The sequence below is a fragment of the Dipteris shenzhenensis genome, chromosome 10, assembly GCF_047967505.1.
Source record: "Dipteris shenzhenensis isolate YYH24624 ecotype China chromosome 10, Dip_SZ_1.0, whole genome shotgun sequence".
NCBI lineage: Eukaryota > Viridiplantae > Streptophyta > Polypodiopsida > Gleicheniales > Dipteridaceae > Dipteris > Dipteris shenzhenensis.
In genome coordinates this window covers 40,921,740-41,065,918 of record NC_141605.1, presented here as the reverse complement: position 1 = coordinate 41,065,918, position 144,179 = coordinate 40,921,740, and the positions used below count along the sequence as shown (strand labels likewise).

Here is a 144,179-nt window from a genome sequence, read left to right as displayed (position 1 = left end):
CCAGTAAGTGCTCTGGGGCATATGTCCTGCTCCTGAATATAAGTGCTAGAGTTGGCATGAGGGAAGAAATGAAGGCTGCATGGATGCACTATGATCAAGGAGCCTGGATGCAGCTGGAATGAGATCGATAATGAGATGCATTGGCTTCTTGATTGGATAATGTCACCTTCACATCAAAGATTTTGAGGCTGAGATGAAAATGTTAGTGGGTCAATGAAAGAGCTGGCTAGCTTTGTTGTGAGATACAGGGAACATGCAGAAGGAAGATATTCTTTGTGATCACAATGAGAAGGTGACCAATTGGGTTGGGACTCATCATCCTTACTGCCCCTGAGGCAGAAACTTGCATAATCTTTGGGCATGTGGCAATTTCCGGTGTCACCAAGTTCATCTCCCATACTGCAGAAAAAGAGATCATTGCAATAAATGGAAACCAGTATCACCATTTCAAGCATCCAATGCGTTCTTGTGGAGACTACAGGTGATTTTAATGGAGTAGTACTATTCTTTTGACTGGCAGAGCTCTGTATGGAGCCAAATCGAAGGCTATCCTGACAAATTTTAGTTTTCATCAAGCAGTTTTGGAAAGCAACTGCTTGGTTTACAGAGTCCAATGTATAATAAGGTAATGTTCAACTCATGACTATGAGTGTGGGGTTCATCCCACTTTTTTAAAGATGATAACAGAAGAACATGCCCTCCTTTTAGAAACAAAATCTGGACAGGGCACAACACCCTATCACAAAATATAGTTTGGGGTAATGTTCAGCTCATGACTATGAGTTTGGGGTTGATCCTTTAAAGATGATAACAGAAGAACATGCCTTCCTTTTAGAAACAAATATCTGGACAGGGCACATCACCCTTCGTCAGCTCATGAGCCCTATGGAAGGACTTTCACCTTCAAGCTGGCCAATTCTAGCCATTTCCATGAAAAGAAAGCTCATGCTCCACATGACATGTCAAAGTATGGTCAATGCCCCATCCATGACCTCCCAAATGAGAAGAGCAATGGGGCTTGACACCACGGGATCTTCTTGGATTTGCTTAGGAGACTGATGCATGTGCCATATAGGCAATGCATGCAATATGCATCAAGAAGGCTAAGGACAAGCCTGATTGGCCTAGTCAACTGCTGGAGGACGACTTAAGAAGACTGTTAGAAATTAATGAAGATTTGGAAAAGAGAAGGTACAAACCACAAAAAAAGAGCCTCAAAAAGAGAATGTATAATGCAATAAAAAGAGCATCCCCAAACAGAAGAAACCCCTTGGATGAGGAGTGTACAGAAGAAAATTATTCTGTGCAGCCTGTTGGAGAGAACTTATTATGGGGGGTTGTTGATTTGGGATGGACTTTAGGCTAAGATTTTAAGGAATGTTGGCAGTAAGCCTCTTGGGTCTTGGTACACTAGGCTATTTCCTTGGCAATGGACTTGGAACGTTGGATCAACGTGGGTGTTAATATATTGGTCCATGCAATACTTTGTGATATGATTGGCTGGTTTGATGCGTGATCACATCTGGATGACCTGATTGGTCCAAGCAACGGGATGTTGAGTGCATGGCCTCCGATTGTTGTGTGCATGGCAGATGAGGGTGATGGCTCTTACAAAACCGCATGGAGGGCCATCATTACTTCTTCTTGGCCTCGGGCCTGTGCAGAATTATCTAGTGTTCATGAGATTCTACCGGGAGTTGTTCGTCTGTATGCCAGGCTTGCTCAGCTGGTCTGCTGGTAGTCTGATGTAGGAGATCGTGTACTGTCTCAGCTGAGTAGTTCACAGCATAGAGCGGTTTTTGTAGTCAGCAACAATCCACAGTAATGGTGCGCCATGTCTGTGATTTTTGTAGCCGGAGTTGTCTTCTTCACTTTCCCTTAATACAATAGCTTTTCTGGTCTGCAATGTTGATTCCTTGTTTCATCTCTGTGTAAATCATTAGTGTATCCAAAAAGAAATATGAACAACTGATAAATTTTCTTGGAATTTATGAGTTCTTGAACACAAATGAATTCCTTTTTCCATCTTTAGAGACAGGTTGTTGAGAAGACCAAACTTACTGTATACATCTCATCTTGTGCTCACACTGATGAATTACATGGACTGTTTTGGATCCAAATGTTAGCTTCAATGTGTCAAAACTTTTGTTAACCATTTTAATTAAATTTTAGCAACCCATCCTTATCCGCTAAACTTGGAAAGTTGAGGCTCTTGCAAGGTGCCAAACCCATGGTATTCTGTATGGATACATCTCTCTCTCTCTCTCTCTCTCTCTCCTGTATGCACCACAACAGAAGCCAACACAATGGATACTCTACACTACAATACATAGATTGTATTCACAACAAGGAAGGAAGACCTCTTGCTGAGCTTCATGCAATCAATTCTGGCTAGAGTCTTCTTACTAAGAATGTCTCTCCCAAAATGACAATTATAAACAAGGTAGGAGGAGGTAAAGGTGACAAAGGGTCTCTATTCCTGCCGTGCCTTGGATTCTCTACTAAGTCCAGCTCTTTTCTTACTTCAAAATATGGGACACCACTTACCCTTTGCTTCTTTATTGAGGTTAGTGGCGCTTTATTCCTTAAAGAACCATTGCACTTCAGCATGTATGTTTGTACTCAAACTACTGGAGATTGAATACTTTCAATCTCCTGACTGCAGTTGGATACATAGCTAGTTTCTTTTAGCCTAGCTTCTTATGCGTATTTGTCCTTAAGCTTCTCTGTATACATCCATGTGCCTTTGTTGATGCCTTTTCCTTCTTGCTTGATCAAGTACTTAGTGTACTCAATCATCTATTTAGGGCTAATCTTGTTCAAACTCTGCATGGTCCAGTCTTTCTCCTCTTCAACTTGTATTACCCGTTGTATTACCCGTTAAGGTAGAAATTTTCTTGACTTTTTGTATTCCCCCTCTAGGTAACCCCCCTCAGGTACCTATCTTTATTCATGTATACACATACAAGATCACCCTCTTCAAACTATTTGTGCTGTCTTCTATTATCTGCATCCTTTTGTATTTGAGGTTTTGATCTCTAATCTTCTACTACAGCTCCTTGAAGATCTCTTATATTCCTTGTATGAACTCATTGGTAGCTGCACTCTAGTTTTTTCCTCTCATCCCATGACCATTTGCCTCTATCTATTGGGTACCTTGGGCCGGTCCCATACACAATGTAGAAAGGCTACAACTTCTAGACTAGTTCTACTATTGTAAGAAAACTCTACTCCTGCCATAAAAGTGTCCCAATACTTGGGATGCTTTCCTACAATATACCATAGAATATCCCCCAAGCTTTATTTTGGGGATAACCTTGATATATTTTTCCTCCACTGTCATTGTGTTAGACTTCCAAGAGCCACAAATAAGAAAAAGTATCGGTTATAACAATATCTTACAATGTGGGTGTAATGTTGGCTACCTCTAGTCGTTGTCAATTGTGTTGCTTCATAAACATATCAGATTGTAGCACAAGGAAATGTTATTGTTCCTTCTCTTGACCACTTTGTGTACCTATGAAAAAGGTGAAACTTCATTGGGATCTAGTCACCAAGCTTATTGCAAACATTGTGTATATAATAAGAGAGTCATAAAAAGTATTTCTCATTCTCATTTACAAAGTTCAAAGAAATAATGGATCATGCATTCTAAGTCTTCAAGATTTACAGAGCAAAATTTATGATGCACTTTGCGCTTGCATATGAGAAGAAAGTCAAAGTATTTGGGATCCCATCACCATGATCATTGCAAACATTGTGTAATAAGTGAATCGAGAAGATTCTTTGGCCTCCAAAAGTGTTAAGTCGATCATTCATACCCAATGTTAAAGCTATTTACAGCATACTAAGAAAACTCTCCAAGCACCAAATGGAAAAACAAATAGAAAGTACTTTATCTGGTGCTCACTCTATGAAGATTTGGGAACCTCGTTAAATTGGGAAGGACTCTTGAGCCATACATCATCTACGATCGCCCAGCAACTCTCATGTGGCATGGGGTCCTTGAACTTACCACCACTTCGATACATAAGCAGGGATTGGAGCGCTTTGAGACTGCTAGCCATTATGTGGCATGGTCTTAGTGCATGTCCATTGTATATGGGACACATGCCTATCGGCCTTGCCATGTGTGGCATTTGAGGGTGACGTGCATTGTTAACTCTTCCCCCAAGTTCTAACACCCTCCCTTGACCCTAAACTGAGGGGACCAAGGAGATGAAGTCAATTCTCCCTTAATCCAAGGAGGAGTTTCATGCATGGACATCAGGCTCCACGTTCTAAGCATCCATGATCTTTTATAGGCTGCTGCAACTTGCTTTCATGTCGGGGATCTGTGATTCCTTCCACCATCTTTCACATGCATTAAGAGCATTGAAATTTGTGGGCGCTATCCATCTCTGGTGAAGGCATGTTGCACACATGTGGGTGCCATCTTTTCACGCCACTATTGATTGCTGTCATGCCATTATCTAATCTCTACATGAGTGCCAAGCTTGTTGGAGCTGCCATTCATGCCGTCTGTGCCATCTATGTTGGCAAAGTGAGTGAGAGAGTGAAACCAACAATGTACAACTCTATTGAATAATGATGATGAATGATATTATATACAACTTAGCCCTTCGGGTTATAGGATCAGGGTTTCTCCATGTCCCCTTTCAGGATACTCCCTAGACCTTAGTATATTACACCATTCTCGATACTCCATAGACCTTAGTATGTGGTGCAATTTACACCATTCTCAACACCCCCTCTTAAATTGTACTACATAAGTAGAGGGTGCATTGTAAATTATTTTTGGATCTTTAGAAATGAAAATTTGAAATTTGAAATTGAAAATAAAGTAGTATTTGACTAAGCATAACAATGGAAGTAAAATCATTTTGGCTATTTTTTGCATAATTTGCAAAAGAACAAGTCTTGTAATTGTATTATTTTTAGTAGTTCTTGATATATCTTGATCCACTCTTATTAGTTTTATGTTCTATACCCATAAGCCTCTTTCATTCAGTGAAAGGAGTAGTCTCTCACGCTTACAACCTTGTCATCATCAATTTTGTATGACTTTGGTCAACATGGCAAAATCACATGATGATATAATATTTGTAGAGCAAATAGCAAATTGGATGATACTAATTATGGAACCTTCTACAACAAGCTCGACAACACCCTTGACAACAAATGACGTAAAATAGTCGTAAACAATAAGCACATTAAGATGAAAGAGCATAATTAGCATTTATTTTAATCAACTTCATGTCAATGAATTTACAATCCCAATCATAAGAGAAATGAAGTTAGGAATAAATGCATGGAAAACATACTCAATGCAAAGAACATGTATAGGTTCAAAATCATTTGGTAGTTCCAACATGAAATAAAGAATGAAATTAAATCATCTAGCAATTCTAAGAAAAAACTACAAGCAATTTATGAGGCCACAATCACTCTACAGATGCTCCATTGACCTTTAAAGTAATGTTTGATGTTATTATGCAATAACAAATGCAAAGAAGTCCCACTATAATCTCACAGAGTCATGAGGAGATATTCTTGGTTAGAGGCAGAGGTTTCCATAGAGGTAGAGATAGCAATTGATATAGTTTAGGTAGAAACAATGATCATGTTAAAGCTAAAGTCTGAGTAGACATGCTCAGACTCATTAGACATCATCATCTACATTGTGTCACCATCATGGTCCTTCCACTCAAAGGGGGACATGGGATCTCAGAGGCATAGGTAACTCCACCTAAGGAGGTTATCAGGGGGGGTTGCTTCTAAAGAAATAGAAATTGCAATTACTATGGTATAAAGACAATTAGAGACATACATGCATGAAGTAGCAGAGATACATTGCACATGCGTAGTATAACATCATTGGAAAACAACATCATAATCAAAGATAAAATATCGCTTTTGCCAATCAAGAAAATTAGAGTCAGCCCACAATATAGCAAAGTCCAACATCTTAGTACTCAAATGTAATAAATAAGTCCTCTAAAGCATTGAGACACTCATGAAGGTGTTTCTCTAGAGCAAGCAATCATATGTCTCATAAGGAAGACTGGTTTTCAAAAATATGTTTAACATGTATGCAAAAGAAAATGTAGATGGTTGCATGAAATAGAAGGAATTGGTAACATTCATCTTCACAGAGATGAAGGCATGAGATAGAAGGAATTGGTAACATTAATCTTAATGAAATAGAAGGAATTGATAACATTCATCTTCATAGTGATGAAGGCATTGCATAAAGCATAGAAGATTCTTTCTTTGTTCTCTCTTTGTTTTGACATCAAATTCTATTGTCAGTTGGCCAAATGGCTAAAAGAGATATACAACTACTTTTCAACAAGCTTGTTTGCATAGTCCATGAGTTGTATAATCAAGTAAACTCATTGCCAAAGGCACCAAAATCATTAAATGTTTAAATTTCTTCATTTGTAACAACATCACGATGCTTATTTAAGAAAACAATGGCACAAGAGTATTGGAGACCCAATTTCAAAAGCTTGGTTTCACTCAAGTAGGCAAACCATGTTTCAAGGACTTAAGCAAGTTGTTTGTGAAACATTTTTCATGGGAAAGGAACATCATTAACATTTTCCAATTTCATGGTCTAAGAGAGCTGAAAATCTTACATTCAAATATTTGGAATTGCCTTGATTGTATCTTTAAACAAAGCCTAAATTTTATTGCTTTTATTGATCATTATTATAGAAAGATATGGACCTACTTCCTGAAGATGAAATTAGATGGTCTTAACATTATCTATGGAGTTCAAAGATTTAATGAAAAGCAAATGAAAAATACATAAAGATCCTATGAAGTAACAATGGAGGTAGGTACAAGTTAGAAGAATTCAATTAGTTCTATAGACAATTATATGAGAAAAATTATGATCTCCCATGAGTAATTCCCAACAATACTAAAATTGTCACAACAACTACTTTGGGAACTCCGTTGGCTTCTACATTAGATAGGCACCCTTGTCTCCTGAACAACAATGTGTTTCAATAATAATTACGTTAAACAATAGCACTTACCTCTAGTCATGTTTCCTTTGTTGACTTGAGGTCCCTTCATGACCGCCATCTTACAAATGGCGATGACCTGGTAGTTTGTGACCCAAATCTCTCATGACAACATGCCAAGAAAGTAATGAAGTAGACCAAGATTGGTCTTATCAAGCTCTATTTTCAATCTTCTCTTTCATAATCCCCCATTATGATAAGATCATCAACATACTAAATCACCATCAATTTCCTATCCCTCTCTAAATGGAGGTACAAATTTGCATTTGATGAACTTCTCTCTCTCTCTCTCTCTCTCTCTCTCTCTCTCTCTCTCTCTCCTTAGCTATCTCCCTCTCCTCTCTCTCCCTCTCTCTCTCCCTCTCTCTCTCTCTCTCTCTCTCTCTTTGTCTCTCTCTCTCTCTCTCTCTCTCTCTCTCTCTCTCTCTTGTTTCCCTTAGCTATCTCCCTTTTTCTCTCTCTCTCTCTCTCTCTCATAGACCCACAAGGTATTTCGAGGATGTTAATATATCTTTCTTTCTTTCCCTTCCTTTGTGTCCCTCATTGCTTTCTCTCTCTCTCTCTCTCTCTTGCTCCCCCTCTCTCCCTTGCTCTCTCTCTCTATCTCTTTCCTTCCCTTTGTGTCCCTATTTGCTCTCTCTCTCTCTCTTTCTCTCTCTCTCTCTCTCTCTCTCTCTCTAAGACAATTTGACTATCCTCTAGTGCTATGCTCATCGGGTTGATTTTAGTTGTATGCCTTCTTGAGTTTGTAGACTTTGTCATCTTGAATGAGAAGTCCACCTAGCTACTCCACATGGATCTCCCCTTTGAGATCCCCATTCAAAAATGCTAACTTCATGCCCATTTGGAAGATGGACATAGTGAATGGGCTACTAATGTTGTGATCATAATGTGGATTACCTTTGTGGGAGAAAATATCTCATCATAATTGAGCCCTTCTTAATGTGCACACCCCTTGTCCACCATCTATTCCTTATACTTTTCAACCATGTTGTAAGACTTGTACTCAACTTTGTACATCCACTTGGTCCCTATGACCTTATACCTAGCTGGTCTCAAAAATAGATCCCATGTTTGTGCTCTCTATATTCAAAATGACAAGAAGGCAAAGATAAGAAGTCTATCTAGGACTTTATTAGCCCCTACTTGTGCCACAAAATCCATGGGAAGATGTGAGCATGGAATTTACATTAGGATACAAAGAACCATGAAAAGGAATGGTACTACCATGGTAATTGCAATTAGGATACCAAGAACCAAGAAGAGGAATGATAGTACCATGGTTATTGTAAATAGGTTCAACAAGTTGGCCAATTTATTTCTTGCAAAGGAGAAGGAGATCATTGATGCCACATAGGATGATGAACTGAGGTGGTGATAGTGAGCCACCTAGAGTTTTCTAGTGAGCCAAGCTAGATAGGAATACTCATTTTCTAAGATAGTTTTGGAAAACAATATGGAAGTAGACCAAAACTTATTATTTAGCACAAGCTATCAGCTATAAATTAGATAGTCAAAAGAGAGAGAGAGAGAGAGAGAGAGAGAGAGAGAGAGAGAGAGCTGAGTGAAGGAAGAACAAAAGAGAGAAAGCTTGAAGTAATGTGTGGCTATGGTCACATAGAGTGAATTGGTGGGAGTATTGGTTCGCCCAATTAGTGTGAGTAATCCCTCCAAATTTTTTAGTAGGATGTTCTTGGATGCAAAGTAAGAATATATCCATGAATTTTGATTTGGACTATGTTCACTAGTTTGAGCTTCCAACTTCCATAATTGTTATCATTAAGTTTACTATTGTGGTCTAAAATTATCATCTTATCATGTGATTTATCCAGATCTTACACACCAAGTATATTCAATACAAACAATTCCTTGGTTTTGGAAAAACTATTCCTTTAGAGAAAGGAGGATACTAATGAAAATAGATCTAATAGTTGATAAAATGACCAATGAGTGGCCAAAATTACTAAAAATAGCATAAAACTATTCCAAGAGTTATAGTTGACAGAAATATGATAAAATAGATGTGCAATAATTACTTTTGATTTACTAAACTAGAGGGTGAAGACAATACTAAAACTTGACCAAGTATGACTAAGATATAGCCAAAATAGCTAAAAATAGATAGCTAACATATGCAATAATTGCCATGTGTACTCTATGGCATCAAATTTTTTTAAAATATGCATACTTTCATTGTATGAAACCTAATTAACGAATTGCAATGGATGGTGCATAAAAATGATAGCATGGAAAATAGATGCATAGTCAGGCTTATGCTAGTGGAGAGTTGTGATTAGCAAACAAAAGTGACGTGTTGTCGTGTGCACATGTGCTGTAATGCAAGTCTGCTTGTCTAACACACTATGCTTAGGTGACAGTGTAATGAGGTGGCAGTGCTAATGTGTTATGAATAGTAAAAAATGAGCAGTGGAATTGTATTCATTTGAATGTGTAATTTGAAGTGGCATAAATAATATGAAATAATAAGTCTTATGAACCATGGGGTTGAGGTGGCAAGCTTATTCATGTGCCAAAACCTCCTTGTGGATGGTCCCATGTGTGCATTGAATGGTCTGGTTGTGCATAGTCCATGCATATAGTATATTATAAGGGGAAAGTAGGATGAGGTGGTGAGAATCTTTGTGCCATCCCTCCACTTGTCATCATAGATGATTTGTGTGTGTTTTAAAATTGGGGAAGGGTCCAAGGAGGTGACTCTTGACTTTGGGGATTGGATCTTGAATTTTTTAGAAAATGACGCTAAGGGTTTTTGGACCCGCTTGAGAGGTATTGAGCTAAGATGCTTACATCACGAATACCATCTTCCACCTTGTGCATGTGGGGGATTCCAATTAGCGAGAGAATAATTGGACATAAAATGAACATATGCGGGCAAGGACAAAACATTCTATTGTTCATCTCTCTTCTCATGTATATGCCACCATTCTCTCCAATCAAACTATGAAGGCTTTTCCCCTTTCCTCAAGTCTCTCCTTTTTCCTCCATCTAGCTTCATGAATTTCACCTTCCCCTCCCTATGTGTATATTTCCATTCCCTCCCCATATGTATAATTCACTTCCACTATCCTCCAATTTTCCCTTCTCCTATGATTATGCCTTGTTGATGTGCTCATGTGGATTGCTAGTGGAGATATTATGTGGCACAAGATTCCATCATAGTTTCGGTGTGACTTGTTGGGATGTGAATCTCCATGGAAATGGTATCCTTCCTCTCTCCCAATCTTTCATCTCCCTCTTCTCTTTTTCCCCCTTACCCATGGCTTAACTCTCATCTGCTTTGCCATTTCATCTCTATAGTACCATTTGGAATCTCTCTCTCATACTCTTCTCCCCCTCTCTCATTCTCTTTCCCACTTGCATTTTCTTCCATCTTTCCTCTCTCACATCATTCTCTCATTTCCCACCCCCTCTTCTCTCTTTAGCTCACCTCTCCTTTTACCCCTCCTTGTTCTTGGCCCTCTTTTCTCACCCACAAAGATCCAAAATATTATCTTATTCATTTATGGGCCATGGCATTTGATACGACACCTCCAACCTCCTTTGGAGACTGCTTAACCTTTCCCATGTTGAACTCTCTTCAAATCTATCTTTCCACTTGACCAGACATTCTTTCCATATAGTATGTCGTGTTCTTTTTTCTTGTGTATCTAAAATTTTTTCTGGTTCATGTGGTAAAGATGCAGGTTCAATAAGTTCAAGTAGGACTTCATTTCCAATGAGATTATCATCATCTCCTAATTTTCTTTTTAGTCTACTTACATGAAAAACTAGATGTACTCTACATCCCTTAGGTAAGGCTAATTTGTAAGCAAGTTCTCCAATCCTCTTAAGTATTGTGAATGGTCCACAATACCTAGGGGACAACTTCGGACATTTACATGTCTTTCGAGATTCTGAAGACTCGGGTACCTTAAGGTAGACTTTCTCATTTACTTCAAACTCCAACTTTCTACGGTGGGGGTTTGGATAACTTCGTGCTCTATCTTGAGCTCTTCTTATGCTATCTTTAGCTAATGTAAGCATTTGATTCATATCCTCAAACTGGTATAGTACCTCATGAAAAAGAGAAAGACTAGTGTCGAATCGTAAAGTCCATAACATCATCGACATGATCAACATGATTGACATGACCAAAGTGATCGACACAATTGACGCAATCAACATGATCGACATAATCGACATGACTAGAATGATCGACACAATCGACACAATCTTGTCAGTCCCCTGAAGAGGATTTCAAGTCCCCTTTCTTATTTAAGGATTTGAAGTCCTCTTCAGGGATTGTCAGTTCCCTGAAGAGGATTTCAAGTCCCCTATCTTCTTTAAGGATTTTCTTTAAGGATTTGAAGTCCTCTTCAAGGATTGTCAGTTCCTAGCGATGAACCTTCTCTTTTTCGAGTCCCATTGTCATTGGGGCTCTAGGTTGAAATCCATACATCATCATGAATGGATTGAAACCTGTAGCTGAATGTTTGGCACTATTATATGCAAATTCTAATATGGGCAAATACTGTTCCCAATTACTTTGCCGTTTACTTACATATGCTCGAAGCATATCCTCAATGATCTGATTGACCCTTTCAGTTTGACCATCACTCTATGGATGATCTGCGGTGCTCATATTCAATGAAGTTTCCAACCTCTTAAACACAGCCCTCCAAAAATGGCTGTTAAATTTGCTATCCCAGTCAGATTTCGGCTAATAGCCCATATAGTCTATAGATATGCTCCACAAATAGCCTAGCTAATTCTGGAGTTTTAATATCTTCACTGATAGGAATAAAATGAGCCATCTTGGTCAACCGATCCACAATTACCCACACAGAGTTGTGCCCCCTCTATGTCCTAGGTAATCCCACAATGAAATCCATGGAGATGCTTTCCCATTTGCCAAATGGAATCTCCAATGGGTGTAGGAGACCTCCTACCTTAAGGTGTTCAGCCTTGTTGACCTGGCATTTTTGGCACTTCAATACATAATCTTGGACGTCCTTACCTATTCTAGGGCAAAAGAATTGTCTTTTCAGAAGCACATATGTCTTTTGAATTCCCGGGTGTCCAGCACTCGGACTATCATGACATTCAAAAAGGATTTGGTGCCTAATGTCATTATCCTCTGGGACACATGTATACTCTATCCTTGTAGAGCAGGTAGCCATCTTCAATAGTATATTTTTTCCACTTGAGTCCTTTATCATCAACCTGTGGTGTGTCGCCATTTCCATGCGACTTCTCAGTGAAAGCCTCTTGATTTGTTGGATCCCTATTTTTAATTCCTTTCCATATTTTAGAGAAGTGAGGATGAAACTCACATTTCCCCTTTAAGGACTCTAGGAAATCATTTTGAAATTGAGTGAAACTCAATTCATTAACAATTGGCATTCGGCTAAGAGAGTCTGCTACCACATTAAACTTCCCTTTCGTATATGTCAATTGTATATCAAACTCTTGCATTAACTCAGCCCATCTAGCTTTTCTACCTTTAAGCTCTGGTTGATTACAAATCCATTTAATGCTCTCCTGATCAAAGATGATCTCAAATTTTGCACCATATAAACAGTGCCTCCACTTCTTTAAAGCATAGACTATAGCATATAGTTCCTTCTCATATGCTGAGTAATTCCATTGGGCATGATCTAGCATTTTGCTTTCAAAAGCCACTAGTCGATCTTTTTGTCAAGTACCGCCCCAACAGCAAAATCACTAGCATCTATCTCAACCACAAATGGTTCATTGGGATCCACTAGTTTTAAGACAAGAGCTGCCGCTATAGCTACCTTTAATTTTTCAAAACTTCTTTTTTAAGGTTCATCCCATATGAAGGTGCTTCTTTTCCCCTTAAGCTGGTCCGTCAAATAAGGGGGTTAAAAAGGCTATGTAAGACCTTGAATGACGTGGCCCTCTTTTTTTTTTTTTTCCAAATAAAGGTTTTTAAACCTTTGTATGACGTGTTTTGAGGGTCCTAACATAGAGAAGAGTTGCGTGGTCTTCAAAGGGTGGAAAACAACAGAGAAGAGTTGTGCGATTTTCAAAGGTTTTACTGCATCACTAGATGCAGGCATGAATCGTAGAACTGTTGGAAACTTTTGATCTCTCAGCCTCAGTCTCTGGACTGAATACAAAATAAACACAGTGCCAAGAGTGGGCTACAGAAGAGATACCAACTCCCAAATAGACTAATACACCAAGACACTAAAACTAAGGATGGTCAAACAGTAGCATGTAAGGGCTTTGACTCTGAAAATACTCGAAGGTTGCGCTGCTGCAATATGACAAGATTAAAGAGACTCTTGAGAAGCTTCAGCCGTGCATAATAAAAGTGTTTGAGGAACAAAGGCGGCTTCTGAAATTGCATAGCATCAGTCCGAAATAATGGACTTAGGTCTCGGGAATGCGTAAGTGAGCCTGAGCGTCTAGAGAAGCACTGCTTTGAGAGCACAACAATTGCAGATAGTGCTACGAGAAGGCACAAAAAATCTTGCTGCAGTCTCTACCCTCGGGAAGGCCAAGTTCATAGAAATTGGGCATCCACGTCTCCGATTGTAAGAGCTCCCTTTACTTTTTGTGATGGCTCTAATACTAATGATATGACACCTCCAACCTCTAGGACTTTAGCAGTGTTTTTTTCCACCCAGCCATGGTCTAGACCTTCAGCTATATGCTAGCTCACAAAAATAGTATGTGGGTTTTCTCTCTCAAACCCCCTTCTAGCCAGCTTCCCATCTAGATCCTCCCACATAGCCCAATACCTCCCAAGTGGCCACCCTCATGGTGCCATGTGTCCAAGTGGACCTTACCATTAAACCCCTCTTTAGGTTCAACTAATGCACCCTTCCATTAATTGCCTAGGCCTAGGATTTCCCCCTAGACCGTAGCCCTCATTAGCCACACGGGCAAGTATTGTCAAGTCCTCATGGTTTCCCCGTTATACTGATGTCATGGTATTACAGTTGACATAATAGCATTGCAACTCATTTGTTTATTGAAGATATGTAGGTTAATATGATACGAATTTTCATGAAGGGGCTTCTCAAATTTTGGTTTACGAAGTGAGCCAAGGAGATTAAGCAAAGTTGGCTGTTACAGATTAGAAGGAAGAACTTAGATGTGTGTATCTACATGTGGCTTAGTTCTGGTAGGAGGAAAGAGAGATAGTGCATTGACATGTGAATAGAGCGTTTGTTCTTTTAGAGAGCCTTAAGGGAATGCATATTCAAAACGAAGGTTTTACTTTTAGAATGTACCAATATGTGTCAAGTCAAATGATCAATGGAGCTGGTGATTAGTTTGAGGTTTTAATTTGAACTACCATGAAGTTTGGTAGAATCTTTAAAGAACAAGCATTAAACTTTCTTCCCCCTTCCACATATTATCAAGAGCTAAGGCAAGATGAACACAATTTGGTTCTACCATGGCACAACTTCACATTGTATTCTTAGTAGTTGTACTATTCCACACATTGATATGCATATGATGACCACCCTCTTTATGGGTTTCTTCACATATGATGATACTCTGACATATAAAATCAGAAGTTAACCTTGTAATAATCTTTCTTTTTGATAGTAAAAAACGAGATCCTCTTTCAATATAATTTAGGGTAATTAGGAGATACTTATGGACTATGCTTTTAGAATTATTCCCATTCCATAGTCTTTTTTTGTTTCCCACGTTTGTGACATTTCAGTTCAAGATCTTGCAAAAGTGATAAATGAACTTTGATTGGACATGATAGATTTGAAGACTAGGGCTACAAATGCTTCTCATGATAAATGCATGATAAATTACCATGGTTGCAACCAAAAAGAGCATTACTAATCAAAGTTCCTAATCCTCCACATGTAAAACCCTTTGGAAATTTTGGTATGAGATGGAGAAGAAGAAAAGACAAGATATGGCTCTCCGCTCCCTACGCAACAAAATGCTAAACTAGAACCTAGAGTAATTTGACGATTTATATGATCCATCGGTACCACACATGGGAAAGTTTTTCTTAGGTTCCCTTTCTCCTCCTTTCGAAAGCATAAATGTTGAAGCAAAGAAAATATTGTTTTGCTAAAGAAAGTGTCAATGAGATGGAAGTCTTCATGGATGATGTTCTTGATAGTGAGTGATCATCTTAGTTAATTATGCCTCCCAATCCCTCTAAGTAACTGACACTATTTCTCATTGCCAATGAGGAGATGACTAGTGGTGGTGATGACCTTCATGATATGCTTGCTGATTTTTTGGATATGTGAAGAACTCACCCACAATACCATACATATATTCACTAAGAGTTATGAGGGCCCATTTCTTGGAAAGATGTATGAAAGGAAGTACTAGATGATTTTACTAGTCATATGTTCATCTAGATACACCCAATTACCATAATATCCAAAAAGCTTGTTGCTAAGTCTAAAGAGATGAATTATGTGTTGTCCACCATTCAAGAAATTTTGTTCTCAACTCATTCAACTTTAGACACTATGGATTGTGACCATTTCTTGTTGGGTTATAAGATGATGGGGATAATATTAAAAATCACTTTGGTGATCCCCCTCCCTATAGAAGGTGGATGTGTTGCTCTTTAAAATAAGTGAGAATGACCACTTTTATGTTTTATTAATGCAACATCCAACTTTTGACACTATGGATTGTGACACCTTTCTTGATGGGTTGCAAGATGAGGGGAATAATATGAAAAAGTTTTGGTGATCCCCCTCCTCAATGTGTTGGGAGTCATTCTCTTTAGAATAGGTGACAATGACTATGTTTTATTAATGTAGCATCCAAGTTTGGTGGACCATTTGAGTCATAAACATATAGCCTTAGATTAACATCAGGTATTTATCAAGTTCGTATGGATATGGTATTAAAACCATGCATGGTGTTTGGTTGAGGCATTCATTCCCCTACTAGAGGGGGCCTAACATCATTTTGAGTTTTATCATATGAACATAGGTTTGGTCAATTGTAGGATGGCTAGTCTGATGAGGAATGAAGATGCTTTTTGGGAATCATTTTAGTTGATTAGTGAATGATTAGAGGTGCAAATGCTAGTGAGAAACATCTATTGCGAACAGCCCTTTGAGAGTCTTGGCAAGAAGATGTGCACTTGCGTAGGGGCTAAGTAAAGCTAGGGGTCAATGAGGGGCTTTGCCAAGGACGTGTGCTTTTCTATAGGGGCCAAGTGAGAAGGCTCTAGTGGTCCATAAGAAGCTATAAAAGTAGGTGTGTAATGGTAATTGTTTGAGTGTTCACTAGAGTTGGTAATTAAGGTATAGAGAAGTATCTTCAATGGATCACACAAGCGTCCCATGTAGGGGAATGCTGTGCATTCCATACTTGATGGGGAGCATGTGAATAGTAAAAAATGGCCAATGTTATTCTATTCAATGGGAATATGTATAATATGAAGTGACATGAATAATATAGAATAAGAAGCCTCATGGCCCATGGCTATTCATGTGCTCTCCTCCATGTGGATGGTCCCATGTATCAATAGATAAGGTGGTTGTGCATATTCTATTATAAAGGTAAGGTAGGATGAGGTGGCAACACCCTTTGTGCCACTTGTCCTCATAGATGCTATGTGTGAATTTTAAAATTGGATGTGCTCTAAGGAGTGAGTCATCCATCCTTGACTTTGGGGATTGGATCTTTGATTTATGTGGAATTTGAGGCTAAGGGCTATTGCACCCCATTGAGAGGTATTTATTTGACTACTGAGGATATTTTTGCACCATAATGTTAACATGTGAAATAAAGGATTGCAATACTTCTACTTCATCTATGTCAAATCTTTTGTTTCTTGCAATGAGAACAAATGTAGTTTCTTCCAATGGAGCTATTTGTTCTAATAAAGCATATGCCTCACTCCATATGACTTCCATTGCATCAGTAGAGTTTTATCATGGATGCTAAAATGAAAGTAGGATTTGTGCGCCCTACTAGTGGATCATTTCCTCATTTTTAATGTAGCTCTATGAATGATCTCTAATCTAGCATCCTCTCTAAGATAGCCACTCTTGATTCTTGATTTTAAAAACCTCCAATTTGTTTTCCAATTCAATATAACATATCCTCCATAGTCAAAACATCCCTTGATTAACTCTCTAGAGATTACAGTAAATATGTGATCTATATCCATGTGTATGGCCAACAAAAAGAAAAAAAACTTACACTTCAAATGTTTCCAAACTAACCAATATAGAGCACAAATCAAATATGTATTTATTGTTGTTTTGTCTACAATAATTATCAGCATGTATATGCAAAATGCGATGTAAACATCCATATGCATCTTTAACCTTTTATGTTGCCTTTATCATGGATGTTTCCACTTGGTTACTACTATGTTCATGCAAACAATTAGTCCATATACCACAAAATAGTATGTATCCATGTACTAATACTCCACACAAGTTTGATTTTAGTCTAAATTTACCCTCCATTTGAGGTGGGGTGTGCTTGTACCTTGGCAATGTTGTTGTGTTCGGATTTATGCCATCAAAGGTGATGCACATGGACATATTGATATTTGAATAGCTTCCTCCCTCCTAAAAAGCATACAACATTCTAGCTCATGCATATGATGTAAATTGATTACTTTCCATTTTATATATATTCCTCAAAGTTTCTTGTATTAACTATGTTTGATGGCAAAATTTAGTTCATTATATGTCTTGCATTTTCACTTCCTCTACTTTGATGTTGTCTTGACATTGCGGAATTGTCCATACCAAAATTTTTACAAGGCTGACCTTGAAATTAGGATTTATATTTTGTGTTCTAAATTCTTATTAATATTTTCTAGTACTGCCTTCTTTGTCATCTCCAAAGGAAGACAATGCTGGCATTCTAGACTTCCATCCACATTATTTGATGAAGGTGGGTTGTCAGAATGAATACCGTTTAAGGATTTGCTTTAACACTATAGTTGCATTTGTAGTGCTTCTTTTTTATTTAGACCTATAGGCATTTCCATGAATTTGATGAACCGCTTTGTCTTTCACCTCTGCCCAAATGTTCCATTGTAAATGGCTATCCCATTAACCATGGGTATTGATCTAGGTTTAGGGTGTCTCTTCTTTAGGTCCTAATGAGATTATTGAAGGAAATAAGGAAAAACTTGAAGAGGATGATTGTGTCTATTAGGCCTTGTCTTATCTAGATACCCAAGCGAATGGCCTCATTGTTATTATCCAAACTTTCTTACAACAAAGTCACTAAGAGGGTGTTTCTATATTCTCCTCAAATAGCATTACCTGTCTCTTGGGTTCTAAATCGGTGCCATAGTTCAGTGCCTCTTGACTTTCATAAATTTTCTTTTTGAGTATAGTGATTTTCGATTCCCACTTCTAAGACCATTACCCCCTTTAACCCATTATTCTTGAATCTTTATCTTTAAGTTCAAATACTAAGTTGCTATTAAGAATTATTTGAGGCTTTACAAGATCTTGGAAATGGCAATCTTGTCAACAAGTTCATCGAAGTCAATTGGTTGCCATTGGCCCTTGAATTGTGTGGTTGAATTGTTTCTCCTTCATAGTTTGGTGTTACACCATCTATATCCTCCACTTTAGTGAGAACATCATGACAAACATCATAGTTAGATGTTGTACCATTTATGTTTACTCTAGTTAAAACATCATGATCAATATCACTGATACCATGCATATCCTTGTTATTGCATCATTTATCCCACCAATTGCTTTAGTTGTTTTCCTTTGTGATCCCATATAGTCATTCTCACCACAAGTCACATCATCTATACTAGTGAGCATGTTTGAGTCACAACATAGCAAGCTCTATGTCAACATCAACATCAGCTATAATATTAGAAATGGTCCTCAAATACCTGTGACCATGTCACTTGATAGTCTTCATAGCTACTAGAATTACTTAATTTAGAGCCCTTTTTTGTACTCATGTGTTGTCCATCACATTGAACAAAACTGGATTAGGTAGGTTTTGTAATGATCCCTTTACATGTCAACTTAATCACCTCTACCATACAAAGAAGATTCTATGCATAACCCTTGAATTTATTGATGGCTAATACTTCTGTGCAGTAAGAAAACACCTCACCTTTCCCCCCTCAAAATAAATTTTCTTGATATCATGAAAGTGTGTCTCTGGAATGAATTTATCTTGATCCCAAAAAGTTCTCTATGTCGCATAAAAGATGTCAGATTGTAACAAATCACCAAGCACATTAAAAAATTCACATTGTAACATATCACCCAATGTTTCAAGTCTCCATGTGTATATTTTAGTTGAAATATGGGATAGATCACATTGGTCAACATAAACTCTTGCTCAAATCAAGAGATTTTGTGGATCTAAGCAACAAGTTTAATTTCACTCTGTTGTACGTGGAGCTTGACCTTTTTTCAAAGGTTTTTCTTGGCTATCCTTTGGACTCAAGTGTGCTTATACCCATTCTATGAAGGGGGGACAATGTCACCCTAGGATTGTCCTCGGCCCCAGCCAAAAAAATATGAAAAATGGTGCATGAGTTGTGTGGTCAAATTTGTAAGATAAAGGTGTGCCCACATAGCAAGAGAGTAGTGGATATACTACTTGTATCTTGTATCTTCTTGCTTGCTCGATAAGAAAAGCTTACAAGTAGTGGATATACTACTTGTATCTTGTATCTTCTTGCTTGCAGGACAAGCTATTTCTTCATGGATGTAGCCCACACTGGGTGAACCACATATATTGGTGTCTCTCTTTCTCTTCCATTATGTGCACTTTTTGTATTGTGTATTTTGCACATTTTGCTTCTGGCATTGTTGCTCCTTTATCACATTAATCCAAACACACTCAAGGTGTCACTTAAGCAATAGTAAATAGCTAGTTGCTCAAGCAATATGTTGGGGTGAAATACAACCTCTTGCTAGAATAAAAAGATTTTATTTATTTAAGAAGCAAGTTGAGTTTCTCCCAAGATGTTACTTAAGCAACAAGCTGCATGCTACACAAACTAGATACACGTGTTGCATGAGAAACATATTGGTAGAATTTAGCCTACTCATCGAATCAATGATATTTCTTGATTTGAGCAAGTTGTTGTATTGCACCCCAACTTGTTGCTCAAGCAATAGGTTGGAGGAAGAGCCAACTTGTTGGTTTGCAATGCAACCTCTTGGTAGAATTCAAAGATTTTGTTGATTTAAGCAATGTGTTGAGTTTCACTTAAGGTGTTGCTTAAGCAACAAGTTTCATGAAACAAAATATATGTGGTTCCAATGATGAGGTTTAATAAATCTACACTGTGTGTATGTCAAAACTTAGATTTGAGGTGACTAGTGTTGTAAAGAGCATAATTTGTTGTCCACTTTTACTTTTTATAACACCTCAAAATTCTTTAAAAGTTATGGCAATTTGAAGATTTTTCAAACTTTGTCAAAAAAGAGTGATTCATGATGATGTGGCATGCACATGTGATGTGACATTGTTTGTGCATCCATTGCAAAAAAAAGCATGCTTTTGAAGCATAGAGATGAGGTGGTGTTCCAGATGGCTACAAATGTAGCAATTAGGGTGTTAGTGATGAGGTGACACTAATGATGATATATGGCACTCTTGGATAATGTGGCATAGTTCTTGAAAGATATGGCTAGAATATTAAATGATGTGGCATAAAACTATCATATGATGTGGCAAGTTGGCATGCCATTTATCTTGCTAGCAAACCTACACTACCACATGGCCTTATTTGCCATGTGGTTGTAGAAGTCTTGTCTGGAGAGGTGAAGTCTATGGATATGGAGAAGATGAAGATGTGGATGTTATTGCTATTGATTCTACCAGTGTAGGCATCACTTCTTGGTTTAGATGTTGTGTTGCTTTAGTTTGTGTCTTATGCTTGCTTGCTATGGCATGCATTGCTGTTGTGCTAATTTGCTACCTTTTTTTGCTAGTCGAGGAACTTGTTACATGTTGCTTAAAACCAATTCTTATTGTCCTTTGTTCCATGCTCTGCTAAATTGTTTGAGGGCTTGAGTGTGGAGATGACCAAGCTTTTTGTCATTACCTCTTCGTTCCTATAATCACGCATAAGGATTCAAAAACACTTTTAGTATCCATCAACATGTTATTAAACAACTTATTGCATCTTTGAAGCCAAATTGACCATAGAGCTGTAGCTCTGATGATGCTCCAATTTTGTGGGGCCCTGTTAGGAGAGTCTTCAAGAAGGATAACCGAGTAACTAAGGGGGAAGGGTGCAATGCGCTTGTGGAGTAGGTCCCAAACTTCTCTGGAAAATACACAATTGAGAAATAGATGTGGAATGTCCTCCCGTGCTCTGTTGCATCGTTTGCACCATCCATTCCCATGGCCAATCTTTTGGGCTCGGATGGCCGTCCAGATACCCAGTGTAGGATAAGCCATAGAAGACACGAATGTTTCTCACGAACACATCTATCCTAGAATTTGGCAAATCTTAGAAACCATTTATTCGCATCATCTCTCCAGAACCAAGTTTTGTTGATTCTAGCTATCGAATCCTCCTGTCTATTATAAAAAATCGGGACTGGTATTAAGTTTCATTCACCCACCCATTTGAATTCTCTCATGTGGTAGAAAGTAGCCATCCGCCTAGCCAAGGGAGGTTTTCTCTGGTCCAAAGTGCCTGACATTCCTTTACTAAAAGAAGATCGAATCTGGTTAGTCTATATGAAATCCAGAGAAAATTGTCATTGTGCCACTTGCCTTGACCACAGTCCCAAAGATCTCCCCAAAGTTTGATCCCTCTCTTGCTTAGCTTGACTGCTGATTTAAGTTGATCCTCTCTTAGCGGTTGAGAGCTATAAAAAATTAAGAACCAGATTGGGTCTTGACTATAGAAGGTATCTATTTTCCCTGTGAACCCCTTCGTGTAACCTCAAGCATTCTCGGGAATTGGTGGACCGAGTGGAGGACGCGTAGGGAAAAATAGTCACCGAGTATTGGCACGTAGCCGAGGTATTCCGCCAACAGTTAAGCAGGGTGGTAGGGGAGGACGTAGTGCAGTCATCCGAGTGGCAGTCCAACATGCAGGACCTACTTTGGGGCATTGTCGGCATGATCTCTGATGCTCAAAGGGGCACCTTAGCCAGGCCATTCTTGACCAAAGAGCTGAAGCTCATGTTGGACTCCATGGAAGTCGATCGTGCATCAGGCCTTGACACCCTGACGGTGGAATTCTACCAGGCTTTCTGGGACCTACCAGGGTCGCGGACCTAACAAGAATCCAAGGACGTAAACATGGGGCTGGTCGAGCTCTTCCCTATATTTCTATGTGATTTGGTTGTCTATATCTTCAGATTTGTGCGTGGTTTTGATTCTTGCTTGTGTACACACGGAAACTAGGATCTTGAATAGTATGCTGCCAATAGGAATGTGTATGAGAGAAGGGCCCAATGATCTCTCTCTCTCTCTCTCTCTCTCTCTCTCTCTCTCTCTCTTCGTATATGCAACATGCAACTCCTACATGCAACTTGTAGCTTCTATATGCAAGTTCTACATGTAGAGAGAGAATTTTATAAATGGACGCATACTTTCCCAAGCTCTCCACATGCCCTTCCACAACTTTGATCCTTTTGTGACACACCTTTCTTGCCCAAAAAGAAGAGAACCTAAAGGAATATCTTTCCAGTGCCTACAGTGGTGCAGTTTGACTTTCCTCACAATTTTTAAAATAAGGGTAGCCCAAACTGATTTAGGTTCTTGATAGGCTTTTAGAATCCATTGAACCATAAATCTTGTTGATGATTTTTTGATATCCACCATTGCTAGACCACCTTCAGCCTTTGGAAGGTTACAAAATTTCCATCTTACCTTGGAGCTTCTGTTCTGATCTAGGGAGCCCCCCCACAAGAAAGTTCAGAACAGTCTATTGATTTGGTCAATCTATTTTCTTGTTGGAAACAATAGGCTATAAAATACAAAATAGAAGGGTAAATGTAATGATTTAAAATAAATTTTCTCCTGGCTAGGGATGGTTGTAGGCCTTGCCACCTATTGATTTTGTCCTTGATCTTGTCAATTACACATTCCCATCTATCTTTGTTTGTGCATCTGAATCCCACTGGAATCCCGAGGAGACAAAAAACCTCTCCCTCCTTAAGGATCTTACACCCTTTGTCGATGAGGATTTGGGGGGAAGCAGCCTTAGTACCAAAGACCCCTGCTTTTTCATGATTGATTTTACAACTTGATGTTGTGCAGAAGGTGTCCAAGCATTTAAGGATGCTCTCAACTCATCTGATGTCGTTGCTTTGTATGAGGTTCTTATCGTCTGCAAATTGGTGATAGACTATCTGTACCCCATTTTCCAACCTAGATTCCTTTGATATTCACAATGTCTTCCTCATCCTTGATGAGCCACCAACCAAGGGCATCCACCGCAATGGCGAAGAGGAGTGGAGTTGAAAGGCAACCCTGTCTAATAGATCTTTTAAGAGGACACAAAGGGGAGATTGATCCATTCACTTCCACCTTGGCTCTGTCAGGAGAGTATCTATGGATGAGATAAAGCATGGACTTGTTGCTTCCATGTCTTGAAGAGTGGACAAAACAAATCCCCACTCCATTTTGTGGTAGGCTTTGTCAAAATCTATTTTTAGAAAGCAAATGTCCTGGTTTGTCTCTTGTGTGTGCTCTAGACCTTCCTAGAGGGTTAGGATGGCTTCTAGGATGTGCATGCCTTGAATGAAACTTTTTTGCTCTTCCCTTATCCAGTCTTTCATTTTGAATTTTAGCCTAATAGTAGCTACACTATATTAGAGAATTTGGGAATCTCCCAAGTCACACTTTCAAGCAAGGTGTTAAGATTTGAACATGTGGGCAAAATTTGAACACTTATTTGAAAGTGGGACTTGGAAGGATTCCCTAATATGGTGCCTAGGATGTATTCCATTGTCAAGTAATGGGTTAAGATTTGACCATGTGGCCAAATCTTAACCATATTGGGGATTCCCAAACTATTTGAAAATTCCCAAATTCCTTAATATAGTGTTCTAGGGCTTTAGCAAAGATTGTATAGCTAGTATTGAGCATGGTAAGAGGTCTCCAATTCTTTAGAGCATCCTTGGGTCCACCTTTGGGGATCAATTTAATCATGCCTATGTTTATCCGTGAACCAAGGAACCCCTTTGCTCTGAGACGCGTCGCTCGTGCGAGCTTCCCTCCCCCCATCGCTAGCTACCTCCCCCCCCCCCCCCGCCGCGACCACCCCCCGCCCCCTGTCTCTCCACCCTCGCCTTCCGCTCGCCATCCCCCTCACCCGCCGCCTCGCTCGCCTCACCCGCCATCCCGCTCACCCGCCACCCATCCCTTCGCCTCGCTCGTCGCCTCCCATCCCCCGCCCCCTGCCTCTCCGCCCTCGCCCCCCCGCCCGCCCTCGCTCACCCGCCCCCCTCACTCACCCGACCCGCCCCTCGCTCACCCGCCTCGCTCACTCCACCCGACCCCCTCGCTCCCCGCCTCCATCCCGCTCCCCCCCGTCCCCCGCGCCCTCACCTGCCTCTCCGCCACTCCGCCTTCCACCCCCCCTCGCCTCCATTCCGCTCCCCCCGCTTCCTTCCGCTCCACCTTTTTTTTTTTTTTTTTTCACACTCCGCTCCCCCGCCCTCCGATTCACCCCTCCGCCTCCGCCACATCACCCCCGCCCCCCCAGCCCTCCCGCGCCACCCGCCTGCCCCGTACCCTTCACCCCGCCTCGCCCGACCCCCCCCGTTCACCCACCTCGCTTCGCCCGCCCCTCTGCTTCACTTCCCCACCCCGCCTCCACCCTCCGCCTCCGCCACCATCCCTTCCATACCTAGGCGCCATCCTCCCGCTTCGTCTCCCCTTTTGGGGTGGCAGCCTGTTCTTCATCGGAAGCTTGCAGTTAGTCTTGGCGGTATGGCGGCCCCCTGCCCGGATCCGGAGGCCCAGTCGGACCCTCCCTCTCCAGATGCCTACCGCGTTATCCTGACAGAGCAACAATCATCCCGTGTGCAGGAGGTTGCCACTGACTTTGCCCGTACCTCTGTTTACGGTAGAGTCATTGGACACTCTCCCTCCAGAGCAGCCATCAGGGACTGGCTCCAGTCCACTCTCCTGCTAGAGGATGGCCATATTGAGGAGGTGGCCCTTATGGGAAGGGGCATCTTCTGGCTCAAACTCTCCAATGAGAAAGCTGCGAGCAACCTGATTGCCGGTTCCCCCACATCGGTGGATGGAAAGATTATCATGATAGTCCCGTGGTACCGTGGATTCAGCGCAGCAGATTTTGATGTTCGGTTCCGTATACCTCGCCACCCAGTGACACTAGTTTTTCCAGGGCTTGCTGCTGAGCTGCGGCCGATTGTCAGGGACTTGGGCTCCCATTTTGGATGGGTTATGCACGACACCTTCGCCGATGCGGTGACCACGGCAGGAGCCCCCCGTGTCCGAGTGGCTGTGGCAGACCCTGCAACCCTCCCTGCAGTGATCGAGATTGTGACAGATGCCGGCAGCATCACCTAGAGCATGATAGTCACCGGACAGCCAGGTCAGTGCACCCCAGAAGGAAAAGAGGAAGGAACAAGAAGATCTCGGATAAAGGCAAGGAGGCAGAGGTTACCCTTCCGGCAGCAGCACCCCAGAGACCTGACAGGCAGCCGCCCCAGGGACCTGGGAGAGCTTCTTCGTCAACGGCAGGCCGCCCGTCACAGCCTCAGATCCCCCCCTCTCCCGCTCCCCCGCCCCTTTCCACTCAGTCCCAGTCCCCTCCCCAGTTTCCCCTCCCTTCGCCCGGCCCGCAGCCTCAGCCTCCGTCTCTTCCTCCTCAGTCTCCTTCTCCTCCCTCTCAGCCCCAGCTCCAGAGGAGTCCCCATCCCCCCCCTCCCTCCGCCCCCCTCGACTCCTCTACAGTGTTAGCTGCCCCCTCGGCTTCCCAGTCGAGGGCAGCCCCCGCTCCGCCTCCTCCACCTGCTCCGCCAGTCGCCTCCGTGGAGCTCGAGTCGCCTGCCCCTCAGCCTCCTCCCCCTCCCCCCCCGCTGGCAGGACACCCGGAGTCTACACCACCACCGGAGCAGGCTTCCATGGCCGCTAGCCCCTCAGTGGCAGACTCTGATGGGTCTCAGCTTCAGGAGAGAGCGCTTCCTCGAGACTTTTACAGATCAGGCCCCTGGGACTACTTGGACGTGGCCGACCTTGGGACCTTCCCGGCTTATCTCGACATCAGCATCTTCTTGCTCCGCAAAGGGGCGGATGGGAAGATTGTCGCCTTGGCCCCTAGGGATGGCCCTAGCTTCGCCTTCACGTTCCTCAGCGATGGCACCGAGACCTGGACAGACGACTCGGTTTGGGAGGGGCTCAGAGAGCAGACACACGCCCAGGTCTGTTCCTGGATAGGCCCGTCCGGTGGGCAGCTTCTCGAGACTCAGTGGTCCGAGGGCGATGTGCGCTTGCGGTGGCGCTGCGCCGCCAAACGCTTCCGACTGATTGTGATCCTCAGACCTGCCCCATCATGGCCTCTCCCCCAGGATGTCAGAGCTTGGTCCCATCAGAAACTCCGCACCTTCTATGGGATGACCACTTCAGAGATCTCGAGCTGGCTCGAGAAAGCATTTGTTCATGGCACCAAAGGCCTCTCGCCTTTGTTGAAGGTGTTGAAGGACGGGCAGGACGATCCCGTCTCCCCCTCCAAACCTTCTCATAAGCGGCAGCGCCTCCATTCCGACATGCCTGATTCTTCATCGACTTCGACCGCGAGCAGACAGTTGTTCGCAGCCCCCCATCCCTCGCCATGAGCCTACACCTCGTATCCTGGAATGTGAACGGGTTTCACTCTTCTGGCACCCGTGGTCCCAGGAAGCTCATTTTGCGGCAGGAACTTCAGCCTGCAGTGATTGGTCGTTTGGATGTACTTCTGCTCCAGGAGCACAAGCTCTCTGCGACTCATTCCCGTAGCTGCGGGAAGGTTCTCCCTGGACGTTCCTACACTTACTGGGAGCCCTCGATCGGCGCACAGGGGAGGAGTGGGGGTGTCTGTACCTCCGTGTGCGAGCAGTTAGCCCAGGGAGTTTTCGGTCATGGCACGTTGATCCCAGGCCGAGCCCTTTGGGTAGGCCTGGATTTGGAGGGATCCAAAATTGGAATACTCAACATCTACGCTCCTACAGACCTCCGATGCAGAGCCACTTTCTGGAGGACACTTACAGGGATTCTTCCAGTCATGGATTCCTGGATTGTTGGAGGTGACTTCAACAATCTGGAGTCATTGGAGGACCAGCAGGGCAGAGGTCCGGAGTTTACAGGTATGGCTCAGGCAGAGCAGTCAGCTTGGGACTCCTTCATCTTCGCGACAGGAGGTAGGGACAGCTGGAGAGACCCGTCCTTCCGGCGTTGGCACGGGAGCCTGGACTTCTCTTGGGGCTTCCGCAGGGAAGGAGGCAGACTCCTGGAGAGGCTTGATAGATTCTATGTCAGTGATTGGGCCATCAGTAGAGGCGGTCAGGCGGGTATAGTTCCAGGGACGACACTTTCCGACCATGCGCCGGTACTCCTCTCATTAGATTCGGCAGCCCAGACCCTCCCCCCCCGGTCATGCAGGATTCCCGATTCTATTTTCTCGAGGGAGGACGTGCGTAGCAGTATTTGCAGTCTTTGGGACAGAGATTGGGGGGAGTGCACGGATTTGGTGGACTCAGTTGCGCAGGCTCTGCAGGAGTCCAGCCAGATCTCCTAGCTAGCAGCCCTACAGGTTCGTCAGGAGTGGTGGAGTAGAGAGAGAGCTCTTCGGAGGGACCTCGCATCCATTCAGCGACTCCAGCAGGCTTCCCCGGGCTCGGAGGAGCTTCGGATCCAGGCCCTTCGAGCCAGAGCCCTCCTGGAGGAGACACTCCAGCGCCGCTCAGAGTTTTCCTATCACGCCTCTCTCTCCTTCTGGGCCCGGAAGGGTGATCGGATGTGCAGAGAGTTCTTCAGGACGCATGGCCAGAGAGCTGCAGGTGATCAGCTTCGGAGTCTCAGGACAGCGGATGGTCACATCGTTACGGATTCGGGGGAGGTCCTGGGGTTGGCCACTGACTTCTACAGGACCCTCTTCAAGCAGGAGCCGCTTGCCCCTCGTGCTAGTCGTGCCCGTGAGGAAGTGTGGAGGCACATTCCATCCCTGGTCCAGCCTAGCATGCAGGCGATGTTGTTGGCGCCGTTTACCTCGGATGAGATGCTGGAGGCCTTGATGGCTATCGACGGACAGAAATGCCCAGGAGAGGATGGGCTTCCCCGAGCTTTCTTCATTTCCTTCTGGGACCAGATCCATCAGCCCCTCCTCGCAGCTCTGCAGGGGATTTTCAGCAGCGGTTTGATGCCAGAGAGCCTCTCTTCGGGACTGATTTGCCTCATCCCGAAGGGAGGAGATAGACAGGAGATCCGCCAGTGGCGTCCGATCACTCTCCTTACTACCGCCTACAAAATCCTCGCTAAGATGATCAGTGCCAGAGTTCGGCCTCTACTCCCAGACCTCATTCATGACACTCAGACAGGCTTTGTCCAGGATCGCAGTATCTTGGATAATGTCTTTACCTTTTCAGAGGCGGCGGAGTGGGCTCAGCACAGTGGATCACACCTTGCCATTCTACTTCTCGACTTTGAGAAGGCCTACGATCGCGTGGACTGGGCCTTTTTGGAGGGGACTCTGGAGCGGCTAGGTTTCCCCGCAGGATGGATTCAGGGTATCTCAGCTTTGTACAGGACAGCGTCTAGCAGGGTCATCATTGGACGCAGGATGGGTGAGCGCTTTAGCCTGGAGAGATCAGTGCGTCAGGGTTGCCCCCTTGCTCCTTACCTGTTTCTTTTCTTCGCCGAGGCCATGACTTACTACCTTCGGGCGAGGTCTACCGGGATCCGGGGGGTTCGCCTTCCACTTCGGGAGGACACAGAGCTTCTGGACTCGGAGTACGCAGATGATACAGCCCTTTATGTCCAGGATGATGAGAGGATGCTAGAGAGGGTGCGGATGGCCTTGGAGGTCTTCTGCTCGGCCGCTGGTGCGAAAATCAACTGGAACAAGTCAGTTGGTTTTCTCACAGACCCTGGGGCGTGTTCTCAGTGGGGGCGATTTCTGGGTTTCAGATGGATTCCACGAGGACAGACAGCTAGATACCTTGGCTTCCAGGTTGGCCTAGACATCACGCCAGCTCAGCAGTTTCTCCCGGTGCTAGACTCCATCCGACGGAAGCTGGCTTTCTGGAGTACTGCTAAGCTGTCTCTTGCAGGTCGTGCCCTGGTAGTTAACCAGGTCCTTCTAGCCACGGCTTGGTATGTGGCTTCATGCTGGTGCTTCTCGAGATCCAGCGTGGCACAGCTCAGGAGGTTGGTTCGGAACTTCCTTTGGTCTGGGGAGGATGGTCTTAGAGATACCAGAGCCAGGGTTGCTTGGCAGACAGTCATTCTTCCACAGGCAGAGGGTGGCCTGGGGGTTATCGATCCAGAGCTTCAGAGTCAGGCCTTGTTAGGCAAGCTTGTCATCCGCGGTTTGACCCCGGGGGGGTAGACGTGGAAGATGTTACTTCAGCAGGGAATAGGCTCTTGTGTCCCGCGCCGAGGTGGAGAGTGGCCACCGTCCCTCAGGTGGATCTTCACTTCTGCCCCGCTCACTCAGCCCCGTTCTCCACTCGTTCGTAGCCTCCTCATGGTTTGGAGGCGGCTTTGTCTCAGTCTCATACAGTCCCAGCCCAGCTGTCAGGAGGAGATCGATCGCCAGCCGCTCGTCTGGAATGGGCAGGTCAGAGACGCCGAGGGCCTTCAGTTGGGGGAGAGATCACATATCAGGTGGGACGGCTGGATGAGGGGGCCAGCCCGGTCCCTTCGGGTTTGGAGGGATACATACAGACATCTGGAGATGACCGATCTTGCAGTCGCAGCTGGAGGTGCACGTGGAGTCCAGGCGAGACGCACGGAGATTGACGGAGCGATCCCAGCCGCTTGGTTGGCTCCACCTGAGCCTCAGGTCCTCATGCCTGGAGACACCCGTTGGCTGGGACAGTTCACCCCCCGTGGCATCCCACTGGTGGTCGCAAGACGTTTGGATGACTCCTCTATCGCCTTCTTCGCAGTTTCAGGGGATGGACGACTCAGGAGAGAGGATGCGCTCATCGACCCCCTACTCCCGTGGCAGAGGGTTAGGGTCGTAGGCCTTCTGGGGAAGGTCTGGCGTACCGACCCTAATATCGAGCAGGACCAGTTGCAGCTTTGGCGTCTTTGGCTATGGGAGGGGCGGGCCTTGTCAGAGCTTGAGTGGGACCCAGGAGAGTGGTGGTGGCCAGAGATTGTGACAGGACAGGGGCCGACTTCCTTCTTCGCTTACAGCACGACTCTGGGCAAGCGAGTTCTCGGGAGGATGCAGAGCCGCCCCCCCACCCAGCGACCTAGCTGGTACGCACAGGGTATTTCCAGGTTCTTTTTGCAGGCATTCTGGAAGGCCTTGTGGGAGAGCTGGCGGCCGCGGAAGATCTCATACTTCCTGTGGCTTCTTGCCCACAAAGGTCTTCCAGTGGGGAGCTGGTTGAGGCAGATAGGCCAGGACGGTTGCTGTCAGATTTGCCATGCGGACGAGGAGTCACCAAAACACTGCCTGTGGAGCTGCACGCGCGCCCAGGAAGTGTGGAGGTGGACCTTCGGGCTTCTTACCCGCGCAACACCAGAGCTAGGAGTGATCACTTGGGGCGCGTTCTGTTGGTGCAGCACCGCAGCTGGTCTTCATCACTTGTTCGAGGCATGCCAGCAGGACCCCACCTTCCTTATCACACAGGGGACGTGGGGGCCGCTCGAGGGTATCCCACAGCTCCTAGCAGAGGCTGATACAGGAGTTCGGGAGAGCTAGCCAGTCTGGGAGATTATCAGCAGCATTACAGGATGGCACATCTGGACCTCGCGCTGCGCGCAGATCCTCGGTGGCACTTCCTTATCGATTGCCCAGATCATGGCGGAGATTTGGAGTGAGATTATTCATACCCTCAGAGGCCAGTGGGACCAGATTCAGGGAGACTCCCGGGCTGGTCAGGAGAAGCGGAGACGCTTCCTCCAGGCTTGGGACACACAGAGCCTCTTCTTCGAGCAGACTACGCAGGGCCTTCGGTGGCACTACTCACCACCCCAATGGCTGTTCATTCACACTCAGCATATCCCTCCGTGAGAGTATGATTTATTATGCTACCTTTTAGGGCTGCGTCCGGTTTGTGAACGCAGCCCGTCAGCTATAAGCTGACCTCTTGTATTTTGTTCTCGAAGTAATATAATTAGCACTGTTTTTTCTGAAAAAAAAAGGAACCCCTTTGCTTTGGACTCTTGCCAAAGGAGGAGAAGGTGCGGGCCTACTATGTCCCAAAAAACTTGGTAGAATTCGATTGGTAATCCATCTTCACTGAGAGTTTTTCCTTTTGCCATGGTTGTGACTACACCTTTCAACTCTTCAAGGGAGAGCTCCTTGTCTAAAAAGATGGAGTTGAACCGTTGGATCATACTCTTTCGGACCAACGACATTTTTCCCTTGCTCTAAGTTTATCTGTGGTTAGGATTTCAGGCTCCCCAAGAATTCTCTAAAAGTGCTCCGTGACAATCTGGCCAATCTCTTTCGGCTCATGGATTATGTGGTGCTCGTGTACCAGAGTTTCTATCGATTCCTGAGCCTATTTTTTTCTAATACATCTAAACATGTCTTCATTTGACCTATCTCCTTTCCCTGCCCACCATTCTCTCGTGTAGACTTTGGATTGTGCTGCCTCAATGATAGCTTCTACCTTGGCTTTGTCTTTGAAGGCTTTCAGTCTTTCCTATCCTTGGGTTGATTCATCCTCCTCGAGAAGCTTGATTTGCTCTTCAATTTTTTTTCATCTCCCAGCTCTAGCAAGATCCTCTCACTTTTCTTGACAGCTTTAAGGAAAATTCTTGTTCTTTCTATAGGATTGTTCCACTTTTAAGTTATGTTGGGTGTGCCATCAAAAGCTTTTTCCCATATCCTGTTTATCTTTTGTTGGACTTAGGGTAAACAAAAGAAGAAGGATTTAGCCTTGAACCATGAATTTCTTCTCTTTCCCTGGATTTTATCTAGAGCAATTAGGATTGGTTTATGGTCTGAGAAGGGAAGAGAAGCAAGGGCTTTGCTCTTGAAACATAGGGCTGAGTCAAGATGTCTCTTGAGCAATACATTCTGTCTATTCTTGCTATACTGTGGAGGGGGACCGATTGGTTGTTAGTCCAGGTGAAGCATGTGTTTGCAGAGATGTCATTGAGCACCGTAGAGTCTTTGAGGGCAGTCTAGGAAGAAAGTTCCCTGACCCTTAGCATGTTTCCTATTCCGTTTCATCTGTCTCTGTGGGATTCTACCATGTTAAAGTCAGCTAGAAGGATAGTATTATTTTGAAGGATCTTTCCATCCCAAAGAAGAGCTCTTTTCCTCATGGCATTAGAGGCGTAAATGGAGAAAATTTGAAAGTGCAGCTGAGGATGAGAAAAGTCAACACTAATCTCAGTGGACTCAAAAACAGATAGTGGGCACGTGATTACCTGGGTAAGGTGAGCAGCTATTCACAGGATGCCACCACCTCTCCCTTCTTCATGGTTGGTGCAAAACCACTATCTTTTGTTGTCTATTTGGCTGAGTTGCTAACGTAGATTAGCCCCTCAAACTTTAACCTCTTGTAGTGCTAAGAAATCATGTCTAAGGCTTGACGATTTTAGCCACCTTTTAAAGATAGCAGGTTTGAGGTCATTTGTTAAGCCCTGGACGTTGATGCTCAGGAAGGAGAAGTTGTCTTGCATCATTGAGGAGTGTTTTTGTTTCTCTTCTTCTTGAAACTTACTGGGTTGGTTTGGAGAGATAGTGTAAATACTCTCGACATCCTTCTTTTCTCTCTTTGAATTGAGTTGATTTCCTTTCCTCTGTCGTTTACCTCGTCAGCTTGTGCCTTTGCCTTTCCTACTCTGGTGGCTTTTTTTCCTTTGACAACAACTGTGAAGGGAGGACCCTCTAAGTTGTCAGAGTTGTCTCATGTTCTGCCTACTCCAATTGTGCCTTAAAATCTTGGGTGGGTGACCACAAAGTCTTCCTCCCCCGAGCTATCTTCCATCTATTCTTCCATTTCAATAATGCTCTCTTTACCTTTCCCTTCTGCCTCCCCCCCTGAGATCTCATTGGTTTTGTTACTTTGATCCTCAGTCTGTTCTCTGGATGGAGAAGAGACTGGTTGCTTAATAGGGGCCTATGTATCTTTGGCTTCCTACGGGTCCTATTGGGGCAGTTCTAGTCTTCCTTTTTTATGGTTATTTCTAGAGGGGAAGTCTTTGATGAAGTGGCCACCCATACCATAGAGGAAGCAGAAGTTAGGAATGTTCTTGAAGAATGCTTTTTGGATAAGCTCAAAGCCATCCCAATCAAGAATATGAATAGCACTAGGAGGGTCAAAGGCAAGGTCCATCAGGACGTAGGCTTGAGGGTTGCCTCGTGGGCTGATAAACTTCTCTGTTTCCACTCCAAGAAATTGGGCTAGTGGAGAACAGAGGGTCTCAATTTGGGGAAAGAGAGATAATGGTAGGTCAGGGAACTCAACCCATATAGGGGACTTGGAAGGAGGCGAGGGGAGTCTAGGCTAAAGGAAGGCTCCCAGAGTTGGATTAACAGAGGTTAGTTCCTGATAGTCCACGTCCCTTTTTGGACCACTTTTGTAGCCATCTCCAATTTTTCAAAGATGAAAACAATATACCCATATCTGAGGAAGTGACTTGTTGTGACAACAAGACCTGTGTCAGAAGTTATGGACCCATCCTTCTAGGAATAGTGCAGGTGTCCTGGGACTATGAAGGTTGCCTATGATAGCACATGAACAAAGCCATTTCGTTGTTTTGTTAAGTAATCCATTGTGTACCTTGATTGTTGGAAGCTTACCTTTGAGAGGCTCTGAAGCCTTTGTAGCATTTGGATTAGAGGAGGGAGAGAGCTTCGCCGATTTTACACCAGAGGAGGACGTGGCACCATTGAAGATTCTTCTAGCTCATAGTGTGAGCTGTTCCTAGGCTGACTGTCTTAGCATCGTTGAAGCCTTGAAAGTTCTTCTGCCTCCTCCACCGACAGCACCAGCATAGGTGCTCTTTGGTAGCTCCGCCATGGTGTTCCCTTTTGGGACCTGGTGCACTGCAGACTTGGGGGCTCGATTGGGGTGAGGTTCCTTTGCAATGAAAGAGACAAAATGGGGCTTGTCTTTGCTCTAACTATTACTGAAGAAGTTGCTGGCCAACTCGACAAGAACCTTACACAGAGCATCCGTCTCTTTGCCACCTTACTCAGGGGGGTCACTCATCATATGTAACCCTATCACGTGAGTTCAACAGAAGGATTTTTTTAATTTCTAAAATTTACAGAAATAAATATACATAAGGGACTATTTAAAATAGTTTTGGAAAAAATTTACAGATTTGTATAGAAAAGGGGTACATTTTATTAATGAAATTTTTTACAGATAAGGGACTTTAAATATAGGCCCTGAACGCACGTGATATAGAGGGTTTATACATAGTGACCCCCCCGAGCCACCTTATTTGAGTTGTAGAATGTCACTTTCATCTAGGTGAAGGGTGAAGGGAGGGAGAGGGGCATCGCACTTATCATGAGCTAGAACTTGCATGACAGTATCTGAGGCACTGCTGATGACTATCTGCTGAGACTCCAGATTGACAGGAACAAGACTGATGGGATGGGGACTGGGGGGACCGGGCGTGAGGCCTTTAGGAGAGGAAGACAAGGAAACCTTATCTGGGCCGCCATCACTAGAGGAAGACATCCTTCTGATGTGCCTAAGTATAAGGTATGTTTGGTTGCTAAAGGGTTCAAACAAGAGAAGGGTGTGGACTTTGATGAGATCTTCCATCACTCTAATGAATAGAGCTCGTGATCCCTCAATTAAGCCATGAGCACATAAAGAGAGGAAAAGGTATAAGTATAGTGTCATATGAATTCCAGTAGCCGCACAAGGGATGTGGACTACATTAGGAGGGGTGAAGCAAGGGCTACTAAAGTTCAGATGCGGATCAAAGGATGCCACTTGTACTAATGATGTGTAAAGGGGATCTTGAGGTGGCTCTTTATAAATCTTATTTGGTGTGCTTTGAGCCTCCCTAGTTCTTATACTGATGAGATGTATTGGCTGAGATGTGGATCAGTGAATGCTACATGTACTAATGATGTGTAAAGGGGGATTTTGAGGTTCTTTGTATGGCTTATTTTGTGTGCTTTGAGCCACCTTAGTTCTTACACAGATCTTGTGTGCACTAGGCTTAGTGGCAGCCACTTATTGTATCTTTCATTGTCTCTTCATACTGATCCATGTTGCCCTCATGTCGGCTATCTCCTCCTCCTCTACTCCACTATGTCCTAGGGTTGACTCGTTGTGCTCAATTTGTCTTTGTCTCTTGTGGCATAGTCCTCTCCTGCTGTCTGAGCTAGTTTAGTAAGGCTTCTCTATGTCACCACACCTTGTCAAGGAAGTGGATCATTCAAAAGATTGACCCAAAACTATTCCCCTCGTGAAAAAGACAATGATACCATCCTTAGATCTCATAGTAAGTGGGGCAAGTACATAGAAGTGCTCATCTGACCACCTTTACCAGTGTGCATAATTTGTAGATCTGCCACTCTCTAGAAGTGCTTGTGGCTCTCCTTGCCTTGATCCTCAGCTAATGGGATGAGACCCGTATCTGTCAAATGGCAATCTTCAATGCACATGAGACCCTTTTGTCCTCCAAATACTGGGGTCTAATAATCACTTCATACTTTAATGCTTTCGAGAAGTGGTCATGGTAGAACTGAATCTTGGTGGGGAAAACCTGGATATGGTCGATCTCATCTTGTGAGATCTTGAGGAACGGGGTGTCCAAGCTGCATACTAGAAGGGGGGAAGGTGGTCCATATGAATACCTTGACTATCAACAATCTAGATATGCATGTTACCAAGATGTACTAATGCACTCTCGACTAGTCATTTGGATGACTGTAATGTGAGCCTCAAGAATCTCCAATAGTATCTGGATCATCAGATTAGGAAGCAATGATCCTGCCCCTCCTAGGCGATTAGTGAAAGTCATAATCTCATCAATGTAGAGTCGAAAGAGTGTTGGTGAGAGGGGACATTATTGCTTCACTTTGATTAATCTCATCAATGTAGAGCCCAAGGAGTATTGGTGAGAGGGGGCATTCTTACTTCACTCCGATGTGCTCTCTATCCAGTCTAACAAGCTCGTAGGGGTCTGTACTCTCCCTATGACTAACTCATCATCCCTTAGGTCATCCCTCTAGGGGCATGCACTCTTCCTCTGATTGACTCATATTGGCTCATCATCCCTTAGGTCATGTGTCTTGGGATTTGCATCTCGTGGAGTCTCCTAATCATGCAGGTTGATGGGACTATGTCAAAGGCCTTTCAAAAGTCTATAAGGCAGGCATAGACTTTCTGGGATGTTGATCTTGCCTCCTCAATGACGACCATAGGGTGAAGATCTATGTGGTGGGGTAGAATGCTACCTTCGAAAAGCATCCTATCCCAAGCTCACTACCCATGCACCTCTATGTAAGAGCAAATTTCTCTCTTTAATACCAATCCATAGATCTTGTTCGGTGTGTAGATAATCATGGGGGTGCAACAATTCCCTATATTTATGGGATCCCCTACTTTCCAAGTTCTGCCTGCCTACCCTTAAAGTATCCTTCTGTGGGGGTAGGCAGGCAATTTCCTTGGTAGCCCCTTTCATTTCTATAGTGATGCAATGGTGGTGGTCCTCCAATCAAGGAGGAAGCTATGGCATACCGCATGGTTGAAAATTTGTGCCAATATCGGAGTTAAAACCTCATGCCCATGTGCAAATTGCTTAGTCCACAACCCCTCATGGTTCTGGGCTCTCCACTTGTGGAGTAGGCATAGTGCAGCTCTCACATTCTCATGACTAACATCTACTCTGACATGGGTAATCTAGAATGGTAGCTTGGATTTCAATTGGCTTAAATTGGTAGCTCCAAGACTGTGGACAATCATAGCTACCAAAATTACATGATGCTAACATGCATGACTAAATTAGCTCTAAATAGTAAGGAGAATCTAATCCACCATGGTAGAGGACATGCAAGTCTAGGAGTACAATTACCACGATGGAGGAGATGAGTGATGGACACTGAGCTTAACAAGCTCTAAAATTATTGTATGAGGAGCACCATGTAATCCACTGGGATCTTGTAAGCTTGGGAATTAACTGACCTTTGATGGCCAAGAAATTTCCCCGAATGCCAATATATTTCCTATGGATTACAATGATGTATATGACTAGCTTCGATACTTGAATGTGGCTGGTTTTGACTTCATTGTGATTGACATGGGCCATTTCACCTACACTTTAATTGTAACCATCACTATGGTTGATGGTGCCATTTCCTCTACCCAAGAGCACATGTAGTGCCATGTGTTCCATAGCATGAATTAGCATGGAGGTTGTAGTAGATAGCTATAGCTTCCATATCTACATTAGTTGATTTGTGTGAGGAGCACCATGTAATCCACTGGGATCTCATAAGCTTGGAAATTGACTGCCCTTTGATGGCCAGGAAATTTCCTCAAATGCTAATATATTTCCCATGGATTACAATGATGTATATGACTAGCTTTGATACTCGAATATGTTTGGTTTTGACTTTGTGGTGGTTGACATGGCCCACTGCAACTATAATTTAATTGTAGCCATCACTGTGGTTGATGTATGCCATTTTCTCTACCAAGAGCACATGGAGTGCCATGTGTTCTGTAGCACCAACTAGCATGTTGGTTGCAGTAGATAACTATTGCCTCGGCCCTCCATATCTACACTAGTTATTTTGTGTGAGGAGCACCTTGTAATCCACTGGGATCTTGTAAGCTTGGAAATTGACTGGCCTTTGATGGCCAGGAAATTTCCCCGAATGCCAATATATTTCCAATGGATTACAATGATGTATATGACTAGCTTTGAGCCTCAAATGTGTATGGTTTTGACTTTGTGGTGGTTGACATGGGCCATTGTAGCTACACTTTAATTATAGCCATCATTGTGGTTGATGTATGCGATTTCCTCTACCAAGAGCTCATGGAGTGCCATGTGTTCCATAGCACCAACTAGCATGGTGGTTGTAGTAGATAACTATGTGTCCATATCTACACTAGTTGATTTGGCCAATGCGATGGTTGACTTCGGCTACTGCAAGTTATTCCAACTACCATGGTGGTTGGTGAGACTGGTTTTGAGCCTATTTCCTGCATTAAGAATAGTGTTTATGGCTTCAAAGATGCACGATTAGTGCCACGAGTTCCACATCAAGGACCCGCACCATGGGTAGTAGATTAACTATACCCTCCAAGTCCACATGGATGCTACCATTGCATAATAAATCTAATGATGAGTTGGTGTAATAAATTATCTACTGTGAGATGGTGGCTGGTAATAATTTTGCAATGGTGAGAATTGGGGCCCTCCCATATGATAATGATAACATCGTGAAATAATTCTGACAAGTGCATGGGCTATTCCACATTAGAAGAAGAGAAACAAGGAGGAAACTTGCTATGGTTGGCATTGAGTGATATGAATCAAGAGTAGCAAAGAGGAAAATTTCCCATAAAGGTTTCCTTTGTGGGTGTAGCAAGAAACTAGTAGATTCCATTCTGTCAACTCAACAGTAAGAAACTACATCATTAATTCCACAAGGAACTGGTCACCAAGGATGAACTTGGATCATGAGTGCCCATCAATTCCACCGGCGTCAACAATTCATGGATATGCCTGTGAGTTCCATCGATTTATGTCAAGAACTAACACTCTCCCCCCTTTCTCTAATTAATGCTATATATATATATATATTTGAATTACTTTTAGGTCAACAAATTTAAAAGGAATTTTAGTGGCTTTGCCTTAGAGCAACCTAAGGTTAACAAACGTTAAAGACCATGTTTAGGCAAACCTCTTTGATCTCATGAATGATGCCAAGTGGCTTAATGAGACTTTTAAAAGATAGGGTGGCAATTTATCACTATCGCCATGCTTTAATAAAAGGAAGAGTCATAGAGGTAGTGCTTATAAAAAAAGGTGCCCATTAACAACTACTTTCTAAAATGGGTAATGCCCTTTCTTGAATGAAAGGAAGAATAGTTGACGCAGAATGAAACAAAGGCAACCTTTAATGCCCATTAAGAACTTATAATCGGTTATGGTTAGGGTAAACAAATTAACACAATACTTAACACTACACTCATGTTTAAACAAGGTGGCAAAACTAGTATGGCCCTACTTTTAATGACGCTTTTAACGAAATGAAGAGTAGACGGATAGAAAAAGAATACCAAGCTAACTTAACATTTTAAAGCATTTAAAATGCTAATGACCTCTTTAAGAAAGTCAGCTTAATCAACTACAAACAAAAAACATGGAAGGCCCTTTGCATAAAAAAACCAACCATCTTCCCATAGTCCCTAACTCGTCCCTTAGCAAGCCCACAAAATCATGTGAGAGAGAACATTTGACCGAAAAATTCCAACTTTCCATAGGCCCTTAGTAGGGCTTAAAAAAGCAAAAGCAAGAACAAGAGGGGATGACAAGATGCATAGAAAATGCCCGTGGGAGCAAACAACCGCTTGGCCCGTGGAAGATCGATGGTGACAAGGTGACAAGCATTGTGAGAAAGAAAGATTGATGATAGGTTGGAGAGGGATCAAATGATGAGCTAAGAGCAAGTTCCCACACCATCGCCAACGCTCAATTCCCAGCGGTTCAACGCCAAGCCAGGAGACGTTCCCGTGTGTCTGATCTCAACTCCGCGCCACTTGCAACCCTGTCCATGAAACCTTTGTTTGAACGAATGAGCCGGTCCAGTCGATGGCTGCAAGCTCCTTTTTGCGATTGATTCTGGCGCCTGCAGTTCCGTTGTGAGCAATGAAGCACCATTGTGAGCAGTGAAGCACCGGGTGGGCAGGTAGTCCTCATCCTAGCACCAAAATGCCCAGTTGGAGAGCGTGAAATTCCGTCTTCAGTAGGGTTGTGGGACGCTTGGTTTGAGCATGGCGATTGGCATTTTCAAGAGTGGGAACGAGCACGGCGTCTGCAATTCCAGGCATTTTCTGGCGTTCCGCTGGCGCGGGAACGCACTCTAAAGAGCGTAAAACCACTCTAACTGATTCCCATACTATTACAATATCTGACACGTAGTCATAATCATTACGAGGCTGACATATGATCATAATCATGACTCGTCTGATGCTACTGCTCCCCTTCGCCCTCCTCTTCACTCCCCATGCAATCGCTTGGGGTGGCGATGGCCATTACATTACCTGCATGATTGCACAGGTGAAATGCAAATTACGTTATCTTCATGATTGCACACACTCAATCGATATTGAGAGCTTAGGATTACACACTCTCGATCACATAATCTGCATGATTGTACGGACTTAATCGATTGAGAGCTTAGAGTTGGAATGGGTCGTGGGATTTTTCGTCATTCTATGCGTAACTGTTGGTTTGCACTTCTGCAGTCTCGTTTTAGCCAGGCTACACTGAAGGCTGTCCAAAAACTACTCCCTCGGTACGCCGGAGGACGTCTTGCAAATCTCTGTTCCTGGGCAGACGAGGTACGTCACCTCGACCAGTGGCGTTGGAGTAGTTCGTTACATTTTATAGAGACACCGGATTTCTTGTGCAACTACGCTTATGCAAGTAAGTTGTCTGGTCAGTCCACCATGACAACACAAGCATAATCTGAGCCAGTTCGATTTGCATTCCAAATGTGCCTGACGTGCAGTATTCTACATTTCGAAGGGGATTGCCATGATCGCCAAGGTGATCGTGATATGTGTTCTGCCGGAGCGATCAACAATTTTACTTCTCAATTGGTCACTTATGGCTCTTCAAAAACGCAATGTACAACAACTATTTTCTTACATGTTCTCGTGATTAATTGGATTAGCCTGTTACAATTGGTGCCGTTATTTATTCACGTTTGGAACTTTTGTGGTTTGCAGACAACCTAACGGAAGCGCTGCTATTTCTTTCTCATGTAGTGGCTGATATTCACCAGGTTTTCTTCATAAATTTCAGGATGCTATCTGTCATGTTTTTCTCCACTTACATTCTATACGTCAGCCCTAGTTCAATTTGGGAAAAAATATAAGCAGCTTATTTAGGCTTTGGCATCAAATAGAGCATTTCAAGATTGGATTATGGGAAGGGGAAAGAACGATGTGCATGGACTGTGTATACAGCTTTGTTTGTAGGCTTGCCAATTAAACACAAGCCAAAACGTTTCCATTCTCTGGAAATACCAAGGAAGTTTATCGCTATGACTGTGCGCCATGGAAGTTCACAACCTTGCCTATCCACCGTCATCCTTGGTCTTAGAGTCAGTCCTTCAGTAATCTCTTATATTTCTCTTGCGTCCAGGTGGCTCCAAATCTTTACCTTCTAGATCAGATAGTCAGTCTCATCCAACATCCTTGCCTCACCTAATTTGGGATTGTCTTGCAAGTTGCCATATCACAATATGTCGAATACCTAAAAGAGATTTTCAACCACAATACACTGCCAACATGACAAACGGCATACTTAACTGAAAGCACATTGCTCTCTTCAAGCAAAGGCCTTCTAAAGTTGTCAGAGTAGATCATTGATGCCGTCTACTGGGCTCTGACTTTTAAAACCCGTATGTCAAGATAATGTAAGCATGCAGAGCTCGAAGACCATGCTAGAATAGAGGCTAGCTCGGTAGGCCCTAACCCTTACATTGGAATAATGGGGCCTAGGATCACCAACACTCAAGATTGCAATACTAGCGATGTGTGCACACAAGTAAACTCAGAGAAACACATAGATCTTGAAGAATGTGTATAGCCAAGTAGACAAACACATGTACCTATGATGCTCCAAATAGAGCGAATTGCAGTAAAAAAATGTCCTACTAAGTACCTCGCACCTGCAGCTCTAATAATACAAGTACCCAAAAGGGGGCTGCATGCTGCTAAACTGTCTCCATTCCCCTGCTTGTGTGTGCCTCTTCTTGGGGCTTCAATGGCTCTCAGAGGTGGGATTACAAGGGCCTATGGGCCTTTATTTAGAGGGAGAGAGGGCTTGTTTTCTCCCTCTCCCCTCTACAAATAGGCCGACTCAGCCCTAGAACAGCACCTGTTGACCAGCCTCCTGGGCCGCCTGGCAGATAGGCCCTGGTTCATGGCTATAAAAGGCCCATTGCACAGCCCATCCAGCCCACCATCCTATTTGGCTGGACCACCCCACATGGGTAGGCCGTTCATACAGCCCATGTGGTTGCCTTTCCTGTTGCCCACATGCCTGTACATTATGCACAGCATAGTGCTGCACATCAGCAGCCCCTGAGGCTCCTCTCTTAGATCTGCTTATGTGGCACCTTACCTTGTGCCCACATGCTGGCCCTCTCTCACATAGTTTGCTCCAGGTGTCCTATCCTAGTGTGACGAGTGTGGCAGTAACTCTACTGCAACATTAACTCCATATCCTTTAGGACACAACAATATGTGGACAAGCTGAATTTTGATGCCATGCGCTTCTTGCACTATGATGTCATCCTTGGACAACAATGTCTGTATGACTATGATCCAACAAGCAGCTTTTGCAATCATTGTATCGAGTTTGTCCACAACACTGAACTTATAAAGTTAACTGCCATCAAAGATGCTCCTTCAACACCAGCTAGCACAACATACACACACATAGGATCAACTCAATGGATGAGACATCACCATAGGCTCCAATTGAGTCTTTGAGGCAAACTTTCTTCTAGCATTGGGATATCATTCAAATGGAGTTATGCAGGCCAACCAAGCAAGAGAAAGAATATGCTAATTACAGTCAACCACATTCCAATACATGAGCTATCACCTCAGTATTGGGAAGCTCAGCTCCTCCCTGTTGCACCCCGTCCCTTCTTGTTGCCCCCCTGCACCCTCCCCTCCTTGCCTCCCCCCCTCCCCTTCTCTCCCTCACCTCCCTGCTTGCCCGCTCACCCTGCTTTCTCTTCCCCCCCCCCGCTTTCTGCCTCCTCCACACTAACCCCCTGCTGCTGCTTACCTCAGCGCCCTGCTCTTCCTAACCTGTTGCTAATGCCTCACCCTCCCTCTTACCTCCAAAGACTTTAATAAACTTTCTTTCTTTCTTTCTTTCTCCCTAACTGGCTGCTAACCCCTGCTGCTAACCCGTTGCTAACTTGTTGCCTTTCTCTCTCTCTCTCTCTCTCTCTCTCTCTCTCCTCTCTCCCTCCCCCCCCCGGTTTGCTAAATTGCTGCTTCTGTCCCTCCCTCACTGCTAATTCGTTGCTTGTCCCCCTGCTATTAACCTGCTGCCTGCCCCTCCTCTTCCCGGCTGCTAACCCTCTCTCTCAGCTCCATCCCATCCTCTCGCTCAGCCTATCCCCTTCCTATCCTTCAGCCCTCCCTTCATCCTTATTCTTTCTCCAAAGTGACAGATGGATTTTCAAGTTCTTTGAGTTGGCTTTTCACCTCCGATCGACAAATGGCCACCCATTCAGCCAATTCTTGACCACTTCCGATGGCCACAGGAACTTGCAGGATGTGGAGTTCGAGAGCTCCACCACCTTATTTGCATGCATCCATGGGTCCCACCCTTCCAAGTCATAGGCTAGGGACTGGTGGGTGCTTATTGCCTTAACCTCATACGCCTATCAATCTCTTTCCAAGATTAAGGGGGAGCTCTCCGAAGAGTACCCTTGAAGCTGGCCCAAGCTTTCAGGATAGCAGTCATAAAAGGGCAGGAGGGAGACCTAAGATGGGCTGAGGTAAAAATGCACCTGGTATTATTGATCCAATTGCCATGTGTGGAAGGAGAACAGGACTGTGTGCATCGGATGAAAAAATCCTTCTAAGATTCCTGTCTTGGCAAAAGTCCTACTTGCATAATAAAGCTCTGCTCTGCATGTATGGATCTATTATATTGAGGCCTCCTTCCCAAGTGGGTGTTAGAACATGAAGTCAAGTGTGAAGGTGTCCTAGAGTCCTAGAGTTAGGTGAGCTAGGTGTGTGAGGTGGAGGTCTAGTGACCTCACCTATGATGTCAAAAGATAAGGCTTTAGCCTACAAAAGCATGTACTTGGTGAAGCATCAATCAATCAATATCTGCATCCAGTTCTTGCAATAACTTCTTGTATCTCTTGATTTGAGCTCTCTCTCTCTACAATATGGCAGTCACCTTCAATCCACCATAGTTGTATGTAGTAATCCCTGCATGTCAGCTTCTTCAATTGGTATCAGAGCATGTTCCTGAGAGACCTGTGCCACCTTCTTCTTGTTTTCTGAGAATTTCTGATGCCCTATTTCTGAGAGAATTGCCGCCATCTTCTGATGCCCTATTTCTGAGAGAACTGCCGCCATCTTCTGATGCCCTATTTCTGAGAGAACTGCTGCCATCTTTTGGACAATTTCTGTCGCCACAATTTTGAGAGCTTCTCTACTGGCTGCCTGCTCCAGCCTTGCCATTTTCAGAGTATTTCATCGCCATATCTTAAGCATATCTCCTTCTACTGGCTGACCTACTTTATGAGCAGCACCGCCTCTGAATTTCTGATGTCTGAACTAGCCTACAACTGAAAACTTGCACCGACCTGCTGTTTGGGAGGCAGCGCCTGAGGAAATCTGCCCCATGCTGCTGTTTTTATGCTGCCCCAGTTACCGATTTATTCCACCTATACGTGGCTGGTTTGCTTCTGCCCATATTCAGTTCTGAATTTCAAGCATTTTCTGCCTATGTTCTGCTGTTCATACTAGCAAGGAGACACAGCTGAATTACATTAACTGATGCATTTATAAAGTGTGAATTTTCTGCTCTCTCAGCTCTCTAATCTGTTCAATACAGACACCTCATGGAAACTTGGCAGTGAATTCCACTCTGGATCTTTCCTATGACGACTTAAAAGGATGAAGCCTCAAGAACTTCAGCATTGGTTTGCGGCCTTTCCATTTCATAAGGAAGCTCTTCATTTGATGCTTTTCTACTTTCAGGGTATATACCATGTGGCTAAACGCATTGCTGCCATTCGAAATGTTTATACATGGAAACCGCCTCAGCAAAAGACCACATATCACATGCTACGCATCCTTTTGTTGATTCAATTGTGCGTAACAAGGGGCAATTGGCTATGGCACTATGTTTTCCCTTCACTGGAAACATGCAAGCAATCAGACTCAATGGATCACGCTGCTTTGCCAGCAGGTCCTCAAGGAATTCGATGAGGATTCCAATCCAATAAGTTACAAATATCTCACACAGATTTCAGATCATTTAACAAGCCATGCTACAACCGAGAGTGCAGTTGTCAATGTGTCATGGGTACTCTGCCCTGGGTAGTTCCCCAAAAAATGCTTGTAATAATGAGTGGTGTCCTTGGTCAATAAAGGTTCTTTGCCTTGGATGGTCCTCCTAAAAAGATGTATTAGTTTTCCTGTTCATTTGTGTGTGGCTTCCTACCACTTCATGTTATGAAGCCATGGGGGGATGTATTGGAAGGAGTCCTTCAATTGATGAGTTCTCCATTGTTGAGCCTCTGAGCCATGCTTGGTAGAGCCTTTGAGCCTATTGTGCCATGCTCTTCAGCCTGTGAGCCATGCTCTTGTTGAGCCTCTGGGCCATGCTTGGTAGAGCCTTTGAGCCTGTTGTGCCATGCTCTCCAACCTCTAAGCCACACTCTTAGTCTTTTGCATCCATGCATGTTGGGCCTCTGAGCCATGCTAGATGAGCCTCTGAGTCTGTTGTACCATGCTCACTAGCCTCTGAGCCATGCACTTGCCTCTAAGATTGCATAGGCTAATAGTTGGATGTTGTCATGGATGTGGCTTCTCTCCTCTATTCTCTCACCTCACCTTCATGGGGGGGTGTTAGAACATGAAGTCAAGTGTGAAGGCGTCCTAGAGTCCTTGAGTTAGGTGAGCTAGGTGCGTGAGGTGGAGGTCTAGTGACCTCACCTATGATGTCAAAAGATAAGGCTTTAGCCTACAAAAGCATGTACTTGGTGAAGCATCAATCAATCAATATCTGCATCCAGTTCTTGCAATATCTTCTTGTATCTCTTGATCCAAGCTCTCTCTCTCTACAATATGGAAGTCACCTTCAATCCACCATAGTTGTATGCAGCAATCCCTGCATGTCAGCTTCTTCAGTGGGGATGATCAAAGTCTCTCAAGCCACCCTGGCTCTGATGTCTGCCAAACCATCTAGTCTACTCCGAAGTAAATTCCTTATCGAACTTTTGAGCTGAGTGATACAATCCCTAGAATGGCACAAACAAGAGCAATCAAACTATGCCGTGGCAAAAAATATATGTTTAATCACCACCACCTTGGAAGCAAGGTCAAGTTTCCTCTTGATACTCTTCCAAAGGAGCTTCCTCTTGATACTCCTCCACAGGGGCATTGTGAAGGAGAGATGCCCACACCGACCTGGCAACTTAAGCAACTGATAGAAACATCCCTTTGTATCCAAGTAAAACCAAAATGAGCCCTGCATCAATTTGCTGAATTATCCTTTCACTTCCTTTGATGCAACGTACTAATTGTAGCCTACGATCATCTGGAAGGTTTTTGGAATCCATCCAAGAACCCACAGAGGAAGACGGATCTCTCTCCCATCTAGACCATTACATATAATGAGAAGTACCAAGTGGTCTACCATGATCATCAAGTATACTGTCCTTGCACATCCCATCTAGACCATTACATATAATGAGAAGTACCAAGTGATCTACCATGATCATCGAGTATACTGTCATTGCACATGATAGGCTGCCTATCAATCTCTTTCCAAGAGGAAAGGGAAACTTTCCGAAGAGTACTTCTGAAGTGATCCAAGCTTTTGGGATAGTAGTCATAAAAGGAGAGAAGGGAGCCCTAAGATGGGTGGAGCTAAAAATCCACCTAGTACTATCCACCCAATCTCCATGTGTGGAAGGAGAACATGGTTGTATCCATCTCTCATCCATCTAATTAACAAATGCTTCCAAGCTTCCTATCCTGGAAAAGTCCTATGACCACCACCTTGCATAATACAGCTCTACTCTCAAGTCTGTATTACATTGAGGTCTCCTTCCCGCGTGGGGAGATAAAAGCCTCCCAAGACACCCTAGCTTTGGTGTCCACCAAAATGTCTACTCCATTCTAAAGAAAATTCCTTATTGGAATTTTGAGCTGAGTGATACAGCCAGCAATAAGAACAAACAAACCATGCAGTGGCCAGCAGTACGTGGTTGACCACACCACCTTGGAAGCAAGGTAAAGTTTGGCTGTGCTCCAAAGAAGGAGCTTTCTCTTGATACTCTCCAACACAGGGTCGAATTGCTGCAAAGGAGAGATGCCCACACCAACCTGGCTGCCCAAGTCATTGACAGAATTACACACCAACCTGGCTGCCCAAATCATTGATAGAATTACACTTCTGAATCCAGTAAACGAAATTAAGCCCCCCCAAACTGGAGTATCTTGGTTACTAATCCAAAAGCCATTGGATTTATTTCAATTAATGTATGCACTTGCTGCATAGCAAAATCTAAGGCTCCTTGAAAGAAGTGATGTGAGGGTAATGAAAGGCCAGTTGCTGATTGTGATTCGTTCTAAGGGAACTGAACGACTTCTTTGCGATACGTTCTTGTTGTTGTGATCATTTGTTGATTTGATTGTGGGATATTTCCTGAGAAGAAGGCTTGAGTGACGGGCTAGTTCACAACAATGGTTTCACGATCGAAGGGAAAATGTTCTTGCTATTGAATTGAAAGGTGCTCCTATGTCATTCTTTGATTGACTCTGATTTCCCGATAGTAAGAGAGAAGAACGACTTACCGCTGGTGTCTTTTGTCCGTTGGTGTGGTGTGAGAACGATCAGTATGCCAAATGATTGATCGAATTGCGTTGAGTCAAGAGTTACCGTGTCAGGTTGCTGGCTGAATTACTAGATTTGAGAGTTTATTTGAGATTCTCCTTGGCTGCTCTTCCGAAGTGATTGGATGGTGATAAGGCAGAGGCAGTTTAATGCAGGCGCTGATTTGTCTATGGATCTACCTACGACCACATGATTGGTGGGTTGCTGAGTTGACGAGGAAGCTTGATCGCTGACTTGTGTACATCATTAAAAGAGTTTTCTTGTTGGCTCCATGTGCAATTTGGTCTGAGACAAGAAGACATTTGTGAAGCTGTACGTGGTTGGTTCTTGATGCAGGTACAGAGAGACTTTTCCCAGTGAGTTGTGGGTTCATTGCCTATATTTTTCTGTTTCTTGTGCTATCAGAAGGTGCTTGTGGGTGTTACGTTATCCTGAGATTGCTATTTTTTTTGGGATTGGTGGTTCGTGGGCTTTCTGCTTTGTGTCTAGGAAACATTTCAATGAGTTTGTGTTTGGCATGATTCTTGTAATTTGGGATCCATGCTCTAGATGGTGTGCTAAGCTACTGTCACTTGGAGCCAGAACACATTGCAATTCTGATTCCATGATTGGCCCGGCCTCAATATCTTCCAGTCTGAAGATTATTTGTTGTTTTTTAGCCGTGTTCCTCTTTTGTTTTATCACCGCCTTCCTGCATTACAAGAGGGACACATGTGTTTACTTGCATGATCTTGATCACATATTTCTTCAACCTCAGACCATTGACTCTATTCTTATGCAACATCCCATCCCAATTAGCTAGTTGATAAGATCCATTTGGGTACTTCTTCACTACCTGATATGGTCCTTCCCACTTAGTCACAAACTGTGTCTTGAAAGTGAAATCCAACTTACTGTCATATCTTAGAACTAGATCCCCTTCTCTGATATACTTATCTTTGTACATCAGATTGACCCTCCTTTGATTTGCTTCTTGAGGAGCAACATAATGATCCAGATCCACAGCCTTCAATTGGTCCAGTTGTGCTTCCTGCAAACTTAATAACCTATTTGCATATGCTGAATTTGGCTCCTCATTCATCTTCATAAAAAATTGAAGGGCTGGAATCTCCGCTTCAATTGGCAAGAGAGCTTCTTTTCCATACACCAGATGAAAAGGAGAAAACTGTGTACCTTGTTTTACAGCGACACGATATGCCCACAAACACCATGGTACAGTGAGGTCCCAACTTTTCTCATGGGTTCTTATCATCTTTCCCATAATGCCAGTTAATGTGCCATTGAAATACTCATCCATAGCATTGCACTGTGGATAGTGAGGAGTTGCATACCTATGTTTGATTTTTAGTTTGTCACAAAGGAGATCCATCAATTCACTTGTGAACCCAAGTCCACGGTCAAATACAAGCTCCAAGGGTACACTGAATCAGCAATAGATATCTTCATAAATAAGCTTACTCCTTTGTGGACACGCCATTTACTATTCCCAAGGGTTTAGCCCGTGAATCATCGGCAAGGCGTATGTTAAAATTAGCTTTTTGCATTGATGGGAGACCCCATTCTTCGTAGAGCTCCTTTGATAGGACATTTACACCTGCTCCACCATCCACTATGGCTTGGACTTCATTATATGCCTTGTGAATCAAAGGCACAGTAATGTTGTGTATGTCATCTCTCTCACCCATCCACACAGGGATATCTTTGATGTTGTTCATAGGTGGAGGAGGATTTGCGAGCTCAATCCATCCTTTGAAACTCTCCCAGAGATTGGGACAATTTCGTAGGAGGATTCTGATGGGAATTGACACAGGGCAACTCAGGATGCTAGAGAGTGTGGCTCCTTCAAGTTGACGTGGCGGTACATTATGTTGTGGAGTCTATTGTTGGAACAGAGGCTCGAGTACAGTATCAATACTTTGTGGGGCCAAGTCATGGATTGGGTCTTGAGCTTGTTTCTTAGCCTCAAATTGAGCTTGCTTCTCAGCCTCAAATTGAGCTTGTTTCTTTTGTACCCATTGTTGAAGTGCTTGAAAACGAGCCGTCTCCACCTCTACATTTGGGTATGGAGCTTCTTTTAAGGCTCGGGAGTTAATGTGGACGAGCTCGACTGCTCATTGCTTGGCGGAGGTGGAGGCACTTGTGCTTTCTTTTTAAGAAGTCGCTTTGGTTGGATTGGAATGTTAGGGTCCTTGGTAGCCTCTTTTTGTTGGCATGTAATTACATTTAAAGGTTGTGATATTACACTTGCCGGACCCAGACTTTGATGGTCCAACCCAATGATGCCGATTGGGACATCAGACTTAACCTCTGATTGTTGTGGGACTTTATTTTTCATGGGACAATCCATACAGGCATGTCCTATGCCACAATCTCTGGAGAGTGGTTGGAAAGTAGCGGGGCTACCGCGATGAGGGCACTTTGCGATCCAGTGATTTTCTCCACAACTGTAGCACTTGATTGATGCCCTATATGTGTTGGGACGTACTTGATTTGCATAAACTGGTATTAGACCCTCTGCACCTTCTACATAGTACACTAGGTACTCTGTTTCATACTCAAATGACGAGTCTACTTCCTCGGCTTGTAATTGATGTATTGGAACTGCTTGAGGAGCTAGATTTGGTGCTCTTGGATATGATCATGGATTCAGATTCCTGAGTAGTTGTGGGACTTGTGTCTGAACGGGAACAGGATTTCGCCTCGGAGCTGGGGGCGCTTGTACAAGTGTTGGTTGCCTGTACACTGGCATGGGTGCTGCTTGGTATTGTTGAGGTCGAGGCGGGTTGTTGCGCATGTTGAAGATGCAACTGTTTTCATCATGGCCACCGACGACGCAGATATGGCACCACAACCTTGGTGGTGGATTGCTTGTGCAGTGATCCTGGCTCTTAAGACCGGGCACTCATTTGCTGTATGATTGGCCATGCAGTGTGGACACCAGACATTTTCTCGCCGTGGATATGTCTGAGTTGGCGGCTGAGACAAGTTAAGTTTTTGTTCCATGGCCTGCATCATATCTTCTTTCAGCTTCATGGTCATGGCCTCTAGGCGATCTTCATTTGATGTTTCGGCAGTGGACTTTGATTTGCCCTTTTTTGAGTGCTTATCTTGTGCACTAGATCTGCCGTCATCACTGCTAGTGTCAGAGTCAGTCATGCCATCCTCGATGTTAATGGTTGCCGCATGAGCAGCACTGAACGTTTCATAGCTGCTAATCTTTTTCATATCCTTTTAGATTTTCTTTCTTAGTCCTGCAATGAACCAGGTCGTGAGGTACTTTGCATCTGGGCATGGGTCACATTTGGCGATTAATCTTTTCATTTTGCCCAGGTACGTGCGTATATCTTCTCGACGGCCTTGTTTGATCTTGCTTAGTTGGAGAGCAAGATCATCTTGTAGCTCTCCGTTTGAAAGCGTCTTTTAAATTTTGTTTGAAGCAAGTCCCATGTGACTCGCTCTTTCACTAGAAGGTCTAGGTACCAATCAGACACTTCATCAGTTAAGGCCATGGGAAACCAAGCCAACTTCGTTTCATGGGATTGATCTCCACCTGCTCGGCATGCGGCATCAAAATGCTAGATGAATTGGGCTGGATCTCCCCTACCATTATATTTAGGAAGTTCCAGCTTTCCCAAGGATGCCTACCTTGATTGCTATTATTTCTTCAATTAAAGAAATTGCTAGCCTCTACATCGAGGTCAATATCCCCATCATTGTCGCGACGGTGTCCAGCCATGTTGTGGCGTGGAGGAGTTAAAGAGAGTGATTGAATTTTAGGGGAGGATTTGGAGTAGAGGATTGTCGGGGGCGATGGTTGCAACAGAGTTGTATGCAGATTTGGCGAGTGTTGGAGTTGGAGGCATTGGCCGAAACGTAGCTGCATGCAGATTGGGTGAGAGTTGCAAAGAGTGTATCTGTCGCAAGTGCAGGTGTTGATGTAGTTGTGTTTGAAGGGTTAGAGTGGTGTTAGTGTTGTAGGGACCGTCGTGTTAATAATGTGCCCAAGATTATCCCACGTGTGTAGGGAAATGTGCATGTGCAGATTGATCGTCAATCGGAGGTTACGGCATAAAGATACGAGTGGATTAGTGCGAAACGAGGCCCACACGGGGGCGTGAATGAGCGAGTGCTAGAAATGCCAAAATGGTGTGCAATGGGCTGGAAAAATACCTCGTAGTGTGGTGTTTTCGTGTGTGAAATCATGGTTCAAACGGGGTCCAGTTTGGGTCTCAAATGAATGAGTTACGAGGGGTTAAAGAAGGGGGAAAATGGACCTTTTTTGTGTGTGTGTGTTGGGGGGGGGGGGGCCTTGGTCTTAAGGTTTGGTGTGAATGGGCTTTAAGTCTAACTGAGGGATAGTAATTGACCCAGCTCAGTTGATCTAACTGGCTTAGTTAGTCTAACTAACCTAACTATCTAGTTAGATGCCTAATAGTTAGTCTAACCTAATCTAGTTATGGTTAAACAGACTGCAGCTAACTAAACTACCCATAGTTAGTTGAGCTAACCTAGTACAATCAAACTAACCTAACTATCCAGTTAGTGTAACTAACCAACAGTTAAACTAACCTAATTGCAAGTAACTAAACTAAAGTTAACCTAACTAACCTAGGTTAAAGCTAACCTAACCTAGGTTAATCTATCCTAACTAGGGTTAGTCCTAGGGTTAGGTTAGCTTAGGTTTGTTGTTTTAAAAAAATAAAATAAAAGTAGGGGGGGGGGGGGCGTCGCACGGCCGATAGGAGGCTGTGAGGGGGGGGGGTATTTTCGTGAACGGGGGGGGGGGGGGGGGGGGGGGGAGTAGGGAGGTGTGGAGTGGAGGGGAGGGGAGGGGGGAGCATGCGGGCGGTGAGGGAGGTGTGGAGTGTGAGGCGAGTGGTGGGGCGTTGTGGAGGAGGTGGAGGCGGAGCGCGGGGCGAGCGTTGCCTTGTCGACAAGCGTCGCTGCCCATCGCAGCAAGGGCTTTAAGCCCTTGCTTAATAGGTTAGATTGTAGGGTGGTTTAGTTTGTGGAGCAGCCGGCGAGGGGGGGGGTAGAGAGAGAGAGAGAGAGAGAGAGAGAGAGAGAGAGAGAGAGAGAGAGAGAGAGAGAGAGAGAGAGAGAGAGAGAGAGGGGGGGGGGGGTAGGGAAAAAGATAGAGAAAGAGAGAGAGAGAGAGAGAGAGAGAGAGAGAGAGAGAGAGAGAGAGAGAGAGAGAGAAATTTTATTAGAGTCTTCAGAAGACCGATGGGTCTATGAGACTGAAAAAAAACCTGATACAAAGCATAGTAAGGGTGGAGCTACTAAAACAAGCATCATCACCTATGCTGAATCCTAGGTCTGATCATACATAATCAAATACATCTGAGTGTGACAATGAAAAGAAAAAAAGATTGGAGCGGAGCGGAATCCTCTATATGTCATGTCACCCTGGCTGGTGCATAGCCGGTGATGGGACGCTGGCATCCATCAAGAGGTGCCGTGCGTCTCGGTCTCCTAGATGAGGCTCGACGCAAGACCAGAGCCACCGTGACTCCTATGGGACGTATCTCAAGTCTAACAATGATGGGAGGTCCCCTAGAGTGATCAATGTCCCCTCGATGTCTCGTGTGTCATGCTGCGGTGGTCAGGTCGAGGTCTTTGTCACGTCTGCGGCTAGAGACTGGGCGATCAATGTCACTCAATGGGAAGAACCCTGTGATCCTTCTCTAAGAGGTGTCTAATGATGTGGCCAAGCCCTGACGTTGCCTAAGTAAGTACTCTCTATGTTGGACCCCCTCGTGAATGAAGGCCGCGAGGCATCTCTGATCTGGGTAGGCGAGGAATCTGGAAAGGAGCCCGGAGCCGCCTTTGAAGAGGCAGTGGTAGTAGGTAGCAACCTTGGATCTCGTAGTATACTGGGCACCTGAAAATAAAATTCTCCTCCAGCTCAACCTCTTGACAGTCGCACAATATGCATATGCGATGCTCCCTAGGGATCCCCTCTGCTCTACCGCTCTCTATGCGGAGACAGTGTGATGATACCCGAAACTGTTCGATGGAGATCCATAGTGAGTAAGGCATATGAAGCGTAGTGTACCTAGGTGGTGTGATGAATCCCTCCTTTGAAATACGAAGATAGTAATCTCTGTAGAAACTCAGCTTCACTGGAAGCTCCCTCGGCTCCAACCAGGTCCTAAAGGTGTGTAGTTGTAGGAGATGCTCTCGAATGACCTGGTTGGCCAATCGAGATGATGGGTGGGAGTACCAGAGGGGCATCTAAACTGTACTGAAAGGAGGTATCCTATTGATGTGAAACCCTAGTCTCACAAACCATCTGTGAGTTCGTGCATACCGGCATCGCTCATCTCCCTCTGCTACCAATCTCATGGAGGAATCGAGAGCCAACCATGGCAACCTCTGCCTCCCTGATGTGCAGTCCCCATATGATCTAACTCGGTATAGATATGTGATGGTCTGAAAGGCTGCATCTAGCTGGAGGGGAGAAGCACCAAACTCGGCCTGAATGATGTGATGTGGTACAGATGGTTTCCCCCATATCATCTGTGAGAGCATGAGGAGCTGCAAGCGCTCCACCCGTGCCCACTCTATCTCTGACATGTCAGGTCCCCAACAAGGGCTGCCATACATACCGGCTGGTCGGACCAAGGAGTCGAAGAGAAGAGCCTTGGTTTGAGGGTCCTAGAAGTGGGAGTGGAAGCATTGTCTCTCTAGCCGAGCCAGTGAGGTGTATCTCCTACTCAGCCTGGCCTGCATTGCTAGTCTCATCGTGAAGATCGGGCCGGAGAAGATGACCCCCAAGTAAGTGTATGAGGATATGATCTCAACTGGTGACCTTCGAAAGTGAATTGCTTCCGTTGCATGTTTGGTCGAGAGGTGTTAAAGATCATGACCTTGGTCTTGCCAAGGTTGACCTCTAAATCATGGGATAAACAAAAAGCCTGCAGTGCATCCAGGTGTCTTTGGAGCCCCTCAGGTGTGGACGACAAGAGTTCCACGTCATTTGCATAAAGAAGAATCCTGATGATGATCCGAGCAAGTGAGCAACCAGTCCCTCTGGAAGCCCCCATGAAAGTCTCAAGCTCATCGATGTAGAGGCCACCAAACAGGGTTGGTGATAAGGGACAACCCTGTTTGACCCCTATGGTACTCAAGATCTCATCTGTCCAACCTGCGCCTGTCTGAGACTCTCTCATCAAGTGCCATTATTGCCCAGATGATTTCCTGATCAAATCCCAGTGTCTATAGGCGTGTGATGAGACGCGATCTCGAGATACTGTGACAAAGGCTTTGCGAAAATCCACAAAGCAGCAATATACCCTCTCCTTCGGTGATCTGGCCTCCTTAATGACACTCCTGAGTGTGAGTATGTGATCCATAGTCCCATGTGAGAGAGAGAGAGAGAAAGAAAGAAAGAAAGAAATTTTATTAGAGTCTTCGGAAGACCAATGGGTCTATGAGACTGAAAGAAAACCTGATACAAATCACAGTAAGGGTAGAGCTACTAAAATGAGCATCATCACCCATGCTGAATCCTAAGTCTGATCATAGATAATTAAATCAAATACATCTGGATGTAACAATGAAAAGAAAAGGACTAGAGCCGGAGCAGAATCCTCCGTATGTCATGTCACCCTAGCTAGTGCATAGCTAGTGATGGGACGCTGGTGCCCGTCAAGGGGTGCTGTACGTCTCGGTCTCCTGGACGAGACTCAATGCAAGACCAGCGCCACCTTGACTCCCGTGGGACGTATCTCGGGTCTAAACAATGACGGGAGGTCCCCTAGAGTGATCTATGTGTCCCCTCGATGTCTTGTGTGTCATGCTATGGTCATCGAGTCGGGGTCTCTGTCACATCTGCGGCTAGAGACTGGACGATCAATGTCACTCGATGAGAAGAACTCTGTGATCCTACTCTGAGAGGTGTCTGATGATGTGGCCAAGCCCCGTCGCCTCAGTAAGTACTCTCTGTGTCGGACCCCCTCGTGAATGAAGGCCGCAAAACATCTCTGATCTGAGTAGGCAAGGAATCTGGAAAGGAGCCCGGAGCTGTCTCTAAAATGCTCCTCCGACTCGACCTCCTGACAGTCGCACAATATGCATAAGCGATGCTCCCTAGGAATCCCCTCTGCTCTGCCACTCTCTATGCAGAGCCGGGGGTGTAGAGAGAACGGGAAAAAAGAGAGAGAAAGAAGGGGGGGGGGTGGGGGTGGAGATGGGAGGGGGGGAAGGGAAGGGGGGGGAGGAAGAATGGAGGGAGGGGGGGGGGGGAAGGGGGTGGTGGAGATGGAAGGGGGTGGTGGAGATGGAGGGGAGGGTGGTGGAGACGGGGGTGGTGGAGATAGAGGGGGGGAGGGGATGGTGGTGGAGGGGGAGATGGAGGAGGGGGGGGGGGGGGGTGGTGGTGGTGGAGGGGGAGATGGAGATGGAGGAGGGGGGTGGGGGGAGGGAAGAAAGGGTGGTGGTGGAGGGAGGGGGGGGGGGAAGGGGTGGTAAAGATGGAGGAGAGGGAGATGGTGGAGATGGAGGGGGGGGGGGGAGAATGGAGGGAGGGGGAAAAAAGGAGGGGGGGGGCAATGGAGGGGATGGTGGTGGAGGGGGAAATGGTGGAGGGGGAGGTGGTGGAGATGGAGGAGGGTGGGGGGGGAAGAATGGAGGGAGGGGGGGAAAAGGGGGGGGGGGGCAAGTGGAGGGGATAGTGGTGGAGGGGGAGGGGGAAAAAGAAAAAAGAAAAAAAACTTGACGGAAATCCAAAGGGAGAAAGAGATGGTCACCTGAACGCTGTCCAAGTCGTTTCTCGATGTAACGGGATTGTTGAGGATCAATGGATGGTGGGTGGATGGCTAGGTTATCACTACGAGATGGGCTCGAAATAACTTACCATGTGAGGATGGGAGTAGGGTGGTGGTCAATGGAGAGGGAGGAGTGTCTTGCGTGGGGCTCAGAATGGGGAAGAGGATGGAGGCAAGATGTGAAAGATGAAGAATGAGGGGGTGGAGTGGGTTTTTATAGGAAATGGGTTTAGGTTTAGGATTAAACCCTAAACTCTTCCTGAGCCATAAATTTTTATGGTTAGCTCGGATCGCTCTTCTGTAAAAAGGTGAAATGATCAAAATTGCAAGCTCTACGCCTACGTGTCCAATACCTAGCCTAATTGTTTATCACGTGGCTTCTTTTTAAGAAATAAAGAAAATTTCTTAAGGTTATAACCCAAGGTTGATGCTTGGGGTTGATATGTTAGAGTTGGGAAAAAATTTTACTCTCCTTGCCCTTGAGTGTTATGTTCATGAAAATTCGTAGTAGTTTGTTTTTTTTTTTAAAAACACATACCTGCGTATGTTTACCCGTTTCTTGAGACGCTAGTCTCCCCGACAATGGTGCCAAATGTTGGCACTTTTCCACGGCTTCTGCAGGAAGAGTAGGGTATTCTCAGTATGCAGGGTTCCGAGGCTTTTTGTCACCTACAGATATATTGGGGTTGTCGTTTGTAGTATACGTGTAGCTTATGTGAAGATAGTGGGAGAGAGGAAAGGAGTCTCACTTGCGGCTTTCTCACATGCACAAATGGGGGAATACACACAAAGGTGGAGGCTGAAAACAGTTTTCCTCTTCTTAGTTGTGAAAGCCAAAAGAACTCTAGTACAAAGAAATAGAAGAACCCTATATGTGGGTCTCAAACCAAACTCAACTAACTAAGGTGGCATACTAACTGAGCCACAAACTAGAGTAGATAAGGATAGCTGTCATCCAGCTATTATTCATGGGCGGTGTACCAACCGCATCGCTAGCTAACAAGTCGGTGACATAAATGCACAACAGTCACCCTGGCATATCGCGAGTGGAGCTCGATATCTCAACACTCCCCCTCGAGCTCAATCCCAATTCCTGCACACCAAGCAGGTCTCTGAACTTGCGCAGCTTCTCTGCGCCCAATGCTTTCGTGAATATGTCAGCTACCTGATCCTCTGTGCTGACATAAACTAGATCAATAAGACCTAGTAAAACCTTCTCCCGCACATAGTGATAATGCACCTTAATGTGCTTTGTTCTGGCATGAAAGACTGGGTTCTTTGCCAAGTGTATACTGCTCATGTTGTCACAATAAATGAGAACCGGCCCATCTGTAGACTGATGCATATCATAGAGTAGCTTATGCAACCAAGCTACCTCACATGCAGCCATTGCTGCACCCCTGTACTCAGCCTCTGTGCTCGACAAGGCAACTGTAGGCTGTTTCTTGCTGCTCCAAGTGACTGCAGCACTCCCAAAAGAGAACACATACCCACTGGTAGATCATCTATCAAAAATACTACCAGCCCAATCAGCATCAGTGTATCCATGCAACTGTATCTGAACCCCAGCCTCATAAAATAGTCCATACTGCAATGTGGACTTCACATACCTGAGTATGCGTCTAGCCACATCCAAATGCGGTTTCCTTGGAGCCTGCATAAACTGACTTACCAACCCAACAACATAGCTCAAATCAGGCCTGGTAATAGTCATGTAAATCAAACTTCCTACTATGCGTCTGTACATAGTAGGGTCTTCCAGAAGCTCACCTGCATCTGCGCTCAGCTTCACATTCTGCTCCAAAGGAACTGAAATAGGCTTACAGCCTGTCATCCCATATTTGGACAGCATGTCCAGTCCATACTACCTCTGCAAGAGCTGTATCCCACTTGGTGATCTAATCACCTCAATGCCCAAGAAATAACGCAGCTCTCCCAAATCCTTCATCTCAAACTTCTGCCTCAATAGCATTTTCACATGAAGGATATCTTCATCACTATCACCTGTGATGATCAAATCATCACCATAAATGACCAACAGCATAATCCCTTTCTCTATTTTTCTCACATAGAGTGAGAAATCTGCCTTGGAAATCTGAAAGCCAATAGTGACAAGATACTGTCCTATCTTGTCAGACCATGCTCTAGGTGCTTGCTTCAAGCCATACAAGGCTTTCTTCAACCTGCAAACAAACTCGGGATGAATAGCATGAACATAACCTGCTGGCTGCTCCATAAAGACCTCTTCTTGCAAATCACCATGCAAGAAGGCATTCTTTACATCCATCTGATGTAAAGACCATCCCTTTGATGCAGCCATAGCAATGGCTGCTCTTACGGTTGCCATCCTTGCAACCGGGCTGAAAGTTTCTTCATAATCAATGCCATATGTCTGTGCATACCCCTTGACAACTAATCTTGCCTTGTATCTATTCACAGAACCATCTGCATTGTGCTTGATCTTATAAACCCACTTACAACCAATTGCATTCTTGCCTTTAGGCAAAGGCACCAATTCCCATGTAGCATTAGCATCCAAGGCATCCATTTCTTCATGCATGGCTTTCTCCCATTTTTCATTTTCCATGGCTTGCTCAAAAGAAGTGGGTTCTGGTTCCTGTATCACTTTGACCATATAGGCATAGTGAATGGCTGTAAATCCATCATATTTCAGCCTATCCACAGGATACCTGACCCTGGTAGACCTGTGCAAAATAGGCTCACTTCCAGGTGCTCTCAAAACATCCCTGGTCTTCCTTACTCCAGGTGTAACAACAGAAGGAATACCCAACTCATCATCAATGCTCTGTTCTGAGCCACTGGATTCACCATCCACACAAGAGTGACCTGCATTCACATCAAACATGGGCTGATCTACCTTCTCTTTTCCTTTTTGTGATACCTGCGTACCACTCTCTGCATTGCTTTGAGGGGATTCTCTTGATCTCAATCTGCCTGTCCATGGCGAAGTATGTGAACCACTGGTAGAGGACACTCCAGGTCCACTGATATTTTGTGATTGCTGCTGTGCATTCTGTGCAGCATTACCATTTTGTGCATCTACATCAATCATCACATTTACTGGTTTATACCAGCTGCTCATCTCATCAAAAACAACATCTCTGCTCACTGTGAACTTACGTGTAGAAGGGTTATAGCATCTATACCCTTTCTGCTGCAGAGAATAACCAATAAAGACACACTTCTCAGCTTTTGGATCCAACTTGGACCTCAACTCATCTGGCACATGGACATAGGCAATGCAACCAAAAATCTTCAAATGAGAAATATCTGGTTTCCTACCAGTATACATCTCCTCTGGCATCATGCCATGTATTGCTGCAGTGGGAGTCCTGTTCATTATATAGACTGCTGTAGCAACTACTTCAGCCCAATAATAATCTGGTAGATCTTTTTCATTTAGCATAGCCCGAGATACCTCTCCAATATGCCTGTTTTTTCTTTCTGCAATTCCATTTTGCTGTGGGGTATGACTGCATGAATATTGCTGCTTTATACCATGCTCCTGCAAGAACCTTGCAAACTCATTTGAGAGGTACTCTCCCCCTCCATCTGACCTTAGGCATTTTATTTGCAGGCCTGTTTCTTTTTCAACCATAGCTTTGAAAGCTTTGAAGTGCCCAAACACTTCACTTTTCTTTTTCATAAAATACACCCACAATTTTCTGCTGAAGTCATCAATAAATGTGACAAAATAGTGATAGCCTCCAATAGATGCAGCTTTTGTAGTCCACACATCAGAGAGTGGATTAATTCCAATGGCTTTTTACTCTCTTGAACATGCCTAGGAAAAGGTTTCCTTGCCTGTTTTCCAAATTGACAGGCTTCACAAACCTTGTGCATTTCTGCAACCTTGAATTTAGGCAATCCTGCAACAATATTTTGGGCTTGCATTAATTTAAGTCGCTGTATATTAACATGACCAATGCGTTTGTGCCAGATATCAATATCTGCAACTACACCGGTCCCATGTGCAAACATTGCTGCACTCAATTCAGGCATGTCCGCATCCAACGTAAACATCCTGCCCTTCTTCTTTCCTTTTGCTATCAAGCGACCATTATTTTTCATATCCTCAACAAAGCATCCATGAGGATTAAATCTGACCTGCAAGCCCTGCTCAACCATCTGACCAACAGAAACCAGGTTCTTGGTGATGTTTGGGACATGAAATACATCAGACAAGTATTTCTTTTTCCCATCCTGCATAGACAAAGAAATTTTGCCAATCTGCACAATAGGATGTGCAGTATCATCACCAGTCTCCACAAATCCTGGTTTTTCCATTTTCCTTGCATCTTGCATCCATTCTGCATGACCTGTCATGTGGTTTGACGCACCTGAGTCAACATACCACACATCATTTTGTTCTTCTGTACTTGTCACAGAATTGGTCATATGCTGCACCATAAATACATGCTCATTTCTGTCATCACCCTGCCTGCTAGAAGATGCATAATTGCCTTGCTGCAATTTTCCATTCATAATGTCATTCTGCTTTTTGTAGCAGTCCTTAGCCATATGACCCATTTTGCCACAATAGTAGCATTCAACATTGCTGTTTGCATTTTGGCTTCTCTGCCATCCACCACGGCCTCTTTGGCTCCCCCTGCCTCTAGAGTTACCGCGTCCTCCTGCATAGGACTGGTTTTCTTGCGTTTGCTGCATATTCGGATTTCTACCACGGCCTGCAGATCGGCCTCCTCTACCTCTGCCTCTACCTCTGCCAGCATTTGAGTAGAAGACAGTTTCTTTTGAAGTTCCTGCTGAAGAAGATGCACCACCATTTCTCTGCTCTTCTGAAATTAGAAGAGCAATCAGCTCCTCAAAATCAGGAAATTTTTCACGGACGGCAATGGATGTCCGGAACTGTGCATAGAACATTAGGAAGAATAGGTTCTTCTTCATTTTCTGTAATGAACTCCCAATAGCCTTTTCCCATCAAGAAATTCGTCATTCTAAACTTCCATGCCTGGAAGTTGTTCTTGTCAAGCTTTTCAGTGACCATCTGTGAAAGAGAATCAGATGCCATTACAGAACACTGCAAAATATTCTATCACTGCAAAAAACACAGCTTTTGCCTCACACGGGCAGAACTGCAAAACTGACGAAAGTGGTATTTCACCACACAGTCACTTCCTAGTGACGATTTTGCATCAACAGGCAACAAGCATGAATCTGCAACTCCCAATATCTCTGCACAAAGGCATACGATGCAATTTCTGCGGCACCTTTCCACCGACCAGCCACGCAGTGGTCGCACAGCAAAAAACAGGGCCTTTTTCTGAGTGCCTGCGAAGAACTTCTACCTTCAAAACGGGCCCCGAAACGGCCTCAAAGCATATACTGCGCTCTCGCCACACCGCGAAGGGCGTCTCAATCTGAAACAGTGCACTCCTGCACTTCTGGCTGTGCTACCTGCAGAGATTTGCTCCCAAACTCAAAATAGAAAAGCAACACTGGTCCTCTTACCAGGACACCATGAACTTGGCTTGCTTTCTTGAGCTCCTTACCACGAACAAGGCTCTGATACCATGTGAAGATAGTGGGAGAGAGGGAAGGAGTCGCACTTGCAGCTTTCTCACATGCACAAATGGGGGAATACACACAAAGGTGGAGGCTGAAAACAGTTTTCCTCTTCTTAGTTGTGAAAGCCAAAAGAACTCTAGTACAAAGAAATAGAAGAACCCTATATGTGGGTCTCAAACCAAACTCAACTAACTAAGGTGGCATACTAACTGAGCCACAAACTAGAGTAGATAAGGATAGCTGTCATCCAGCTATTATTCGTGGGCGGTGTACCAACCGCATCTCTAGCTAATAAGTCGGTGACATAAATGCACAACAGTCACCCTGGCATATCGCGAGTGGAGCTCGATATCTCAATAGCTTAGGACCTCGAGTCGTATTCCGGTGAGAGACGTAAGCTTAAGTGTGGTAAGCAAATATAGTGCATGCATGTGTAAAAGGAACACGTATCATCATGGTTGAGGTAATGAAGGCTTTCGTCTTCATTGGGGGTTGCAGGGTTTAGGAGGAGTTTAAGGGTTAGAAGGAGTTCCAAGGTTTAAAAGGAGGTTCCAAGGTTTAGAGAGAGGTTCCAGAGTTTAGAAGAGGTTCCAAGGTTTAAGGTAGAGTACATGGTGGAGAACTTGTCTCCCTTGTAGATCATGGAGGTTAAGGATTGAGGAACTAAGGGTTTAGGGGGAGCATAGGAGTGGGAGAGGAAGAAGATGTAAGAGCATGGGGGAAAGAAGAGAGAGGAGGGAGGAGGAGGAGGAGAAGGGAGGAGGAGGAGGAGGAGGAGGGAGAAGGAGAAGGGAGGAGGAGGGAGGAGGAGGAGGAGAAGGGAGGAGGAGGAGAAAGAGGGAGGAGGAGAAGGGAGGAGGAGGGAGGAGGAGGAGGAAGAGGGAGGAGGAGGAGGGAGGAGGAGACGGAGAGGATGGGTTGCAAGGTTGGAGAAGAGGGGATGAGGAGTTGCAAGGTTAGGACATGCTTTTGGACGTGGAGTGCAAGGAAGCATGGACTTTTGAGACAATTGCTTGGAATACCAAAGTAGAACTCAACACAATGCCCCAAAGAGTTTGGGCTTCATTCCATTATGGGGTATTTATACGAGTTGGAGAGCTTCTCTCTCTACATGTAGGAATTGTAAGACATTCTCTCTCTACATGTAAAACTTGCATATAGAAGTTGCATGTAGGAGTCGCATGTAGAACTCGCATGTAGGAGTTGCATGTACAACTCGCATGTAGGAATTGTATGTAGAACTCGCATGTAGAACTTGCATGTAGGAGTGGCATTTAGGAATCGTATGTAGAACATGCAAGTTGGATTTCTAAGAGGCATTATTTCTAGCCTTATGCAAGTATAAGCTGAGCTTTGTCGCTACTCTACACACACATTCTGTTCTACCCAAGTCCATGTTGGCATAGAGACAACAATAAGAGAGAAAAATGAGGAGGGGATCATTTGTACAAAGAATGGAAAGGTGAGTGTGAGAGAAGAAAGACTTGAGCTTCAAGCTCAATGTTCTATTGAGGATTCTTGGTGAGTAATCTCTATACCGTTTGAGAGTTGGTCTGGTGTATTGTATTCAGCTTAGTAACACCGTGGGGCAATGTCAAGTCTTGTTTTGTCCTACGTCCATATTGCACCATGTTAGTGTATCCTTGTTCTGGTTCTTACAAGCATTCACATAGAATCTTCCCTTGTGTTACCATCTATCTTTTCTTTTTTTGTGCCATTCTTTTCGTTGCATTATCTCCTGTACCATAGTTATTCCATTCAACTAGCTGCACGGTAATCATACAAAGCTACATGTAGTGTTGCATCAACACACATGTCGTGAGTTCCACACATGCCTCGCACCTCGCATCAGTGGCCTCTAACCTCCAGAAATGATTGTTACCCTTCTCAGATATGGGCAAGGGAGGGGAGATGAAGACTGACTCCATCACATTCACTTTGTATGTTGAGGCAAGAGGGAAGAAGAAAGACTCCAATGAAGAGAATGTGTATTCTATTCTTGAGCTACCTCTAAATAGAAGTTGGGGACCATTGGGATATGGCCACTTCTAACCCTAAATACTTCTAATACTTCTGTATAGATACTATTTAGGACAACCCTATATGTTTTAGTAGGAGAGGATAGGAGACTGGGGAAAAGAAACAGCTGTGGTGGCAGGTGGTCATTTAGGGAGAGGCATGAAAGCTTGGGAGACGTTTGCTTGGGAAAAAAGAAAGGTGTAGCGAGAAGAGGGAAAGGTATTAAATGGAAAGCAATGAGAAGAGAGGAGAGGAAAACTAGAGGAGGTATAGAGACAAGAGGATTGCTATAATGGAGAGGGGCCTAGAGGGGTTTATCCCTCAAACTGTCCCAACTTTATAAAACTACATTATTAATAGAGTATTAAGATAGAGAAAATGTTTTGCACCATAGCTACATTAGTATCATGATTTTTTGTTGTTTGTTGTGGCAGCCCTTGCATTTGGGATTTCTAAAGGATTCAAGGGGGAACTCCATCAATGTACAATGGTACAAGCAAAAGCAAACCTTACATCAAGTAAGATTCATTTAAAATACGCTTGGGATTAAGCTAAACAAAAGATTTATGTGGAAGCTACTTCCAATAACTAAACACATTGTTGATACCATTGTGTATTACAAGCATAGATCTTAAACATTTTGAATTTTTTGTAGGTATGGGACGATGCTATTATCCATGGATTGAAGGCAAAACACTACTCAAAATCAAATATTCTTGAAGTAATAGAGGACATAAAACAGAATATCACTGTAAGAAATAATAGGTTTAAAAGTTTTCAGATGCATACATCCATATGCTGGCATGTTGTGTGCTTGTAATTTGTGCAGATTGTAGTGGAATTATTCAAAGTTTTCAAATCCATGGAGTACCCAAAACATTTTTGTGTGAAGGGATAGTGGTATACCTGCATGGTTTGTTGCACTTATTTCTTAACACTCAACACCATCACCCCCATCCACAAGGTAGGGGATCCCATGGACCTGAGTAACTATAGGACTATCATGATTAGACATGTGATGTCCAAGATCTATGCAGCTCTATTGGATGCGTCGGTCAGCCTATTTGCAAAGATGAGAGGGCTCAGAGTAGAGGGTCAGGCCGGTTTCAGGCGAGACCATGGGACTATGGATCACATACTCACACTCAGGAGTGTCATTGAGGAGGCCAGATCACGAAAGAGGGTATATTGCTGCTTTGTGGATTTCCACAAAGCCTTTGACATAGTACCTCGAGCTCGTCTCATCACACGCCTACAAACACTGGGATTTGATCAGGATTATCATCTGGGTAGTCATGGCACTTTATGAGAGAGTCTCAGGCCGAGTTTGGCGGACAAGTGCAGGTTGGACAGATGAGATCTTGAGTACCATAGGGTCAAACAGGGTTATCCCTTATCACCAACCTTGTTTGGCCTCTACATCGATGAGCTTGAGACTTTCATGGGGGCTTCCAGAGGGACCGGTTGCTCACTTGCCGGGATCATCATTAGGATTCTTCTTTATGCAGATGACGTGACACTCTTGTCATCCACATCCGAGGGGCTCCAGTGACACTTGGATGCACTGCAGGCTTTTTGTTTATCCCACGATTTGGTTGGGAGTTTTAACCAGGTGAGATCGAGCTAAAACTGATATCCTATGCCTATGTGGGAGTCATTGACCCGGAAACCACCTGACTTATGCTAGTAAGTCTGTTCTCTATATACCAAAGACAAAGTATCCGGTTGCCAGCCAGCAAGGAGCTGTTTCAAAAGATTCATATAATCCCTATGCCCTACTCCATAGGAAGAGGTAAACCACATGGTTGCATATTAAACACTCCAATGAAGCTGCCATGTCCTTTATGAGAATCTCAAGCACTCATCCTATTTAATCTGAAGTAGTACCAAATGGAACACAAGGTAGTACCAATTGAACATTCGTCCTATTTAATTTGAAGTAGTACCAATGGAACACAAGGTAGTACCAATTGAACACTCGTCCTATTTAATCTGAAGTATTACCAATGGAACACAAGGTAGTGCCAGTGGAAACAAGAATTAGAACCAATTAAAGAAGTACTATGGGAGAGGAAGGCAAGACTCACTAAAGAGAAAGCAATCAACCAAGGAGGAAACTCAAAGTAGAGTAATAGAGACCAAAGCAACGCAGTGCATTAGGAGCGCACGAGTCCACGATACATATGAGCCCCACAAAGCCCAGCCATCACTTATGGTGTCCATTCGTCTTTGATGTGAACCACTACACATGGTGCACGACTTTTGCATGGCTGGATGAAACTAACTGATGACTCTATATATGGACATCTAGAAAGCAAGAAGTGCATGCCTTTCTGAAGAAGGCACTGTTGAATTTAGAAAATCAAAGCAAAGAGGAAGGAGCATCATTCTTAGGCAAGGGTGCATCGACTACTTCCATACTAGAGATCTTGGAACCCATTGCATGACAAATCTCTTACTCCTCACAAAAATGATTCCTTTGCAACCCCCCTAAGTTTTGAGATTTGTGGTGAGATCAACATGCAATTGAGTGGAGATTCTTGAATCCTAGATTATTGATTTCATGGGTCTTAGAAATGTTGAAAGAGACTCATAAGCAAATATATTTGATTAGAGAGGTTACCTATGAAATCACAAAAGATAGTGTAGATTTTGACTCTGTGATAGGAGACGACTATGTATATGGATCATAGTGGTCTCACTGCAAAACATGTGGAAGATATTTTAGGTGGTGGCAAGCCCAAGATCTAGGGGCTTTGAAAGGAGTGAAGGAACATCCTGAAGAGAACATGACTCCACATAGTGTCATCATAAAATGAAGGATGAGTCTGAGTCATGTCCCTCGAAAACACCTGAGGGCCAGTAAGAGATAACCATGCCAATGATCCCCAAGTCATGAAGAAGGGTGCTCTATGAAATATGCAAAGAATCTTGGCAACACCCTTCTAGATCATCCTCGTCTGTCTGCACTCCTAGAGGCAATGCTGAACTGACTCAACTGCTGTGTGGCATCGAGGACAAGTAGGGTCACTGGATCTCCACAAGTTCATTGCAATTCCTCCATGAATAGAAATCCAAAAGAAGAGAGTGATCATTCTATTTCTGAGGGATTTCTAGAGCCTCCTCCAAAAGTTTTTATGCACCTCTGCAGAAATCTAAAACTATCCCAATAAGGAGCTCTGGAGGGCCTCCAACCTCTACTGCTAAGCTGAAGTGGGACCCAGTCTCTGAGATTTCAGCTTAGCAGTAGAGGTTGGAGACCCTCCAGAGCTCCTCATTGGGATAGTTTTTAGATTTCTGCAGAGGTGCATAAAAACTTTTGGAAGAGGCTTTGGAAATCCCTCAGAAATAGAAAGATCACTCTCTTCTTTTGGCTTTCTATTCATGGAGGGATTGCAGTGAACATGTGGAGATCCACATTCGGGGCTGACCCTACTTATCCTCGATGCCACGCAACAGTTAAGTCAGTTCAGCATTGCCTCTTTCGTTACACAATCAGAAGGCGATGCTCTTCTCTCGATGCCCTTCATCAATCCATTCCCACTCCCCTAGGTCCCACTACAAGAACCTGAAGGGGGAACCACCATATAATGAGAGTCTCGAAGACCCAAGTGCTAGGAGAACAGGGTCAAGATCAAGATGCCATTGTGAGTCCATGCCCCACTTCATGTAACCTGCAATCCTAACAGGCTGGAAGGGAACCTCCAAAAGAATGTCATCTGAAGATTTCCTGACTAAACATAGAAAACAAGGGTCTCCTCATGTGCATCCCGCAAGGCAATAACTTGCAAGGGAACATACATCGCCATGAAAGCTCCCAACCAAGTGGACTCTATGATTAGCGTGTCATCTGTATCTATCTACTCCACCTCTATCTGTTGTATCCTGACTGCACTCCCTCTGAGGTGGCCAACTGATAAGAGTCTCTGATCCTCTGGAAGCTTTCTAAAAGCCTTCCAGGCACTTACAATGGAATCAAGTCCCCTCTTCCATCTAGACCACTGCATATAATGTGACACTCCTAATGATCTGCCATGCTCATCTAATATAGATTCATATCACATGACTAGCTGTTTGTCTATTTCTTCGTGAGACGAGGGTGTAACTCTCCGAAGAGAGTCTCTGAAGCTGCCCCAAGCTTTCAGAATGGAATCCATGAGAGGGGAAGAGGGAGATCTAAGATGGACTGAAGTAAAAATCCATCTCGAGCTGTCCATCCAATCTCCCCCGTGAGAAGGTGTAGAATATTGAATGCTGTGTAAGAAAAAATCTTTCCAAGGCTCTTGTCCAGGCATCAATCCTCTCACTAAAAACTTCCAAAGCAAGGCCATACACTGCAAGTTCGGTTCAATAATATTGAGACCTCATTTCCCTGTGGGGAGAATGAGGGTCTCCCAAGCCACCCTAGCTACAACCTCTAAGGTGCCATCTAACCCACTCCAAAGGAAGTTCTTGATAGGTCTCATGAGCTAAGAGATACAACCTCTAGATATGCACCAACATGAGCAAATGAACCAGGCAGTAGCGAATAATACCTCGTTCACAAACACTACTCTGGATGCAAGGTCAAGTCTGGCAGAACTCCAAAAAATAAGTCTCCTGATGTTTTCCAACATGGGATCAAACTGATGTGCTGGAGAGATGCCGACCCCAACCTGGCATCCTAGGTACCTCATGGAAACACCCCTTTGAATCCAAGTGAATCCTATGTCAATCCCCCAGTTTGGAGTGTCCTCATCACTAATCCAATGCCATTGGATTTGTTCCAATTAATATGAGCGCCTGCTGCAATGCAAAACAAATCCAACATGCCTATCATAGAGTCCACTTGGTTGGGAGATTTTATGAAGACGGGTATTCCTTCACAAGTTATTGCCTTGCGGCGGAAGACCCTTGTCTTTGATGTTTAGTTGGGAGACAGACTTCTCAGATCTTCAGATGATATTCTTTTGAAGGTTGCCTTCCAGCCTGTTAGGATTGCAGGTTACATGGAGTGGGGTAAGGACTCTCAGTGGTATCTAGATCCTGACCCTATTTTCCTGGCACTTGGGTCTTGGAGACTATGGTTATATGGTGGTTCCCCCATCAGGTTCTTGCACTGGGACCCAGGGGAGTGGGAGTGGATTGATGAAGGTCACCGAGAGAAGAGTATCCCCTTCTTTCGTTACACAGTCAGAAATGCCAGGAGATTTCAGCTTAGCAGTAGAGGTTGGAGGCCCTCTAGAGCTCCTCATTGGGATAGTTTTCAGATTTTTGCAGAGGTGCAGAAAAACTTTTGGAGGAGGCTCTAGAAATCCCTCAGAAATAGAATGGTCACTCTCTTGTTTTGGATTTCTATCATGGAGGGATTGCAATGAACCTGTGGAGATCCAGGTTCAGGGCTGACCCTACTTGTCCTTGATGCCACGCAATAGTTGAGTCAATTCAGCATTGCCTCTAGGAGTGCAGACAGGTGAGGATGAGCTGGAAGGGTGTTGCCAGGATTCTTTGCATATTTCATAGAGCACCCTTCTTCATGACTTGGGGATCAGTGGCATGGTTATCTCTTACTGGCCCTTAGGTGTTTTTCGAGGGACATGACTCAGACTCATCCTTCATTATATGACAACACTTTGTGGAGTCATGTTCTCTCCAAGTTGTTCCCTTCACTCCTTTCAAAGCTACTCGTGCCTCGGTAGACACATCTTGGGAGATTCTGGCTAGCGTTGCAGCTTGGCATATTTGGAGGTCTAGTGTACGGAGGCGATGGAGGGTTCACAGGTTCACCCTTCCCAGTCTATGGCCAGTATATGGACTGATACTATACACACATTGATGGCCATCTAGGCGAGCATGCAGGGATCCTCCGGAGCAGCTACAACTAGGAGAGAGACTTTTTTCAGAGTTTGGAGAGGATCTATGTTCTTCTCTGAGTCTTCTTTAGGGATGAGGTGGCATTTTCAGCCTCCACCTTGGATTTTTGTTAGCTCCTTTTGAGCTATTTTTCTCTCATGCATGACATGATTTACTCTTGCATTTGATCTTTCACTTGTGGCTTTGATTCATACTTAATGAAGTAATCTTTTTGAAAGTACCAATAAAAGATTTGTGCTCCCAAAAAATCCTATCCATCGTACGATTGAATGTGGCCGAAGCATTTGTAAGCCCCAAGGGCATCACTAAAAACTCATATAAACCAAAAGTAGTCTTTAATGTTGTCTTGTATATATCCTTAGGATGTATCCAAATATGATGAAATCCACTTTTCAAATCAGATCAACCTTGCTCAAGCGGGGTTTTTTTCATACTTAATAGAAGTCTCTTTTAAATCTATGCGGCTGAATACTGTGGAGCCCTGAAGCCTATCCAAAATATCGTCAATATTGGGAATCGAGAAGCGATTCATAATGGTGATATTGTTCAAGGCGCGGTAATCAATACACATACGCCAAGAACCATATTTCTTCTGAACAAAAAATATGGGTGAACAATATGGAGATGTGAGTCAGCCCCTTCTCCAAAAGGTTATTGACCTTACTGACTATTTCTTCTTGCTGCGCCGCACTAACCCTTTACGGCGGCTTATTAGGTGGGCTAATGCCAGGCACTATATCTATACCATGATTCTCTAGCTTCTCTTGGGCGAAAGTTCACCAGGAAAAGTATTAGAAAAGCAATCAGCAAATTGATTTAGAAACCTTGCTGGCTCTTTATCCAACTTAGAGACAGTAGAATTTTCATTGATAGGGGTAGGCTCTTAAGCAAAAACCATGTATGCATAAAGATGATTTTTCATTGCTTTTGAAATGGCAAAAGACGATACAATAGGAACTGACTCTCCTTTCAATTTGGCATCAATCACAGGAGTCTTCCCTCAGTGTGTAAATGTAATTTTTCTCTTGCAGGCTTCTATCACAGCATCTATTTAATGCATCAATTCTATGGCAAACAAAACATCACAGTCAGGTAATGGCATGATATAGAACTCTTCGCTGTCAAAACAAGGCTCTGTATATGGAAACACAACTTCCCAATAATTGGAGTTACTCCGAGATGTTCCATTTACTCCATTCAAAGCTTCCCACGCTTTTGTAGACACATCTTGGGAGATTCCGGCTAGTATTACAGCATGGCATATTTGGAGAGCCAGATGTATAGAGGCTTTGGAGGACTCCCAGGTTCACCCTTCTCAGTCTATGGCCAGTATTTGGGCACATACTATACACACCTTGATGGCCATTTGGGTGAACATACAGGGAACCTCCAGGACTGCTACTACTAGGAGGGTTGTTTTTCTCAGAGTCTGGAAGGATTGTCCTTTCTTCTCTGACTCTCCTTCAGGGATGAGGTGGCATTTTCAGCTGCCACCTGGGATTTTCGTTTGCTCATTTTGAGTTGTTTTTTCTCCTGCTTGACATGATGTACTCCTGCACTTGAGCTTGCTTTGCGGTTTTTATTCATACTTAATGAAGTACTTTTCTTTTAAAAAAATTTAAAAAATTTTGGAGTTACCGGTTTAGTGAGTTTGGGATTAGCCATTTCAGCTTCACACATGGGTTCCATTTCCTCCGCACGAATACCAAGCTTACCTGCAAGTTCAAGGGAGATGAAATTAACATTGGCCCCTTGGTTAAAGAAGATCAACACTGTCTGATCTCTCACTTTGCCCCAAGTACGGCATAACTCTGTATCATCTCCTTGTGGTTTCTCACTTATCACATCTGGCAATGGCCCTACCAAGCCTTCAGCTTTTTGCGACCATCGTTGATGTTACGACAGCCTGGCATAGTATAAACACAGCCAACTACCGTAATCTTGAAGAGTTTAATAAGAAGTTTTGGCAGGCACTGTTACTTGTTAGTTCATATTGACATGTGCCATTGATTGAACAGATTGAGAAATATTGTTGTGGACTACCTAAGGAGATCTATGATTATTGCACGAAAACAAGGGGTCACAAATATGTGACAGTTGATTGAAAATGCAACCACAGCTGATGCTTTATTGCAGGGGAAGTCCAGTGGTTGGAAGGGTTCTAAGAAAGAGGATGTAGGGAAGTCTGAAAAGACTGAAAAGCCAGCTAATTTTGTTGCAGGTAAACACACAGGCAAGGGCGGTGGTCTGAAGATTAAGTAGATGAGTCCAGAAGAGAGACACGCTCTCAAAGATGCTAACAAGTGCTTTCACTGTAAGGAAGAAGCACATATAGCATGTGATTGCCCTAACCGCAAAAGGAGCGAACCTATTGATAATAGATCTGACAGTAGTGGGTCAGCCATGAAGCTGAAAATACATGTTTAGATTCTACCCAAGAGGTAGGTGCATTGTTTTGCAACAAAAGATTCGTCCACCACTGCAATGCATTAATTGGATGACTCAGTAAAATTTCCCCTTGAATAGGCTGCATCAAAATTTTGCAAGAAAGTTAAAGCTTTTAGTCTATCCTGAACACCGCTAAAGGTTTCGAACTTGACAACAGAGCTCTCTCTTTGAAATCCTTAGCTTTTCCCTTCAGAGTTAGATTACCATACACAGGGGGTTTCAACAAAGAATCAGGACAGGATTACTAACATTATGGCTGGCTTTATCACTGCCCACTGCAGCGTTAGGCATGGCAGCCCCCAAAACTTAGCATATTTGGCACACAAGTAGGATTTCTCATCATCCCTTGCATTCCTGCCTGCATCCCTGGCTGCATGCCAACATTACCGTCCATCATATTGGGCTGCATACCCCCTAACATGCCTTGCATTCCTGGAACCCATTGATAATTGCCATACAAACTAGGGCCTCCTCCTGCTTGACGAGTCATAGCCTGAAACACAGAGCCTCCCCCAAAATATCCTGTGCGAGCACATGCACAAGGAAAAGCTTGCTGCCCACGAAATTGGCGATTCTCTCTCCTGGACGCTGCTCACTTGCAACTGACCTGTCTTGGCCTGCAAGCACTTGAACTAGCTGTTTTTGGCCCGTGGACACAATTGGCAGACTTTAATCCCAAAATAGTAAATGGATTTTCACCACTCTTCTGTGGCCACCAGAAAACTACCCCAAGGCACAATTAATACACCAACAAGTGTACAATTTCCCTGGTGTCCATAGGAATTAATTCCCCAAGCCTGGTACACATACCAAAACTCCCCCAAGGTCCAAGGTATTCATGTGTAAATTCAATTACGTTAGAATTTACAAATAAGATCATAGTTGTGACATAAAAACACGTCCTCATGACACGCCCATGCCCAAACTAAATGCAAGAGTTTTCAGTATGCTTTCCATTGCATAGAGGAAGCCATATGCTTGATGCATCAATTTAAAGTAAGTGAAACGTGCACTTGGATAAACGTGCATCTCATCTCTTGATTAAGCAATTGATGATACTTTAAGCTATATGGGGAGTGCCAAATTTCTTCAGCAGGTTCTCAAATCAGCATGTAGGACTCAGATTTGGTGCTGCATATTGTATATATCCTTGTTCTAAAAAATGGGGGATGCGGGAACAAGGTTTCATTATGCAGAACATGCAACCTTGATATGCACAAGTACTATAGAATGAATGCTCCTCTCATATTCCTGCTCTTGTCCTTCCTTGCTATATTAACGCAACCCCCTTCTATAGAATATAAAATGTGTAAGATGTTGACCCACCCACAAGATATAAAGCATACTATTGCAAAACCTAGGAGGGGGTGGTCAATACACCCTGGCTACTTCCCAAAAAAAGGAAAACAAATATATTCAAAAATCTATCCTCTATATGGGCACATAACTTTTAATAGGTGATATCCAAATGAGCATGGAAATGCTGTCCAGAATTGCATAACAAGGGGAAGCAATGGAGGAAGGAACAAAATCCATCAAGTGCCCACAATCAGCGGAAGAGGAGAAGGCATTTTGATGCACGAGATGAATGGGAGTGATCATCCTTTGAGAAAGGGACAAAGCTTGTGAAGGAGTAGCAGCCAAGTTGAAAAGAATAGAAGGTTGCACCTTGGTAAGAATGTTAATGGGCCTATCTCATGGAGCAAAGGTCAATGGGGGGCCTCCACTTGAAGGAAGCACTTGTTGTGCTGAGGGAGGAGGAGGCTAGTGCTGAGACTGGGATGACTGTGGCTGACTAGAATGAAGGGAATCTTGGTGTACTGCGTCTGTAGCTGCAAACCTGCTTTCCTGCACTAAACGCACCCAAAAGTAGTAGTGGTAAAATGTATCACAATGAATAATGCAACAAAGACAACGCCTAATTCACAAGCCATCTTCTCGGGGATTTGTGCCAATACCAACTACAGATACAATGTCCCCATGGATATTCCCCCTATCCAGAATTTACAATTTCAAATACAAAATAATAGATAACCAGCTGTCTCAATGAACAAGAAGTTACCTCTTTGGGATGACTCAAGATACTTCAACTGCAACGAGTTTGGGCATGTTACAAAATACTGTCGGGCTCCATAATGATGCAGAATGCACAGGTTGTGAATTAGGACTCTTCCATCCCGAGCAAGTTGGAAAATGGATGATGGTTGGATCATGGAATCAACAACAATTTATTCATCTATCTAAACTTGTAGTGTTTTTCTTGTCCAAGCTATTGTTTTCCAAAAAACTTTTCTTAATAGATAGTGGAAGCTCCATAATTCTATAGATAGGAAATTCTTTAACAAACTTAGTCTACCTGCAGTCCCAATGCAGCCTCTCAAAGTATACCATGGAAATCAACAGCCACAAATATTTATTTCTCAGTCCAAATCCATAATGCTGAATTCCCAACTGTGCATTGATTATCACTATCCAAATATTTACAATTTAAAACTGCTTATAGGACTAGAGGATTTTATAATTTTCGAACCCAATGTCTGCATACACCTAACCTTCCACTGTTATTGGATAAGATAAATTCCACCACCTCCGGACTTTCAACTCTATCAAGAATTATTTCAGTTGGCCTTGAAAGAAACTATCCTAGATTATGTCACAAACCTTTTGCAAAGCTTCCCGAACCCTTTTGTAGATCCATAAATTCTACAACATCTGCCCTATTTACCATGCCATTGACACACCATTGGCCCGACCAGTCACGATGGCTGTCCAAAGAGGTAATCAAAAGAATTGGAACAGAAGCAAGGATGTGTTTGGTAGATGGCCCAACAAAGACTCATTGAGCCCTCAAGGAGATCAAGGGCTGTAGAACCTCATTTGGTCAAGAAAGAGGATGGATCCGCAAGATTCCTATTGATTTCCAGCAATTAAATGCAGTCATAGATCCAGATGTCTACCTACGTCCTAGAATTCATGATTTGGTAGATAGATTAGGGAAGAGAGAGGTACTTCACATCCTTAGATCTTTCTTTGGGCTATTGGCGAACTCCATTGTGTGGATAAAAATGTAAATATGTTTTCCGCTTGTTGGATGCTGATGGGTAGGTGTGCATAGCTATGTACACAGCTAGTTGTTGATGGTAGCTTTGAGCTATGGACACTCTCATAAAATACTCTACACTGGTGTAGATATTTTCTTGAGAAGGTAGATACTTTGCAGGGACTCTTAGGATATGATGATAGAGCAGTGTGGGTGCATCATGCACTCCAGAGCATTTGGTGTAGGATGACACGTCTTTCATTGTTGTCTTGAGTTATGTTTATCTTGCCATGAGTGGTTCCTGATTTGTAAGTCCTATGAGCAATTATATCATGGGTTGTGGGCTTCAAGATGTGTGATCATATGCGGCAATCAAGCACCCAAAGTTTTGCTTGAAGGTCATGAATGAGGATGTGCTTAAAGCCTAAGGTTTGGGATTAATGGACCTAAGGTTTAAGAAAACCTTTGAGAGGGGTTAAAAAGCATGGGATGATGTGTTGGAAAAAAAAAAGAAGATAAGCCATGCATGCTACATGAAAAAAGAAAGAGGAGCTTCTGGAGAAAGAACGGAATCACGTACGTGAGGATGGTTGCTCTGGCAAGCGGGGATCCGGCGGGCGAGCTCAACTGTTGTTTTGGGAGAGCTTTAGGACTTGTAAAGGGCGCCACTACCCTGAAAGATAAAAGGAATACGGTGAGGGACGTGAGACCGGGGGCATGCTTGCTGGGTCGATCGCGACTACAGGCTTGAGGAGGAGCCTGGACTACAAGGGGCGCGTCGCTACTGCAGGATAGGAGTTCCTGGGATAAAGGGAGCTCAGGGAGGTCCTGAGACAGAAGATAGTGGCTTTGTGGGACCTCAGGTTCAGAGGACAAGCTGCTGGTGCATTGGTCGTGAGCTTCTGGCCAAGCGAGGTGTAGCTACTATGCAGGCCAAGAGGATCACAAGGGGGGGGACGAGAGCTTGGTGGAGAGGAGGATGCAAAAAGGGAGCGCCGATATCATCACGAAAAGGAGACGTGGTTCCTAGAGGAGATGGTGTAGAGATTGGCCGAGGCGTCGCTACCATCCAGGGGGAAGCTCTGATTGCGTGAAGGCCATCACATGTGACGAAGAGAACCTTGTGAGCCAAGGAAGATGCATAGGTGACTGTCTATAGGACGGGTGAGGGAGTCGACTGCAGGAGCGTGGAGTAGATGGACTACAAGTGCTTCAAGTTGACGAACGTTTTGCTAAAGTGAGTGTCTTGGATGAAGGAAAGCTTGCGAGCTAGCTTGTTTATGGCAACTTTGTATGTAGCTGGTGAGCCCTGACAGCATGTGAGCTCTGTGAGCGACAAGAAGGAGAGGTTGTGATCTTGCTGGAGGTCTAGGGGACTTGGTTGTAGGTTATCGATGATGTGGGTTGGAAGTTTCTGGGGTGCCTTTGATTGCATGAAGACAAAAAAGAAGACGAGATACTGGCTGTGAGAAACTCTAGAGATAGTGAGCTTTCACATGAGAGCTTGGTTCAATTTAGACTATAAGAATATCTATGGGAGCTTGTGGGTGGTAGGATTCCGACAAAAAGACCGTGTTAGTGTATAGTTCCATGCATGGTTTGTAAGGACATAGTGCATACTTGGCTGGAGCAGCAAACCCGATGCTCATGGATGATCTTGAAAAAGGCCTTCCTTGTGGCGATGGGACTATGGGCAGCAGATGGCTTAAGAAGACAGATGATGTCTTGCTCTTACATTGAGTTTGGGATAACTCTCGAAGGCAATGGTTGCTGACAAAAGATGATTAAGTTCCCATGAACAGTCTTGTATGAGACTAGAAGGGTTTCTGGTATTTGAGATGAACCAGAGGGTGGAGGCAATTATTGTATCATGACATGTGCAATATGAAGTAATATATAATGAAGTTACAGAGGTGCGGTGGATTCTTATCCTACAAATAACTGACGAGATAGCTGCAGGATTGGAGTTTCCTAGGAGCCAGTGGCTGAGAGATCTGTTTTATGAGATAGATATGATACCAGAATATGTATTTTTCTAAGATTAGAGTGTAGATATCATATCAGAGTGATTTGAATGTGGGGTTTGATTTTGTAGATATTTTTTGTGGAAGGAGATAGAAGGACATCAGTAGAGGAGTTACTGGAGGAAATGAAAAAAACAAAAAAAATGTATTTTTGTTTAGAGGTAGAATCACAATATGATACAGTGAGCTTCAGTTGGAACTTTCAGTTTGAAGAAATCCTCAACTTTGAAGCACAAGGTGTGTGGCACCTGTTGTTGTATGTAAATGATGAAGAGTGGCAGGGTGCTGTGTTACCGGCAATGGAAGACGTCCTAGAAGAAATTCTCTGGATGAGTCTTTGTACAGATGTTGAGTTTGATGAGTGGATATAAATACTAAAAACATGAAACTGTATATTCATGTACTTGATCTTGGAACTGGGTCTATCTGTGCAGAACATCGAGTTTGGTAATGATGTACATGTAGAGATTTTATAGTCTGAGAGGATTAATCTGCCATTGCCACCAGGAGGACCTCTTTTGGATGTCTTTTGCCTAAAGCTTATCTAGGATGAAGACTTCCAGGGTTGAGGGTGTCTATGGTATTTGGTGTTTGGGGAAGGGGCGAGTTTATGAAAGAGGTTGCAGTAGTTATAAAGGCAATATAGTGCTCTATCTTTTTTGCAATCATCTTTTTGGTGCCTCCACGGAGGAGTTCACTTCAGTTTACAAGATTGAAAGAGCAGATGTTGTGAAATGTGTTGCAAGCAATGGGGAGAAATCCACACATGAGAGTGATATAGTGTGTGGTGGGGAGAGTGTGGTCATAGAAAGGACAGATGTATTGAAGTCCTGATCTGACTTTGAGCCAGAGTGTAGAGAGCTTTGAAAGTGCTTGTCGGCAGAAAAAAGAATGCTCTTTGGATGCAAAGTGAGCTTCTTCAGTAGTGTGTTTGTTGTTGCTTACCAGTTTTGTTGTGGTTGAGATAGGCCAGGGTGTGGCAATTGAAGGATTGTGAGGATGGCACAGGACTTCCCAGAGTACTGGGGGATGCCATATGAGAATGCAGTAAGATTCGTAGAAAACATGGAATTTATAGTACTTATGAAAGATAAGGCAACCCCTGAGATTTTGTTTCAGATCGTGAATTATTGCTTACAGGGAGATGCAAAAGCATGGATGCAGACTAAAGTTGCTACCTTTAGGAATGCTCATCCTCAGCAGCAAAATCTGGAGTATACAGTGGGGAGAGCAGCTTTCCTGGCACAGTTTGCACAAGCCAGGAGCCCTAATGAAATTTGGAAAGAGCCGTACAAGGTGAGAGGAAGAGCAAGATGTGAATCAGTATCTAATCCAGTTTGGGAGGTTATGGAGTTTATGGTGTGAAGCTCTTGTTCCAGAGGTATCACCTCAAATGATCAAGCGTGAACATTTCATAGCTGGCCTAAAGCCTACACTCAGATTGAAAGTGGAGCTGAAGAATCTGGATAGTTTTGAAGATGTTGTCAAAGTGGCTAGGAAGAAGGAATGGAAAATTCAAGACTAAGGCAGCTTGGCATGCAAGAAGAGCCTAAATCTTGTTGGGAATCCAGAAGTAATAAAGGCTTATGCAGAGAGAGAGCCGGTGTCTGTTCCTATGTAGGATGACTCCCTGAAGAAGGACTTACATGATGCTGTAGAGCTTATGAAGTCACTCAGCCTGAATTGGATGGAGACTACAGGAAGAGGAAGAGGCCGAGGTGTGCAAAATAACAGGAGAGATGTACAGGCTGGGGGTGAAGGAAATTTAGATGGAGTAGGTAGAGGACGGGGATACATGAGTAATGTGAAGTGCTGGAACTGTGGAGAGTGGGGACATATCAGCCCTCACTTTGATAAACCAGCAAGAGTAGGTGGAGAAGTTTATCGTGTAATGTAGAAGACAAATGACAGGTCAGGAGACTTTATGTGGAAGTGAAAGATTTGAATCAGCCCTCTGCCAATGGAGTCAAATGGGAAGATAAGGGAAAAGGGAAAGCAATCAGCCTGATTAGGGTGGAGACTATTCCGGAGATCATGCCAGTGGCAAAGAGAACAAGGAGTGCAAGAAGTTGGCTAGTCCTAGAAAAAGTGATGAGTAGGAACCTATGAGAGGAGAAATGGAGATGATGTCCGTGGAAGATCAGATTTATGCCCTACAGTGGATGCAGGGTGTGGAGGTATGAGTGTTGAAGAGGCATATGTTGATGACGGTGCACAGATAAGTGTCATGACTTAGGCATGTATGGGAAGGTTGGGGCTAAAATTGAATGCACATTCAGATTTTAGGCTCCGATTGGCAAACCATGCGAAGGTGAAGTGTCTGGGTATATGCACAAGAGTAGTAGTGGATGCTTTTGGAGTATCATGTTGCATTAATTGCCACATTATGCCTGCTGGTTTGGGAGCATTCCCACTGATTTTGGGCAGACCTTGGCTCAGACAGGTGGAAGCAATACAAAACTGGAAGATGGGTACAATTACAGTGCATAATAAGAAGGGAAAGGCCAAGAAATTTGATATGAGCAGCAGACAAGAAATAGAAGAAGAACCGGAAGAAACAAGCATGGAAGAGGAGTCCGACAGTGAGACAGAAGAAGAAAGTACCACATCTGAGGAGGAGGGGCAAGTATCATTTCTGTTGAAGGAGTCTGATGCATATGAATTGCAAGTAGCAGAGATACAAGAAGCTAAGGAGGAGAGTAAGCTTGAAGATATGGATAACTTGATGCAACCCCCACCTTCCCCGACGGAGAGAGAAGAGATATTGCTGTCCATGCTGATTGAATTCTAGTCTGCAAGAAATGGAGAAGGAGGACTATGTGAAGGTCATTCATCAGTATCCTTAGCTGTTTATTACCTCACATGAAGAGATCCGGGGTTTCAGATGTGAGCCAATGCACATTGAGCTAAAAGAAGGTAGCAGGCCTGTTTTTCAGAAATTGAGGAGGACATACAGAGAGATTTTTCTTGTGCTGAGAGAGGAGTTAAATAAGTTGCTCAAGGCTGGGCTGATATATCTAGTGGAGCATTCAGATTGGGGCAGTCCAATGGTAATCATTCCTAAGCACACAGGAGGATGGAGAGTATGCATTGATTATAAACCTCTCAAAAAGCAATCATTATCCCCTTCCTTTTATTGATAATATATTGGATAGAGTTGCAGGGTATGAGACATACAGTGTGTATGATGGATATTCTGAATACTTTCATATTTCAATTGCAGAGGAAGATCAAATCAAAGCTACATTCATCACACCCAGGGGTTGTTTTTGTTACAGAGTAGTGCCATTTGGATTGAAGAATGCACCGGCATGGTATCAGGAGAATACTGATGAAGTGTTAGCCCCTTTCATTGATAAATTTGTGAGAGCATTTCTGGATGATATATGTGTGTACAGTTCCAAGAGAGAGCATGCATGGAGGCTGGATCAAGTGTTCCACAGAATGGATGAAGCAGGAGGACAATTCAATCCACGGAAGTGTCATTTGGGATGCTCCAAAGTGAAATTATTGGGACATATAGTATCTCAAAATGGTATTGAGCCTGATCCAGAGAAGGTGGAAGCCCTTATCTTACTTCCAGCTCCCTCTACAACAAAACAGTTGGTAGAGTTTTGTGCAGAAAGTGAAGTATATGACAAGGTTCATACACTTAGTCTCTCAGCTATTGTATCCTTTGCAACAAGCTATGAAAGAAGAACCTCTGCAATGGAGTGAGGATTGTGAAGTTGTGTTCAATAGAGTGAAGGAGGTGTTGGGAGAGATTTCTTGTGTTAAAGCTCCAGATTTCTCTCTGACCTTTTATGTGAACCCTTCATTTAGACCAGATGCTGTGGGAGCTATCTTATCGCTGAAAGGGGAGGAGTCCCGTTACATGAGGCCTGTATATTATGCTAGCAGAGTGAAAATAGAAGCAGAGAGGAGATACACAAAGGCAAAGCTGATTATGTCAAGCTTGGTGTATGCTTGCAGGAAGTTCAGGGCATATCTTATCTCGAAGCTATTTGTGGTTTTGACTTGCTACCCTTTATTGCCTCAGCTTGTTAATAATTCAGCACTTTCTCGAAGTATGATGAAGTGGTTGGTTGAGCTGCAAGAATATACGTACTCATTTCTGGTGGAGAGCACTTTTAGAGCCACACTGGCAGATCTATTAACATACAAAGAGGGTCCTATTTTGGTGAAGGAAGTGGAGAAGAAGATAGATAAAGAGGAGCATGCTATCATTCCAGGAGCATCTATCTTGCATTTTGATGGCTCATACAGAAAGAGTTTACATCAAGCTAAAGGAGGCTATGTGATTACTAATTCATAGAGCAAGCTGATTCAGAAAGAGGGAGTTTATCTGGAAGCTGGAAGCAATAATGAGGTGGAGTATGCAGCATTATATGAGGGATTACTGACTGTAGTTAAGCTGAAAATTCAGAAGATAATGATCAAGGGAGATTCTCTACTTGTTGTTAAATAGGTCCTGGAAAGTTGGCAAGCAAGAAACCCGAGGTTGAGAGGGTATCTAGCCAAAGTAAGAAGGCTACTTCAACAATTTACAGCATGGAATATCCAGCATGTGCGAAGGGAGGATAATCAAATGGCACATGAATTGGCTCAGGAGATGAGTGATCAAGATCCAGTGATAGCAAGGTTTGAAGATCCACTGTACAGAGGGAGAGTAATCCTGGCTCAGATAGTGGATTTCTTACTTACTGGACATCTACCTTAGGAGCTTAAAAAGAGTCAGAAATATCACTTCATACGGAAGAGCAGACAATATATGATGATTGATGATGAACTTTACATGAGAGGGGCTGATCAAATTTTGAGGGGAGTGCCCTGGAGAGAAGAAATATATTATATACTGCCATCCAGTCATGAAGGAGCTTGTGGAGGACACTATGCTTTTAAGATTACACTTCAGAAAATACTTCTAGAGAGTTATGTGTGGCCTTCAATACATAAGTATGTACAGCATTGGTGTAGATCCTGCCATGAATGTCAGAGGATGGGAAAAAGAATTCTTAAAATGGAGCTGAGAAATATTATGCTGGTCTATGATATTTTTGAGAGATGGGGAATAGATGCAGTTGGTCCTCTACCCAAAACTGCCAGAGGGAAATGTTATATGTTGATCGTAGTGGAGTATTTATCAAAATGGTGGGCAGAGGTGAAGGCAGTAAAAGGAGTGGACAGCAAAGGGGTTGCTGATTTTATATATGAACACATATGCCACAGATTTGGAATTCCCCTGGAGTTACTTTCAGATAATGGTCCGGGATTCAGAGGAGAAGTGACGGATCACTTGTGCAGTAAGTTGAATATAAATCATAAGTACATCACTCCATATTACCCTTAGTGTAACGGGTTGAATGATAGTTTTAATGGAGATTTTAAATTGATGATGACTAAGATGACAGGAAACCACACAAAGAATTGGGATTTGGAGATAAATCAAGTTTTGTGGGCATATAGGGTGGCGGTGAAGCATAGCACTCAATTATCTCCATTTCATTTGGTATATTGGAAAGAAGCAATACTGCCACTAGATGTGGAAATACCAGCTTTAAAATTTTTTGTTGAAGAAGGATATGAGCCTGTAGATAGTTATAGGGAGAGATTACTGGCATTGCAGGTGATGCAATTGGACAAGGATTTGGCTTTTGAACATTATGCCAGAGTGCAAATGCGGAGGCAAGAGTTGGAAAATGCAAAAATTAATAAAAAGGAAATCGAAGATGGAGACCTGGTTCTCAGATACAATAGCAAACTAGATAGTACTTATTATACTGCTTTTCAAACCAAGTGGGAAGGTCCATATAGACTGGAGAAGAAATTTGAAAATGGAACTTATCAATTGACTGATTTAGATGGTAAAAAACATAAGAAGAGGGTCAATGGTGTCCGGTTAAAGAAATACTTTGCACAGTTGATGGTCGCACTAAAAGAGGAGGATCACGAAGATAATGAGTTGTGGCAGAACCGGTGGAAGTCAGTGCAAAGTGAAGAAGAATAAAATTTGGATCTTTCATCTCTTTTTGGCTCACTACTGGACATGAATGTCACAGCAGAAGAAAGGGGTTACTAGAGATGTGTGGATAAAAATGTAAATATGTTTCCCGCTTGTTGGATGCTGATGGGTAGGTGCATAGCTATGTACATAGCTAGTTGATGGTAGCTTTGAGCTATGGACACTCTCATAAAAGACTCTACACTGGTGTAGATATTTTCTTGAGAAGGTAGATACTTTGCAGGGACTCTCAGGATATGATTATAGAGCAGTGTGGGTGCATCATGCACTCCAGAGCATTTGGTATAGGATGACATGTCTTTCATTATTGTCCTGAGTTATGTTTATCTTGCCATGAGTGGTTCGTGATTTGTAAGTCCTATGAACAATTATATCATGGGTTGTGGGCTTCACGAATGTGTGATCATATGCGGCAATCAAGCACCCAAGGTTTTGCTTGAAGGTTGTGAATGAGGATGTGCTTAAAGCCTAAGGTTTGGGATTAATGAACCTAAGGTTTAAGAAAACCTTTGAGAGGGGTTAAAAAGCATGGAATGACATGTTTACAAAAATAAAAAAATAAGCCATGCATGCTACGTGAAAAAAGAAAGAGGAGCTTCTGGAGAAAGAATGGAATCACATATGTGAGGATGGATGCTGTGGCGAGCGGGGATCTGGCGGGAGAGCTCAATTATTATTTTGGGAGAGCTTAGGGACTTGTAAAGGGCGCCACTACTTTGAAAGGTAAAAGGAAGACAGTGAGGGACAAGAGACCGGGGGCATGCTTGCTGAGGCGTATTGAGATATTGAGCTCCACTCGTGATATGCTAGGGTGACCGTTGTGCATTTATGTCACTGACTTGTTAGCTGCAGATGCGGTTGGTACACCGCCCATGAATAATAGCTAGATGATAGCTATCTTTATGTACTCTAGTTAGTGGCTCAGTTAGTATGTCACCTTAGTTAGTTGAGTTTGGTTTGAGACCCACATATAGGGTTCACCTATTCTTTTGTACTTAGAGTTCTTTTGGCTTTCACAACTAAGAAAAGGAAAACTTTTTTTAGCCTCCACCTTTGTGTATATTCCCCGATTGTGTATGTGAGAAAGCTGCAAGTGAGACTCCTTCCTTCTCTTCCACTCTCTTCACATGATATCAGAGCTCGAACCTCACATGATATCAGAGCTTGGTTCGTGGTAAGGACCTCAAGAAAGCAAACCAAGTTTGCGGCGTCCTAGTAAGAGGATCAGTGTTGCTTTCCTTTTTTTTCGAGTTTGGGAGCAAATCTTTGTAGGTAGCATAGCTAGAAAGTGCAAGAGTGCACTGTCTCAGATTGGGATGCCCTTCGCGGTGTGGTGAGAGGGCAGTATATGCTACGAGGAAAAAATTATTTTTTTGATTCGAGGCTATTTTGGGGGCCATTTTGGTGGCGGAAGTTTTCTGCAGGCACTCAAGAAAGTGCCCTGTTTTTGCTGTGCAATCACTGTTCTGCAAGTCGGTAAAAAGTTATCGCAGAAATTACATTATATGCCTGTGTGCAGAGATATTGGGAGTGATAGTATCATTCTTATTGCCTGTTGATGCATAATCGTCATTAGGAAGTGACTGTGTGGTCAAATACCACTTTCATCAGTTTTGCAGATTTGCCCTTGTGAGGCAGAAGTTGTGTTTTTTTGAAATGATAGAATATTTTGCAGTGTTCTGTAATGGCATCTGATGCTCTTTCACAGATTATCACTGAAAAACTTGACAAGAATGGATGCAAGCACATCGAAAGAGATGTGGGATACTTTGACAAAAATGTATAGCACAAATACGCAAGCCAGGAAAATGCAGCTCAAGCAGGAATTGCATAATGTGCAGAGAGAAAATATGAGCATCAATGACTACCACATGAAGGTGAAGAAGATTGTAGATGCACTTGCTTCTATTGGGTTGCCAGTGGAAGATGATGATTTAGTTTCTATGACCTTGAATGGATCTAGGAAAGGATTATGCACAATTCCAGACATCCATTGCCATCCGTGAGAATTTTCCTGATTTTGAGGAGTTGATTGCTCTTCTAATTTCTAAAGAGCAGAGAAATGGTGGTGCATCTTCTTCAGAAGGAACTTCAAAAGAAGTTGTCTTCTACTCAAATGCTGGAAGAGGTAGAGGCACAGGCAGAGGTAGAGCAGGTCGATTTGGAGGTCTATTCATGTGGGATTTCCATAGTCTCCTCCAGAAGCACTATGCAAATCCGTAGTGATATCAAATGCCTCCCAAGGAGGAACTTTGGAAGGTCTCCAACCTCTACTACTGAGATGGAATCTCCTGGCATTACTGACCGTGTAGCGAAAGAAGGGGATGCTCTTCTCTCAATGCCCTATGCCAATCCACTCTCACTCTCCAAGGTCCCACTACAAATACCTAATGGGAACTCCCCCGTAGAGCCATAGTCTCCAAGATCCAGTGGAGAGAAGCTGGGGGTTTGGGTCAAGGAACCACTCTGAATCTGATCCTTGCACCAAAAGACCTACAACCCTAATAGGCTAAAAGGTGTCTCAAGCAAGATGCCCTCTGTGGATCTGAACAATCTGCCACCATCATGCACATCAAAAGCCAAGGCATCCCCATGTGCATCTCGAAAGGCCAAACCTGAAGAGAAACACCTCCTCTCGTAAAAGCACCTGCCAAGTGGAGCAAGTGAGAGGTATATCATCTATGTCTCTCCACTAGAAGGGTTGCCTCAATCTGCAAGATCCTCCCTACACTCCCTTTGAGATGTCCTGTCAACTGAGATTTAGTCTCCTCTAGAAGCCTTCGGAAAGCTTTCCATGACCCCAGAGATGAGGCAGGTTCCCTCTCCCATCTAGACCACTGCATGTAGAGTGAAGCACCAAGTGGTCTGCCACGATCATCCAATATACTGTCATTCCACATGACCGATTGCCTATCAATCTCTTCGCGAGAGGAAGGGGGAATCCTCCGAAGAGTGCTCCTAAAGATGGCCCATGCTTTTAGGATGGCAACCATGAGAGGGGATGAAGGAGACCTGAGGTGTGTTTCAATGAAGATCCATCTAATACTGCCCATGTAGTCTCCTCTTGACGAAGGTGTGCACGTCTATATGCCACTAATAAAAAACACCTTCCACGGTTCCTGGCATAAGTCCCCGCACCACCATCTTGTAGAGTAAAGCTCTGCACTGTAAATCTGGATCAATAATATTGAGACCCCCTTCCTGTGTAGGGAGGATGAGGGTCTCCCAAGCCACCCTGGCTAAAGCATCTGCTGTGCCATCAAGCCCACTTCAAAGAAAATTTTTGATTGGTCTCCTGAGATGAATGATGCAATCCTAGAACGGCACTAGCAAGAACAAACAAACCCAAGCCGTGGCCATGAGGACCTAGTTGGCCAAGAGGACCTGATTGACCACCACAACTCTAGAGGCAAGGTCTAGCTTGACTGAGCTCCAAAAAAGGAGCTTCCTCCTGATGCTCTCCAACATGGGAGCAAACTACTGCATGGAGGAAATATCCAAGCCGACCTGGTAGCCCAAATACCTGATTGGCACACCCTCTGAACCCAAGTGAATCCTATGTCAATCCCCCAATCTGGAGTGTCCTCGTCATTGATCCAAAAGCCATTGGAGTTATGCCAATTTATTTGCGCCCCCGCTACCAAGCAAAATAAATCCAATGCTGTCCTGAAAGAAGTGAGTGTCTATGGTGTGGATTCCAAGTAAACTACCGTGTCATCTACCAACTCACTGTCAAGTAGCTCCTCTTCCCATCTGATGGGAAGTCTTAGCCCAAAGATGTCACCTTGAGATCTAATAGCTTCAGCCACGAACCAAAAAAGAAAAGGAGCAAGGGGGCATTCCTGATAGACTGATCTAGAAATCTAAAATCTCTCACCCTTTACCCCACCAATAAGTTCCTGGCTGTGGGCTGATCTGTACAAAGAGGAAACACCTCTGATCCAAGCATCAGTATAGCCAAAACATAGAAGGGTGCCATCCAAAAACCCCAATCTACTCTATCATAAGCTTTCTCAAAATCCAACAGTAGAATGGCTAGATTCTGGCTGCTCTGCATGGCCCACTCTAAAGCTTCCCAAAAAATGTTATAAAAAATGCTTCTGCCATGCACAAATGCCGTCTGAGTGTCATGAATAAGATCTGGGAGAAGGGGCTGCAATCGAAGGTTGATTGCTTTGGCCAGAATCTTGTAACATGTCCCCAGAAGTGTGATAGGCCTCCGCTGGGACACTAAATTTCTGTAACCTTCTTTTGAGATAAGGTGGATGAGACCCTCTGTGAGTGACCCGGGCATCTCGCCAGAGTCTCAAATGCCCTGCAGGGCTAAAGTAATGTAGTCTCCAATCATATCCCAAAATGCAATGAAAAAAGAAGGGGTGAGGCCATCCAAACCTAGGCACTTGCCCTTGTGAAGGCCTGAAAGTGCAGTCTCTTGAACTCTGTGTTGGTGAAAGGTGCATCAAGCAAAACATGCATATCCGGTTTCACCAACATAGGGATGCTTTGCCAAATAACCTGTCTAGCATCCTCTCCACCCTGTGTGTCAGGATCTGTAGTAAGAAGGGCGGCATAGAAATCTGAAGCTATGCACATGATGTCATCTGGATTTGTCTGTAAAACTCCATACGAGTCAATAATCTGGGATACACTCTCTCCACCATGTGTAGGACCAAAAGTAGAGAAAAAGTGTTTATTGAGTCTACCACCCATCTGAATGCAGAAGGACTCCCGTGCATGAAAGGCATACTCTGCTCTCTAATCAAGCAATGTTTGCTGATGAGCCCTTGCTGCCGCAAGGCGCTCCTGAATCTAAGCATTTGAAGGTCGTTTCTGCTCTTCCCTCTACAAAGATGCCAATTGCTGGTGAATACCAATCTCATGTCTAAGAATATCTCGTCTCCTAGTACTAGCAACGGAGTGGTAAAAGTCGCTAATACCAGAAAGGGAAGCAACTACATGTGATGGAGATGGCTGCCCACCCTGGACATGAGAAACCCAAATCTACAAGGCTGCCTCAGTACGGTCCTCCTTTGTTATAAGGCATCCGGAATCCTGATGCTTGCAGACCGGCCTCTCATGTGAGGCTCTGAGATAGCCAACACAATAGGAAAGTGCTCTGAAGTGGAAACCCCAACAACAATGCATACTGATAGTGCCCAATCATCTACATAGAATCTATCAATGCGTGCATGAATAGGAATCTGCTGCCTCCTCTTCGACCAAGAGAATAGGAGGGACTATGGCTGAATAAGAAAGGCATCGTCCAACTAAGTATCTCTGCCATAGTAGTGAAAAAGAAAGGCATCCTAAGCTGCTCTCTCCAAAGAGTGAAGTCGTCCTGCTCTACTCCCTTTTTTGTCTGACGGTAACTCAACCATGTTGAAGTCACCTCCAATCACCCATGAATCCACAATGGGGGTCTAGGAGAGCAAATCCTTCCACATAATGACACGTTTCCGTCTAATGTTGGAGGCATACAGGTTAAGGAAGCCAACCTTATGCCCTCCAATCAAGAAATAATCCACTGAGCCCTAGAGGGGATAATGACTCCGTGTCCAACAACTAAGGGGAGAACCGACATTGAAATTGAAATAGAAGTGCCTCCCCTAGTGCCCAAGGCAGGCGACCAAAACGTATGGCCAGAAAGCAACTTTCCTGACTTGGCACAATCCCTAGAAACCAATTGTGCTCATGAATAAATAAGACATCAATGGAACCCCCAATAACACCTGGATGAAGCTAATGGATCAGCTATTTGCGACAGCGATGTGGGATGCCACCTAGGCCCTGTATGCTCCAGCTAATGATCCTCATCAATGGGAGGATGTAGAATGGAACACCTTACGTGACCTAGTGGCGGAAAATCAATAGGGGAAAGACCTCCTGTTCGAGGAGCGAGGAATGGAACCAAGTGGCAGGGGAAAGAACCCTGCTACCTAACGAAGAAGCCCTGTCAACAGAAAACCCAATCACTAGCTCACCAAAAGTAGAGGGCACAAACTCCTCCTCTGGGAAATCTGAAGCATCTGCTAGAGCTAAAAATGAGTTCCTATGAATCAGGCTAGACACCGGAGTGTGAAGGATCCCTTATGTGTGAAGAGGATCAATAGTGTAAACCATCCCCTTCCCCCTATCCAAGGGAGGAAGTGAGGACTCTACTCACGACCCAGTGTCTGAACGGCCACAAAAACCTCTCCTACCTAGAGGAGAGGATTTGGCAACGAACCAGATATAGGTGGACCCGCTGAATTTTGGGGAGAAACTGCAACCTGGGAGGAGGTCAAAGCTGGAGCGTCTCAGACTATGTGAGGTGAGACTGGAGGGATATCGTGAACTAAATTAGAGTAAACTAATGGATCCTCGTGAACTGAAGCTGGAATCTGTTGGAGGTGGTGGCCTCACCCCTCGGTTGGGCCTAGTGAAACATAGTCTATTGGCAGGGGTTCACGGCTGCAGGACACGTGTACTTTGGTGGGAAATAATCCCACATTCAAAGGTGCCCCCTTGGGGGCCTTGGATATATTGCCTCGCAAGGGGGCCTTGGATATATTGCCTTGATTTGAGCCCCTCTCTGTGATCCCTCTCGAGACTTTTTGGGAGAGAGAGAGGCCTTTTTTGCATGGCTATGGGATGGGGTATGGGACCCCCCCACCCGACACAATTCCCGATGCCACGTGCACCTACAAATGGTATCAGAGCTACTGGTGGACTGTGGTTGTCACATGGGCTGATGCGTGGCTGCCTCGAGACTTGCGGACTATTCTGGCAACTTGAAGTGCGACTTTAAAAACTATAGTGGAGGTCGTCTGATTGTTCTCATGTGGCAACTCCCTCATGGTCTTTGGCATTTGTGCTACCCGTGGCATTTGGTGGTAGCTGGTCTTTGTGATTGACCCAGTCTTGTATTTGGCTGTGGTCAAGGTTTGGTTAGTGTCACATTATTTGTTCACCTCGGGGTTTGTCCATGGGGGGGTGTTGGAGGTGATGGCCTCACCCCTCGGTTGGGCCTAGTGAAACATAGTCTATTGGCAGGGGTTCATGGCTGCAGGACACATATACTTTGGTGGGAAATAATCCCACATGCAAAGGTGCCCCCTTGGGGGCCTTGGATATATTGCCTCGAATTGAGCCCCTCTCTCTGATCCCTCACAGGACTTTTTGGGAGAGAGAGAGGCCTTTCTGCATGGCTATGGGACGGGGTATGGGACCCCCGCACCTGGTGCAATTCTCGATGCCACATGCACCTACAGAATCTGCACACGAACCGGAACCCAATGGGGTGCGACGGGTGCCCCTAAAGGTCTCGAGGCACGAGAGGCAAAGGCGGCGGTACTTTGAGCATTTCTCTAGAGATTTCCCAAGTAGGTACTTGGAAAATCTCTAGAGAAACACCCAAAGATCTGGGCATATGACACTGATCTTGCCGGCCCACAATCTTAATTCTCTACCAAAAAAGAGAGCCATCTGGTTGCTAATCATGATGTGGTCATCGAAGATATTAGGCTCAATAACAATGACCTAAATCTTTCAACCCCATTAGCCCTAATTGCTCCATAAGAAGGCAAACTAGGGAGAGGGGGGAACTCTCTTTCACCAAACCAAAAGAGGCTCCAATCGTGGCCAAAGAACCGGTGGTAGACTTGTGGAAGACCAAGGAATTTGCTAAACAAGAAAGTGACCCATTTGTCCTCCACTTGATCAAATCCTAGTGAGAAAGGTGAGAGGAAGTTCATCTTGGAGCCAAGTGCTAAAAGGCTAGAAAAGCACCATAGCCTACGACTCAAAGGGAATCAATACTTGAAAGAAAGATCTCTCCAACAAACAATGCCTATAACGTGTGGGGAGAGGTCAAAAGGAGGGAAGTAAGCATCCACTCCCTAAATGGAGTCTTGGAGGGTGGGATCCATGGATGGGTGCATAGATGGTAGTGTATCTCTTAAGTTCCACGTGCTTTTGAAGCTACTATAGCTCGTCTTTGGAAAAAGGCATGTTCTCATGGCCAGTAGAAGGGGACATGAGAAGCCATATATCAATCAGGAGCAAGAGGTTGGACTTGAAGCTAGATCCCAGGGGGGACCTTGGAGATACTAAAAGAGAGGCTATGGAAAGGGATAGAGGAGGAGGGGAGAGGGACACAGGGAAAAGGAATGAAAGGCTAATGGAGGAAGGAGAAGTAGGAGGGAAAAGAGGAGGAGGAAGGTAGCAGGTGGTGGGTAGCAAGGGCAGGTAGTGGGCAGGGCTAGGCAAGGTAGAAGGCATGCAGGAGGGGATATGGGATTAGGCAAGGTAGAGAGCAGGCAGGAGGGGATAGGCAAGGCATAGGGTAGGCAGGAGGGGATAGGTGAGCAAAGGGGAGATAGATGATGCAAAGGCAGGCGAGATGAGACAGTAGGCCCCAAGAGTAGTGGGAGAGAGGAGGCAAGGTGAGTACAGGAGGGGTAAGGCAAGGGAGAAGGGGCTAGGTTGGATGGAAGGGGAGGCAAGATGGGAAGGGAGATGGGGAATCAAGGAGGACGTGGCAGGAGTTGGATAGAGGGCAAGCAAAAGCCAGAGATGAGCTAGAAGAAGGGGAGAGGCATGTGCAACGTTGTACAGCTTGTATGGCCCTTGTATATAGACTCCCTAATAGAGACATACGGTAGGGAAGGAGGGCCAGGGTAGACCTAGAGAGTACTAGAGAGTCCCAAGTGGGTGTTGGAGTGAGGAAAATGGGCAGTAGCTAGGGGAACAATAGTAGCTTAGCATATGTGTATATGGAATTATGATCCACCAGCCTTTGCAGAGAATGCATGAGAACCTAGGATTGGCAAGTCTGATGGATGATGCAAAAGATATTCTGGCATGAAGGAAGACATCTTTACAATCTTATTAGGTCTACCATGTAGAATTTTGTGGAAGTGAAGTTGGATGGAACCAATTATTCACTTTGATCATTCACACTTAAGAATGTCTTGGTTAGGAAGGGTTTTATTCCAGAAATGAAAAGAGGGCTCCTATGCAACTACTATCAGCATGGCAAATAGTCAAGCTTCTTATAGAGATTTTTCTTCTACTCCTAGAGATGAGTAAAGAACGTTTGATAAGCAGGATGCACTTGCTTCATCACTTATTGCTCTAAACAGAGTGCATGTGCCGCTATGATAAACCACTTTTTTAGCATCCCTCTTGAATCCTTGAGTTAGACAAACATCTTGATTGCACTAGATACCATGCAATATTTCACTAAACTCCTAGCAAGAGGGAAAGATGAAGATTACAAAGATGTCTTGCTTCATGCCAGAATATCTTTCACTGTACCTTACAAACCCTTGCCAACCCACCAACAACATTTGGAAATGCAAGAGAGTTGGCTTATATCAGAAACTTAGAGAGAGAGAGAGAGAGAGATGATGGAAAGGGGCTAGCTCCCTTTGGTGCCCCCTTGTGTGGTTTGTGGTTAATTGGCAAAGAAGGGCTCATTCTGGTGCTTGGACACATGACTTTGTGGCATTCCAATCCCATAAGCAAATGTGGGGGATTGGGTGCCTTGCACATAATAGGGGACTTAGAGCTCTCACTCTCATCCCTCTTGGGACTTTTTGGGGGAGAGAGAGAGCTTTTCATGGCTAGGGGTTGGGGCTTAGGACCCTCCATACCTGGTGCGCTCCCATTTGACATGTGGCACCCTTTTGTCCCCCCATAGTGGTAGCACTGCTTTCATGTACTGTGTTGCAAAGGCGTCGCAAGGACATTAAGTGCAACCCATTGTGGAGGCCGTGATTCCTGGTGGATCTTGGAGTGTGGTGATTTCGAGCGATGACTACATGCACCGACAGCCGACGGGCCCATTTGGTGGTGACGTATGTTCGACACTTTGGGAGGACTTTGGTTTTGTCCTGCCTCGTGTTGATCATCTTCCCTTAGAAGGGATCCTTCACACTCCAGTGTCTAGCATGATTCACACGAACTCATTTTCAGCTCTGGTAGATGCTTCAGATTTCCCAGTGGAGGAGTTTGTGCCCTCTACTTTTGGGTTTCCTGTTGACAAGGCTTCTTCGTCAGGTGGCAGGGTTCTTTCCCTTGTTGATTTTCCACCACTTGGTTCCATTCCTCGCTCCTCGAGTAGAAGGTCTTCCCCTATTGAGGGGTTTGTTTCCGCCACTAGGTCGGGTAAGGTGTTCCACTCTACATCTTCTTGTCGATGAGGATTATTAGTTGGAATATATAGGGCCTAGGTGGCAACCCACATCGTCACCACAGACAACTGATCCAGGGTTAGCTTCATCCAGGTGTTATTGGGGGTTCCATTGATATCTTATTTATTCAGGAGCACAAACTAGATTCTAGAGATTGTGCCAAGTCAGGCAAGTTGCTTTCTGGTCATACGTTTTAGTCGCCTGCCTTGGGCACTAGGGGGGGCACTTCTATTTCAGTTTCGCACGGTTCTCCCCTTAGTTGTTGGACACAGAGTCATTATTCCCTCTAGGGCTCAGTGGATTACTCTCTTGATTAGAGGGCGTAAGGTTGGTTTCCTTAACCTATATGCCTCCAACATTAGAGGGAAACGTGTCATTATGTGGAAGGATTTGCTCTCCTGGGCACCCATTACGGATTCATGGGTGATTGGAGGTGACTTTAACATGGTTGAGTTACCATCAGACAAAAAAGGAAGGAGGACTTCACTCTTTGGAGAGAGTAGCTTGGGATGCCTTCCTTTTTCACTACTGTGGCAGAGATACTTGGTTGGATGATGGCTTTCTTATTCAGCCACAGTCCCTCCTGTTCTCTTGGTCGAAGAGGAGGCAGCAGATGCCTATTCATGCACGCATTGACAAATTCTATGTAGATGATTGGGCACTAGACAGAGGTGGATCGATATACATTGTTGTTGGGGTTTTCACTTGAGACCACTTTCCTATTGTGCTAGCTATCTCAGAGCCTCACTTGAGAGGCCGGTCTGCCAGCATTAGGATTCCATCCAGGGTGGTGGGCAGCCATATCCATCACATGTAGTTGCTGTCCTTTTTGGTATTAGCAACTTCTACCACTCAGTTGCTTGTACTAGGAGACGAGATATTCTTAGACGTGAGATTGGTGTTTGCTAGCAATTGGTAGCTTTGCAGAGGGAAGAGCAGACATGGCCTTCAGATGCTTGGATTGCTTCAGCAAGGGCTCATTAGCAAATATTGCTTGATCAAAGAGTAGGGTATGCCTTTCATGCACGGGAGTCCTGCTGGGTTCAGATGGGTGGCAGAGTTAATAAACACCTTTTCTCTACTCTTGGCCCTAGACATAGCAGAGAGATTGTATCCCAGCTTATTGACTCACATGGGGTTTTACAAATAGATTCGGATGATGTCATGTGCATAGCTTCAGACTTTTATGCCGCCCTTCTTACTGGAGATCCGGACACACAGGATAGAGAGGATGCTAGACAGGTTATTTGGCAGAGTATCCCTTTGTTGGTGAAACCGGATATGCATGTTTTGCTTGATGCACCTTTCACCAACACAGAGTTCAGGACTGCACTTTTAGGCCTTCACAAGGGCAAGTGCCCAGGTTCAGATGGCCTCACCCCTTCTTTTTTCATTGCATTTTGGGATATGATTGGAGACTACATTACTTCAGCCCTGCAGGGCATTTGGGACTCTGGCAAGATGCTAGGGTCACTCACAGAGGGTCTCATCCACCTTATCCCAAAAGGAGGTTGCAGAAATTTAGTGTCCCAGTGGAGGCCTATCACACTTCTAGGGATATGTTACAAGATTCTGGCCAAAGCAATCAACCTCCGATTGCAGCCCCTTCTCCCATATCTTATTCATGACACTCAGACGGGATTTGTGCATGGCAAAAGCATTTTTTATAACATTTTCTCTTTTTGGGAACCTTCAGAGTGGGCCATGCAGAGCAGCCAGAATCTAGCCATTCTACTCTTGGAATTTGAGAAAGCTTATGACAATAGATTGGGGTTTTTTGGAGGGCACCCTTCTATGTTTTGGCTATACTGATGCTTGGATCAAAGGTGTTTCCTCTTTGTATAGATCAGCCCACAGCCAGGTACATATTGGTGGGATAAGGGGTGAGAGATTTCAGATTTCCAGATCAGTCCAACAGGGATGCCCCCTTGCTCCTTTTCTTTTTTTGTTCATGGCTGAAGCTATGAGTATCTATGTTAGATCTCAAGCTAATATCTTTGGGCTGAGACTTCCCATCAGAAGGGAAGAGGAGCTATTGGATAGTGAGTTGGCAAATGACACATCAGTTTACTTGGATGCCACACCACAGATGCTCAGTTCTTTCAGGACATCATTGGGTTTATTTTGCTTGTGGCTGGGGCGCAGATAAATTGGCATAAATCCAATGGCTTTTGGATCAGTGATGAGAACACTCCAGTTTGGGGGCTTGACATAGGATTCACTTGGGTTTAGAGGGGTGTGCCAGCCAGGTATTTGGGCTGCCAGGTCGGCTTGGATATTTCTTCCATGCAGCAGTTTGCTCCCGTGTTGGAGAGCATCAGGAGGAAGCTCCTTTTTTGGAGCTCAGCCAAGCTGGATCTTGCCTCTAGAGTTGTGGTGGTCAACCAGGTCCTCTTGGCCACGGTTTGGTTTGTTTGTTCTTGCTGGTGCCATTCTAGGGACTGCATCACTTAGCTCAGGAGACCAATTAGAAATTTTCTTTGGAGTGGGCTTGGTGGCACAGCAGATGCGTTAGCCAGGGTGGCTTGGGAACCCTCATCCTCCCTACATAGGAAGGGGGTCTCAATATTATTGATCCAAACTTACAGTGCAGAGCTTTACTCTGCAAGATGGTGGTGCGGGGACTTATGCTAGGGCAGGAGCCGTGGAAGGCCTTTTTTATTAGTAGCATATATACGTGCACACCTTCAGGAGGAGACTGGAGGAGGAGACTAGATGAGGAGTATTAGATGGATTTTCACCACAGCTCACCTCAGATCACCTTCTTCCCCTCTCATGGTTGCCATACTAAAAGCGTGGGCCAGTTTTAGGAGCAGTCTTCGGAGGATTCCCCCTTCCTCTCATGAAGAGATTGATAGGCAACCGATCATGTGGAATGACAGTATATTGGATGATCATGGCAGACCACTTGGTGCCTCACTCTACATGCAGTGGTCCAGGTGGGAGAGGGGACCTGCCTCATCATTGGGGTCATGGAAAGCTTTTCGAAGGCTTCTACAGGAGACCTGGCAAGACATTTCAAAGGGAGTGTAGGGAGGATTTTGCAGATTGAGGCAGCCCTTCCAGCAGATTGGGTAGGCACATATGATATGCCACTCACTTGCTCCACTTGGGCAAGTACTTTTACGAGAGGCGGTGTTCCTCTTCAGGTTTTGGCCTTTCGAGATGCACATGAGGATGCTTTGGTTTTTAGTATGCATGATGGTGGCAGATTACTCAGGTCCACAGAGGACATCTTGCTTGAGTCTGCTTTTCAGCCTATCAGGGTTGTAGGTCTTTTGGTGTAGGGATCAGATTTAGAGTGATTCCTCCACCCAGACCCCCAGCTTCTCTCCACCAGATCTTGGAGGCTTTGGCTCTACGGGGGAGTTCCCATTAGGTATTTGCAGTGGGTCCCTTGAGAGTGGGAGTGGATTGATGTAGGGCATCGAGAGAAGAACATCCCATTCTTTCGTTACATAGTCAGTAATGACAGGAGATTCCAGCTCAGTAGTAGAGGTTGGAGACCTTTCAGAGTTCCTCATTGGGAGACATTTGATATCACTACAGATTTGCAGAGGTGCTTCTAGAAGAGACTCTGGAAATCCCACAGGAATAGAAAGATCACTCTTTTCTTTTGGCTTTCTATCCATGGTGGGACTGCAGTGAACCTTTGGAGATCCAGGTTTGCTGACCCTACTTGCCCTCGTTGCCTCTACTTTGGAGACTATTTAGCATTGCTTATGGGATTGGAGACGAGCAAGGATGATTTGGATGGGGGTAGCTAGGATTTTTAGTCACTTTGCCCACTCCCCATTCTTTATGACATGGGGCTCAGTGGCTTGGCTTTCTCTAATAGAGCCTCAGGTATTCTATGAGAGACTTGAATCCTCTCGAGCCATTTCGATTCGACGTCATCAGGTTGAGTCCTGTTCTTTGGATGTAATACCACACCTTCCTTTTATAGTTGTGCATGCCTCTGTGGATACCTCTTGGGAGATTCTAGTGAGCATAGCAGCTTGGCATATCTGGAGAGCCAGATGCACAGAGGCATTAGAGGGAACTCAGGTTCATCCCTTGCACATGTTGGCTAGTATCTGCACAGACAGACACCATACATACCTTGATGGCCGTATGGACGAGTATGCAGGGAGACTCTCGTGCAGCCTCGGCTAGGAGGGCTTCTTTCTTCAGGGAATGGAAGGATTCTCCTTTCTTCTCTGAGACTCCTATAGGGTTGAGGTGGCACTTTCAGCCTTGGCCTTGGTCATTTTCCACCTCACTTTGAGGGGGGTTTATTTAACCTCATGATTGATTTCATGATGTATTCCGCTTTGAGCTTGCTCTCATGGGGTTTTTCTCTTACTTAATAGAAGTCTCTTTTTTGGGGAAAAAAAAACCCTCTCTCTATACGTGCATACCAGCACCTCTGGTCCCCTCCTGCTGCAAGTGCCATAGAAGAGGATAGAGCTATCCATGGTAGCCTGCTACGTCCCGAGGTGTAATCCCCATATTCCCTAACTCAGTACAAGTATGTGATGACCTGAAATGTGGCATCTAGTTGTAAAGGAGGTGACCCAAACTCAGCCTAAATGATCTGATGGCTTACCATGAATCATCTGTGATAACATGAGAACCTGTAGCCACTCCACATGGGCCCACTCTGCACCGACAAGTCTAGCCCCCAACAAGGGCTGCTGTACATCCCCGCTGGGCGAACCAAGGAGTCAAAAAGCAAACCCTTGGTGCGTGGATCCTGAAAGTGCAAGTGGAAGCACTGCCTCTCTAGTCTGGCCAATGAAGCATACCCTCTGCTCAAGTGTGCTTGCATCGCAGGTCTCATAGTGAAGTTGAAAAGATAACCCCAAGATAAGTGTATGATGAAACTATCTCAATAGTTGACCCCTTAAATGTGAACTACTCCTAATGCATGATGGCTCGAGATGTATTGAAGCTCATGACCTTGGTTTTACCTAGGTTGACCTTCAAATCATGAGACTCACAAAAGGACTGTAGTGCGTCTAGGTGTCTCTGGAGCTCCTCTGTTGAGGAAGACAAGAGAGCCACATCATCTGCATAGAGCAATATTTGGATCAACGTGCCCACAAGAGACCAACCTACACCCCCTTGTGTTTGCATCACTCTGTCTCAAGCTCGTTAATGTAGAGGCCAAACAAGGTAGGCGACAAAGGACACCCTTGTTTGACCCGATGGTGCTCATGATCTCGTCTGTCCATCCAGATCCTACATGAACTCTGCCTAAAACCCTCTCATAAAGTGCCATGATGGCCCAAATGATCTCCTGGTCATAACCCAAGTCCAGAAGGCTCGGAACCGTGTCAAATGCCTTACAGAAATCCACAAAGCAATAATAAACCCTCTGCTTCCATGCCCTCGCCTACTCAATAATACATCTAAGCGTGAGAATGTGGTCCATGGTTCCACGATCACACCGGAATCCGGCCTATCTTGCTGCTCTAAGTCCTCGACACTCTGCAAATCTGCTTACCTCGAAGTCAAGTACTGATGCATAAATCTTGGACATGACATGTCCAATCATAATGGTCCTGTAGTTCTTCGGGCGCATGGGATCCCCTGCCTTGTGGATGGGTGAGATAGTGTTAATGGTCCAAGTGTGTGGAAACCCCAAACAAAACAGCTTCATTGAAAAGCTTTGCTAAGATCGAGGCTAGGATGTTAATCCCATATGCAATGAACTCGGTGCATAACCCCTCATGATCCTTCGCTTGGCCATTATGAAGTTTCATTACGGCATCGCTTACCACTCCTCTAGTGAAGAGGGTGTAGGATGTGGGGTGAGGCATGTGTGAGAGATTAGGGACTGGCTGATTTGGGATGTCATAAAGTGTGTGCATAATCAAACCAGATTTGAGTGCCAATGAGTGGCAGAGGGGACCATCCTTCTAGAAATCTCCATCAAAAGTCCTTAGAGTTGTTACTAAATAAAATGTTTAGTAGCTCCTCCTCGTTCCGACGAATGAAGTCTAGTTTCTTCCTCCGTACTAGTCTATGGTACTCGCGTAGTGTATCTGGTGTGCTCAGAAGACTGTTTTTTGTTTCGAATCTGAGCTGACAACATAAATCCTTACACTCATCATCGTACCAACTATTACAGGGTACGGTCCCAAGGGGTGGTGGATAGACCTAGACACAGAAATATACACACATAAACCACATACATACCAATACATGTGTGTGTGCATGCACATGTGCACCTCTCTCTCTCTCTCTCTCTCTCTCTCTCTCTCTCTCTCTCACACACACACACACACACACACACACACACACACACACACACGTGCGCGCGCGCGCGCGCACACACACACACACACACACTCTCTTTTTTGGGCAAAATCTTTGATTGATTATATTATATGAGTAGCAACCTCAAAACAAGGTGCTACAATTACGTCAACTGAAAATTTCAATATATGCCAAAAAGACCTCATGATCTATGCAGCGGGTTTGCAAGTAATCAAAGAAAGATTGTTGCAGAGAACGTCTAAAAAAGCCAAATAGAGAGAAAGTAGGACACCAAAGACTTTATAATTCATATATGTCCATAAAGTCCATAGTGCCCAGTAGTGAACCCAAACGAAGAAAGGATGAAACTACGGTCTGGATGGATGAAACCTAAATAGCCAGAAGAACTTCCCAAACGGAACAGATGGGAATCTTGGTTGTAGGCGATGTCGATGCAAATCAAAAAACTCAGGAGAGCACGGACAATGCCAAAACAAGTGAGGCATAGTTTCCGAAGAAGCATAACATTTGTGGCAAAGTGCTAGGGCAATGTGTCGATGAGCTAATAGCTGTCCAGATTGAAACACTCCCAAAAGAACTCACCAAAAGAAAACCTATTGCCAAAGCGGTACTTTATAGGCCCAAAGTTGCTGTAATTTTTTCCTCCACCACTTGGTTGGGCGATGCATTTGCCAAACAGAATCACCTCTCTTTGAAACCAAGGTTGAGGCAAGATGATTTTATACAATGCAAGCATAGTAATCTGAGATAGCCTCAAAGGACGAGAAGAGCACCCTAGAGAAGTCAAAGTCCAATCTTCCAGCCAGTCCTGGAGTTCCAAAGGAGGAATCGAAACAAAAGACGAAAGCATAGAAGTAATTTGTTGCCACAAAGGACGATAATGAGAGTCCAATCCATATCTAGTGGCTGCCAGAGGAAAAGGGAGCACAGTACCAGCATCATCTATAACATCAACAACAGAGGTGATGCCTTTAAATGAGACAAAGTAAGAACATCGAGGTTCTTGTAAAGCCAAGGGGGGCTGAAAGACTTTCGCCCAATGAATGCTTTCAGCTCTCAAAGAATTCCCAAGCAAAGATTGCCATCCATTCCATTCCAGATGAGAAAGAACATGCTTCCAGTCAAGAAGCAGGTGGGAGACAGAAGGGCAGCTAGGCAAAGTGCCATCAGGGCAGCCAAAAAAGAAATCCCATTGATCGAGTTGCCAATGACCAAATGCAGAAATACTAATATGAGTGACACACACACATTTTTTTTGTGTGGAATCTTTGAGTCATTATATTACAAAGAAGCTATTCCAGAAAGGGAGAGCTATAATACATCAAGAGAAAATCTCACTGTAGGACAAATATACATCATGATCAAAGACACAAGATTAGAAGCAATAAAAAAGCGATTGCTACTGTAAAGAGTGTCTGAAGAAAGAGAAAGTGGAAAAAATAGGATCACCAAAGACCCTATGATTACGATCCTTCTAGAGAGTCCAAAGTGCCCAGTACTGAACCCAAACTAAAAAGAAATCAAACTCCTATTTGGGCTTTCCTCCATGGGGGGGTGTTAGGAAATGGAGTCAATTTGAGTAACTTTTAGTGTGTTCTAGAGTAGTACTATACTATTTTATATCCTAGAGTGCCATGTGTCACTATGGGACTTATCCCATATACATTTGACACTTAGAGTGTGTGTGCCTATCCTATAAAGGCATTGTACTTTCATTGTTATAATCATCAAGCCTCATGCCTTTCTTGATCATGTAAGTACTTTGCTTGGTTGTATATTTCTTTCTGGCATTATTTCATTTCCATTATGCTTTCCTAGTCTTGCTTTTCCTTTCCATTTCATTCCATGTCTTGCATCTTCACTTTTGTGTAACCTTGTTTATGCCCTTACACTGTTTGTGTATGCCATGTGTGGATGCATATCCATGGGTGCTTGCAAATGTGCTTACATAGAAATTTTGTACAAATGTGCATTTGTATATGTATGTACATAATGTCCATGCATAAGCATGCCTGTCTGTGTGCATGCATGCATGCATATGTCCATACATACGTATGCAGTACATACATATATACACATACACAAATCACTGCATGCACATATGCAAACATATATGCATCCATTTATATCCATAAATATATGTATGCAAGAAAAGGACTCAAAATTGCATTTTCTTGATGCTTGATGGTGGATTCTTGTACTTGTTGAGTATAGTACTCTCCTTGCTATGTTTTATAGGGATACTGGGCAAAGGACATCTTCAAATGGAGCCATTGTGAAGAACATCAAATTGCATGTCCTGATGTGTAAGTGAATAGGACTCTCCCAATAGCTTCAACAAGACAAGAAAAGAGTATTTCTTTTAAAATTATAAAAAATTTACAACCATGGATCCAAGACATTAAACTGTGTGGGTCTTTGGGGTTTATAAAGTACATAGATGGATGCTAGAGGTTTTGTTAAAGGTACTTCTTGTGGAAACACATAGGATAGAATAGATGCATCCTGGAAGAGGAGTGAGAGCACAAGATGTAACCAAAAATGTTGTTCACTCATTTGATTGTGAGAGAGGTGACTCTCTCTTATAGAAATGGGGAGAAGGTGGCCTAGATCAAAGGCACCTTCCCTACATCAGTGGCAATTAGCCCCTACATCAGTGGGACTGATCTATGTCAAATTCAGAATCATACAGTGATGGGAGTGCCTATTAAGGAGGCTATGGTGTAAACATCATCTGTGAGAGAGTCCAAAAAAATATCAAGCTTAAAAACTTGAAAAATATGCATGGTGGATCAGAGGTTGGAGATGTCAATAGGAATTGTTAGGGACATATGCATTTAACTTAGTGAGCATACTTCACGGTCACGTTCATTGTGGTCAATGGAGAGCGAGAAAGGATATCCCATGTTGTTGTGACAACCATGGTTGAAAGACACCAAAGTAATACACAATTAGGTCGTGGTGTGAGAGGTCATCGCTGATGATCTAGCTACCATCCTAATGGATCAAACATAGAGTGGGTGGTTTTGAAGAGTATTGATGTGGTAATATGTAGAAATGCCAAGGGGATGAAGCCATCTAGTCCTACATACATACCAATATCTCTCGGATCCCTCTACTATTAGCTACATGGATGAGGGAAGTGACATCCCCAATGGGATTTAATGCCTAATACTCTTGATAAAGATAATTCATGAAGTAAAAGGAGATATTGAGGGACTTGCTATAAACTTTGTAAGGAGTATGATGTGCTTTTTGAATTTCTCGCATCCGATGATGGGTGCAAAGCATCATGAGTTGTAGCAAAATCCATTTTAATCAACATCCTAGATCGATTAGAATGCATTGATACGTAGTAGTAGGGGGATTTTATTTACATGTACTATATAAGGCAACTTGAAAACAATACCTCTCCAATTGAGTCAAGGATGCATGTCCTCTTGTAAATAGTGTTTAACTTCATGGAATACTATAGCCCTCAAGTAGATATCGGGCTAGGAAATCTTCAACTATTGTTTTACAAAAGTAAACATCTCATGGAGATGACTTTGAAGAGTTAGATTTCCATGTTCTTCTGGCTCTTCTAGCATGGTGGAGTCAATATCAGGAGAAATTTTGGAATAGCTCCCAAATGTTTGAGATGCCTTTCAACCTTGGAGTCCAATTCAATATTGTATTTGGGGATGTAGAGAGGTCAAGATCATCTAAGAAGGCATTGCATAATTGCTTCACAAGACGACAAGAGGCACCTGCTACATCTATGGCTAGGCTCACTTAGTCTCGACTACAAGTATTTTATATGGGAGTAGGCTCAAACATGAATTTTGTCATAGCTAAGGGGGCCCTAGCTTATCAATGTAGTTGTAGTACCACCCTCCTTGTGCGAAGATTAACCCTCTAATACACCCAGCTTGGGAGGTCATTACAAGCCTCACCGTATGGCCAAATTGAGATTTAAATGCATAGATGCCCCCAATAAGACCCAAACCTTTGCCTTCCCTCACTCATCTCATGATCTACTAGGATATTAGACACATAAACATGGATACTTAGAGAAGTCTAGGGTTCTTCATGTGCTAGGAGAGTGGCCTTCATGAGAGGTTGGGATGATGATTTATTCGCACTCATAGCCACAGGGCCTTCATGTCACTCCCACTCTCTTGATTGGCTACACCAGCCTCAGTTCATGTCTACTTGATGTATTTGAGGCTTTTCACAAGATTGTATATTGTATTTTTTTAATACTTATAGCTCATTTCTTGCCAAAAAATGAGAGTGTAGACTCACGAGTAAGGAGTTTTCATCATATCCATGGCTGGAGTTGCTAATTGTAGCAATTTTGGAGAGTGATCTCCAAACATATGGGACCAAACGATGATTGAAGCTTCTTTTGTATAATCTAGTATTTGTAGCATTTTAAGTTGATTTATACATATGGGACCAAGGAGCTACTTTTGTATAATCTTCTAGATTTACTAATAGAAATTTTAAAATTACCATCGTAGATTATTCCAAATTTTATATATATATATATGTGTGTATGTATGTATGTATGTATGTATGTATGCATGAATGTATAGCTATATTATGAAAAATGAATTGTATTAACATGTATATGAATGTGCATATTAATCAAAATAGTATTTCATTCATGTACTCTTATACTACTTATGCTAAATGAAGGTCATGAGTTACATTATTATTTATTTTGTGTGAAAAGGTATGCAAAAGAAAGAATAAGGTTGGTATGTTGGTGGGCAACATGTGTTTGCAAATGGAATCTTCAGTGATTATATATCATTGAACAATACTTAGGCAAAACAATCATGGAATGATCATTGAAGGTAACATAATCATATTTCATAGTTTAAAGATGAGTCAAGAAAAGATTTATAAGGTATGTAAAGAAGGAAAGTAAACTAAGGATGAAATACGATCTGTAAAAAGAGAACTCAACAAGCCAAGAGAACTTGTATATAGCAACAATCATGGAGAAGCATTAAGTCACCAAGAGGATAAAAGAGCTTATGTAGAGTTAGTGAAGCAACAAAATAGGAAAATATGAGGAGATGCAAAGCCATAGGAAAGAACATAGTAAGTTGAACGTAGCATTATAAAGTCTATCGATATATGATAGAGATAGAGAAGACAATGGGTGTAGAAGAAAAGAGAAGGTCTATGCATGGAAATTTGCACGAGCATAGGTCTAGATAAGAAGAGTGGCAACTTGAACGAGGAGAACCGATGAGGGCACATCAAGTTTTTGCTGATGTATGGATGTTGCATATATGTTTGGATACAGAGAGATGACTTGTCATGGATATAAGTGAACTTTAGGACAATCCTCTTACATAGTGAATGTAGAGAAGAAGAAGTGTATGGAGGTGTAATGAGCCCTCTTCCCCGTAATGAGAAGCAAGGCTTTATGTGTGTGTAAGCATCTCCCCCTGGATCTTCAGTTTGGTATCAGAGCTTGGTTAGAAGGAGCTTTGGAGCAAGAGAGCCTAGAAAGTCATTCAAAGGCAGAAAGAATTCTGTGTTTGGGGTGAAATTCTTGAAAAGCTCAAAGGAGAGCTGCTTCAAAGAAGGATCCTATGAAAGTGAAGAGAAGTAGGATCCTGATTGAAGAGAGGAGGTGTGTGAAAAAAGGGAGTGGCTCAAGCTGTGGCTGCTTCATTGAGGTGATAGCACGAACAAAAGGACGTGTTAGCAGGAGCTTAAGTCAAATGTTACTCGCCAGCTGACAGTGGTGGCAAATGTCTTCTTCATCTCCTGGTGGGGGTTGACAATTCAATAGAACCAGGACCAACCAGCACGGGCACCACGTCCAGCTGAACCAGCACAGCCTGGGTCACATCGCCCTAATGCGACTTATACCTCCTTCATACGGGATTGCTGGTTTGAACTTTGTTGCTCACTTCTATAATTAAAGAAATGGTCGATAAATTGAGCGACACTAATTGCTCCTTATTGCAAATATTTTGTCATCCTCAGCCTTGAACTGTCAGCTGCCTTCTTGAATGTGCTGGGTATTGAAGAGATTGGTCTTCTATTGTTGAAGAAATCCCATTCAAAATCACAAGCCTATGACAAGAAAAGCCAGCTAAGCTGCTGGTGTTTGAGTGGCATTCTTTTTCTGAGGGAGACAAATTCTATTACGCTCTACCACTGAATATGGGCAGATAACTTTGAGAGGGAGGACGTTGGATCAGAGGGAGCAGTAGAAGCATGGTAGTGCTATTTAGAGATTGAAGCCATTATCACAGAAACAGAAACTCAAGAGAGGAGGGAGCAAGAAAGGGAAGAGAGTACTGCAGGAATGTCTCAACAACAGGCAGGAGGCGGCCTCCAATGCCTTGGTCAATGGTTGAGCAGCTATGAGTCGAATTCATTTGTGTGCACGTCTAAAAGCCATTAAAAAAAGGCTCTTATTTCTTTCTCCTAAGATTTTTTAAAGACCTTAGAATTGACGTGGGTGTAAATACACCTTTAAAAAAACCTTTCAGTACATACACCTCTTTTTTATTACATCATCGGGTTTCTTTTCGCATAAAAGTTGTTGACCTTTTTCTAATGTGAATACAAGGACAGCCGCTTCACCTTCAGTAGAGGTTAAAGAAGGGTGTTTGATGCTTGAAAGTGGATCTGTGGTTACTTGAAGAGGTTTATGCCCACTTTGTTTGAGATGAAGTAAGTGTTCACTACTCTCTTCTGGTTATTTATTGCTACTGTGCTTTGCAAAAAAATTGGCATAGTACCCATGGGTAGCACAGTGAAAGAATTTTCCATTTGGGGTAGAGCTTGTTTGCAAGGATTTCTATCAAAAAAATAAGTAGAAAATAGCACTTTGGGGCAAGAAAGTGCCTAATATCAGAGGTTAAATTCGCGCGGTTGGTGGAGTGTTGCATTTGGGGATGTGAATGCCTAAAATTGGAGGAGGTTGATGCCGAAGTCGGTGGGATAAATCTCATATTTGAAAGGCATTGCAAGGGCAAGTTTGGAATGCTCCTCAGGGTTGTTTGATGCTCTAGAAAGAGGAGAATGCAATGAATGCAATGCTAAATGCATGATTTGATGCCCAAAAGTGGCTTGGGGGATGCCATAAATGAACGCTATTGAATGCCAAAACATAGAGTAAGTTTATATCCTTGTTGCAAAAGGATGTTCTCAAAGTTGGGTGCTATATTCCTCACGCGAAGTGAGTGGAAATTGGTGTGCAAAAAATGCAAAAAAGAGCCTTCACTTCGGGTCTTGTTGAATTGCATTTGAGGTAAGTGTATGTATGAAGCTTGGGAATCAAGCATGGCTGAAACCTCTCAAGTCACTCAAATTGTATAGCCAATTTTTTATGCATCCATGAATCTCTCAATCACGCACCACAATTTAAGATTCACTCATTCACACCTACTAACCAACACATCATCAGTCACACGTACTGTTATGGATAAATTTGACCAAAGTAAAAGGCATAAATATGTGTATGTGCTTGTATATATGGCAATAGTATAATAAAATATGGTGTGCATAAGGCCCAGGGTTGAGGTGGCAGGGCATGACCATGTGCCACCCTTCCATGTAAGAGGACCCATAAGGTGTGTTGTACATAATCCATGGTAGTAATAATATAAAATGATAAGGTGGCATGGGTCCTCCATGCACCACCCCTCCACCTAGGCGGTCCCACGCCTGCATTTAGTGAGATATGGCCCAAGGACCATGGGAGAAGTAATATAAAATAGGTGAAGATGGATATTATATTGGATTATTCCCTCCATGTAGGATAGGCCCATGTGGGGGGGGAAGAATGCAAGTTAAATAATGGAAAAGTAGGATGAGGTGGCAAGATTCCTTGTGCCAACCCTCCACTTATCTTCCTAGATGTTTGAACGTATTATAAAATTGGGAAGAGATCAAGGGAGTATCTTAGACTTGGGATATGGGGGTTGATGCACATGGAAAAATGAGGCAAAGGGTTGTCGCACACAATTGAGAGTGCGTAACCGCCTAGCCCACATGGGACACTCTTCCACACACACCATGCATGTGGGAGGATGCATTTATTGGGAGAGACCCCCTCTCTTGGCTATAAAAGGAGGGGGCTATTCCTTGATGGAACACGCTCATTCTTGTAAAGCTACCTAGCCAGTCCTTTGATTTCCCCCCCCCATCCTTTCTTTCAAATAAAGCATGACTCTCTTCCCTTGATGTCTCCATCTCTACATTCCATCTCCCATCATGTACATGCTCCTCTTCCTCCTCTCCCTTCCCCCTTGTGGCATAGTCCCTCTCTTCATTCTCACCCCTCTTAATCCTTTTTCCCCACCTATGTTAATGCTTCTTCCCTCATGTTCCCTTTTCCTCTATGGCCCTCGAGCATCGCCATGCCTTGTGTCTAGCATCATGCCTCGAATTCTTTAGTGAGAGGCACTATGCCCGATTTTGAAGAGCTGGTTTCTTTATGCATGACAAAAGAGGTGAAGCTAGGGCTAAAAGAATCAAGTAGTAATGAAAGAGACAACTTATTCTACCATAGGGGAGGTAGAAGTGATTTGATAGGGCGAAGTAGACCCCATGGTTGAAACGTACGATCACGTTCGATGCGTACCATTCGATATTAGTACGGTACTAAACGAACTAAAAAATCCTAGGCGTACGTTTGATACCCAAAAAAAAAGACAAAGATTTTAGAGTTTTGGAGTAGGTACTTGTACAAGCTTTAAAACTTTGTACAAAACATGTAATATAGGTGCTTGATGGAGATAGAGGGAGAGAGATGAAGATGCTTGATGCAGCTTGAGCCTCGTCACTTGTTGGAGATGGAGAAGGGAGAGTCGAGACTCAAAGTCGGAGATAGATGCTTAGTGTGAGATCATATTGAGGAGAGAGGGGTTTATATGGAACCTTGCCATTTGGGAGGCCCAAAATCAGTTTGGTAGAACCACCACCAATAACAAAACCAGTCGTTAAAAAAAAACGAACGCAAAAAACAAAAACAAAAACAACCCCCCCCCCCCCCCCGCCCCCCCCAAAAAAAAAGAACATAACGTGTGGATCATACGGTACCGTATGGAACAAAATGGAACGTACGGAATGTTCGTACGTTGAACGAGGGCAACCATGGTGGATCCTCAAGAGGCCATGGGAGAGCCTCATATGCTCATGAACACACTATGGACAGAAATGAGTATGTCCAAGAGGAAGGGGGAGAGCCCCAAACCACGGTAGAGGAACGGCCGCGCATGTGCAATAAGCTGAAAATTGCCATTACTATAGAAAATATGGTCATTTTGAGAGAGATTGCTATGCGAAGAAAAATTCCAACTGTAGAGGCTATGGTGGAAGGCATCAATATAACAACTAGGTTGGCCAAAGAGAGTGTAATTATGAGCAAAGGCATGGAGCACACTTATTTATTAGCATGGAGCATGTTATGGGCCGCATGTCAGTCCCCTCGCAAAATGATGATTGGTTTATTGATTTAGGTGCCACTAATCATATGACTTATCATGGACAGTGGTTCACTCATAAAGATAAAATTCTAGATGCAGAGTTGTGGCTACATGGGATGATATCATGCATGAAATTACTCATATTGAAAATATTCCATTGGTTGATAGAAATGGTGTTGAGAACACTTTGGGAGAGTTGGAAAAGTGGTTGCAAGAGGCCATAAAAGAGAAAGACTCTTTGCTTTTGATGCAGGAACACCCACTTTATAGCAAGGTATGCTTGCACAAACTGACCACAAACAATATAAAAAAGCTAAACTATGGCACAAAAGGCTTGGCCATATCAATTATAGAAGATTAAAGGCAATGCAAATAAAAGAACTAGTTAGAGGGTTGTCCATTTTTGGTCATTTGTATTACAGCCATGTATGCCCAACATGTCAATGTGCCAAACAAACTCGGTTGCCATTTCCAAAGATGGGGAGAGTAAGCCATTGTCCTTTTGAAATAGTGCACTCTGATATTTGGGGTCCTACAGACAATGTAACCCCTGGAGGAGCAAGGTACTATATTACCTTTGTTGACGATTTCAGCCGCATGATATGGGTATACTTTTTGAAAGCAAAGAGTGATGCTTTTAAAGTGTTTTGCCATTACAAAAGAATGGTTGAGAAGGAGCTTGGGTGTCCAATAAAATGCCTTCACATGGACAATGGTGGAGAGTACATGTCTTATGAGTTTGATGAGTTCTTGTATAATCAAAGCCTAAAGAAATGGGTTATATTTAGATATACTCCTCAGCAAAATGCCAATGGAGAAAGGAAAAATAGATTGATTGGAGACATATCTAGAGCCATATTGGATGAAATGAATATGCCCTTCCCATATTGAGCTGAAGCGGTGCATACAGCAGTGTATATAACGAATAGAACTTCCACGAATGCCATACATGGGATGACACCCTTTAAGAAGCTTTATGGGTATAAGCCAACCTGGAAGGTGTTTGGATGCGTTTGTCATGTAAATGTGCCCAATGAGATAAGAAAGAAGATAGAGCCAAGGGCTGTAAAATGTGTGTTTTTGGGATACCCATTTGAGACAGGGATATAAATGCTATGACCCCATTACAAGACAAGTATATGAAGGTTGGGATGTAAGGTTTAGTGAGCATGAACCTTGGTATCAGCCCAACGCAATTATGGTTGAGGATGAACACATGCCTAAGGTTGAGAAACCAAAATTACAGCAAGTTGTCCCTTCAAGTATGGATATGATAGGTCCATCCCAGCAAGAAGGAAGTTTTGATAGTGTGAACCCTTGGAATGGTAGACTAAGGGGCATTGTGCATGTGGACAAAGGAAAACAAAAAGTTGAGGGGGATGAGACCATTGAGGATGCAAGTGTTGATGAAGGGAGTGCTTTATAGTTTGTGAAAGTTCAAGACGCTAAGCATGCCACAAAGTATGTGCCACCACATGCAAGAAAGTAAGTGCAAATCCACTAGCCTTGAGGAGATCGAGAAGGGTAAGACATCCCGTGGATAGGTTGACATATAATGGTTATATGAGGATGCACTATGCATATATGGTTACCAAAGTACAACATGGTGAGCCATCATGTTTTGAAGAAGCTATCAAAATTTCAGATTGGAGAGATGCTATGGATGAGGAGATGAATGCCTCAGATAAAAACAATACATGGACTCTTGTCTAGCTTCCTAAAGGGAAAGAAGCTATTGGCTACAAATGGGTTTATAAAGTTAAATGCAAAATGGATGGGAGTGTCAAAAGATACAAGGCAAGGCTGGTAGCAAAGGGCTATGCCCAAACATATGGTTTGTATTATTATGAGACCTTCAGCGTCGGTAGCAAACATGACTACCATAAGGATGGTGATTGCATTGGCTAGCATGTTTGGATGGAAGTTATGGCAGATGGATGCTAAAAATGCTTTTTTAAATGGTTCGTTGTTGCAAGAGGAAGTGTATACACTAGAGTGGGGGGGGTATGTACACCCTAAGTTTCCAATGCATGTGTGTAAGTTGAGAAAAGCTCTATATGGGCTAAGGCAAGCACCTAGGGCATGGTGTGATAAGATAAGAAAAACGTTGCTAAGATTAAATTTCAAACAATCTAAAGCTAGTTACTCCTTATATGTGCAACAAGAGGAGTCAAAAATGGTGATTATAATCACATATGTTGATGGTTTGATTATCACGGGCAACTATGATGCCGGAATTATAGCCATAAAGAAGAAATTGGCAATGGGATTTGACATGAAAGACCTAGGACAGCTTAGGTACTTTCTTGGCATTGATACTCCTCAATGGTTTGGATGATTCAAAGACAATATGCTGTGGATAAGCTAGAAAAATATGGTATGATAGGATGCAAACCAGTTGAAACTCCACTTAACCAAAATGCTAAGATTGTTGATGATCTTTAGTACTTGCAGAATGTGACTATGTTCAGGAAGATGGTTGGAAGTGTCATATATCTCACCATCACTAGACTGGGACTTAAGCTATGCTTTGGGTGTGGTGAGTCAATTTATGCAAAGGCCTTGCAAGAGTCATCTTGATGCAATAAGAAGGATCCTTAGATATGTGAAGCCACAATTAATGTTGGCTTGTTTTATGCCAAAGGAGGAATCTGCTTTCATGGTTATACCAATGTAGATTGGGTTGGTAGTGTTGATGATAAAAGCTCAACTCGTGGGTGTGCATTTTCTCTTAGCAGTGGTGTGATTAGTTGGAGCAACAAAAAGCAGCCCACAATTGCATCATCTGGTACGAAACCCGAGGATAGAGGGACTGCCATAGCTGCATGCGAAGAAACTTGGCCGAGATTGCTTCTTCATGAGTTGGGTGTATGCATTGATGGTCTAGTAGTGATATACTATGACAACATAAATACTATAATGCTGGCTAGGAATCCCATTTACCATGCAAGGACTAAACATATCGAAGTCCATTATTACTACATCAGGGAGAAAGTGATAAGTAGAGAGGTTGACATGAGATACATCATGACAGATGCCTGAGTAGCAGATATCTTTACCAAGTCTTTGGGTAAAGATAAGTTTTGTCTTTTTAGAGAGGCTTTAGGCCTATGTGATGTCCAAGCTATGCTGAGCTTGAGGGGGAGATTTGTTGATGTATGGATGTTGCATATATGTTTGGATATAGAGAAGATGCCTTGGCATCATTAAAAATATGGATGTAACTAAACTTTAGGACAATCCTCTTATATAGTGAATGTAGAGATGAAGAAGGGAATGGAGGTGTAACGAGCTCTCTCCCACATAATGAGAAACAAGGCTTGATGAGCATTGTCTTCCCTGGTTGCAGCTAGCGCATCTGTACATCGCGGACAGATCACGAATCACGACTGTTTTTTGAGTTCCTACATCTTCTGGCGCATCTGCGTGTCGCGGACCAGATCGCGACTGTTTTCCTAGGTTCCTGCGTCTTCTGGCGCACCTGCGCATTGCGGACAGACTTTTCGAGCTCCTGCAAAAGATCTCGCGTCCCTATCCTCTTCTTCTTCTTCTCCTCCTCCTTCTCCTCTCCTCTTCTCTCCTCTCTTTTTATTAAGGAGTGGAAATTGAATCCAAGACCTCCCCATTCACAAAAGGAAGACTTACCAATGGGCCAGCAAATAGGAAGTGATGAAAGTGTAAAGATATTACTTATATGGTGAAATCTTATGAACTGTAACTCTCTAACCGTAGGGAGTTTCCTCTTGTTATAAAAAGCAAAAGTACTTCATTTCATGTGCTCTATTCATATTTGATACTAGATCGTAGATTCTAAACTTTTTCAAGCTCACTCCTTGGACGCACGCCACACGAGGAGGGTGGATATTTATGTCACTTCTCGACGAGTTCTAGGATTTAGTGCTTGGTCCTCCGCTCATTACGGCTACCAATTGGCGAGATCTATTTCTTGATCTTCATGTCGATCTTCAACAACTGATTGTACAATGCATTGTTCAAGGAGACGACGGGTGGGATGATACACCGTGGATGATTCAAGGTGAAGAATTAGTGATACACTGGGAGGACTTTGATTTCAATTCTACTCATTGTGCGGTGATCGAGCTACTTGTTGCATTGGAGGTAATTAAAAGGGTGACATTCTTCGAAGGGTGGGATGCTCCCCAAGCTTGGGGGGAGATTTGGCACATCCGCTTGTTAATTCATGTGGATAAGCTCATCTTGAATGATTTCTTCTCAATCTCATTACAAAGGTTTCTAGGGCCTGGCTATGGTTGGTAATGTTTCGACCAAGGAATCCCTTTGTACCTAATCAACCTTTTGTGCCTCATTTTGAGCTTCAAGTTGTAATTCTTTTTTGTCTAAAGATAAACTATCAACAAAGGATTGCAAGTTTATTTGGTGCTGAACGTCTTGCTCAAGTATTGAATTCTCCCCACCCTCTTCTTCTACCTATCTTGGACTATCGAGAATCTTGGGATGTTCTAGTCTTGGTGTGATGACATCTTGGCTCCTCCAATTTGACGGCACATACAAACCTTCGACCAAGGCTGCTAGTGTGGGTGTGAAGCTCACTTCACCAGGGGGTGAGGTGTATTGTTATAGCAAGTCTGCACCAGCAAGTAATTGCAACCAAGCTGAGTACTCGGCACTCATTTTTGGGCTACAAAAGGCACAAGAAGGTGCAAGGAGATTCTCAACTCGTGTGTGAACAAGTTAGTGGAAGGTGGAAGGTGCGGAGCGAAGGCTTGGTTCCACAACATCAACAAGCATTGGAACTTTGCCAACAATTTGAAGAGATAAAAATTCAGCATATCCCTCAAGCTCAAAATATAGTTGTTGATTTCTTGGCACGTGAAGCTTGTACTTCAATCACGCATGAAGCGAGTGGAAGCACCGCCCCAACAAAGCCGCAAGCGATGAAGGAGGGTGATCATTTGTAAGGAATGCAAAGGTTGTGGTCATCATGAAACTAAGTGTTGGGCATATTTGATACGAGTTTACCGACTTCGGAAGATCATAAAAAAGGTCCTCAAGGACATTGCTCAAAAGAAGGATGCCAGACTGCACACCCCTTGAAGAAATAGCATGGTGATTACAAGAACTGGAAGAAGCTGAAGGTGATGTGCAAGCTCTCCAACTATTGACAGTTGTCATGGCATTCTTGTTTGCCTTGATGAACAACCTCATGCAGCGCCGTGTCTCTAACCCTCGCTTGTAAAGATGGATGCAATGTCATGAGGGTTGGTCCTTTTAAGATTGTCTATGAGCTATTCTATGCTGAAGATTCTTCCCATGTAGTATTTCACAATACACCAGTCACACCCTACCCTGCCTATGTGTGCTTTGTGGATGTATCTTCACCTGATTTTCAGTTCAAGCTATCTCTTTCCATTGTTTGCCAATAGATAAGTCTCATTTCGGCTCTCTCTTTTCCATTTTTCAAGCATGGCTGACATTCTCGTGTTCTGTGGATGGGTTGAAGAAAATCCAAATGAGTATCTTGTGGCCTTCAAGCGTCGTTGTGTTTCTCTCAACTTTCTTACTGAAGATAGATGGCTGTTGGTTCTTCCCACATTTGTAGAGGGTTTGGCTCAAGCGTGGTATGAGAAGTAGGCCGACGACGTTTGCCAAAGCTAGCCAAGGTTAACAGCAGTGATGATTGAGTATTTCGGCAAAGAAGAGGAGCCGGAGAATGTGTACCTGTAGGTGGCAAACTTGAAGCAGTCAGAAGGTGAGATGGCATGTCGATATGTGGATTGAGCAGCCGTGCTCCTGGACCGTTTAATTGCCATGCAGGAGGACAATGTCGAATTTCGAGTTGGAATGACTCAGCATGTGCTGGGCTACCTTGTAGCAGGAGCAAGTGATGGATTCCGCCTCAAGCTTAAGTGGGAGAATCCAGAAATTATGATGCTAGCACATGAGATTGCTCAAAAGTTTGATAAAGTTCAATCTGACCCCGCTTCAAAGAAGACGATTGTTCCTCCGCAACCCCCTCAATTCTTGCAATGACAACTTGGGGGGTCTAACTCAGGGGCATACCCCCACCCCTCATCTGGGATGTATCCCCCGCCTCCACCTCAAATGTATGGTCCTCCCTTAGATGCTTACCCTCAACAAGGAGTATATCCTCAACCTCCGCCTGGAAGATTTCCCCAGCCTCGTCCACGAGCCCCCCTCCTTCCTACTCCCTTCAATCTGACCCCGCTTCAAAGAAGACGATTGTTCCTCCGCAACCCCCTCAATTCTTGCAATGACAACTTGGGGGGTCTAACTCAGGGGCATACCCCCACCCCTCATCTGGGATGTATCCCCCGCCTCCACCTCAAATGTATGGTCCTCCCTTAGATGCTTACCCTCAACAAGGAGTATATCCTCAACCTCCGCCCGGAAGATTTCACCAGCCTCGCCCACGAGCCCCCCTGCTTCCTACTCCCCCGGCCCCTCCTACTAAAGAACCCAGAGTCAATGACCTAGCCAAGGCCCTGAATGGATCTTCGGCTTGAGATGGTGGGCATCATAAATCAAGCCAATTGCCCTCCAAGAGAACATGCCAATGTTGTGTGCTACGAGTGCCACCAGAAGGGTCATTATCGCACGGAATGTCCCAATATTCCAAGGGTGAATCTTCTAAGTAAATCAGGCACCGAGGATTCTGACGTAGAGATCCTTGACCTCAGGAAAAGAAGTCGTACCACCTCGGACCCCTCTCAAAACCGTGGACCAGGCCACCCCAGGAAGAAGGTGTCTTTCTCAGAGCCCTCAGATGCTAAGATGGCAGACCCACCAACAAAGAAGACTAAAAGATCTCGCATGAGTAAGTGGTTGCCCTCGGATTTTCCCATCGACTCGGGGCAAGAGGACTATTCGATTGTTCAGGACCTTGCTCATCGGGGTCTTTGAGCATCACGCTCCCTCAACTAATAGCATTAAGCCCTAAGGTGAGACGTGAGCTACAGCAAGGGCTCTCAACAAGGAGGAGCAAGAAAAAGGGAAAGGTATGAGAGGTTTCTTCTATCTCTGAAGATATTAATGGGCACCCACATGCAGTAGATGTCATCATAGATAATTGCCGTGTCAAAAGTGTGTGTGTTGATGGGGGAGCTGCATGTAATATCATGGTGCTCTGAATCATGAAGAAATTGAATTTGAAATGCACAAGGCATTCCTCCACTCGAATCAAGGTAGCAGATGGTCGACGAGACTCGCCACCCTGGGAGTCATTGAGGATTTGCCCATCACTGTCAATGGGTTGACCACCACCGTCAATTTCTATGTAGTGGACATCGAAGATATAGGCAAGAGTTACCCAGCCATACTCGGGAGACCATGGTTGAGAAAGAGTGATGCAGTCAGCTATTGGACGATAGGACACATGTCTTTTGGTGCTTCTAAGGAGAAGATCTCGGTGCAACCAGATGCCATTGAACCAGAAGAAGAAGAGGAGCAAGACAGTGATACTCTCTCATCCTCGGTGTCGGAATCAATGGAAGAATCAGATGGGGGGGAGGAGTTCTCAGAGGAGGAAGTTTACATGATGGGGGTGTCTCCGACCCCGCCACTTGCAGAAAAGGTAACAGCTAGTCCTCAACAGCTTGAATCTATGCTTTCCCCAGACCTCGCTCCAAGTGAGAAAGAAAAGTTCCTAGAAATGTTCAAAGATTTCCCTGACCTCTTCGCAACTAGCTACCGCCACCTTCGCCATGTGACTGCCATAGAGTACAAGATAGAACTAAAGCCTGATGCGAAGCCTGTGGCTCAGAAGTATTGGAGATTAGGGCCCCTATAGACCGATGCTTTGCACTCAGAGTTGCAAAAACTTATAGAAGCTGGGTTTATTGTTCCGGTTCACAATATTGAATGGGTTTCACCAGTGGTAGTCCCAAAGAAAAACAACAAGTGGCGGGTCTGCATCGACTATAAGAAACTCAATGCAGCCACCAAGAGGGACCATCATCCTCTTCCCTTTCAAGACCTCATTCTTGAGAAGGTAAGTGGTCATGAGATGTATACTTTCTGTGATGGTTACTCCGAGTTTTATCAAATCAAAATTGCTGAGGAGGATGTGCTTAAAACCACATTTGCCACACCTTGGGAAACATTTGCATTCAAAGTAATGCCATTTGGCCTCACCAATGCTCCTGCTACCTTTCAAAAATTTATGCAGATGGTGTTTGCTCCTTATTTGGGGGTTTTCTTGGAGGTGTTTTTAGATGATTTCTGTATATTCTCGGCATGTAAGGAGCACGTCATGAAGGTTAGGTTGGCCTTCCAAAGGGTCAATGATGCGAATGGTAGCCTCAACCCTGATAAATGCACCATTGGAGCCACTCAAGGGAGGTTATTGGGACATATTGTCTCATCTGAGGGCGTCAAGCCTGACCCTGAGAAGGTAGAAGCTATCCTCAAGCTCTCCCCACCAACAACCAAATGTCAGGTATGCTCATTTGTCAATCTAGCAGGATACTATCGCCGCTTCATTGATTAATATGCTGCTTTGATGCGACCCATGACTATGATATTAAAAGATGGAGTTGATTTCTCTTGGGATGAGGATTGTGATCATGGGTTTGTACAAATCAAGAGTGCTCTGGCTTCAGAACCCATTCTACGCAATCGTGATTGGTCAAAGACCTTCTATATCAATCCTGGGTTTGGTGAGCACACTCTGGCAGGTATTCTTCACCAGCAAGGGGAGGATCGGTTCATGTATCCCGTTCGATTTGCTTCTCGACAATTGCTCGAAACTGAACGACGCTACTCTGAGGCTGACAAGCATGCTTTGTCTTTGGTGTTCTGCATTGAGAAATTTAAGCATTATGTTGTTGGAAAGTCCTTCATTATAATATGTAGCAATGGTCTTGCAAAGCAGGTTCTTCAATCACCAAATCCCATGGGCCAGTTGGCCAAATGGTTGGCAGTTTTACAAGAATATGATTTTTCTTTCAAAATTGTAAAAGGGGGTTGTTATAACTTGAAGAATGCTTTGATTGATTTAGAGGAGTGCCTCGATGTAACCCTTGTAGCGGCCATAGAAGTTGGGGATCCATGGTATGGTGGAATCTACAAGTTTCTGACCGCTTTCTCCTTTCCTCCAGGAAGTACTAGCTATGAGAGAAAGAAAATCCGTAGAGATAGTAGGCGCTACACTCTCTTTGATGGGGTATTATACCGTCAAGGCTTGGATGGGGTACTAAGATGGGCCATTGATGCAAATGAAGTACCTAAGGTATTGAAGCATTATCATGATGGATTTTGTGGAGGCCACTATGCCGGTGACTATACAGCTAAGAAGATTTTACATGCTGGGTACTATTGGCCGACCTTGTTCAAGGATGTCACTATGTATTGCTAAACTTGTGAACCATGCCGATTCTCTGGTAGGAAGGATTTGCGTTCTGGGCAACATCACCTAGTGATGTCCATCCATCCGTTTCAGAAGTGGGGAATAGATTTTATTGGGCCCCTACCCATGACTGCCCGCAAAAAGAAGTATCTTTTGGTAGCCACTCAGTATGTCACTAAGTGGGCTGAAGTTATCGCTTTCCCCGCTGCAAATGGTAAGGCAGTTTTAAATTTCATATTTGAACATATCTGCACAAGGTTTGGGACACCCATGGAAATAGTATTTGACCATGGGAGTCCATTCTTAAATGAAGCAGTGGAGTTGCTCATGGATCGCATGGGTATTGATCACCGCACTTCTAACATCTATCATCCAGCGTCCATGGGACAAACGGAGCGGATCAATGGCCTCCTTTGTAAATCCATGGGAAAAATGGCCACAGGGAACAGGAGCCAGTGGGATCAGAAGGTCACTAAAGCTGTGTGGGCTTACAACATCACTCATAAAACGTCTACATGTCACACTCCTTTTGAGTTGGTGTACGGTACTAAGGCAATTTTACCACTAGAGATAGAGATTCCGGCCTTGAGATTGGCACGAGAACAGAGGATGACAGTGTTGGGGTAAAGGGCAGTGTGCCCACCCACTTGTACAGTGCCCATGTATACTCATATATATATATGATAAAGGAATAAGTTGGAGTAGCTTTTGCTCCACCACTTTTGGTGTCTCCTTATCCCTTTGTGTGTGCTCTCCTCTCCCACAACTGGTATCAGAGCCAAGGAGAGCTTGGTGAGAGCTTGGTGAGTGTGGCCAGCAAGGTTAGAGAGGAGCAGCCCGCCGGTGGGAGCTTCATCGATTGAATTGGAACTACAGTGAAGGCGAAGAAGCGGACGATCTGATAGAGAGCTCTTGCAAGAACCTTGAGCTACCTCTGCGATGGTAGATCAAAACAACAGAGCTTAGCCTTCCCCTCGCAAACAGCAGCATCTCCATCCTCGCAAACAGTAGCTTCTGTGACCTTCACCTAGGCCTCTGTGCTCTACGACCTTCACCTCAGCCTCTGCACTGCTTGACTTGGGCTATTGCGTATAGGCATTGCTTGACCTCCACTACTGCGTATGGGTGCATCACAACAAGAATGGAAGAGAAGATTGTAAGCTCTACATGAAGAAGGATAGATGACAATTATTTGTTCTTCTTAAGGAGCAGCCGCTTCCAACCATGGTGAGATCTTCATAATGGTCCGTTACTGCTGGAGCCAGGCATGACTTGTAGTTGCTGCAGCTCTTGCTGATTGATGGACAAAGAGGAGAAGCTTTATCCTGCCATGGCAAAGTTTTCGTAATCTTTTCCCTGCCCAAGCATACACAGATGGTGATCTATGCCTTGATGAAGAGCATACAACTCACGATCCTTGCCCTGAATTAATTCCTTTCGTACGGGTGTTGCTGCCTCATCTACTACGCACTGGACTCGTCTCTACTGCCTCGGTTGTTGGGAGCAAAATTGAGGGGCTGTGAGCCTGCGAATCATCGTTTGATGCTGCGAATCAATAACTTGGGAGCTGGAAAGTCTTCCCTCATAGAAATCCTCTATGCCTTGGGAATCGAGGCACTGCTTACATACCTGATTCGTTCAACAAAGGTTGGAGTTGCTGGGCTGCTTCTATGAGAGCTCCTTCCATTGCAATTTAACCTATATTGTGGCTGTGGTGGCACAGTTTGTGGTCAATGTTTGTTTCAATTGGAGGAACTTAGTTTCCTGTCGTGGAAGCAAATATATCTTTGACAAGGAAGCTACAGGAACATGTCATTTCTGGTGGGTGAGCTTGTGAGCACTCAGAGTGATGAACTATGGATGCGCTTGGATGCCGAGCAGATTGCCATTGATGCTGTGAAGTATGGACATCAGCTGTGGATAGGCTGATTTGAGGCTATTGCTTGGACACTTTGCAGGACTGGTCATATGCCATTTTGCAGTCTTTCACAAGGAGCTTTCGACCTGTAGGTACATCACTTTGGCAGTGGCAGTGACACATGCTTTGACAGTGGTACATGCCTGGTTGAGATGCATTGACAGTTCATTGGATGCATGGTTATTTGCCTATGTTAAATACATACGGTGGTACGGTGATGTATTGAGATCTTGTCAGATTAGCATTGTTTGGAGCTGTTTTAGGGCTGGTTTGTCAACATTTTGGGGCTGATTTGTTACCGTATTCAAGGCTGATTTTATGGCATTGTGTTTGCCATTGGTCAGGACATTACAATTGCTACTGTTGCTATTTTTTATGACAAAACAGTCATTTTCAGGACTGAATATCTCTTTCCTGGTGCGGAATTGCACTTTGTGCCGAACTGGAAAGTTGTAGTTCACAGAACATACTACAACTTTGCTTTTGGAAGCAAGTTGATCCGGTATAAGCTGCAGGAGTTACAGCCTCTGCAAGACCACAAAAAGTTGCAGTCTACCGTCTATTTGTGACCAATGTGCAGGAAGCTGTTTTTCAGGTGAGAATATCTGAGAATCCACAAGGATTTGGCTCTTGAGGTCAACTGATAAGTTGTAGATCTTTTTGGCTCTTAAGGTCAACTGATAAGTTGTAGATCTTTTTACAAGCTACAACTTTGCTGTTTACAGCTTTGGCATTCGGTATTTCAGTGAAAAGATATCGCCATTCAAAAACAGGGACAGCGTGTTATTTTGCCCAAAGTGGCTGTGAGGTATTGTTGTAGGAATTTCTCTTGCACAGCAGTGAATTGGGAACTCACAGTAAATTACAAAAAGTGATTGGGATCTCACTTCAGTCCAAGGGCATTATTGGCATTTTGGCAAGTCACTTTGGCACATTTGGCAAGTGGTGAATGCTTGATTTTGTTGCCAAAGGATTGCACACTTGAGGTGATGCATTGGTGATGCAGTAAATGCCATTTCGATGCATTATGGATTTGCATTGGTGGATGCCGCACTGATGTTTATGGATAGTTGAGCTGGGCTCCTATTGCCATTAGTTGAGCAAGCATTGCTCATTTGGTTCAGTGCATTTCTTACTTGGATTGCCAGGCATTGCAAGTTACTGGGCTGCATATATTCTTGTTTATGACTCTTTATGGCTGAGTGCTTTTGAGCATTGGATCAGCCAGTTTATTTGGAGACCTGATTGGTCTGGACAACACTATTTTTTGGTCATTTGGGTTGCCTATTGCACTATACTGTTCTTTGGTTGTGAGCTATTATGCCACAAATATGGCATCTACAGCTGGTAGTGCCCTCTTTGATATTGAGAGGTTGGATGGATCAAACTTTCAGTATTGGAAAGAGCAGATTTATGATCTGTTAGTGCAGAAGAGGCAGCATAAGCCCATTCAATGCAAAGGTGTCAAGCCTAATAGCATTAAACAGAGTGATTGGGATGACATGGATGAGCAAGCATGCTCTATCATTCAGTCATCACTCTCGAAGTCAGTCTACTTGCAGGTACATGATGGTGTACAGGGTGTAGACTGCCATGCATATGAGTTCTATACTCGTATATGCTGGATGTATTACTATGATAGTGTTATGTTATAGCATGATGGGTTGAAATGCCCTGATGGGCTGAAATACAGCCTTGATATGCACTTCAAAGGTCGATCAATTGGTAGAAATAGCATGATGGGTTGAAATGCCCTGATGGGCTGAAATACAGATCATGTTCAAGAGGGAATTCCAAGAGCAAGTCTAGCTCTCGGACTTGTGTTAGATGTTTCTATTGTGGAAAGTATGGCCACATGAAAAAGTACTGCTGGAAATGGCTAAGAAAATGCAAGAAGAAGAGCAAGGTTAAGAATGACAGGAAGAAGGAGAAGAAGCATGTTGAGCTTCAAGGTGTGGATGCCAAGGTTTCCACTGACAGTAGCAGTGATGAAGGCATTCTTTTGTCTATGTCTGACACCTCCTTCTTGGCCACTGATGTACCCATTCTCGGTGATTGGATGTTAGATCCATGTGCTTCATGTCATATGACCCCTCATAGGTCATGGTTCAGTGCATAATGCATTGTGGAGAGTGGTTTGATGGGCATTGATCATTCTATGGATGTCTATGGTTATGGGGATATCCACCTTGTTATGCCTAGTGGCTCTATTCTTGTTCTACAGAGGGTTAGACATATACCAGGACTTGCTACGAGCAAGATCAGTACTGGACAGTTGGTTGAGGCAGGTTATCATGTCTCTTTGGGTGATCATGCATGGAAGATTGCTAGAGGCAATCTGGTTATGGCTAGGGGATCACAGGTTGGATTCTCTTATGCATTGCATGTATTAGGTGTCCAGGATAAGATGCTTATGATTAGTAAGCAGCCATCAGTTAGTTTATGGTATGCTAGACTTGGACATATGTCTACTGCAGGTATGGAAGCCCTTACAACATTGAGATACATTCCTGTTATGGATGTCTCTCAAATTTTGTGTCATGATTGTGATGATGGTCAGCAGTCAGGATCCTCTTTTGTGAGGAAGACAGTCAGTGAGAGGTATGTTGAGCCATTGCAGTTGGTTCATAGTGCAGTTTGTGGGCCTATACTACCGTTTCACTGGGTGGCGTCTCTTACTTTGTGACATTTATTGATGCTGCTACAAAGTACATATGGGTATATCTGATTCGGTAGAAGCATGATGTATATGATACATTTCAGCGCTTCTTGGGTAATGCTGAAAATCAGTCAGGAAAGAAGCTATTGAGCTTGATGACTGATGGTGATGCAGAGTTTTCCTCTTCTAGATTTCAGCATCTATGTGATACACTTGGTATCAGGAGGGTGTTGACCACTCCTCATCTTTCTGCTCACGATGCCTTGGCAGAAGGCATAAATCAGATTCTATTGGACAGGATTGGTAGCATGCTACGATATGCAGGTCTTACCGAATGCTATTGGGCTGAGGCATGTAAGACAGCTGCATATTTGCTTAACAGGTCACCCAGGAGATCTCTAAATGGTAGAGTGCCATTTGACTTCTTGACAGGCAGGGCACCATGTTATGAGCATTTACGTGTGTTTGGCTGCAAGGCTTATGCTCATGGTTCCCAATCGAGGAGGTGTATCTTCCTTGGATACAGTGAGTCCAGTAGGGACTACAGGTTATGGGATTCTTCAAGTAGAGAGTTGATACGCAGCCATAATGCCTATTTCAGAGAGGATGCTATGTTTAGACAGTGCAGGACTGTGGATAGCAGGAGAGTGGTGTTCCAGGAGGGTGTAAGTGCACTGATACCTCCGAATTCTATGCAGGGACAGCCCATATCCCTTGGAGTGGGAGGTTTTTCCCACGGTGAGCAGGTTATAAAGTTGGGACAGCCACGATTACTTCCTGATTTTGGTCAGAGACGGTCAGATGTCTCGAGTATTCCACAGGTTTATACTCCTATGGAGATTGTTGATGCATCTTCTATGGACAGTTACAGTTTACTCCCAGGATGCGGAGTGCCTCTTGCAGATGAGGATGAGGCTATGCATGGTGAGGAGGATACCTTGGCTAATGATGCCCGGTATGATCCATTGGCTGGTTATGCCAGGACAGATGTGGTTTCTGCAGTTACTGACTCGGGTCATATTGCGCATGGGCAGGAATCATTGATATGTTTGCTTTGTAAGTGCCTCCATGGCCAGAAGCAATCCCCTCAAGCTTGGCTTCATAGGTTTGATACCGTTATGAGAGCTTAAGATGTGATGCATAGTGAGACAGGTTATGGTCTCAGTATTCAGGAGGTTGCTATCCTTCTGAGGTTACTTGCCATATGGTTCCTTATGGACAGGGATGCTTTGCAGTGGGAGCTGCATGGTCTTGATGATGTTTGTCAGATACTTGGTTGTTTTAGTATGGAGAGGGGGGAGTTACTGAGTACTCCATTGCCTGTATTGGCTCCATACTTGAAACACAGCAGGTTTGACGATCACAAATCAGTTGAGCAGCAAGTTATGGTTGATATGGCAACCATAGTACTTCATGCATCCATGACTGTGTTGAGACTTGGTTCTCACATGTTTGCCATTGGGGCTACACTTCCGGTTCTTGCTTCCGTTGCAGTGGGAGTTGGTAGCATGATTATGGCAGATTTTGGCAGTAGGGAAGCGGTTGTGGACATTAGGTCCTTATGCTTCCAGGAGCAGCATGCAGGTGATGCAGGTTGGGTAGACCAATAGAGGTCTATTGTAGGTCATGTGCTTATGGTCACAGGTGGTACAGAGACATTTTCTTTGCACAGTGACTGTTCGGGTGCTATGGACTTAGCACAGGAGCACGTGGTGGTGAGAGTTCACTCTCCTAGTGAGATCTAGCATGAGATCTTGGTTGACAGGCATCTACAGCTTGTTATTTTCTATCCTACAAACCTGATGTCTGCTAGCAGATTATCCTCTATGCACTTTGCACATTGTAAAGTGCCGATGGGCATAGGATGACGGTCTACTAATCATCTTGTTTTTCAGCCTATGGCTGATTGTATTATATGTGTACTATACTCCCTTAAAGGCACACTGCCTTTAAGTGGGAGGTTGTTGGGGTAAAGGGCAGTGTGCCCACCCACTTGTACAGTGCCCATGTATACTCAAATATATATATGATAGAGGAATAAGCTGGAGTAGTTTTTGCTCCACCACTTTTGGTGTCTCCTTATCCCTTTGTGTGTGCTCTCCTCTCCCACAGATAGAAGATGAACATGTAGAGGCCAGGTTGGTACAACTTGAGAAGTTAGATGAAACATGACGCCTTGCACTACATCAAACAGAGATCCAAAAGAATTGACAAAAGGCCTGCTTGGATGCTAAAATTTGCAAGGGATGGGAAAGACACTTTGCTGAGGGGGATGTTGTGCTATGCTTTGATAACAGATTGGACCAACAAATGGATAAGAAGTTCCTACCACTGTGGACTAGTCCATACAAAGTCATCAAGGGTCTGTACAAGTTCAGGAGCTGCATGAGCCATATGGCAAGAAGGTGATCAACAAGCGTTGTCTCAAGCCCTTCTTTGTGCATGATGGTCCCAGGCATGGAAATGCTATGCATTCCCTGCCTGGGGGGGGAACTGTTATGGATAAATTTGACCAAAGTAAAAGGCATAAATATTGTGTGCGCTTGTATGTGTGGCAATAGTATAATAAAATATGGTGTGCATAAGGCCCAGGGTTGAGGTGGCAGGGCATGACCATGTGCCACCCTTCCATGTAAGAGGACCCATAAGGTGTGTTGTACATAATCCATGGTAGTAATAATATAAAATGATAAGGTGGCATGGGTCCTCCATGCACCACCTCTCCACCTAGGCGGTCCCACGCCTGCATTTAGTGAGATATGGCCCAAGGACCATGGGAGAAGTAATATAAAATGGGGGTTGATGTATGTGGAAAAATGAGGCAAAGGGTTGTCACACACAATTGAGAGTGCATAACTGCCTAGCCCACATGGGACACTCTTCCACACACACCATGCATGTGGGAGGATGCATTTATTGGGAGAGACCCCCTCTCTTGGCTATAAAAGGAGGAGGCTATTCCTTGATGGAACACGCTTATTCTTGTAAAGCCACCTAGCTAGTCCTTTGATTTCCCCTCCCCCATCCTTCCTTTCAAATAAAGCATGACTCTCTTCCCTTGATGTCTCCATCTCTACATTCCACCTCCCATCATGTACATGCTCCTCCTCCCCTCTCCCTTCCCCCTTGTGGCATAGTCCCTCTCTTCATTCCCACCCCTCTTAATCCTTTTTCCCCATCTATGTTAATGCTTCTTCCCTCATGTTTCCTTTTCCTCTATGGCCCTCGAGCGTCACCATGCCTTGTGTCTGGCATCATGCCTCGAATTCTTTTCTAGTTAATACTACACACACACGTGTTCACACACACACCTAACTCAGTCACACACACACACACACACACACACACACACACATGTTCACACACACTCACTCATGTAATCACACTCACAACCACAGACCTTGTAGTCCTTGGTATTGACCCCAGTACATGAATTTGTCCCATCATAAGAATCCATCTTGAGTGAAGTTTTGATGTAGAATGAAGGCAATGAAGCTTGTGAGAATTGGAACCATCTAGCTGGGGCATAGTATGGATGTTTTGGTAGAAATAACGTAGAGAAATGGAGAAAGAGTAGTTGATGGGAACTTGTGAGGTGATGAGAGTTGTAGGAGAAGGTTTTAAATAGATAGAGGATGGGAGTTGGTGGATTGTCAAAGGCGAGTAGGAAGAGAAGTGACAATAGATGTAAAATGGAACGTCAAGTGACAAGGAACCGCAACCCATCCAAACGTAGAAGTAAGGTTGGAAGACCCTTAAGGGACAAGATTACAAAATCAAGAGAAGTTCAGTATATAGAATGACAGAAGAGAGAGAAAGAACCTGAAAGGAGTTACACAAGAGAGGTGGTGAAAGTGAAGTAATTGTGAAAAAAACCATTGTGAGACGGGAGAGAGCAGAAGGTTTTATCTATCATTTGTAGGGAGAGGCAAGTATGTGAAGGAAAAAAGGTAAAAGGAAAGTCAATACGTAAAGGTGATGGGACATTAGAATGGTCAGGATGGTGTTCGGATGTTAGAAAGGTAAAAAAGAAGTAATTAATGCTAGGGAGTAGAGTGACCCAATAGAATACATCACAATAATTAGATGGGGATAGTAGAGTTGTCTCTCTTTGTCTCTCTCTCTCTCTATATATAGGTATATATATATTATATATATATATATATATATATGTATGTATATATATATATATATATATATGTATGTATATACATATATATGATATATGTATATATATGTATATATATATATATACATATATGTATATGTATATATATGTATATATGTGTGTGTGTGTGTGTGTTGTACACATACACATACACATATACGTACATACACGTATACATATATGTGTAGGTATATGTACACACATAGACACACACACACACACACACACACACACACACACAGACACACACACACACACACACACATGAAAAAGGAATTGTATAAACATATCTATGAATCTTCATATTAATTAGAGTAGTCTTCTATTCATGTACTCTTATATTATTTATGATAGATGAAGGTCATGAGTTACATTATTTATTTATTTGCATGAATAGGTATGCAAAAGAAAGCATAAGGTTAGCATGTTGGTGGGCTTATAAGGGTGCAACCAAAGGATCTAATCTAAAAGGTAAAACAAATCTAGAAGTAAATTTTATATCATGTAAAACAAATTTATAAGTAAAATTTATACCATGTAACATTTTATGAGGTATCACATTGCCTATGGTTTTTGTTTTGGAGTTTTGATAAGACTTTAGTTTACAGATAATTATTTCAATTCGAGGTTAGCAGTAGTTCAAAAAAGGCTTGCTCAAGGTGGAGTAAGGTTGGCATCCATATTGAATAAAATTTTCCTCTAGAGCAAAAGTTGTTCTTATGTACATATTGAGTTCATACCAAAGGCCATATAATCAACAATACCTTGGAAAACATGAAGCACACAAAATGTGATAAACATCATAATATTTTTCAAAAAGAATGGTAAAGGTGAAAAATGACACTCAAACATCTTGCACTTGTTTACAAAACTAGATACTTACCATTTTTTTGTCTTAATATATTGTAAAACATTTGTAGAAAAGTGGTTTTTAATCATTTACACAGAAAACATCCATACACAACAAATCAAATATGTGTTTATTATTTCCAAATGGAAGCTTAGCATTTCTAGATTTAGCAGGTTAGCCATCTCATAATTTTTTACATTAATAGCTCTTGAAATAAAGAATGAGTTTCATAGATAATTATGTGCTTAAATGATCCATATTCTTAAGCCTTTGATGGAATGTTTTTATTTGACCTTCTCTATCTTATTCACTTCTCTATTAGAGTAGAAGCATCTCACAAAAAAAGGGGTTTATATAAAAAAACACAATGTGATATAAGGAGGGACATGCCTTGATAGTTGGATCAAATATGATACTATTGTGATGAAACTTAGTTGTAGCATGTAACATTGATTCATTTTAAGAACTTTATTTCTATCCTTCATAACTTCCATAGCTACCCTAAGTTTTATTTAGTAAACTAGTTTTCTTTTGTTTGCATGCTTGACCTATTTTACTTTTGTTATACATTTTCATATGCATTTTTTGCAATCACAAGTTGCTGTCTTGCATCTTCATTTAGATTCCATAAGTCCATTTTCCTTTGTTTGCATGATTGAAATGTGCCCCCATATTATTGTGATAGTGTCAATTTTTGAAGTTGAATATATATTTTTATTTCAACACAAGGCAAATACATCCTAGAAAAGTAGTTTTCTAGCTTCCTTGGATCAACTACTAGACATACTAGGAAGAGGTCTACACACAATCAACAATGAAAATAGGAAACTCAATTTGATGAATATCAATCTCTTAATGTAGCAAGAGCGAAAATAATAAGTAACCCACACAAAAGAATCGACAAAACAACAAGTATTGAAGATCCCAACATGAGAGAAAAAGTCGGGAGGCTGGGCAGGGAATGAGAGAAGTACGTACCCATATAAGAAACTAACCCTTAATGTTGGCATTGAACATAGATATTTCAATTGGGAAGGTATTAGATAAAAAATAATGGAAGCAGTCACCTAGCCTGCATCATTTGTAATTAAGCTTGCTACTTGAGTGTCATGAGCTATCTCTACACCTACAAAGAGTAAGATTTTCTTTCCCCTTTGTGATTTTGGGTCTTCCATAACATAAAGCATGTCATATATCTTTGATGCATGGACCTTGTTGAAAGATAAAATCCTCCATGATTTGGATTTTGATCAAGTCACCATCAAAGATTTAAAGAAAAAGGACTATAAGAATAATTTGAAGACATGAATAATTATTGGCCTACTTGAGACACAAATTTGACACTTGAAAAGCCATCAAGTCACAATGCCAACCTATGAGAAAAAAAAAAGTGCATAGAGGGTAATATATTTGTAAGAGTTCTACACCATACGATCTTTGATGGCATGCCATGAGCTATAGAAAAAGGAGAGAAAGTATAGCTCTATATGGATGAGTATTCAAAAGTTTTGTGAGATGAGAAGGGTAGTGACCACAACACATCAAACCATGCCTTACTTCTGTGAAAGAGGTGTAAAAAATGTAGGATGCAGATATTGAGTACTTACAGAAAACAATGAAGAGACCATTAATTGGTTGTGCACCTCCATGGAAGAGGAGATGAGCGAGTGGGAAACTGAAATGCAAATGTAGCTGGGAATTCAGATAGGTAAAATGCAATAAGAAATGACCTGGGGGATAATTGTGGCATAAGAGCCGTGCACAATGAGGCTGCCTATTTGTAGTATTGTAGTGGCATTGGAGATCGGTTACTTTTTACCATGGGTCTCACCATCTTCACTCGGATGGGGGGATTGTTGGGGTATTTTGAAGCTAAGTATGAGAATTACATTCTAGCTTGAGTAGATGTTGACTTGTATGACATCATCTATGATGTCAAGGAAATTATGTCCATTGACATCACTAGTGATGTATATGTATGGGGAATACAAGGCATCCTCTATTTATAAAATGAGGGTTGTACTTAGGCTATCAACATCAATCAACTTAGCATTTTCCTCTACCTTGTCTCCATCTTTCCAACTATTTGACCCTCTCTCCATGTGACTTCAATAGTTTCAGCATAATCCCCATAGCAATAACTCAAAGAATAAGCCCCATAGTGGTAGCTTCTCATAGCTTTATCATGGGTAACAGACATGATGCATAGACATTATTGATGGTACACGGGTAAGTCTCTAACATAGAGCACAAAATAGTCTTTAGCATGGATCTATTCATAGTAGTCCAATCATTCAAATGATATACTAGTCATGACTGTAGATGAGATCTATCAGTGGGAAATATAAATTTTATTACCAAAGGGGATGTACAGGTTTATGATGTCAACTCAGACCTCATTTTCTAGGATCTGTCATACATTGGGATATTGTGGAACCTAAAAAAGCTATGACCTTACATTGGTCAAATACCACTAGTTGCTTGTATAAGGTTCCATCCATGCAAAGACTCCACTTTTTTGGGTTATTTGTCTCCTCATATTCATTGGACTATTAATTGACTTGCCTCAAAAGGCTCCACACAACAATAGCAATAGCCGGCTCTCTACAACGCTCACAACTACCTCAATGATTCAACGTTCCATGAGCTGCCATCAACCAAGATTCCTACAATGGGTATACTAGTAGCCTCTCCAAAGTAGTTAATGCCCGACGCTCCACACTGAAGGTACGCTTGCTCCTCTTAGCTACAGCAAGCTCCAACCCCTATCTGCAAAGCTGACTCTGCAACCAGAGCTCATGAGCTCCTGGCTTGGCACACACGCATCACCACCATCTAAAGCTTCTCCACAGCTCAAGCCACAACCACACGTCACAAGGCTCCAAGGCTCCATGAAACGGTGCAACGGCGGGCTTGAAGGATTCGGCCTCAACAAAATCCTCATAGATTCTAGGAGCATCTTTAAGATTTTGAAGAATCTTATCGGGGTTGGCTCTCTATCACTCATATGTGGTGGTCAAGACTCAAACATGTGGCATGGTGCCATGTCATTAACTGACATCACTGCCTACAAGCACACAGTCACTCTGTAGGCACACTGTGCAGTGCATGTGAACCAAGCTACAACCTCACGTGTGCTCTACTAGCACACCCCTTGCTAGGCATAGTTTCTCCATGTGAACACAGTTGCCACATCATCAATCAACACTTTTCACCCTTTTTGCCCCTCCACCTAATCAAGCCGTATCTTTTGATCCGGGAAGAATTTGAGGACGCTCAATCCTTTGTGCTCTGCACACTCGTCACATCATGTGCACATTTTGATGCAAGTATCATACACTTTTGAGCCTCGGCAACAACAAATCCACTTCCTACACACACATCATCCTCTACATCGACGCATCTAACTCAGGACCTAAAACAAACAAAGAAAATGAATTATTTGCTACTTTTCCATCGCTCAACGATTGGTCTAGATCTAGTTCAAAGTAGATTAGATCATCCATAGCGGAGAGAACTGCAAAGAAGCCAATCAAAGCCATGCTGAAAATTTCCTAAATAGTTCCTACTCGGAGTGAGTCCCTACGCTCACATGTGGTTTCACATCGTCGCATTACCTAAAACTTGACGTTCCACAGTTTAGTGAGCCTTCTTGGGATCCTACATGAACTAACTAAGCACACCAATTGCATATGAGATGTTAGGCCTGGTGATTGTCAAGTAGATCAAGCTGCCAATGAGCTGAAGAGGATTTGAAGCTAGAGAATTGTCAAGTGTTGACAATTTGATGTTGCATTCCATGGGAGTAGCGAGAGGCTTACAATCATGTAGAAGAAACTGCTTAAGTACAATCTGAGTGCACTTTCTATGAGAAAGTGTAATCCTGTGTCATTTTTGTATATTTGTATCCCAAGAAAATCATGGAGTTCTCACATATCCTTCATGTCAAACTCTGAGGTGAGCTAACTCTTTGCATTTGAGATGAGATGTCCATTGGAGCCGGTGATGATCAAGTCATCAACATAAAGCACTAGAAGAAGTATGCCTTCTATTGTCTTTTTTATGTAAAGAAATGGATCTAAATCTAATGGCCGCAACCCGATGTCAAAAAGTGACGATGTGAGTCCTTGCATTCCATGCACAAGGAGTCTATTTCAAACCATAGAGTGATTTCTACAACTTGTAGACTTTGTGTTCCATCCCACAAATAGCATATCCTAGAGGTTGTATCATGTATATTTCCTCATCCAAAAAACCTTTAAGGAAGAAATTATTCGCATCCATCTGGTGGATGGGACAATCAATGTGGGCTGCAGGAGCTATGGTTGTCCTGATGGTGGTCATATTTGCAACTAGTGCAAAGGTCTCCTCATAATCTGTACCATACTCTTGGCCATATCCCATGGCTACCAACCCAGCCTTGTATCTATATACTTATCGATCTGAGTTCAGTTTGACTTTGTAAACCCATCTGCATCCTATGGGATTATTCTGTACAGGATGACATGTGAGGTCCAAGTCTAGTTCTTGAGAAGGGCATTGTACTCTTCACCTATTGCATGTTGCCACTTAACGACTTGCATTGCATCTTTGAAGGAGGTTGGCTCATCAAATTCCATTACTTTGGCCATGAAATACATAGTTGCTCTTGTAGTTCCACCAATAAGATGCCTTTTGATCATGAGTAGATTATCTTCGGAGATTGGAAGCAGAATTCTTAGGGATCTCAATGAGATGACCCTGGTAGTGGCTGTATCCACTATGTCAAAGACCTTCTCTTTGCATTTACCCTGAGTGTCACTGTGGACTGCATACTATCTGATTGTGCATGCGAAGAAATTTGATGTATCATTGGCAGTGATGGCAGAGCGGAGTAGAAACTGTAGTCAAACTGCCAATGTATGATGAAGCCTCGTCAATGATAACATACCTAGATATAATCAATTTCTACTTCACTAGATCATAGAGTCAATATGCCTTCAACTCTCTAGAAGTTCTCCATTCTAATTCTTAATCCAACACTACATCTCTAGACATTATAACCTTTAGGTTGATGGGACTATCTCCTTTGTATTTGAAGTTTTCCATTATGATTCTTAATCAAACACTTCATCTTTAGAGATTATGCCCTTTTGATTTATCATAGAACTGGATTCAATTTATTGTAATCAATTAGTAAACATGTTGGTTGATCGTATTCTTAAAGATGGCAGATCATACAACTTGTATGCTTTTCTCTCTTCATTGTAGCCAACCATGATGCATTTACATGACTTGACATCCAACTTTCTTGATGATCATCATATATGTGGGCATATGCTATGCAACCAAATAGGCAAAGATGCCCAATTCGTGGCTTGTATCCAAAGATGCCCAATTCGCTCTAGCATTGTCTGCTAAAGTCCCATTCTTCCTTTCACTTATTACATTTTGCTGATCTTTCTACCTGTTTGGTTCTCTATCATGGATTTGAATTCTTGAAATCTAGAAAAGACTTCAGATTCCTCTTTCAAAAAATAGACCCAACAATATCTGTTGTAGTTGTTGATGAAAGTCAAGTAGTATGGTGAAGCATTAATGTTGTGAGTCTATACATAATCCCATTCTTTTGTATGAATCAAATCAAGAATACCTCTTGCTTAAGAGGTGCTTCTCCCAAAATAAGCAACATGCTTTGCAAACTTTTCCAAGAAATTGAAGTTTAGGAACACCATACACATATCCAATAAAATAAAAGATTTAACAAATTTTTAAACAAGATCCAAACTGACATCACCTCTTTCCTACATATTGAATATCTTTTTTCATTTATGATTTCTTCAACTTGGGATTCTCCTTTGGCAACTTTCCTAACACAAACTAGTTTTCTAGGAAGTTCAACAATGCCAAAACTATATATCAATAAAACAAAGGGCATACTTGTTGCTATCTTGGTTCTATGATGAAAATAATATTAATGAGTATTGAAACTTGAATATCTACATGACTTTTAAGATCTACTCAAGAACCAAGTCTCCATATTAAAATACCATGGTACTATGAAATGCTTCCTTAACATCAAAGTGAAATGGTTTGATAAAGATACACATGGCAAGACAATGACTGATGAGAAATTTGAAGATTTCATATTCTCAATGAAGCCTTCAATAGCTGAACCTAATAAATTTCGGAAAGGTCAACACAATTGGACTTCCTATATAGGCCTTACTTGATATATATGGTCTTTGATACTATCAAGTTTGAACATGAGCTTGAACCAAAGCATTGGTTCATTGCACATCAAAAGCAACACTATATCTTCAAAAAAAGGCCTAGCTACACTTTTATATGATGGATCTATAACAAAGGACATAGTAATGTTTCATGGTTAAGAGATACACTATCATGTTCATCATATACATGGATATTGCTCTACATTAGCTGGTGGTGCATTCATTGGCTATCTAGTTTACAAGCATGAATAATCACAAATAACAAAGTTAACTATGGCTTACAAGGTATCCTCATGGCTTCAAAGGCTATTGCTTGGATCAATGAGACATTGGGTTTTATAGGAATACAACAAACACTCATATACAGCATGGACTTTGAATAAATGGAGAATATATGGGAATTTTTCAAAGGAAAGTTTAAAAAGTCATGATATCAAATGGAAGAACATCTTCTCATCCTCTCTTCCATAGCCAACTTTTAAGCTTATTTGCCTTTTCCTTGGCTTCCTTAGTTTGTAAGCCATGTTTGCAATTCCCTTCTATGTGCTGCATCTACCTCAAATTGTGCCCACTCTACCTTGGCTTCAGCATCCTTCTTGAGATCTTGCTCAAATATTGCATTCAAGTGTGCTTCATGGCTATCCTCTTTGCCTTCCTCATCTCCTCTTCAATTTTACATAGCTGAGTTGTGAGGATCATGCTCATCAAATGAGCTCCTACGTCCTTGGCCTCTAATTTGATAGTGGAGAGTTGTGCACAAAATTGTTCTTTAGTTTAGTTAACATGGTTTTAGTGATCACCTCTGAATAGAAGACTTGGCCTCCACATAGTTGCTCTACTGCTACTTGAAGTTGCCAATGCTTTGCTATTCTATGAGTATCCAAAAAGAAATGCCTCGTTTTCTTTATAGCTTTTTGAACTACTTCTGGCAAGCTTGAAGGCTTGACTCCCTTATTTGCTAACCTACATAAGGGAAAACTCCTTAATGGGAAGCAGAGGAGCTAGTTAGAGGGTATTGGATCTCAAAGTGTGCCCTGAGACTTCCATGATCAATACGAGGATCAAAAGTTACAACAGGAAGGCTTGTGAGGTGCAAGAAGTAAGTGGGAGTAAACATGGGAGGACACAAGGCTTGTGAGGAGAGGCTAGATGGCCGAAGTAAAAGTTTGTGCGTCTCTAATCCTACCCACCATAGTGGAGGATATCGGCTTGCTTGTCCAATTTTGGTATTCAATTACAACCATTCAGATTGCATGATGGCCATGGGGTTGATGAAGATGAAATGCTAACATATGTGGCTTAATTTGATTGGAATGTGGACACTTATATAATAATGATGGTGCATCTCTAATTTGGTGATTCTACAACTGCATCATTGGATGAAACTGGATCAATTGGCTTCATTGGGATGTGTGCTAGCATTTAATTACATGTGTGATTTGACCACTACCAGTCACTACTAGTTTGTGAGCACTAGTTTTAGTTAAGACCTTTGTTACTTAGGTTATCTTTAACTTAATAAAATTGGTTATGTAATGTAACATAATGGTAGGTGGGAAAAGGCTAGTTTATTAGCTTAAAATGATGGAATGGAGAGCACTATCTATGTGAAATTATGGTGTAGTGAGGCTATTGGACTTCGATCAGGATTATGTGGATTACTTAATTTTAGTCACCGGGCTTGCAACCAATTAAATAGCCACCTAGCTTGCATGCAATTATATCCACCTAGCTTAGACGATGGGATGCCAACCATCTGATCTATCATTGGAAAAACTTCCTTGTAATGCCCTTGAAACTATAATTTACCTTTTCAAAATTAAATTCTAGGCTATTTAAGTTTCAACACCCAATTGCTTGTCGACTTTAAGTGCTGTGTCCCAATGGGAGCTAGCAATTAAACTGCCATGACGCCAGCCAACTACTTGTCAACTTTGCACTACTCCATGCTCATCTCCCACCCCACATCTCCAACACCCTCATCTCCTACTCTAGCCTCTTATTGCACCTCTTAGTCCACCCTTATGTCCAACCTTTGGATTATGTCTCACCTCTAGCTTATTGCGTTCTTTTCCCTAGCTATCACCAAAGCGGTGGCAGTTCTCTCCCATGACTTGAGATTGGGCAAATTGTTGTTAGACCTCTCATGGTTGGGCAAATTTCACATTGGAGTCCAATGCCGATGAAGTTTTTTTGTATATTCTAAATGGTCTGTTTTTCATTGAAATGTTGGACTCTAATATGCACATCTAAGAAGAGCATTGTTTTTCATTATTGCGAAAGCATATAATGAATTGTTAGATTATTGCAATTCAAATTTGGAATGATCTCAAGTTTGTTTGTGTCAAGAACTTTAAAATGTCAAATATATGCTATATTTTGGTAATGTGTGACATAGCATGGGAGGTGCTGATGAAAGAAACTATCAATCGATTCAATAGTGATATGGTTTCTTGCTCCCCTTCTTGTTGATGGAGAGTGATACCTCTTTCTCCATGACATCGAGGTTATGTTCGATCTCCGGGAAGATGAAGATCTTAGTGTCCTATGTGGATACGAGGTGGACACGACTATGTAAGAACCTGGGTTTTTGGGAGCATTGATTCAATAGAAGAGGTTCTTGCTTTAAATCTTGCCAAAATCAAAGATGCAGAAACATCAATCTACTCTGACCTACCTGACATTCCAGAAGGAGCCTCCACATCTCACTCCAGATAGTAGGAGGCCTCTTGATCCATCGTCATTGACAAAGAGGAAGGGATTGAGCATGACCCTCTTATAACTACATGCCTAGAGCTTCTAGAGAGATTAAAATGGTACAAAAGTAGCTAGTGGCCATTGATGGAGCCATTGCTGAAAGTGAGTAGATAGTGGGGCAACTGAGGGACTACTAGCAAGTACTCTCCAATCACTAAATGGTGTGCAAAGCTATGATGAGTATTTAACATGCATGAGAAAACCAGTGAAACAAGATGGCGTTAGGGGGGATGATTTGCTATTTTGTTAGAAAAATAAACTTGTATCAGGCATGGCCAACATTTTAGCACTTCTCCACTACACAATCTATGTGATGATGGCCCCTCGCATGTGCCTCATTTTGATCCCATTATTCAAACCAAGCTTGCATTCACAAATGATGCTCAAACTTTCGAGTTATCCGCTAGCACATTAGCTGAACAAAGTATGAAACCAAAACTTAAACATACAATAGCTACTATACAGCCTTAAAGAGAAGCAAGCGACATGTTTGGTCAGTGGAGCAAAATTGCTTGATAGAAAAAATGTTGGATGAAAAGTCTAATACAAAGAGCAATAGAGATCGGTAGACAATATTTAAATTCTTCTAGTGCTTGTAATGTTCCTTTGCAAAAGATATTAAATCATGTAAGATACCTGAAGAGACATCACACCATTGGTAGAACTATAGATCAACCTTCATTAGAAACTATGCAATGACAGCCAATTATCTGCCACACTTGTGGATCGTAAAAAAGTCAGGGACACAAAAATGTTGCTTCTTGCCTTTTTGGAATTTTAATTATGAGATGTGACTTGTAGGCTATAAACTAGAGTCCATTGTCTCTATACAATAATCTTGAATGTTGCCAAACTCAATCCCTAAATCTAAGACTACAATGCCCTTTAAAAGAGGTTTTTCCTTTCTTGAGAAGGGAAAAATAGAAATGACCCTTCAAAAAGAACTGCCACATTGGAAAAAAATTCTTATATAATGCCCTTCAAAAATGATTGAAAACATCTTAACTAGAAGGATGACCCTTCAAATTTAGTGATATTCTAGGCTACCCTTCAAATTTGAGGCTTGGAAAAACTCACTTGATGGTAGGGCTTTGATGATGGACTTGGTCTTCTTCCTTATAGCCTAGTACATTGAATTGTGATGGCACTTTCACACAAGCGCATGGAGCAGCTTCCATAACTACTTTGCAGCTTCCTATTGTCCATGTTAGATGGCACCCAGCCTAGTGGATTTTGGTTATTTAATACCTGGCTAGCTTAGTCATTGATGCTTGCAAGACACCCCATAATGTCCTTTAGAGTATCTACATCATTTTGAAGATCTTTTACCCTCATTTCCTCCAGGAACAACTTGTATTTGAAACTTAATAGCTTTGACTAAATGAGAGTAGACAAATCTTGTGGGTCCTTTTGCATCTGTGGCCTTTATTCCATCTCTTCTCCTAACAAAACCCTCCAACCACTACTTCCCAGTTCTCATAGGTTGGTCCCCAATGATCCTTGAATGCTTCCATAACCTAGTGTTTCCGTTTGGTACACAAGACAAAGTCTAGGTCATCTTCCTTGTTCTCCTCAAAGTCAACGACGACGATTGCAAAGTTATCCCCATCTTCTAGTGCTTTAGTGAGGACATCAAATTCCTTCCCAAAATATGGTCCACTATTTGCCTCTTTGACATGGTCATCATGTAGAGGGTAAATTTGGCATGACTTCCATTGTTTCACCGTTGCAATGTCCTCACACTTCTTACAATCTCACGTGATGCATGCACTATAAAAGTAGGAAATATTTCATGTTTTGAGACAAAATTGGTTGTCTAAAAAGTTTCATATCCTATGAAAACTCCATGTCCCATCAATGGGATTACATTCATATTTGTTCCTCCTTTCTACTTCATCCATTTTCACCTCATGAAACACTCTACGCACTAAGCTATTGTTGAGGCTCTATTTATTGTATGTCAACTATGCCTATGTGAAGAGATTAGATGCAAGCCACGTTGTTGCATCATCAACATTCTATAACTTATATTAAGGGCATGTTAACTGATGTAGATAAAGAGCTTGATAATGGTGCCACATCTATCATGTTCCCCCTTGCTACTATGGATAGATCCAAAGACATTCCATAGCATGTTTAGACCAGTGAGGGGTTTAATTCTTGCAACAAAGAGGGCAAGGAGGTTTCTAGCGAGATGAATGTAAACAAGGTTTTGAACAAATCAAAACTATGCTCTCTTCATCTTCTATTCTTAAAAATCTAGATTGGTCCAAAATTTTTAATCTCTATTAGGACTTGGAGTTCAAGCTTTTGCAAGCATTCTCTTACAACAAGGAGAAGACTAATTCATGTACCCAAGTAGGAATGCTTCAAGACAAATGTTGGAAATGGAGATAAGTTAGGTGCCCTGTGGATGATAAGCATCCACTCTTCTTGGTATTTTTTCTAAAATATTTTGATCTTTATGTAATGGGATGGTCTTTTGTCATTATCACTCTTGTGTTACAATATCCCAACCCCATGGGAATATTAGGTAAATGGTTGATAATGTTGTAGGGATACAATTTCACTTTTACAGTTGTAAAAGGAGGAGGATGTAATTTGAAAAATGCACTAATTTGAAGAATGCACTAATTGATCCAAATTAAAATCTAGAGGCAAGCCTCTTGTCAACTATAACCATTGATTGTCAATGGTATGTGGGGATACTTTCATTTTTAAGAACCTACTCTTTCCCTCCCAATTGTTCTAGCCAAAACTAGAAAAGTATCCAAAAAGATATCATGTGCTACATTGTCTTAGAGGGCATCCTAGACCATGACGTTGATGTGGTTTTGAGGTGGGCAAATTAATGTGAAGGATAGTAGATGATAACTCGCTTCCATGATGGGTGTTGTGGGGACACTATGCCATTAACTATACTATTAGTATGAATTTTTATTCATAATTCTTAGAATGATTGGCCTTGTGTGAGATATGAAATTCATTTCCACAAATGGATATTCTACTTTGTGACTCTTTTTGTATGGGTCAATCTGTGCACATGTAGATAGACACATGCACATATAGATACACATAAGAAGAAAAAAATGCTCATGTGCAGTTGTAAAAGTCTTCACATTTTCTAGTGTCAACATGTAAACATATATACACAGTCATGTATGACAAAATGGACCTCAAAATGACTACATGAGCACACAAGCAAGTAGACACTTAGAAATCAACAAGTAAAAGCAACTGACCATCAACTTGCAAGCACTTTTTTTCATCCTTCTTGAACTCTAGGACTTTTCTACCTCTTGGAATATATATACAAAAAACCGGCACAAAAATGCAAAGGTTGGATTTGGTCTATGTTTTAACAAATCTCTTATTATAATACAACAAGCTCCTTATACACAAAAAAAGATGTAATGCATATTTTAAACCATGCATAGTTATCTTTTAGATTGAGTATGACAAGAAATATCATAACAAAAGATGTGTTGGATCATGTTTATAACATTTTATTTGCCTCATCTCTTAATCAAGCCTCTTCTATGCTTCATCTCCTACAAGATTCTCTTCATCGTTTTTGTTCCTTGGATATAGATTAAAATATACATGCATAATGTCATGCATTCCATCATCTTACTCATGACCACTCTTCTCATGTGTAGGTGCATATTCATTTTCTTGGGCTTCCTTCATGCTCCTTCTCATCTATGCTCTTGCTTCTTCTAGTAAACATTGACAGTCTCGATTCAATTGTAAATAATGCAATGCAACATGATAGTGTTAGGGTTAGGGCTTCTAACCCTTTCCTTTATAGCACTCTATTGGGTTAGTGCTATGCACATATGCTCACATGATGTTGAGCATGGTTTCTCAACACCTTCCCTCAAGATCAACATCATGAAGTAGGCCTTCCCTCAAGATGATGATTCTAGGGGATCGAAGAAGGACTGAGCATTACATTCCATCAGTTTCACAGGTAGGGCCTGCTGACTTGAATGTTAATTATCAATTTAGTTGATACAAATAAACAATGCAAGGACTTAAGCTTTCTCATGTTGGACTATCTTTTCTCTACTTTAAGTGCCCTACAAACTTAGAGTGCAAACCAATCCACAAATTGCACCACTATAGAATCAAGAATTCCAGACCAACAACACAAGTATAGCCGCACCCGTTATTTGTACTCCCTTGACGACAGACCCTATACAAATATCCAATGTTGATGTAGCATTAGTAGTGTCTACAATCACTAAAATCCCTTCGTCTACTAATGCAATCAGAATCCACTCATGTCCAATTCCCTAGCTAGCCTTGGGCTCCGGGGAAAATTTCTTGTTTTGTTTAGACACATTGCCATTAACAGCTCACAATTACTCCAAGGAAGCAATCAAACATAGGTCTATGAAACCCACACAAAACTATGTAAAAGATTCAATCAAATATAGACATGAAAATTCTACAATCATGATGTTGGTGCTCAATAGCCCTCAGGGCAACTACTCATCTCCTGCTCATAGAAAGTATTTTGGGGATGAAAACAAGGCCAACTGATCATAGAAAGTCTTTTGGGGATGAGTATTTCTGGTTTTTTGAAGTCCTATAACTACACAATGTTTTTTTCATAGACATGACTCATGGAAATTTTAAAGATTGAGGTTAGTGCCATTGAGCTTTCTAAATTAGGATGATTGGAGGGGTTCAAATCTACATTCACATGATAGGTGGATATGGATGTTGGACACTATTTGGGTTAGGAGATGAGGACTTATTTTCCTATTTAAGAAAGTGGTCACCCCCTTTGTATGTGTGGATCACTCTAGCCTTCCATGATGATAAATGTGATAGTCACTACAACCTCTCTATGTGTTGTCTTCATTTGTGGTCCTCCACTCTTCTATCCTCTCTGCGGGCATTCTCTTCTTGTGCACTCTCCTTTGTTTCCAAACATAGTATCAGAGCTAAGTCTCTTTCCCTTTCTTGTAGCCTCTTCATGAGTTTCCCTCACCTTGCCTTCATGAACCTTTGATTCTAGTTGTCCTCTTTATGTGTTTGAAGTTACATTCTACAACCTGTTGCCACTAACAAAGGTCTTAAGACTTTTTGGTTGAAATGTGTTTGGTTTCTAGAAAAGGAACCATCCCATTGTATTGTTCATCTTAGCCTTTGCCAATAGTACATTCTATCTACAATTCATCAAGGTTCTTTCAAGACAACTAGTCACAATAGTATTTGTAGCACCCACCACCAGTTTGATTGTTTTCCCAAAAGGAGGTTCTTTGCTATTGCCATTTTTTTCTAGAAGTTTATTTTTTTTCTTGTTAGTTAGCCTCAGAAATGCAAAGGTCATTCTACAAGTAGTTACTAGCTATTGGCCTGGAGCACACTTGGTTAGTTGCTTAACTTGTTAGTCACATTTTTTTAATTGAAGGCTTCTTTTGGCTATCAGATGCATATGGTTTTGCTAAGCATCATGTGTTTTTGCCTTAGAAGGCTATATATAATCTGTCCCATTTCACAATCTAGGGGTTCTTTGTTTTGATTGTTTGCCAGAAGTTTTGTAGCCTAGAGCCCGTTTTTACTGCAATGTGTTATTTTCCATGACCGTCACTCTATACGACACGTTTCTATTTCATTGAAATATTGTTAGGTAGCTTTTACATTGCTATTGGTTCATCATTTCTATGAGAAGAGATTCCAATCCAATAAGGATTACTATGGCACTGTAGTAGTGTATTCGTTCGATTAACACTGGTGACCAGAGAGTTAGTAGCTCTTACGACACTACTCAATGAGGATCTTAATTCATCATATAGAGGCTCAATTAGTGTTAATAGAGCTTAATTTGAAAGTGCATGTGGCTGAAAAAGAGGTAAGTTTGTAAATAATAATTGCACAAATAGCATAAATTTTAGAAATAAAAAAGCACCTAAAATTCCCAAAAGTAACATGTGCTTTGGTACTAGTGAAAAACAACTTTTCTAATTTGATAAATAAAGGTCACTCTTACACGTAATTGGTTTTTGCAGGTCAAAATCCCATCTAGATATGTAGTTTGTCCGTTTTGTAGAGTAAAATGGCTAAACTTTAGTCCTTAAAATAAAGGCTAGGGAAAATGTGAGTTGGTGTTTTGTTTGCAATTTTGGCCGATAAAAAATATATTAAATCTAGGTTCTCACTAGCATAGATCTAGCTTCCTTTAGTAAATGAATGCAAATCTATGAAGTAATTTAGGGTGGAGGAATGCCCTACTATGTGTGTGGTTGCCTATGTTTCAATTGTGGGATGTAGGCTCGGCTGCCTGACAGCATAGGCCATGGGTAGATGTGCCCCTTTGTAATTGGCCATGGGAGTGTCAGTGAAAAAAAATAATCTATCAAGTATTGCAAGTAGATAAATGCAAATCTATCAAGTAGGAGGCTGCTCCGATAACCCCCTACACCAAGTTCTGACAAGGGTGCTTATTTAATGGAGGTGTCCTATAGCGATCATCTAGGGGGTGCTCTAGATGTGGTAGTTGTCACCATGCGAACGCATGCTTCCAGGAAGTCCTCTGCACACAGAGACTACCCCCAAGATATTTGGGCATTTAATGTGGGAGGCTTCAATGAAGGGTGTGGGGACATGGACCCCCTCCACACCTTGGGCTCAATGCACCCTGTGCAAGCTCCTAGGCATTCTTATGAAAGCTTGT

The 144,179-nt window shown here is 43.3% G+C and overlaps 2 protein-coding genes across 2 annotated transcripts in view; both read left to right on the top strand.

Annotated features, from left to right (window-relative positions):
- The window catches only part of LOC147897832 (pentatricopeptide repeat-containing protein At2g33680-like), a 2,800-nt gene extending 2,793 nt beyond the window's left edge, over window positions 1-7 (top strand). Inside the window, exon 6 of the mRNA XM_087380129.1 lies at window positions 1-7. This exon is cut by the window's left edge and continues 255 nt beyond it. Within this exon, the coding sequence (XP_087236255.1) occupies window positions 1-7 (7 nt within the window).
- Window positions 8-40,316: 40,309 nt separating this feature from the next.
- LOC147897831 (endonuclease 4-like) lies at window positions 40,317-128,375 on the top strand. Its single transcript, XM_087380726.1, has 9 exons — window positions 40,317-40,406; window positions 40,595-40,775; window positions 40,878-40,979; window positions 41,081-41,136; window positions 64,741-64,824; window positions 64,962-65,057; window positions 102,371-102,438; window positions 128,070-128,143; window positions 128,281-128,375. Exons 1-9 carry the CDS (start codon window positions 40,317-40,319, stop codon window positions 128,373-128,375), a joined length of 846 nt encoding a protein of 281 aa, XP_087236852.1.
- The last annotated feature ends 15,804 nt before the right edge of the window (window positions 128,376-144,179 follow it).

Excerpts from the sequence above, each read along its gene's own strand:
- LOC147897831 (XM_087380726.1), top strand. The coding sequence starts at position 40,317 with ATGCTACTGCTCCCCTTCGCCCTCCTCTTCACTCCCCATGCAATCGCT. Across the intron at positions 40,980-41,080 it reads TGGCTCTTCAAAAACGCAAT|ACAACCTAACGGAAGCGCTG; the intron begins GTACAACAACTA and ends TGTGGTTTGCAG. Across the intron at positions 65,058-102,370 it reads ACATAAAACAGAATATCACT|GGATACTGGGCAAAGGACAT; the intron begins GTAAGAAATAAT and ends TATGTTTTATAG.